At 38.3% G+C, this 107,575-nt stretch overlaps 3 protein-coding genes across 7 annotated transcripts; all 3 read left to right on the top strand.

Annotated features, from left to right (window-relative positions):
- Positions 1 to 4,071: 4,071 nt before the first annotated feature.
- On the top strand, positions 4,072 to 14,665 carry LOC306843315 (C-signal-like). The gene is made up of 6 exons (XM_079374719.1): positions 4,072 to 4,308; positions 4,656 to 4,710; positions 11,318 to 11,505; positions 11,904 to 12,068; positions 12,193 to 12,303; positions 12,404 to 14,665. The coding sequence occupies exons 1-6, from the start codon at positions 4,165 to 4,167 to the stop codon at positions 12,515 to 12,517; spliced, it is 777 nt and encodes a 258-aa protein (XP_079230845.1). The 5' UTR covers positions 4,072 to 4,164; the 3' UTR covers positions 12,518 to 14,665.
- Positions 14,666 to 15,763: 1,098 nt separating this feature from the next.
- On the top strand, positions 15,764 to 90,572 carry LOC306842654 (rho family-interacting cell polarization regulator 1-like). 3 transcript variants are annotated; one of them, XM_079373621.1, is made up of 22 exons: positions 15,764 to 15,885; positions 65,389 to 65,512; positions 68,464 to 68,616; positions 68,802 to 68,880; positions 68,967 to 68,990; positions 69,146 to 69,199; positions 72,615 to 72,764; positions 74,510 to 74,573; positions 74,721 to 74,764; positions 75,945 to 76,070; positions 76,929 to 77,077; positions 77,194 to 77,323; positions 80,345 to 81,307; positions 82,917 to 83,050; positions 83,324 to 83,480; positions 85,043 to 85,178; positions 85,383 to 85,544; positions 85,839 to 85,997; positions 87,153 to 87,349; positions 88,161 to 88,244; positions 88,481 to 88,571; positions 88,886 to 90,572. In XM_079373621.1, exons 2-22 carry the CDS (start codon positions 65,415 to 65,417, stop codon positions 88,981 to 88,983), a joined length of 3,252 nt encoding a protein of 1,083 aa, XP_079229747.1. In that variant the 5' UTR covers positions 15,764 to 15,885; positions 65,389 to 65,414; the 3' UTR covers positions 88,984 to 90,572. The 3 variants fall into 3 exon arrangements, with proteins under 3 accessions (XP_079229747.1, XP_079229746.1, XP_079229745.1); XM_079373620.1 differs by lacking the exon at positions 15,764 to 15,885 and adding an exon at positions 28,255 to 28,668; XM_079373619.1 differs by lacking the exon at positions 15,764 to 15,885 and adding an exon at positions 54,006 to 54,176.
- Positions 90,573 to 91,827: 1,255 nt separating this feature from the next.
- On the top strand, positions 91,828 to 97,254 carry LOC306842652 (transcriptional repressor CTCF-like). 3 transcript variants are annotated; one of them, XM_079373614.1, is made up of 13 exons: positions 91,828 to 92,009; positions 93,389 to 93,497; positions 93,703 to 94,239; positions 94,335 to 94,677; positions 94,790 to 94,960; positions 95,046 to 95,179; positions 95,269 to 95,389; positions 95,502 to 95,651; positions 95,787 to 95,947; positions 96,052 to 96,234; positions 96,318 to 96,459; positions 96,706 to 96,912; positions 97,005 to 97,254. In XM_079373614.1, the coding sequence occupies exons 2-13, from the start codon at positions 93,474 to 93,476 to the stop codon at positions 97,226 to 97,228; spliced, it is 2,397 nt and encodes a 798-aa protein (XP_079229740.1). In that variant the 5' UTR covers positions 91,828 to 92,009; positions 93,389 to 93,473; the 3' UTR covers positions 97,229 to 97,254. The 3 variants fall into 3 exon arrangements, with proteins under 3 accessions (XP_079229740.1, XP_079229741.1, XP_079229742.1); XM_079373615.1 differs by lacking the exon at positions 93,389 to 93,497 and having other exon boundaries at positions 91,830 to 92,009; XM_079373616.1 differs by lacking the exons at positions 91,828 to 92,009; positions 93,389 to 93,497 and adding an exon at positions 92,021 to 93,051.
- Positions 97,255 to 107,575: the final 10,321 nt, after the last annotated feature.

Below are 107,575 nucleotides of genomic sequence, written 5' to 3'. Positions count from 1 at the left end.
TTCCCAACACAACATGGTGGGGACATAAAATCTTTCGTAGTGCTCCAGACATGGAAATGACGTAGTAAGTATAGACCAGCTTTCATTAATGTTTGATGAGGAGCGAGGCTGGTGATATTTTTAATACAGGGACACTCAGTACTGCTAACACTGTTCAAAGAGACACTCGGACGTACAGGTTGTGTAGAAAGAGACATGGAATGTTTGTGTGGGTTTCTGAGGTGTGTGCGCATTAATATGTAAAGAATGCTGCCAGACCTGCCGGTACACTCTGCTTTGAGGACTTTACATTCCCCTGGCTCTCCCACATCCCTCAGCAGGTTACCAGACCCAAGCCGGCAGTCGTCAGTCTCTCAGCTGCCTACCCAGCATTCCACAGGCTTTAGCTTAAAGAAAAAATAGAATTCCTGGCATGGTATGATTGGCCTCTAGCTTGAGGCTAATGCGCTCTGTGCTGTCACACAACTTATAAGAACAGTCTAAGCGACAGGGCAACTCTTGATCGCTGACTGGTCATGACATGGCAAAGTTGTGGATTTGTTACAGGAAATTTAAGGATGCCCACCTGTGCATGGCCTAAACATCATGCTCTTTGACTAGATGTCTCTCCTCTCTGTTTTTTTAAGTAGCTGCCTGACTTTTGGGGCATTAACCCATTGCCATCTTCCCAGGCTGGCATTGTTTTAGTCAGTATGATGGAGGTACATGAATACTGGCCACTGGCCTCCCATCTGAAATCTGAGCGCTCAAGCTGGAATGTGAGATGTCACCTGGTCACCATGGTTACATGTCTGTATCAGCTGCTCTTTGTCCTAGTTTGAGAGGACGGGCTGTTTTGTGTTTTTCTCTGTGAGTGAGTGCTTGTGAACAGGTATGAGAGTGAGTCTGGGACACTTATAGTCTGGTTTGTGTCTCTTTTGTGTTTGTGTGTGATAAGATCAATGTGTGAATGTATGGATGACATTGAACTTGGAAAAAAAAAGCGTTTCATGTTTTAATGACCACTTTTTGTTTACAAAAATGATGATGTGTGTATTATTTCAAAGAACAATTGTCCATTCAGACAGTAGATTTTTTAACCCTGGTGACAAAAGTAATTAGGTTCTGCCACCTAGTGGCCATAATGTCTACTTCTTGAAATTATAATAATTATAATAATAATAACAACAGGCCCCTTAATTCTGCTTTAATTTAGGAAAAGTTTGAAACGATTTATTTTTATCAAATGGCACAAAAAATGTTTTGTCATAAAATGCTTAATTTAAAAAACTTAATTCAAGATATATTCACTGAAAACATTTTGTATTGTCTTTCAAATACATTGATCTTCTTTTAAGGATGTTTAATATCTTTACTATTAAAACAAGATTACAATGCTAAGAAAATGGCAGCATAAAACACTCTTGAAAATAAAGGTTCTTGGCACAGATGGTTCAATGAAGAACTCTTAACTTCCATGGAATCTTTCTATTGCACAAACACTCTTTATAGTAGGAGAAGGTTCTTCAGATTATTGAAATACTGTTAAAAAACAATGTTCTTTTAAGAACTGCTGACAAAAAAGTTTCTCTGGGGAATCAAAAATGCATCGCTTCTATTGCATTACTACAAAAATCTACTTTTGGAACCTTACTTTTAAAAGTGCAGTGGCATTGCGCTGCATGTTCTTGAAATATATGTTAATTGTTAGTCAAAATATCTGAGGAGAAAAGGCTTACTCAGGGAGGGATGGAGTAAGCAGCGACACTTGTTAAACATTTACTGAGTGTAGATAAAAGGTGACACATTTTTACATGTCTGTAAGATAAACACATGTAAGTAATGTAAAATTCGTGCAGACAATCTGCTATCACAGAATCACCAGTATATGATTACAGTTTCCCAGCTTGGTGAGAGATTTGCAAACAAATACAATACACCACTTTATTACTTTTTAATTTACAAGAAAATATCTGAGTTACTTTTTCAAAAAAGTAATGCCAGTTAATTTTTTTCCATTTATTGACTGACAGTGCGCTGTGTGAACATGCTGTTACTGTAGTTCTAGACTAAATGTGAATGTGCATTAATTCATCCCAATTTAGTATTCATCAAAATGAATTAAAACAGCGAAATGCAAACTCAGAATATGAGGCAAACCTGCAATAATTAAATATGTTAAACAACACAAATGTATCTAATCCCATTTTATTAACGAATGAGTGTTGAACCTTCTTCTCCTGCGTTCTACTTTACAGATGTGAATTTACTTTTCGTTCAGCCTGAGATTTATTCATTACACTTTTTGGTGTGAAAGGGCTTTTACATTTGCTATAATTAGAACTTCTTGTATTAAAAACAATCAAGCCCTGCTCATATTTAAAAAGTCACTCAAAAATAACGTAACGCATTACTTTCCATAAAAAGTAGCTAAGTAACGTAATTAGTTGCGTTTTTAGGGAGTAACGCAATATTGTAATGCATTACTTTTGTAACTTTCCCCAACACTGATTATCAGTAACGCTGATTTGAGTATCCAGGATGCAAAAGCAGGAAGAAAAATGAAAAAGTGTACAAAACTAACATTGCAGGATCCCCAGTCATCACCAAGGTAAGCATACCTTAATTTATGTTTTAATTCAGTTCATGTTTATTTTTATAGCACATATCACAATACGCATTGTTGCAAAAAGCGTCACTGAAAATGAAAGTTTCTACATTGTAAAGTTATAGGATAGAAAAAATCCTGTTGTTAGTTAGTGACGTATTCAAACAGTAATGTGTGCATGTTTAAGAGCAATGATTATATGTTGTGATCAAACCTAAGGTAAGGAATATTTAGTAGTTTTGTGTGTTTGTTCAGGGTTGGCATCTTGCCTATGTTTAGTCAATATGTAAGCAAAATTCATATTGTTTACGTATTCCATCAGTATATAAACATCCTTAAAACTACACTTCGAAGCAAAACTTCACTTACAAAAAAAAAAAAAAACTTACAAAAAAGAGGGGTGTGGTAAGTCTAATATGCTCACCAGTCACCACCAAGGCTCCAATTATTTTACATAAAATACATTTTTTGAAATGGAATTTATTGATGGCAAAGCTAAATTTTCAGCATCATTACTCCAGTGTTCAGTGTCACATGATCCTTCAGAAATCATTATGATATATGCTGATTTGGTGGCTAAGAAACATTTTTAAAAATCATACTAAGTGAACTAAATTCGAACATAGTTTATATTAAGAATATAATGATATTTTATAAATTATTTAAATTATATAAAATATTATATTTTTATTTTATAATATAATTAGATTTTTCTTACTCAATAGTAATCTTCTTTAATTGTTTTAAGCATACATTATTATTTTTTTACATTTTATTCATCTTGTGTTGGTGTTTAGATATTTTAAGGGTGACGATCACAAGCTTCTAAGAAAGTCATTTCTTGTGTGGTTCAGCAGCATTCTTACATTTAACATGTATTTCCACATCAGTCTGTGGATATGTTTGTAGTTAATTCCAAAGAACAACTTGATGCTCTAAATAAAACAGCACAAGGTGGAATCGGCAGTGTATATTTTTAATCTGTCACAATGTTTTTTGAAAGATGTTCTGGAATTGATTTAGACAGACATCCCCAATCTTTTTTTTTTTTTTTTTTAACTACAATTATGCTCTACTATATTGTTGTGATTATGGCATCAGGCAATAATATAATAACAATATCCATACATTTAAGTATCTAAAACTATATAAGTATCTGAGTTAAAGTACTTTTGTTGGGCATAAATTGCAGTCAAACTTAAGCATGAGAGAAAATCAGATAGTCAAGATAGTCAAATCAATGTATGGTATTAGAATGGCATTAAGAAGATCTGAACTATTACTCATTTATCTCAGCTTTATACTGCATGTCATAAGCTTATTTGGATTAAAACACCTTCTAAATGAGTAAATCTAAATGTAACATAGATGTAATTTTCTCTCTGTCAGGGAAGAAAGCAGCTTCGTCACCTGGGAGGGACTTACAGAAGCATAAGCAGTTGCAATAAAAATTCACAAACCTTCAAAGAGTTAATAGACTTATTACTCCAGAACACTGATTACTCCCACACATCCAATACATACACACTAACATACATGCACATGCCTTCCATTGTAGACCGAGCCTCTGACTGATAATGGCATCTAGAATAGACAGTGTTCTGGTGACTGGATCAAACCGTGGAATTGGACTCGAGTTGGTTCGACAGTTAGTTGATTCACCCTCACCTCCAGTTGAGATCTTTGCTGGTTGTAGAGACCCATATGGACTAAGATCACAGGTAAGAAACCATGCTAACACTATACAGAAAAGTTTAACTTGGTAAGTTATCTTAAAAATATACTATTGTTCCTTGTTAATATTTTTTATATAATATATTAACTCATTTGAATTCATTTATACAACTTAATTATTATACTTAATGTTTGAACTTTGTACCATCTGTACTATTCCAGTTTTACAAAGACAGCATAGATGAGTCACTGTGGCACTGAAACTTGTTGGGCAACTCTGCTGTTTCTGTGCTGCATTTAAAGGGTGAATTGTGACATGCAATGTGTCATTTTAAAAATATGTATATTTCTAGAAAATCCAGAAATGCACCAGAAATTCCAACTTGTCTTCTAGGATCTCCAGGAACTAGCTCAGAAGCACCAGGATGTGATCACAGTCGTCCAACTTGGTAGGAAATTCTAAATAAAATAATGAGCATTGCTGTAATTTCATGGTCGAGTCATGATTCTGTTCATTAGGACTGTCGTTACCTCAGATTAAATGATTAGTTCACCCAAAAATGAATATTTGCTTCACTTAATCCATCCACGATGTACAGTCATGACCAAAAATATCGGTACCCTTGGTAAATATTGCATTTCGTTGCCTTGTACCTACATGTGCAATGACAATAAATTGAATCCAATCCAATTGAATCCAATATAATCAAAGAAGGCTGTGAAAATTAGTCTGCATTGTTAATCCTTTTGATCTTTTATTTAAAAAATTCACAAAAAATCTAACCTTTCCTTGGATAACAAGAATTTAAAATGGGGGGAAATATCATTATGAAATAAATGTTTTTCTCAAATACACTGTGGACACAATTATTGGCACCTCTAGAAATTCTTATGAGTAAAATATCTCTAAAGTATATTCCCATTCATATTCACAATTTTGAGCTCTCCAGGGTGATTATGAACATGAAATTATCCAGCCACGGCTGTCTGTTTCACAGAAATATAAATAGGAGGGAAAACAAAGCCCAAATTCCCTTAATCATCCATCACAATGAGAAAAACCAAAGAATATATTTCTTATGTGCAGCAAAGGATTTGAGCTTCACAAATTAGTGAAGTGGCTTTAAGAAAAGAGCTAGAGCAGTGAAACTTCCCATTTCCACCATCAGGGCAATAATTAATTTCCAATCAACATAAAATGTTACGAAACTGCTTGGAAGAGGACGTGTGTCTATATCGTCCTAATGCACGGTGAGGAGGAGAGTTTGAGTGGCTAAAGACTCTCCAAGGACCACAGTTGGAGAATTGCAGAAAAAAGTTGAGTCTCGGTGTCAGAAAAACTTTTTTTTTTAAATTGTCAAACAGCACCTACATCACCACATGTTGTTTGGGAGGGTTTCAAGAAAAATTCTCCTAGCTCATCCAAAAACAAACTCCAGCATATTCAGTTATCAGACATGACTGTAACTTCAAATGGTGCGGTCTTCTATGGTCAGATGAAACAAAAAATAATTAGCTGTTTAGAAGCAAACACTCAAGATAGGTTTGGTGAACACAGGGATAAAAAGTACCCCATGTGTACAATGAAATATACTGCTGTATTTTTGATGTTGTGGGCCTATATTTCTGCTGGAGGTCCTGGACATCTTGTTTAGACACATTGCATCATGGATTCTATTAAAGACCAACAGATAAAAAAACAAACAAAAAAAACAACAAGTGACTCACTCTGTTAGAAATCTTATAATGGGCCATGTTTGGATCTTCCAACCGTACAATAATCCAAACACAAACCTCAAAAACAACACAAAAATGGGTCAATGAGCACAAAACCAAGCTTCTACTATGGCCATTCCAGTCCTCTGACCTGAACCCTGTAGAAAATTGTAACGAGGAGTCAGTGACGTTAGGATCCATGTGCAGCTTTATTAAAACAGAATGCAAGTCAAACAGGCAAAGTTCAATCACGGGCTTCAAACACAACATAGATAAGGCAGAATCAAAGTCCGAGTTCAGGCTGAAGATCAGGGCTGGAGGCAAACACACAGGGGAATCGAATAACAAGGCAGGTTGAATCAGAATAGGCAGGCGGCAGAGGATCAGAGTCCAGTAAACAGTCCAGGTCATACACGGTGAATCATACACGGAAGAAACGCTCGGAAATGTTTGCATGGCAAGATAAGACTTCTCAATGAGGAAACAGAGAGCACAGTTTAAATCGGTAAGAGTCAATGGGAAACACCTGTGAGTGTAATCAGCCACAGGTACGTCAGGGTATGTCAAGGGTATGTCATCAGCATTGATCCAGGACCACTCCTCCGGACCGTATCCCTCCAGTCCACGAGATACTGGAGGAACCTGCCCCGACGACGAGGGCCCAGGATTTCATGGACGATGATGAGGGGAGGAGCCCTCTGGTCACCAGCCTCATCTAGGACCTCCTCTCCTCTTGAGCAAAGAGACATGAAAAGTGGGTGAGATACAATAATGGGCAGGTAAGGCTAATCTAAATGAAACTGGGGTGATTTGTCTGATTATTTTGAAAGGACCCACGTACCTGGGATTGAGCTTCTTGCAGGGTAACCAGAGCCGTATGTGACGGGTGGATAGCCAAACCCATTGCCCTGGTTGGTAGTTGGGATTGGCTCGTCGATGACGATTGGCCTGTTCTTTTTTTGAGCATACTCAGCCCATAACAGATAGCGACTCCAGTCGGACTGATTTTTATGGCAGTATGAGCGAAGGAAGCGGGTGAGTTCTTGGTTTAATCTTTCCACTTGTCTGTTGGCTTGAGGATGGTATCCGGAGGTGAGGCTGACATTAATGTTCAGTTGTTGACAGAAGGCGGACCAGACGCAGGAGGTGAACTGCGGACCCCGATCAGAAACCACATCCTCCGGTAGTCTGTAGAACCGAAATACATAATTGCAGAGAACTTCAGCAGTTTCTAGGGCAGTAGGGAGTTTGGGAAGTGGTATCAGCCTGCAGGCTTTGGAGAAACGGTCAATTACCGTAAGGATGGTAGTGTGGCCCTGAGAGGATGGTAAGTCAGTCACAAAGTCTATGGCGATGTGTGACCACGGCCGTTGTGGGATGGGTAATGGATGAAGGAGGCCGGCAGGTAATTGACACGGAGATTTGGATGTATTGCAGATGGTGCAGTTCTGGATGAACGTGATGGTGTCAGATCGTAGAGAGGGCCACCAGAACTTGTTGTTGAGGAGCTGTAGTGTAGCCGCAATACCTGGATGGCCAGAACTAGAATTGGAGTGGACTAGTTGAATTACTCTCTGTCTTAAGGCCTGTGAGGTTGGGTGGAGTTTCAGCCGGTGGTGGATCAGTGACCTGGGCTTCGGTGAGTTTGGTCATTATGTCCCACTGTACGGGTGCGAGAATAATGGTGGATGGAATAATGGGTTCCTGATCTGGGGATTGAACGGAGAGCATCCGCCTTGGTATTTTGAGAGCCAGGATGATAAGTAACTTTGAAGTTGAAAAAGAGTGACCATCTAGCTTGTCGGTGGTTGACTCTTTTGGCTGATTTCAGATATTCTAGGTTACGGTGGTCAGTGAGAACAGTGAATGGATGTTTTGCCCCCTCCAGCCAGTGATGCCATTCCTCAAATGCTGCCTTCATCGCGAGGAGTTCGCATTTGCCAACATCATAGTTCTGTTCTGTAGAGTTCAGTTTGCGGGAGAAGAACGCACAGGGGAAAAGTTTAGGAGGATCACCTTGGCGTTGTGAGAGCACTGCCCCAATGCCTGTACTGGAAGCATCTACTTCTACAATGAATTCAAGTTCGGGGTCGGGATGAGGCAGGATAGGGACGGTTGTGAATCTCTCCCTCAGTGAATGGAACGCTGCTATAGCTGCCGAAGACCAGGTGAGACGTTGGGTTCCCTTCTTTATCATGGACTTCATGGGGGCAGCGATTGTACTGAAGTTACGGATGAACCATCGATAGAAGTTAGCGAATCCTATGAAGCATTGTAGTTCCTTGAGAGTGGTAGGCTGGGGCCAGTGGACTACTGCTCGTACCTTCTGCTCATCCATGGCAACCCCTCCAGAACTGATCACATACCCGAGGAAGGAGATGGTCTCTTGATGGAACTCGCATTTCTCTGCCTTGGCGTACAGTTGGTGTTGTATGAGGCATTTTAGGACTGCTCTGACGTGTTTGACATGTTCCTCATAAGTTTCGGGGTAAATCAGGATGTCATCGATGTATACAATTACACATTGGTTCAGCATGTCTCTAAAAACGTTGTTAATGAATGCCTGAAACACTGAAGGACTATTGGACAGGCCGAACGGCATAACAAGATATTCATAGTGCCCCGTTGTGGTGGAGAATGCTGTTTTCCATTCATCCCCCTCGCGAATGCGAATGAGATTGTAGGCACAGCAAAGGTCCAGTTTGGTGAAATATCTTGCTCGCCTGAGTTGTTCGAGAGCTGCGGGGACGAGTGGTAGAGGATAATGGAACTTGGTTGTGAGGTTGTTGAGAGATCGGTAGTCGATACAAGGACGAAGACCTCCATCTTTCTTCTTGACAAAGAAGAATCCTGCCGATGCGGGTGACGTGGAGGGACGGATGAAACCTTTGGCGAGCTCCTCCTGAATGTAGGATTTCATAGCCTCTGCCTCGGGTTGTGACAGCGGAAAGACTCTGCCCATGAGAGGTTATGATCCTGGGAGAAGATCTATGGCACACTTACCTGGCTCGGTGAGGAGGTAAGTGTGATGCTTTCACCTTGCTGAAGGCCTCAGCTAGGTCTTGATAGACACTGGGAAGTGGGTCTTTTAAGGAAGTCTTTTTAGGTGAGTGGAGAGAGCCACAGAGGCTGAGTTCGTGACAAAAATGAGTGGGATGAACTGAAGAGAAGAAGCACCAACATGGAGCTGGGATCTTAAGGGTCAGGAGTGATTCTGGATGAAGGAATGGTCTCTGATCTCTTCAGTGTTGGGCAGTAGCGTCGCTACATTCCTCTTGTTTCCTGTGACTTCCATGCTCCCAGTTTCTGATTAAAAGACTCGTTTGTGAATTCCTCGTCTCCTGGCTTCCTTGTTCCGTGTTCCCTGGCAGAGTGTGACAGAAGATCTGACCAAAAACAGTTACCCTTGCGTCTACCCTCCATTTTATTTTCTGTTTTTATCCCCTCAGTGTTTTTCTTTCCGTTGTGTTTCCTTGATGGATCCCTTCCTACGCCCCGAATTCCTCCTCTTCCTGCTGGAGCAGGGGGAGCGTTCGCTCGAGGACCATACCAGACTGTTTCTGGCCCTCGCGGAACTCACCAGCTACCCGGACGACGCGCTCTGCTCGTTCTATAACGCAAGCCTCAACACTGCGTGCAGAGCGCTGTCGTCCGAGGAAGGTCCTTGAGCGGAATTCGCCGCCTTCGTGGAGTGGACTCTGTCCCCTCTAGACCCAGAGCCCAGCCCACCATCTCCCAGCGGTGCGGAGCACCAGCCCGAGCCCACCGACGACGGAGAGCCATTTCCTGCCGCGATCTGCGAGCCAGTGCGAAGCCGAGCGACTGAGCAGATGATCGCCCCGGAAGTTGAGCCCAACCCGTCAGACCAGGTGCGAAAGCCGGCGTCAGTGCCCATCACGAGGGAGCAAGCCGTGGACGGTGTGAGCGCGGAGTGGAGCTCCGCCCCCTGCACCACAGCTGAGGGTGAGCTGAGGATAGATCTGGGACTGCTGGACAGAGAGGGGGCGTCCGATCCTCCAGTGCCTGCTCCTCGAATGTGCCCCCCAGTGCCTGCTCCTCGAAAATGCCCTCCTGTGCCCGCTCCTCGAAAATGCCCACCCTCTCCTGCCTCCTCCTCCACCGCTGTCGTCTGGCAGCCCCCCGCTCTCCCTCAGCCCGCTATCTGTACGGTGCGAGCCCCGTGGGTCTGCCATCCTCCAGCGTCGCCGGGGCTGGAGTATCCCTCACCTCCGCCTCCAGCCTCCGAGGCCCGGACTCCGCCTCGGCCCGTAGACCCAGTGGCTCCACCTCGGCTCCTAGCTCCCTCGCCTCCACCATCACCCCTCGGTCCACCAGCTCCACCGGGCTCCCTCGTCCCTCCGGCTCCGCCTTGGTCGGGCGGCGACCCGCCATCGCCTCAGGACTCCTCTCCTCTGGCTGCGCCTCGTTGCTCCATCCCACCGGCTCCGTTGGGCTCCTTCCTCCCTTCAGCTCCACCTGGAATATGACAGAAAATCTGGCCCTGTACACGATACAGATTTTTGTTGCCAAATTGGTTTGGAACAGTTGTTGAATAAACAATTAAACTGAACTATTATGCCTATCAATCTGCTTGACTGACAGTTTTATTGATCAGTTATTGATCAGTTTTACTGAGAGAGCATTGACTTGGTATGATGTTGGTTCAATATAAAAATGATTTTTTTTCTTAAATAGCTTGGATGTAGTAAACTACTTTTGCCATGTTGCTGTAGCTTAGCTTGCTACATTTCACAGGGCTGTAGCTTTAGTGTAGTTAACCTTCATTTAAAGAAGAGTAACTGTTAGCTTAGCTCACTACATTTTCCAAGTAGCTTGCCCAACACTGGATCTCTTGTCAGGTGTTCTCTAACCTCATCAGGCATTATAGGAGAAAATTTAGAGCTGATGATATTTCCCCCCATTTTAAATTCTTATTGTCCAATGAAAGGTTAGATTTTTTTTTTTTTTTTTTTTAATAAAAGATCAAAAGGATTTAATTTTTTTTTTTTTTTTTTAACAATGCAGACTAATTTTCACAGCCTTCCTTGATCATATTTACCAAGGGTGCTGATATCTTTGGCCATGACTGTAGATGAGGTTGTTTCTTCATCAGCCCAGATTTGGATAAATTTAGCATTGCATCATTTGCTAATTTTTCTTAGAGTATTGTATATGTATATGTTTTTACCACTCACTGCAGAGGATCCATTGGTGAGAAAGTGATGTAATGCAAAATTTCCCCAAATTTGTTTTGATGAATACACAAACTCATCAAATTTTAAAAATTTTGGATGAACTACTCTTGCTAATGTAATGTTGGTTTACCTAATTTCGCAATAGACACGACTAGTCCTACTAGTATCACAGAGGCCTCAAAACTGGTGGAAGCCAAGCTGAATGGTAAAGGCCTGAATTTGATCATCAACAATGCTGGTGTGTACATCCCAGGATCCCTAGCTGAGACAGGAAAACAGGAGATGGTGGACGCATACACAACTAATGTTGTAGGACCCATGCTCATAGCAAAGGTGAGTGAACCTTTAATACTGCAACAGATGATTGTCTGTCTTAGTATTTTTGTCTTGTAATATCTAAAAATTATATGTGACTTAAGACATTAAGTCTTGTTCTTTTGAAATATGTCTAAAAATTATGTTTATTTTTAAAACAAGAAAAAAAAATCTGTCAGTTGGGTAGGAATTTTTTTCTTACCCTACTAACAGATTTTTTTCTGCAGAAAACAAGATTTACTATTTTAAAGACTTAAAATCATTTTGCTCCTTCTTGATTTTGGAATGTTTAGATATCTGTACTGGAAAACAAGACAAAAATACTGAGTAAGAAAATTATTTCTTGCTGTGAGAACTTTGAAACATTATTGTGTAACATTTTCCCTGTACAGTAAATGATGTTAATTAATTTTCAGGATTTCCATCCCCTCCTGTGCAAGGCAGCAGCTCAGTTTCCTCATCAGACAAGCATGTCTTGCAGTAGGTCGGCTATCATCAATGTCTCCACACTGCTGTCATCCATCACTAGATGCCCTGCGAATTTCTCTCTGTCTCCAATGTACCCCTATCGGGTCAGCAAGGTACCAGTAGTTTTCAAGGCCTTTTCCTGTAATCTAGTAAACAAAACATGAAAAATTCTGTGAATCCACAAGCTTTATTTTACTCTTAAATCACTATTACATCTTGACTGTTTCTTTACTTCAGGCAGCACTGAACATGCTAACTTGCTGCTTGGCAGAAGATTTAAAAAAAGATGGCATTCTTGTTATGTCTCTCCATCCAGGATGGGTCCAGACAGAAATGGGAGGCCCAAAGGTAATAGAAAGTGCTTGTTACAAATGTGTTTTTACATTCATGTCAGTGGTTTACTTTCTTTGGCATCCTCACATTTGTCATTTTCTCGTGGCACCCTCAGGCTCCCCTGACGACTGCTGAGAGCATCAGCAGTATGATGAAAGTCATCACAAGCCTCACCGAGAAAGAAAGTGGAACTCTTTTAGATTGGGAAGGCAAAAAAATCCCCTGGTGATTACCACTTCTTTGTCTGCGGTTTGTCTGAGAAAAACTGTTTCTGACAGCTATTCTAGTAGCCTATAAGACATGGCATTTAGTTACAGGTTCACAAAGTTTGTAATACAGCCATGAAAAATGTGCCATCATATTGGCGTAATGCATGTGTGGAAGATCTCATGAAAACATGAAAACAGGTTTTGTATGCCTTGAAGTTTTCCCCAGTTGATATTTGTATTGCAGACTTTCCAAATTAAATATTAGCAATTGTAATAAAATTAGCTGTGTGAGACAATAAGAGAATGGATAAATAAATAAATAAAGATGAGAAACATGTCAAAGAGAGAGCCAAAAAAGAAACAAAGCCTCTTCAACTGAGATTTCAACAGAAATAAAATATTATAAAATATGTACAATAACAAAGAAAAACCAATGGCTGTAAGAACTTTCCTGCCATTCCATGCCTGATCAAATATTTGGTGAATAACGTGATCGTCAATCATCCAAAACTACATGGGTACAGTACGCCCTCCAGTGTTATATAAATATACCTATTTTAGTGCAGTTGTTTTCAGCCTTTTTAACTCTGAGGCAACTCTTTTTCCATGACAATACTCATAATCTCTTCTATTGAAGCTGTTATGAACCTCTACTTCTGTTCTGTAATAAAAATAAATTAAAAATAAAATAAAAACTAAAAACATCATGCCAGTATTTTTATTTGTAGCAGTTTTACATTTAGATTATGCTACTATAATTCAGTTGAAATTATTTTAAGACTTATTTGGCCACCAGTTGAGAACCACTGTAACTTGTAGCCTACATAATTTCCACTTATATGTCATTATTACAGTATCTGCAGGAGTTAAAGTTATGATAAGGTTTATCCAACCCATATCATCATGGATCTAGTTGTGTTTAGGCTACTCATCTTTTGACTTAATTCTTAACCCTGTTAAGAAAGTTATATACTCCAAAAGAAACAAAGGTATAGATCAATTATAGCCATTCAAATGCTAGAACACTTCCAGAAAGAAACAGTGGCCAATCCTATTGAATTGTTCTGTTAGATTGATTTAAGGATGAAACTCTTGATAACATGTCCGGGTCATTTCACCTTAAAATCAAAAGTAAGAAATTATAAATAAATTATATAATTATATATTATTTATCTATATGAAGAATATTTAATCATAGGCTATTTAGGCCTATTGGATATCTATAAAAAGAATATGTCACAAGATAAGTAATGTTGTCAGGATCCTACCCTGACAGTCTTGTCTGTCTTGTCCCTGTTCAATGTTTCTTTGTTTGTTTTGTGTCTGAACACATGGCTCTGTCTCTGTTTGTGTTTGCCAGGTGCTCCTCTTGTCTAACCTCCCTGTTTCCCATGGTCACGCCCCCTTGTTTAGTCCTTGTCTAGTCCTCCTTTGCTTGATTGTGTTCACCTGATCCTCGTGTGCTCTGTGTCACGAATCCCGGCCATGAACCTCCATTTGTTCACCACCAGAGGTCACCCGCTCACTACATGGACTTTCACACTACACAGCACATTGGACTCCATTTCCCATCATCCATTGCACTGACGACACACACACAGCTGATTACACTAATCACACACACAGCTGAGACTATCACCCAATCACACACGCTTTATAAGCCTTGGACTTCCTCTCTGTCACTGCCGAGTATTGTTTAGCATTTGTCACAGTCTCTGTCGATAGCTACTCTACCAAGCCATTCCAAGTCTTGCCTAGCCTGTTTTCCTGTGTTTTGATTCCTGCCCACGTCTCCTGGATTAACCCCTTTGCCTTGCCGTTTGGACTCTGTTTGCCCCTCGTTTGGATCTTTGCTTGTGTACCTGGATTATCTTTCTGCCTCGCCCTATTGGATATTGTTCACCGATCGTCGACCCACGCTTGCCCTAGGATTACTCTGTGTCTTGCCCATGCCATACCTGTCTGCCGTCGTTTGACCCTGTCTGTGAATTGACTGTTTATAAATAAAAGTTTGCATATGGATCCGCACGTCTCACGTCTTGTTCGCCCCGTAACACTCTGCTGCTTTATATTGTGTTCCTTTCCCATGTGTCTTCGTTTTGGTGTTTACCTGTTTCTTGGTCCTAAAGTTATTCTTTGATCTTGCTCAAGTGATTTTTTTTTTTTTTTTTTTTTGATTGTGCATTCTTATCTAGTTTTGTTTTCTCTTTTGATTTAGATTTTCTTTTGTCTGTCTTGTGTCGTTGTGTTGTCTTGAGTCTTGTCTTGTTTGTTATCGTGTTTTGCCCTGTCCTGCCCTTCACCCAGATTCCCTGGCCTCTGACCCCTACTACCTGGAAGAAGCTCTCTACTCTCACGAGTCAGGTCTTTGGTTCTGTGAGTCACTACCTGGTGGCTAGACTGGTGCGACTTCTGAGATTCTCTTCAAGCTACGAGGTCCTTGTCTTCCTGCCTTCCTCTGGAGCTGCTGCCTCCGTGCTTGAGTCCGCTGCCACCTTGGACTGGCTCAGTGGTCATCCCTCCTGCCTGTATTGTGTTGTCTGCCCTGCCCCTCTGTTTGGACTGATTCACTTCTCTCTCCCTGCTGTTTCTAGTCAACGTCTTGTCCATAAACTACCATTGTCCGCTCATTTGCATCTGGGTCCCATTTCTTGCAGATCCCTGACAAATGTTTGTGTTTTCTATGTTTCAAAGTATCTTTTTCATTTTTTTTTTTTAAATAATGTTATTTAATTTTTTTTCTGGAAAAAAGCCTCTAACAGGCTATCTAATGGCAGCAGTGTCAACGTAACCCATTCGTTTTGCAACAGTGAAGGGCTGAAGTGTAATTTTTGTGAGATCCTCCTTAACATCACAAAGTTTGACAATATTATGCTGGGATAATATATTTTGACATTTTATATTTGCAGAATTGTAAACTAAATTCTTCAAGTAAAACAAAAGTAGTAAGTCAATAAATGATAAGATGAATATTATGTTTAAACTTACACTACTAACATAACTGACAGTTTGTTTAACATTTGTTTAAAGGTGACCTAATCAATCAGTCTGACAAAAGAGTCAATCTCGAGGTGCCAGATTTCGACTGAAGTGATTCATTGACAGTGGTCTGGCTGTGTGCTGTTATGTTGAGGAGAGAACCGACTGTTGATTTTTCATTAACTATCAGCTGCCTCATGGCGATACTCCTCTAGTCCTGTGAAAACAAGGACAGGAAGGTTTATTTTTCTCTCTCAGCATTGGAAGTAAAAGAGGTGGGTATAAGCAGACGCCTCTGGACCGCTTCACGCGCTGCTCGAGAGATTAAACACTCTTTAACTATAAAGTCACGTTTATGCTTAGTTCTTCACACGGGATTTAGTCGCTTGGACATACCAGTACTCCTCAGGTAGGAACCTAATAGTGGATAAATAGCTTTATTAGAGAGCATGTTTGTATTTGAGAGAGTTTAATAACTATGGCATGTTTTGGGCATGTCAGAGTAACAACAACTCAATTTTTGATTATTTCTTTGAAATATCTGCTCGTTTTGACGTGAGGCAGCTGTGAGACATCATTTCCCATCGTTAATCATTAGTAGCTTGTAGAGGAGTTTTGCGCCAGTCTGGGATATTCCCGATATTCCCGATTTTTACGCCCTGATTCAAACAGAGGCTGTCAAGGAAACCGAGAGTTTGTTTCCTTCTATTAGGAGGGTCTGACTTCTTGGTTTTGAGGAAAAATCGGAAAGGAAACTTTGTGGCAAGTGCATAGCTTGGGTTCTGGACTATGACAGAGGGATTGTTTTAAGTTGCTCATATAATAAGAAATTCTATAATTTGTGAATTCTAATTTGTGAATTGTGGTAGGTGAAGCACCAGTAAACTGGCCCTCTGATGTGTTTTGTACTTATCAATATTGCAGTATTCTGTAAACAAGTCGACCTGAATGGTTTATAAATGGGTGTTCTTCAACTATGGGCACTTTGGCCCTCTGAATGCATTTTTCACACTATTTTCATTTCTGTGCAAACAATTTCCATCACTATATAAATGAGTCACAGGAGAATTCAGTAATTTTAAAATTTTTCCATCACATCTCAAATAAGTTTGATTTAAATCAAATGTTTCAAACTCTTTTGTTTAGCTTAGGCATTGCATTGCCTCCATGATCATTTAGTACCTTGACAGAAAGTGAAATAGCTGCAGCTGATGTGCCATGTTTTACTCTTATCACTTATCAAAGAATTTTTCACAGAAATGTACATTCCAGAACAAGTCAGCACCGCCTCAGTTCTTCTTTGAGGGATTGAGATTGTATTTATTTGACTCCATTTATAGAACAGATTGATAACAATTAAATACAACAACTATTTACTGAAATCTGAAATGTAGTCATTAACAACGCAACATAAACTTCAGTTCTACCCCTCTCTAAGTTCAAGTTCAAGTTCAAGTTCAAGTTTAGCTTTTCGCTACATGTGGGGGCATACAGTGGAACGAAATATCGTGCAGACATACAACAATGAAGTAAAAAAACACTTTAAACCTATAAAAAAACACTATAAACCTATACACCCATACACTAACCCCTTCTCAGTTGTCTGCTTATACAAAATCACAGCAACTATATATATAAAAAAATAAATAGATTTACCTGCAGTGAATCAAACAAAATATTGCTTAATGGAAATATTCAAATAAAATGTTTTGAAATTGCAGGTTAAAAAGTATTAACAGAATGAATTACCACAAATACATTCATTTGGTTTATTGTTTAACTGAGGATACAGCTGACTCACTCAACATGAGAAAAATGAGAGGAAAATAGTTTTTTTCTCTCTGTCGATCAAGCAAACCAGAAGGAAATGCTTTTGCCCTGGGGAATAGCTTTCTATGTCACGGTCATCTACACATTCACTATATATACACAGAGGAACAAGAGCTATTTTCTGTGCCTTGATGTTATGGAAAGCACTTTGTCAATACTGCAGTATTTTACATACTACATTAAAACTGTGTGTCCTTCATTTACTGTAGAGCCCTGTGCTAGAGTTGCGTGTCAGTGTTTTTGGCAGCTGTTCGCACAGGTCTTCTCTTTGACCTCAGTCTTGTAGTGGTCAGCAGAAAACAAACAGCCGTGAGGGGGAAAAAACCAGGGACATGACATATTACATGTAGACACATGGCTTGAACTGTGTTTTACTCTCTGAAGCTAAAGTACAGATTTATTTCTTTCAGTTTGTTTTTCTCACAGTTTCTAGTTTCCTCCTCAGTCTCTGTCAACTGTCACACGTCTGCTCTCTGCTTGCTTTTTATCTCTATTACTGTCCCACAGATTCCATTGACTCACACTTTAAAGCAATAGTTTGCTCACTATATAATTTTGTGTTGTAAACTTTAAAAGACTCTTTACACAGTAAAACCCATCTTAAAAGCACCGTAAAAGTAGTCACAGTATATATCAATTCTGCAAAAGCAATAATAATAATAAGCAATAAGCAATAAGCAAAAATCTGAGAAAATTAGAAAACATCCTTTTTTCATTATTTTTATCTTCATTAAAGATTGTATGGTTAAATTAAAGAACACACATGGATCTTAAAGTATTGATCACATTTGCAAACAGTAATGTGCAGTTAAACAACATTGAAATATTGATCAGATTTCCAAAGTTTGATTGAGTTAATAGGAATTATAGGAATGCACAAATAGTCTGTACAAATAGATGCACAACAGAATACGCATACACACACAAAACTTATCCTGCATTACAGTTTTTTTTTTGTATTCATTAAGCTTATACAAAATGCTGATAATAAAGCTTAGTTCTGCAGTTTTTATGCTTCAGCGACATGATCTTTTAGCCAACAAGTACTGTTTCTAGGACATAAAAAACAGGGCAGTTCTTTAATTGCAATATAAATCATGCAGTAAAACGAATGCTGAAAGTGCAGTCCTGCTGACATAGAGGAATATTTCACCAAAAATTTCAATTTGCTGAAAATTTATTTATCCTCAGGCCATCCAAAATGAGTTTGTTTCTTTTTTTTGTTTTGTTTTGTTTTTTTATTATTATGCAATTGAGTTTGTTTCTTTATCTGGACAAATTAGGAGAAATTACATCACTTGCTCACCAATTGAATCCTCTGTAGTGAATGGGTGGCGTGTGAATGAGAGATCAAAATGCTGATGAAGTAATCACAATAATCCACAAGTAATTGACATGACCCCAGTTCACGAATTAATGTCTTGTGAACCAAAAAGCTGTTTTTTGTAATAAAATCCTCCATAAGGCCTTTTAACTTTAAAACATTGCTTCTGGCCAAAATCCATAATAACACTTCCTCCAGTGAAAAAGTCCTTTTGTCCTCTCACATCAAAATCCACCAACATATTTGTTTAGAACTATTTTAAAATGTTTTGCTGGTAAACGGTGCTTGATCTGTGCATATTTCTCTCTTAATTCAGACTAGACAACTTTTTCACTGGAGCAATATTATGGATAGAGGACTCTTGATGTCTCAGTGATGAATTTTTTAATTACAAACACGCAAATTTCACTTGACAAGACATTAATTGATGGACTGGAGTCCATTACTTGTAGATTACTGGCGGATTATTGTGATGTTTTATTTGAACGCTCACTCTGATGGCACCCATTCACTGCAGTAATCATGTAATGCTAAATATCTCAAAATATCTTCCACTGAAGTTTCAGATTTTTTTTTTTTTTTTTTTGGTTGAACTGTTCTTTAAATGAAATGCAGTGATGAATGAATGTCAATTTAATGAGTGACGACGTGAATAATACATACAATGGCTGAGCTAATGGTGAGGCAACAGGGGCAATGGCCACAGCCAAAATCTGATCATCCTTTTCAATGCCCTGTTATGGTTATGGCCACTAAGCCACATAATTAATATGGCTTGAGCCCTACATTTAGGGATTCACTTTGTTCTTGCCCACAGGAAAACATTTATTTGATCACATTTATTTAATTTAATCACACAATACATAATTCTGTACTATAAAGCATTCAAATGCTGAAATGGTATAATTTTTGTATTCAGTGTAACATTAACAGTCCAAAACCAACAGCTTTGTTTATGATACTGCTCCTTAATGTCCTCAAAAAGAAAGAAACAAAGCAAGAACGAGGTATTGTATCCAAATGTGAAAAATCATATTGACATTTTGCTTCTCACTTGCACATTTTGGCCCCTCTGATTCTAGAATAGATAGATAATATCCAAAAAAAATGGAAAGCAGAGAAGTGATGCATTCCTGATTCCCATCAAAACAAGCAAATAAAGCAATACAATAAATCATATTTATTTAAAATTCATTCTCTTACACACATAATAAGGAAATTTGCAGGAAAGTCCCCATTGTTTGGTTGAGATGGAGAGATGGCTATCGGTGGTTACAGGAGGAAGCGTTTATTGGTACAGAAGTACAGGGTGACAGATCGAGGCGGTGAGGTCACACCAGCCTGTGATCCACTTCTTCCTTCCACATAAACTTGCTGAAGCTGCCAGCATGTTATGAACACATTGCAAGCTTCAATATTGCTCATTTATGTATCAGTAGTCATGAACTGTACATTAGCAGTTAACATATAAATCAAGCAGGAATGATCCTCGACATCATTTCAAGAACATTTTTGGTCAAAAGATTCCATACTTCTCAGAACAAACTCTTTAAGTATCAAAACACATTTTGCTAGTCCAAACAGACTGAAGAGTCAGGACTGGTTAGTCATTGCTTGTTCATGTAGAACTAGTCAGTAATGCCTTACCCTCCGACTGGATTATGACCTTAGCACTAAGGGAGCAGAGACCAGTTCCTTGGGGATAAAAATATCCCATGCCATCATTTGTTTTCACCCACTGAACACTAGTTATTTTGTTCCATATATGCCCTAATGCACTCGCATGTCTGACTTTGATAGGAGACATATGAAACAGAATAGAGCTCTGAGTGATATGTGTAGTACAAAGACAGGAAACGTTTGGTCATTTTTCCCTCTGCCCTGCTCTGTTTTTAAATGTCGATGTTAGCCTGACGCTTCCTGATAAAAGGGCAGATTGGACAATGAATAAATGCAGAAGCTTGACTCCATTTCAATATGCTGCTGAATAATATAACTATTTCTTGAAGGGCTTATTCAGTGTTGCATTAGTGCTACAAATAAAAATAATGAACTGTTGTATGCTGTTTTTAGGTATTTGTAAGTATGTTCTCATTCCAGTGAGAGGCCTTGTGTAACCCAGCCTCTCTCTATGTATTGTCCAGTGGAGGGCAGTGTTGGATCATGATTCTGAATTATTTCAACTGCGGTTACTGCTGTTGAAGGGATGAGTCATAAACATCATATTTGTCATATGCAACTGTTTGTTCCTCATTTCTGTTGTTCGTCTACACTAAAAGCAAACAAAAAATGTAAAACATTTATGAACAGATTTATATAGTCCACCTCATTGCACAGGAAAATCTGTCCTGCTTTTACTTTTATTTTTATAGAGAGTCAAGTATGTCACTATGAATTGTAAAGCGCTTTTAACAATGCAAATTGTGTCAAAGCAGCTTTACATCAGCTTGATATAAAGCTGGGTGGCTTTATATCAGCTTTACAGTATTTAGAGGGGGAAATAGTGTGTCGAAATAGTGTCATTCTCCTCTGGCCAGACAAAATCAGCAGTTTAAATCTAGGCTGCAGCAGAGTCAGATTGTGCAAAGGACTCATCTGGTTCCTGTGGTCTTGTCCCGATGGCTGTCTAGGAGACAGGGTCTTCATTGGGGATCAGTCTCTGGGGCTCATCTAGTTGTCCTGGTCTCTGCTGACGTTCAGTGCTGTAGAGATCATCTCTAGATGCTGATCCACCATCTGATCTACAGTCTGGATCTGGGTGGCTACGGTGACCTCAGAATAAGAAAGAAACAAACTAATATTAGCGTAGATGCCATTCTTCTAACAATGTAACAAGTACATCGGGTGTTTTGGGAAGTGTTCCTGGTTCCGGTTGAAGAGAGCCTGATTTAGTAATATTATAAGGCCTGTATGCAATTTTCCATGCTTCTGTCAGAGTCAGATGAAAGCAATTACTATGTCACATTACACATCATGTGGGCTCCTAGACAAGCTCAACTGTTTACATGTGTGATGTAAGTGGAAAGAGAAACAATCAGGATAAAAAGCATCTTTAGTAAATGAAAACAACTACAACAACACAACACCTGCCAACACAATGGAGGCTTTGTGGAAAGGAGTGAGACATTCTATTGTGGGTAGAGAAAGATAACACTCATCGCCTGCTGCCTGCAGGGAAACCTCGCTCTCTTTACTATGATCCGAAAATGATCTGCTGCTTGCTTGACGTGTAAATGTATTTATTTTATTAATGTGTATTATATTATATTATACAGTAATTATAGGATATTATGATATTTTTGTAGCCATTCAATTAAAAAAATAATCTCCGAACACATCTAAATAGGGTTCAGTAAAAACTGGAGGAAAAATTTCCACAAATTTTGTTTTATTTCTATGTAGATGACAGCGGCATTGATTTCATACCCAAGGACAGAAGTTTATCAATGAAAGATGAATGAAATGTATTTAACAATGCATACATATTTGTTTGCTTTTTATTTATTTATTTTAATTTGTTTTAAGTAAAAATACATTTCCAATGATGTACTGTATCATAGTCTGATCAAATACCAGTTTTACAGTTCAACAGATATAAAGCTAAGTAAAGCTAGCTGTTAAAATGTACACTCTGCAACGAAGATGAGACATGCTGCATCTACAATTTGTTTTGGCAGCTTCTTTCCGTACATGGCCATGAGTGCAGCCAGAGAAATGACAAATATAGGCTTTATAGGACATTACAGTTCACAGTGAATAGGAAACACCTCAGCACTAGTCACAGAATAAGGGAAAAAAATGCAAATGCATTCTTTGTGTAGCCTTCCTTGTTTACTGTTGTTGACTAGGCAGAACTGCATTATTTGTAGTTATTTTAGGACCTGGTTGATGGGACATTTGTCATGTGACTTGTCAGCAGACAGAAGGTACTTTACATGCAAAGGGTGAAAAAGTGAAAATGTCACTTCACATGGTGGCTGCAGGAATGAAATAAATTTCCTTTAGCGTCACACAGACCATGTTCTTGCATTAGAAAATAATGCAAGAACAGTTGTTCCAAGTTTTGTGACATTTAAATTTTTTTTGAAAGTCTTATTTAAATCTTTAGAGAAGCTGAAAAAATAAAATAAAATGCCTTAAAACTCTTTCAATATATCATATTAAAATATATTAAATAACCACCCTTTAATTAAAAAAAGGTTTGTGTTATATTATTTAAAGACATTCATTCATTTTTAATTGTCACTTAAGTGTCCAGATAGCTTCTGTGCTCACTCCTGTCTTTGCATGTTAAATTTGGAATAGTAGAAAGTATTTTAACATCACAAAATTTGACACACTTCAGCTTTAATTTGCACCAGGGAAGAGTTAAAGCCATCAGATTTCAATTTTTAAACTGAATATAGAGAAGATTTCTCTTGTGCCTCATTCTTTGCCTTTCTCATTTGCTTTTTCTCTTTCCTGCTCTTCAGAATAAATTCAACCGAGTGGGTCAACACATGCAAAAAGACACAATGTGCATGAGCTCATTCCCAGCCATGTTCTTACATCCCCAATGCGGACTTTGCTTTCACTCGTCACTTACTCTTTCACTTCTGCCTTCACTGCTACCTATCCTCCCCCCTCTCCCTCTCTTTTTCATTACCATCACTTTTCTTGGGATAACGGACACTCAGCAGTTTTTCACTGCTGTCAATGGGAGCATTAAAATGAGTCTGAGTGAGAAACCTTTTGTTGGAGCTTATTTACAGGGCCTGGATCTGGACATTGGCTGTAATCCACACGCCCACCACTGGACACTATCTGTCTGTGTCCAACTGTGCTTCCTCAAACTATGGCTAAGAGGGCACAATGCAAACTTAGTTGTATCTACCGAGATATAGACTTCTTTCTAGTCTCTAAGTGTTTACGTGCTCACTACACACTCACAGGCCAGGTCACACGAGATGCCATCACTCACACTTCCTCTCCGCCTGCTGAGCAGCATGCCCAGGGGAAAGGACCAATCAGCATATTATTATGACCCGGTCGGCAGGGTCCCACCCTGCTTTAATCTAAAAGGAATTTAGGCTGGAAAGACAGATTAACTGGACTGAAGGGTCAAAGATTCACCCCCTGGGTCTTGTGTCCTGCCTGAATGTCTCAGAAGTGGTGGGGGTTGGTCATTTAGAGAGACATTTATAGAGTACAGCCTGAAATAAACTGCTCAGTGTAAAGTGATTGACTGTTACAAAAGATTTTTACTTTTATTATTATTAAAGGAGTCACATTAAATATTTTTATTAAATGAGGGTCCACTACTACTCAAAAGTTTGGAATAATTACACATTTTTGAGTGAAGTTTCATGCTCAACAAAGCTGCATTTATTTGATTAAAAATACAGTAAAAACAGTAAATATTACTTTAAAATTAAAATAATATCTGAAGACTCATGTGACACTAAATACTGGAGTAATGGCTACTGAAATTCAGCTGTGCCATCACAGGAATACATTTATTTTTAAAATGTATTGAAATAGAAAACAGTTGTTTTAAACCGTAATAATATTTCACAATATTCCTGTTTTTATTGTATCAAATAAGTGCAGCCATGGTGAACATAAGAGACACTCTTTATAATTCTGAATGTTTGTGCTCAAACCTGTCAGAATTTAGGTTTTGTTTATATTTTCATTTCCATTTATTAAAAATAATTAATTAATATAAAGAGGAAAACTCATAAACATATTTCAATAAATATTTTTTTATTTAGTTTTGAAAACTGATATGGTACATGAAGTCCACTTTTCATGTCTTAAGTGCTCTTAATTAGAATTATGTAGTCTTAATGACTAGCTGCACTAGTGGCTGATTTAATGGTTTGCCTATTCTTAAGGACCACTATCTTCAAAAGTTAATAGACAAAGTGCTAGCTAGGCCCTTGAGAATAGAGTAACAAAAACACCCATCCCATTATTTCACCGTAGTGCCAGTTTTACATTTACTTCATATACATTTCAGTAATAATCAATACTAACATTTCCACTGATGCAATATCTCTGTGCTTTGTTCAATCTTTTTATATGAATCCATGTATGCATACTGAGTTTACACACAGACTCATCTAGCCCTGAAATGAGGGCTTTGGAGATGCCTGACCCAATTAGACCTTCTCATGCCTCCAGGTATGACTTTATCACACAGTTGGCATCTGAGTTTTCTTCCAGGAATCAAACCTATATGTATTTTCTTGACTAGTGAGTTAGTGTGAAGCTCAATATGTTGCTGTGCTTGTTATGTGCGATATAATTGCGTGTGCATGTTATGAAAAGCCAGCGTAGCAGATGGAGTGAACAGGTGGCATGTAATGTGTGTGGGTTAGTACGCATTTCTCTTTCTTTTGCGTGGGTCAGCATATTATAGTGGGTGAGTGGGTGGGCTTTCTATAAGGGTTGCTGGCAAATGCTAAAAGGCGTCCTGAGACAGTTAAACGGAAAGTTCTCTGCCATTTATAAGACTCCGTAAAGCTCTTTAAAAATGACTTGCATTTTATTTCTGAACAGTCAAAGTGAGGAACTGAGAAAGCAGCAGAGAACTGGAGCTCGGTTTGGAAAGAAAGGAGTGGCTCACAAGCTCTGACGTCAATGTCCGAGATTTCTTTAATAAGCAGTAAACAGATAAATAAACACTTTATCAGACATTTCAAAGCCTTTTTGCTGTACTCCATGTACTACTTTTTAAATACATTTTATGCATGTCTTTCATGTGTTTACCTACTTTTATGGCTTTTTAGAAGCATTTGGACACTGTGGCACTTAAAAACGAAACCCATGCGCATTGCTTTCAGTACCCCGAAAAAAAATACACCCACAAACATACCCAGTTGTACGTTCCAGCCTTAGGCAAAAATACATGAGAAACGAAGGACAGGGGATGCAGAGAAATGGAAAGAGCGACTTGACGAGTTTATAAATACATTCATGCCCACTTTTGGCATGTCCTTGTTTCAAAAAACACATGCTTTTCATTATACTTCAGGGTCAGGTTTTTTTTTATGTAGTGACACATTCCAAAAAATCAACTCGCAAGCTGGTAAAAAAAAAGAAAGAAAGAGAGGAACGAAGGATAGGAAGTGATCAAGCTTTGCCCCCTCCATAAATTGTGGACATTCCCACAGGGAGTCTGAGATGCAGGTCGCACGCACTGAGGTTCAGGGGTCAATGAGCATGGAGATGGTACAAGGAGGGGGCCTCATGTGATTGACAGCCAGACAGCAGCAACTCTGGGCTCCTCAGACCCTAGAAAACAAGTAGAAAGGGAGAAATCTGTAAAATCATAAAGAGGTGAAAAATAACAATCAGATATTTATGAATTTAGACCTGTATAGTACCAGTATCCATTAAGCATGTAAACCCTGACATATGAAATAAAGATTTATAGACAAAATTGAAAAAAAAAGTTTGCGTATGTGTTTTTTTTTGTTGAATATCATATTTGATACATCAGGCTTTTATGGCTCCTATAGTATGACATAGGAGAATATGCAGCTCATATTTTCAGAGGGCAGAAGCACATCAATGTTAATCAGAGGCCCAACTGAACAAAAATATGCAAAATGGTGCAGGTGCTGATATTTATATGGCCAAAAATACAATTCTGATCATTTGTCATTTAAATTATTGATCTTTATAACAGTATAGCAGACTACTTACATAAAATGCATATGAATATCAGTTGTCACTCTATATTTATCAATAATATATCTTAGTAAGATATTATTTTATGATCAAAGCTCTGTAGTTTTATTGTTGGGCAAAACCTATAATGCAATGCAATACAATGATGACTGAGCGATGATCAAATAACCGTTCCTCAAAAACCAGATGTATCATGTTTGACACACATTTTAACTTGATTTTTCTTTGAAGTTCTTTGAAGTTGCTTCAGTCCAGTAAGTGTTCACCTTGAAATATTACTAACCATATAACAGTTATTCGTATGTTTACTTTATAAAAATTAAAGATTTCTTGGCAAAAAGACACGTGTACCACAACCTGAAGGATTAAAAGGCCTTTTACTTGCTAAAAAAGTATAAACTATGACATGGAGTAGATTGTGTACAAGTGTTTCTGCAAAGTTTTGATCATGCTGAAAGTTTAGCGTCAAATACAACAGGCTTTATAGGGTTAAAGTCTGTTTGATGAGGGTCCTTCATGTCTTGCATGACCTGGATTTCGCTCTGCATTCTGCAGCCTAATTGCATAATTTAGGTGCCATGCTTTAGCCCTAGGCAGTGGATACTTTGCAGTGCTCTTGTCCGGGCTAAACTGCAGAGTGGTGATTTGGAGGGAGGGGGGGGGATTTGGGTGCTACAGTGATTTAGGGAAGTGAATTCAGAATTTAGATAGATAATGGTTGGCTGGGTTTGAATAGGGGCAAGCAGGAAGGGGTAAAAGGGTAGCCACCATTGATTCCTCTCTTCAGTCTCAGGCCTATCTTTTGCTGGCAGGTGGCCATGTCAAGCCTCTCTTCAAACACATGACATCACCTTTGGTTATCGCCAGCAGTGTTGCTGCAGCAACAGCTGACCAAGGCCTATGAGACCAGTCGTATCTCCTCTTTACCTACAACACGTCACACATGTTAATACAGTACAAATCTTCCATTTTAAACTATTACTTTTATGCTTGTTGCGTTTAAAGGCACCGGAGTATCTTCAAGTCACTGAGGTAGGCTGTTTTGACTTTCACCACAAAGAACAATCATCCATCCAAGCATTGGGGTAGCGACTGTTGCACAGAGAAGCAATAGCACTTCTTTTATTGAGGTAAACAATTCTAGTGACACAGGAAAAGAGCTTTGCATTATATTAACATGGTAGTGGTTTAAACTTTGCCCTAAAACGTTCAGAAAAATGTCCATGTTAAGCATTTCTTCCTAGAATCGTCTCAGTTTCTCATACTCTGCTCTTACAACGTTTCTATATATAGTCTGGTGTTATAATTGCCATGCAGCCACTTTAGCCTATAATTTAACCTGCAGCTGCATTCCTCATCAAGAGCCTATCCACTATACGATCTATTTATATAAACATGCTATAAAATCTATTTTTATTTGCTGATAGTAAATTACTCCATTCACTAATTTTAAATTCTCTTCATTGCAATGATTCTTGTACCCCCACAGCCCCATCAATAAATCACCACCAAAACAAAATCCCGTTCCTTTTGAATCATATTATACTGGATATCATTTAGCACGATCAATCATATAATTAAAATACCAATTATTACTAAATTCCTTTTTAAACTAAAAACAATCAATATTGTGGTTGAAAGAGACTTTCCAAATGTTTTTCATCTATGCAAATATGCTATATATAACTATTTAGTATCTGTCTATCTATGGAACAGATACTTTTAATAGGCTATATGTATCTTTATGGCATATGGTTCAACACACTTAAACATGATGAGTGTTTTTAGCATTTAGCATATTTTGAGAGGAAGCAACAGAAAGCAGGACCCTGATGCCAGAACTAATTCACATCTTTGGGTTTCACTGAAAGAGGCCAGGAAAAGCTCAAATCTTTGTCCCTCCCCTTCTCCCTTCCCCCTCTCTCCGATTTGGAACGAGGATCATGCATGAAGTGTATTAATAGTACAAGTGCGTGTACAGTTGACCAGACTGTAAAGGAGATTTCACATTCTTATTCCCCTCATGAAATAAGGTGCCTCGATACTCCCTCCACGCTGGCCGGGTGTGAAGTGGACACGCCGGGAATGCACGTCTTTTCATTTGCATGTGTTTTGTCCACACCCCTTACGAGATAACGACAGGACCAAGCCTACAGCCTTGCCTTCATAGGGAGAAAGTGACACGGCTCGCCGTGCGTGTGCAGTGAATTGAGGATACACAGTGCATTTATCGAGGATATATCTTGTACGTCTTGCGCGAGAAACTTCCTCGTGCCATCCATTACGTTGAAAGTATCAGCGCGCGGATTGAAAGTCTCGGATTTGGATTTAAACATCGATGACACCAACCCTGACAAACATGTATGTAGTTTCATTGTTCATTCATTTATTTTAACGACGTTTTTGTGATATGTATGGGCATCTACTGAGTATATTCGGTGCATATTTAAGCGCCACATTTACTTAAAACATCTCTAACGGAAATATGCTATAGGTGGTAAAGTGTAATAATGCCAATACAAAACAGTCTATGGCTATGTGTTTTGAGCTAGCTGGTAAAAGCGAGTGCATTTGCCTTGTAAACTGTGAATATTTGTAGCTTTCAGTTATTTTGCAAATGAATGTGCAGACAGTGTGATAGACTTTCTCAAAACATGGCATGGAGGAGACTGGGAGTGAGCTCAGATGACAAAGAAAGCTTTGTTTGGCATATGTGTGTAAAAGATGCAACCTCGGATATTAACAGTTAGGAATTACATAGCGGAAAGACACTGTGTTATTGCTTTGAAGCCTCTCTTTTCTCTCTACACGTCCTTGCTCATAGCCTCTCAGTTGTTTGAGAAGAGAATATCCCATGAAGCTAATCCTGCACGATCTAATCCCTCTGATTTCCCCCCTTATGCATGCTGGGGAATGCTGGCTCTAATAACCTATTTTTGTTTCTTTGGAGTATATGTTTCTTTTGTCTGGATTACTAGTTGATTGATGCATGTAAACAACTTTTAGCAATTTGAACTGCCACATTTAGTTGATTGTTGTGGAATGGGTGAGGAGCACCATGATGTGTGCTGTCAGTTCTTCACATGAGAGGAGGACATACAAGCCCACTAGAATCATTTTAGAAAACAGTGGTACCTTTAAGTGGTCTTCAAGACCGCTTAATGTGCATGGACATAATAAAATGTTTATGTGGGTTACAGTATTCCTTCTCACACTTATGCTTCATTAAATTTAATCAGGTTTTTAGCATTTTTTTAAAACTAGGGATGCACAGTATATTGGGGGTGCAATGTCAAATATTTAATGAATTAAGATTTAGATTAAGATTTAGATTACTTTTGCTAAATGCTCATATTAAGTTACTCTTTAGATCACAATTATGTTTAATCTATAGAAATCTTCAGAGTAAATAACAATTTCTCATACTGTACATTATAATGTTGATGTTTATCACTTTTTGCATTCAAAAATTAGTGCTGTAAAAAGATTAATCGTGATTAATCACATCCCAAATACAAGTTTTTGTTTACATAACATATACTGTGTATATTTATGTATAAATACATTACACACACATGCATGTAGACATTTCAGAAAAATTTTATGTTCATATATATTAAATATATAAATATAAATATAGACATGTAAATACATGTAAATATTTTCAAAATACATACTGTGTGTATTTATATACAAATAATGAATATACACAGTACACACACATATTATGTAAACAAAAACTTTTGTTTCGGATGCGATTATTTGTCAGCACTAAAAAGGATCAATTGTTAGCATGAAAATAATTATCAACGTATGGGTATTGGGGAAAATCCTAATATCTGTGAATCCATAATCAGTGGCCCACTTTAAAGTTTAGGTCCCTAAATGGACACTGGTCTAGAGAGCTATTGCCTGTCCTACAACTTTATCGACTATCCCCTCCACATGACACGGAAACCAGGAGAGCCAAAATGTCCTCATTCCTTTGACGTGGCTATATCTTGACTTCCAGTTCTTTGTGTGCTGTGCTATTTATGTTCTTACACGTGAGATTTGCTGCAAATCTTGTGACTCTACTAACCGTAGACCGTTGCTATACCCGCAGCCGTACTTTCTGTGAAGAGTGTGGGAACACTTCTTTTGGAAAACTCAGAGCCTTGTGGGCAGCACCACGGGCCACACAATCTGTCCTTTGTGCAGACCTGGACTGACATGAAGGGATCTAATTTAGCTAATGATTTGATCAAGCAATGCAATGAAAGTGATAAAGTAAAAGTGTGTGCTGCTGGGCATACTGTCGTAGTTGACGACGTCATGTTTTTTTGCAATATGTAAATCGTTGTGAATGACATTTAGCTAGAGAGGTTAGGTGATTATTTTCTATTTAAAATGGTCTTTATTTGCTTAGATGGGGCATTTTTTCTTTGCTTTTATTATCTTCTTTTTTTAATTTACATCATATTTCCTTATCCAAACAGTGTGCCAGATGTGTACTGTACTCCCAAGTCTTGTTTAAGTAACATATTTACATTCAATCAAACAGTTCTCTCTTTAGTAAGTCAGAAAGGCAATGCACATGCAGTTTTTCCCTTCCACTTTCTCTCTATAAACTCTTTCCCAATTATTTTCTGTTTCATTCTGTTTCCTCACAAAAATATGCACGTCCTCCCCCCAGAGGAAAGACTGTCTGTCCTGTCTGACCGTTCTGAAAATAGGCACGCCTTGAGGAAGGACCGGTTGACTGTTTACTGGCTAAAAAAACAATCTGTCTACAGTAACTTTCATTTTTTTGGCTTGAAATTAAATCTGTGTTACCTGACTTACTCTTAGAATGCAGAATGCCTAGCAATTTGGCAGCACACAATTGGGTATTTATTCCCAATTTTGTATTGTGGGATTCTGTTTCTTAGAAATGGATGTAGGTTAGCTGCCAGCATCTATTTAGCCTTTTATCTTCTACAGTGCTTTCTTTCCCTTCCTTCTCGGGAAAGCAGATAGTGCATTAATTTTTCTTCCTCTCGGTCAGACAACCACTAGTTTCAGAGGAAGCCAGCGCGTCATGAAATAAGTGTCTGGATCTGTGTGGGACTTTACAAATGATTCCTCCAGTCTTTTGCACCTGGAAGTGTGTTCTTCACTGGTATTGTTGCGGCTGCCTGAAGGTTGGATGCTTCTTTTGCAAAGCACAAACTTTTTCCGTTGTTTCAGCTCCACTGGCAGCGGTTAGTTTGTGACTTTAAGCACATAAATGTATCATTCTGTGTTATACCTTCACAGAGATTCCACGGTAAAAAAGATTTTACTTCAGAAAAGTTGTAAATTAAACAAAATAGTTGGAGTATGGTTAGGGCTGCACGATTAATCGAAAAAAAATCAAGATCTCGATTCATACATAAATGCGATCTCATTTCTAAATGACGGCGATTCACTTCCGTGTATTTCCCTGCTTTCAGATCATGCTGCATTCACGCGTTATTGGTCACACTCACACAATAACAAAACACTATTAATTCATCAATCAATCATAAATCTCGATCACTTTTCTCCTCTCCCTCATTTGGCCACGTTCCGCTGTCACTCACGTGACGTGTAACAAGGCGGCAGACTATGGAAGGCCATATTATTAAATTTGTCTTTACACGTAACGTGTACACATGAAACAACGCCTGTACACGTAATTACGTCTACACGCATTATTTCGTGTACAAACGTTAATGTTTTGGCCAATGACAAGGCCGAAACCATCCAAATTTGCATAAAATTTATTCAACATATAATAGTCACGTAAATCTCAACACAATGACTTGTCATTAATAAATAATAAATTTAAAAGTGACGTACCAACTACGTATCAAATGCACTTGGTCGTACGTCATTCTCTTTACGGATATGTCAGCACTATCTATAGTCACATGATAATGACGTGGTATTACAACCTAGAAGGAGGCGGCATTTCAAAATACTTGCAGTAGAGTCATGGCATTGAGGAATTTTGTAAACAACGTTTTTCAAGAATGCGCTCATTTATGTCTTTCAGATCACGTGGAAGAGGATACAATTCAGTCTGTGATGTCTAGGTTTAGTCATAAGGTTTTTACAACGATTTACTACGGTGACAAGGGAGGTGCGGTCAGGGTAGGCAGGGTAGGCAGTGCCTCACCAATGTTGACATTACATTTATTAATTCCAAGAGCTTTATTAATTCACCTCAAACCACATTATTAATTGCATTTATTTTATTCCAAATATTATTTTTTGTAACAAAGTTTTTCAGGAATACACATAATATACTCATTTTGCCATTGTTTGCTCCTAAAAACCATTGTTTCATGCAGGAAATTCAAGGCCATGGCCATTGAGGCAGAGGTTAGCAGTGCCTCTTTGGTCCATAGAACGTAGTTTACGTAGATTTGCGCATGCGCAATCAGTTCTCATGCTGTCTTGAATTATCAACATTGAGGCAGAGACCGAGCTTGCTTCATGTCACGTGATCCACTCGCTCTCACTCAATCCGCGTTTCCCGATACTAGCATCTAGCGGCGCCTAGCGTTGGCTGTCAACTCATGAAATTGAGTAATACACCCAACAAAGAGGACTTTTACAACAAAGTAATTGACCGCTTTGTCCAGAGGGATAGACGTATGGACTTCGTCTACAAATAAAAGTAAGCACCCCCTTTAAAACGTAAACTATTAATTTATTAATTATTTTTTTTAAAACCCGTATATTGGCTTTGTGTGTGTTGTCTGATGGTGGGCTATAGGCCTGCTGTGCGCTGACACCAAAATGTTCTCTCTTCCATCACCTCTGCCACATTTGTACTGTATGTCTATCTGTGCGATTATGGTGCATTTCGTAAGGGTTAAAATGCTGTTTTCTAGTTCTCTTTTTTTAATCCTGGTGCGCCGTCGCCAGATGCTCATTGCGTGTCGGTGTGTGCGCCTAGCGCAGTTTGTAGGAGCGAATAAGCTGTTTTTGTACTTTAAAGCTGTACTGCTGACACAATGTTTTCTGACTGTAGCCTATTCAAATCCTGGTGCGCCGTCACCAGACCAATAGCGTGTGTGTGGCTGTCTGTGCGCGTTTGCGCATTTTGAAGGAGTGACTAGGCTGCTTGTCGGTTCGCTGACACCGCGCCGCTTCCCTCTCTTACTGTGTCCCGCACAAAACATTTGTTTGTTGTATAAGTCATCATAAGATAGATGTGTCCATTAATTTGATTATTAGATTTGATTGTGCATTAGCCTCACATATGACTGACTTTGCTGTATGCAGGCAGCGATGTGATGATGCCTGATATGAACTTGGGTTGCTACATTAACTGAATGAATATATGAACATATATGCCACATTGATAGGTCACAGCCTACCCATGACAAGATTTCACCGCACGTTACTGACGGTGACAATGCACTTTTATGGGTTAACGTTATCCGTTTTTCTTTTATTTAAGTTATAGTTCATTTGAAGCAGACAAACAATCCTCAGATAAACAAGTGTGCTCTATTTGTTTTTTATAATAGATTACAGACAATGGTAAGACGCTGCGGATGAAATGATTGCCTTTGTAGAACATTACTGCAAGAAATGCAGAACATCGGAGACATTCAGCGATCAGAACTTTTCACAGTTCCTTTGTTCATAACAATATGTATGAATAAACGCCTTACTTCTTATGACCCATGATTTGTTTGGTTTGCCTAAATGGGCACACCATATTTGTCATCAGTAATTAACAAATGTCATTAAATATTTGCTGACAGTGTATGTGTTTTTGGCATAACTAGACAAAGGGTTGTCAGTGAACTACGGCTCCGTGTATTAAATGCCGCTCCATTTGAAAACAGGTGATGGAGATTTAGCGCTAATCAAGGAACCGGCTTTACTGACGAGATGCGCATGCAACCAGATGCGATATATCGCCCATTCCTAACTATAACGCGTTTCATAAAATACAACTACTGGTCAGGTTTCCGAGAGATAAACTAATGCGTTAAAATGGCAAAAAATGCTGTAATTTCCTCAAATTTCTGGCGACTGTGCTTGAGAAGCACTGAAATGAATGGGCTTCGATGCTGAAACTATCGGTTGTTTGGAACTATTGGCTGCTCCACGACACGCTTTACTTCCGCATTCCTAAGTTCCTATGGAAGCCTATGCGAGTGTCGCAACTCTGTTTCTCAACGGCTCTGGTGCTGACCATGGTGTTGACGCGCCGTCATAGTGATAACAGCCAATCACATACTTTTCTGGTGCTGCATGAACGGGATTGGCTAGCGTCTGCGCTAGGGTATTTGCATAAGGCGATCTGATTGGCTGATTTATTATTGTTAATGTTCTCTTATGTTCAACAACTTAAAGCTTTAAAATTATTCACTTTAAGGGGTCTAAAATAAAGAAAAGAGACAAGTTTTTGTTACTCCAGCACTTTATTATACTGAATGTCCTGTGGGTTTTTTTGGGGGGGGTTTTTTGTACTTGAGTGCAATACATTTTGGTTGAAAATCAATGTATCAATGTATCTAAATCGTGTAAGAGAATCGTGATCTCAATTCCCATGGAGAAAAATCGTGATTCACATTTTAGCAAGAATCGTGCAGCCCTAAGTATGGTTTAAAATAAAAAACTATTTCAGTCGTTCTACTTCGAAAATTCATGTTTAGACTAATTCAGTGTGTTACTTGGCATCCCTTTGTAATTATTTGTGAAATTTCCTTGCAGTTTCTGAGTGAAAATCGTTTCACTACCATTTTTTTTCAATGTAATAATGCACACCATCCTTCTTGTTTAGACGCACATCACATGCACACAAGGCCTCCTACTGTAGTTTGTGTAGCGTGTTATTAGCGATGGTTAATTTGTTTGATTGCAGTGTGTGCCTCCACAGTGGGTGGTGTTCATTTTTAAACTCCACTTTTTCTCAGACTCACCCCTGCTCAGAGCAGTGACTTGGACCAGTGGATGTTTCACAAAATATGTTGTCGAAAACCCCCTCCCCCCAACATTTAGGGACCAAATGATTTTTTTTTTTATATAATTGACAATTTACAGAATCACTCAGTAAAGGTTGTTCAGAAATGCTTCAATTAATTTAGATAATAGTTTCATACTTTATCTTCTAACAACTGCTGTGTGCTTTAAAGAGATAGATTATGGCATTTTAAGCAAACCACTAGTGTTAACAAAAGCAACCGTAAGCAAAAAAACACATTTACTGAAGAAACCATTCCATTTTAGCTTGCTTTTACAAGACTTTCAGCTTTTTTTTATCATCACTTGCATTGCAAGTGCATTTCTGTACCAGGTGAGGTACCGAGCAAGTTTACCATGTCAGAAAATCCATACACATGGTGCTGGTATTTGATGTAAATGTTAAAATGCATTATATAATAGTATTATGCAAGGAACCACATAAAAATAAGTCGTTATTAATCCATAATCTGCCCTGTAACCATAATTTGTGTAAAAAGGTAAAAATTGTTGGTTTTTTACTACTAGTGTTGATTTTAGCAGGAAACTGAACTGTATGTATAATGTAAGTAGAGGATTGTTTTTCCAATGAGCCTATGTTGTAAATATCAGTCTGTCAAATACTGTAAATGGCTTGTGGTTCAGTGAGAGAGTCAGTAGTGAACTCAAAGACTCTGAATGATTCAGTCTGTGAGTGCTATTTCACAGGTGAGTTCAGGAGTCTTTTGTGAATCTTTTTGACTGATTCATCTGATTTGTCAAAGAACCAGTGCTTAAGAGTTATGTTCTTGCTAATCGGACATCACAGGTCACACTGCTTGCTGTTACGTCTAGGAGATATTGTCAGGCACTGTATCAAACCTCAAACCGGTCACGTTTTCCTGACTGTCCTCAATAAAGAATAGAGTAACATTTGTGATCATTAGTATCACAGTCTTGAGAACTGACTCGTCAAAAGTTTTTGGTAGTCTGTTTGAATTTTTGTAGGTTTGTGCTTTTTTTTTTTTTTTTTGTCGACAGCCCAGAGCTCGGCCTCTGGCTGTGTGACAGCGGGGAAACTACCGCATAGTTGTGTCAGTGCTATCTCTTGGATAAACAGGAAGCTGCTAAAACTACAGAGCTGTGCAGTGGGGACAGTGATGTCTATGAAGTATGACAGCACTGTGAAAGCCTAGCGCTGCAGTTAACCAAGCCCACATTAACCCTCATGTGTTTGGAAACAAAGTGCTGTCAACCCTCTGCTGAACATACCAGAAGAAGATATTTCTACATTTTTCAGAGTGAGATATTATTTTGATTTGTGAAGCAATAATGCACTGGGGAGGTCATATGTAACTTATGCATGTTACTTTGCAGTGTCGTGCAGTCACCACGCAGCACTGCATATCTTCCAGCCAAGAGAGATTTTTCAAGATGGTTTAGTCATTAAATCCTCATTTGACTTTTCTTTTTCTCATTACTTCGTCCAGAGCTCCCACCCATCCGCCTGTGCAGCAACCTTCCTTAGCCTGACTCGTCTCCCCGCGTGTGGATTGGCTGACTACCCACACCCGCAATAAGAGTCTGTTTTCTGACTGAGTAGGGAAATGAATTCCCAGCGTCCCTGATGATGGTGGGGGCGTTTATAATGATATCATTGTGAAGAAGAGACAAACATAAGTTTGGATTGTTTCATTCTGCACTGCAAACTTCAACAGCTCACAATGTTATAAGTAGGGATTTCACAACTTCTTTTGTGACTCTTGAATATAATAGTTTTCCGTGAGTCAGTTCACTGATTTAATGATTTAAAATGTTCATGAAATCTTCACTTTAAAAAAAAAAAAAAAAAACATTTTAGCAAATATCCACCGTTCAAAGTTTTTGGGGTTGGTAATTATTCAAAAATATATTTAAAAAAACAAAGTCTTTTATGCTCACCAAGGATGCATTTGTTTGCTATAAATTTCAGGAAAAACAGTAATACACAGTTTTATGACGCTTGAATATGAATGTTTATTTCCGTGAGTCAGTTCACTGATTCAACAGTTCAGAATGTTCATGAAAGTCTCCACACTTTAAAAAAATATATATTTTAAGAAATACACCACCGTTCAAAGTTTTGTGGTTGATAAATTATTTTTTATATTTTTGAATAAAGTCTTTTATGCTCTCCAAGGCTGCATTTGTTTGCTTTAAATTCAGAAATCAGTAATATTTTAATATTTTATCTACAAATTGTGCAAAAATAAGTTTTCTTTTTTAATATGTTTTAAAATGTAATTTATTCCTGTGATGGCAAAGCAGTCATTACTCCAGTCTTCAGTGTCACATTATCCTTCAGAAATCAACTTTTTAAGCCGTTTTAGAGCAAATACATAAATATTGAGATATGCTGAATATTGTCACAAAGACCTAAGAATATTAAGAGAGGATTTTTGTAGCTACAATAAATATCTCAGTAAAAATGTCAAATATGCTGAAGACAATCAGTTTGATTTGCTGGAGTACTTCCTGATTCCAAGAAAAATCATTTTCAGATCAAGTTCTTGTTCCCTACAGATAAAGGACTTGAATAAGCCACCTGTTATTTTTGGCTTCCCTTAACACTCTTCAAATTGAAGTAAACATACCTGAGAGTGTGTGGTGAGTTGTTACACAATGCTAGAATGTTGAGCAACGTCTGGATGTTTCACAATATTGTGCCATTCATGTGGTATTCACCGCTAGCATAATCTTGGCGCTGTGAATACGACCCAGCATGACCATGTGTTTAAACTGACTGTCATTATAGGGTTGCCATGGTAATGTTTCAGTGAACAACATCCACAACAGGGCATCGTGGCTCTATGCATTTCAGAAATGCATAGTGGAGTTGTATTTGGCCTAGCATACTGTGTAATTCCTAGGTAGGCTGTGTATTATAGTAAGCTGTGTATTTCTGGAGTGTGTCATTACACAGAGAGAGAGAGGACTGTTATTACTGAGTCAGTGCAGGGGAGACAGAGCATCTGGATGGGTGACTCACTCTCTCCCCTAGGTGCGTTCACAGGCACGGGACTCGTGAACTGTGACGCAAGACACCTAAAAGTTTTCAAGAATAACTTTTATGTGCTCACTCAAGACATAAACATTACACAGTAGTGCAGCTGAATGTGGTGTGAGAAACCATTTGCTATTTATAATTGGTCATCTGGGGTGGAGGAATAGAGACAGAACTAGTGGTCAGCACATATGGATTTTTCAGTGGTTCATACTGATATCTACAAAGTTGGGTGAATGATATAAAACTGATATGTCTGTAGTATAAATTAAAATGAATTATACCAATTGAGATGTACAGAAAGGCTGAACATTTTTTTTTACACAATTAATTCACTCTGGTGTTTTAAAACAATTTTGAGACATTTTTCATTATTGGCCAATGTTAAAGGAGTATTTTTTTGTACTATTTGGATACTATTTTTTTTTTTTTTTTTTTTTTATTATTTTAATAAATTAAAATAAAATATTTATTAATAAATATATATATTATATTATACATACATGTGTATGTGTATATATGTGTGTGTGTGTGGAGGGGGGGGGGGGTAAAATAAATTTACAATAAATAATTTTAAATATATTATGGTAGATTTAGATTTAAATATTTTAGAATGAAAATATAAAATTATTAAAATATTTTTTAAATTTTAAATTCTGAAACATTTGGGATATTTTGTAGTATCAGCCAAAATATTAAAACGCACTTGAATATATTTCATTTGTAAATTATATGAAATTAAATTAAATTTTATATTTAAAAAAAATATTTTAAAATAAAATAAATTATTTTATATATATTATTTTAGATTTAATGTTTAAATATTTTAGGTTTAAAAATATAAAATATAATAAATTATATATTTTTTAAATATATATTTTTATTTTATAATAATAATTATTAATTTTTTTGGGGTTGGATTTTGTAGGTATTTTAGTGGTCAGTGCCACACTGCTACATATCAGCATCAGCCATTGAAAAACCCATATCAGTTGACCATTAGTCTCCATGACAGTGAGGTCATCGTAGGAGATTCAGTGCTACTAAGAACATTATTCTGAAAAAAAAAAAAAAAGGATATTATTCTGTTTACACCACCCGGTGTGGGTGTTGACGAGGGCCGTGCATGACCATTAGACCATGGTGCTTTAAAAATATCCACTGTTTTTATCAGCATATAAATTTAAATTTCCAAGATTAGCACCACCCCTGTGAGATTAATTATGTTTTCAAATTTGTCACAGGTGTGTATGGTTTGATCTTCTTGACTGTGACTAGTTCAGGATGATGCCATCCTCAAAGAGCTGTGTGTTGTGACAGATCACTTACACCATGCCAGTCTGCTCTCTAAGTTAATCAGCTTACACCATCCAGTCTCTGAGACAGCTGTGTGGTCTGCCACAAACACACAGTACAAACCTAGTACCCTCCACACACACGTCTCTCAGAGCCTGACTGTCTTTACCCTAAACTAAGCCACAGTGACTCGTGACTCCTTGCGTGTCTGTGATTAGCTTGCCACCAATGATGTATTTGTACCAAAGGCCACAAACACTGTCAACTTCCTCAAGCTCACACAAGTGCTGACAAACGGGCTCATGATACCTGTGAATATACTGAAACTGCAATTCCATGCAATTCTCATGTGCAGGTGTCAATATATTTGTCAGCATATGTATATTAGTCATCATTTACTCATTCTAATGTTGTTCTAAACCTGTCTGACTTCCTTCTGTAGAGCACAGAAGATATTTGTGAAGAACTGTTTTTGTCTATATGGTTAAAGTCAACGAGGTCCAGTCTTGTTTTGGACCCATTAACATTCATTGTGTGTACAAAAAAGACTTTTAAGAATATTCTGAATCAGCGCCTTGTGTCCTGGGTCAAGTGTTCTTCCTGTAAACAAAAGGTCAATCTGAGACTGATGAGTGATTTATTACAGCCTCAGTTCGCTTCAGGCTTGGCGCGTCAGATTTTCAGAGCTATAGATCAGGGTTTCTCTAATGGGGTTTACAATAAATGCAGCGAATGCCATGTCTATGTGTGTTTGTGAATGCAACAGTACACATTTGCATAATTTCCATCATTTTTGTGGGCAGACGTTTATAGCACTTCAGTACTAATCTTCCAAAATAAAAGCTTAAGTATTTGAAATGTTTAAAGCTTGAGGATTTAAATATTTGAAAGTGAAGAATTTAAGGCATAAATATTAGTATTGCAAATTGTAGTGTGAAATAATTGGCAAAAAATAGTTTTACAGCTAAATTGTAATTTGCAACAGTAATATATTTTGTCTTCATTTTTGTTATAATATTGCTACTACTACTATTAATGATGATAATTAGTACTATAATAACAGTGATTATATTTATTTTAATTACTTTTGGGTTTTTTATATACCAACGTGAATGTGATATGGACTGAGACACTATTACTAAAAAGATGTTTGCGTTTACTTTAAAGTCAACATAACACACTTACTAAAAACATTAAATATTTGATCTGCTTACTGGCATGTCATGTGACCATTAACAAATATCAGAGAGCAGTGAACCTGAATGTGTTAGTAAATTGTTGAAATATTAACTTAATATACTGGGGCATACTTCAAGTAAATATTTGACATCTAAGAGGTTTAACTGACAAAAACATTTGGGAACCAATAGATATTTAGTTTCATTGTTTTTTGGTGACAAAAAACATGGACCAGTTTTGTTGCTACACAGACCCTAATATGGTAAAAGAAGGCGTACAGAGTTGCTGTTAAATTCACAGCGAGCTGGAGTGTTTTCATGCATAATAATCCTGCTTGATGTTCTCCCAGTGGTGCCGCCAGAACCTCAAGAAAGGTCACACCGGCTAAAGATCTCAGAGTCCTGCTGGACTCCTGATGATGGGAAATACGTGTGTGTATTCAGGAAACTTCACATTCCTGGTGCTAGTCTGTAAGATACTGAATCCAGTGACAGCCATACTGCAGTGCATGATAGTGTTGTATTGGAGATGTTCTGATAGGAATTGCTTTCAAAACAATGTTTGAGTTTCATTTATTAATAGAAGACCAATGTGATTTCATGTTCTGGTTAAGATGTGCTAGAGATTTTGTTTTTAATAAGATGGTAGCGTTTGTCTGGATGTTAGTGTTATTCATGCTCTGGATGTGTGCACAATAAAACCAGCCCAATCTCATGGCAATTCGTACATATTTTACGTGGTGGCTTATTTGTACAAATTCGTATGACCTCACTCATACAAATTCATACGATTTTTGCTAAATCGTACGTATTTTACGAGTTGCCAGTTCGTATGAATTTGTACGAATGACCTACACCTAACCCCGCCCCTAAACCTACTCGTCACTGGGGTTTAGATAAATCGTACGAGTGAGGTCGTACGAATTCGTAGGAATTAGCCACCTCATAAAATACGTATGAATTGGTCGTGAGAAAGCATTGAATAAAACACATTAATAAGTACATCTATGCAACACATGAACAAGGCTTTAAAGTGAAATGATATAGAAGAGCTCACACAGAAGAATAATCCTCCTCCTTTCAGTAATGGGACTTTAGACCCGACCAGACCTCGAATGCAGAACACTGCTGTCTCTGAAGGGTTTAAACAAACAGGAAGTGGAGGTTTTCATGTGTGATCCTCTTTCCTTCTCCAGAGCCCTTGGCTTTAGGATGATTCCTTGATTTGTTTATGAAACGAAGAACCCCCTCCACCTTTTTTTCCCTTTAAGATGTTTTTTTTTGTCTACGCCCACACTTGCACATATAGGTCATAATCTATTTTAATCCATGAAGTCTTTGGAGAAGATCAGAGACTTGAAGACCTCTCATATCCCATTAGGTTCATAATACAGCTCATAATGGGAGTGATAGGACAGGGCAGGATACAAATGTTAAGTTAGTCTACATAAATATCGGTGGTCTTTAAATAGTTATTAAAGTGTTTTCTTTGCTGAGTTCATGACAGCACATGATCTGCAGAGCCACAAACTGTTGTATTCTAAATATCCAAACGATTTCGGATGGAATGCTGCAGGTGCATTATTGGACTGCCAACATGCATGAAATTTGTTTTTGGAATTATGTTCCCAAGCAGACATCCGCTGAGGTTTGGGGAACTAAAACGCTAAAATGAGTCTGGGTTGTTGACAAGACATGTCAAGTGTGACTATGCTATACTTCATGTAGAATGATGTCAAATATTCATAATAATTCTTGTATAATTATTAGGTTTGTGTGATGTGAATTGAGTGACATGGAATATTTGTACTTAAAAACATACATGACATTTTATATATATATATATATATATAGTGCTGGGCAACGATTAATCGCATCCAAAATAAAAGTTTTTGTGTATACATGTGGGTGTTCTGTGTATATTTATTATGGGATTAAACCGAAAGTCTTGGATTCATGAGGGTCCAGGAACTTGCCTGTACCCCAACAGCTAGGACGAGGTGCAGGATGTTTCATAAATTTTATCCTATCAGACACAGCCCAATACTTTCATAAACCATAAGGAGATCATATGAAAGTGGATATGGTCTATTTAAGATGTGTGTTAGCATGCCATGACTTGCTGAAGCATTCGTGTATCTTGCGTCTGAGGAATTGATTTGATTTGTGTCAGTACCAGCATGATGTGGCTATGTGGGAAAATCAGGTTCAGTCATGTGTGGAGACGGTATGCAGGCTTCTTTTAAAATGGCCAGTTTAAACAGTGACTAGGTCAAAACTGATTAGGTTCAGTGAAAATACAGATGCATGAGAGATACATGAGATTATAAAATAAGTGAAGTGACATACGGCCAAATATGGTGACCCATACTCGGCATTTGTGCTCTGCATTTAACCCATCCAACGTGCACACACACAGCAGTGAACACACACACACACCGTTTTGGAATAAAGATTATGAAGGCAAACTATTTTTTATTTTTTTGGATTGACTTAGATAAATTGGCGTAGATAAATTGTTCACCACAAAAATAGCAATGTGCGCAAACAAACTAAATATAGTCAATTTTGATTTCGTGCAGACTTCTCAAAAGAAACAGTAAAATCCTCATGAAATGACTCTCAGACCAATTTGTTTATGTGTTCATGTACTCATATATATATATTCAGAGGCTGAATACACCGCAACATCACACATGCTTCAGTATGAAAATGAAATCGCACGTCTGTGTCATTCATTCACACAGAGACATGAAGTGAAGTGACATACTGCCAAGTATGGTAACCCATACTCGGAATTCGTGCTCTGCATTTAACCCATCCAATATGCACACACACAGCAGTGAACACACACACACCGTGAACACACACCCGGAGCAGTGGGCAGCCATTTATGCTGCGGCGCCCGAGGAGCATTTGGGGGTTCGGTGCCTTGCTCAGTCGTGGTATTGAGGGTGGAGAGAGCGCTGGACATTCACTCCCCCCACCTACAATCCCTGCCGGCCTGAGACTCGAACCCGCAACCTTTGGATTACGAGTCCGACTCTCTAACCATTAGGCCACGACTAACGGTTAGAAACATGTAGAACATGCAGGATTTGTATTTAAATAGTATTTTGTGGCTTAATAAATGTGACTTACTTTCTTACGTAGAACAGACTTTTAGCTGAAACTGGTCCTTGGTGATTAGTAAAATGCAAGTCAGCGACTACTTGCACTTGAGTGTCAAAAAGCATACAGGCAATACAAAATTCTAATACCTGTGGCTCCTGATGATATATTGAGGTCTTATGAAGCAAATCAATCTGTCTGTGCAAGAAACTGAACATTATTTACAACATTATTTCACGTTTAAATCATTGTCTTACTTAATGATTAGCTATTATTTGTAAAATTGACTAGCAATTTCCGAGTGAACTTTTAAAAAAATCTTTTTCATAAATTAAAAGGAGATTTTCTCCTTGAGTGGGAATGTTTTTGCTTTTGTGCAGACTTTATAAAAGCCTTGTATCCCAAGTTTTATCGTTTCGAAAGTACAAGTCAGGCATTGGCAGTATGGATTTTTTTTTGCATGCGGATGTAAAGCCATCAGCAGAGAAGTCAGCAGATAACTCTCTTGCTCAGAATGCAGAGTCAGTGGAACAACAGCACGCCTCCACTGTAAGCCACAACAACTCCTCAAATGGCCAATAAATAAAGCATTATATTTATCCTCTGCCCCCCTCACATCCTCTTTCGCTTGTTGTTATCAGTCTGAAAGCAGGCACTGGAGGAAATGAAGGTCTTATTGGCTGACCCTTAATCAGTTGCTGTAGAAAGAGAGATTGTTAGGAGATGGTTGTCAGACCAAGAGGGAGATGAAGTCAAATTAATATCTAAATTTTGACTAGGGCTGAGCGATTAATTGCATTTGCGATAATTTTGCCATATGAAAAAACATTTCAACTGCAGAGTCTGCAATTACACTGTCACTTAACACGCGAGAGTAAAGAGGTGTGTTCGACTTGAAGATCGATCGGTGTATGACATCAAAGTACGGCGAGAGAAAGCATAAGGAGACGTCCGCTCTCTTATAGCTCTCGCAGTATTTGATGACACACAGCGATCGGTCTAGCTGCGCTGCTTCAAGTCGAACACATCTAAGCAGTCTAAAGAGGAAGCATCAAGTTGGCACACTATGTTGCCAAGTCCGCAGTTTGCGGTCTTACATATCATGCAGAATTGACGCACTACATGTAAATGATATTCTTTGTTGTATTTTCCTGTCAAAATAAGAGTTCCTTTAGAATTCTTCAGCTTTTAAGAACTGCCGGGTTTTCCGGTAGTGGGCGGGACTAATGCACAAACAGAAATCTTATTGGCTGGCGGCACTCACCTATTATGCTCCCTGTTTTGATTTCAGCGAATCAGTTTGAGCGAACGCAGACAACCTGATTAATATTCATGAACCCAGCAGCTCAATAATCCTTTTTTATATTGTTCTTATTAGTAGTAGAATTCATTGTAGTTTTATCTTATCACTATTATTTGTAGTTTTTTTTTCCTTTTTTTATAGAAACACTAAATGACAAACAATATCTTAAAGGACCACTCCACTTTTTTTGAAAATAGTCTCATTTTACAACTCTCCTAGAGTTTTACTGTTTTTTAATCCATTCAGCCGATCTCCGGGTCTGGCGGTAGCACTTTTAACTTAGCATAGATCATTGGTTCAGATTAGACCATTAGCATTGCGCTCAAAAATGACCAAAGAGTTTCGATATTTTTCCTATTTAAAGCTTGACTCTTCTGTAGTTACATCGTGTACTAAGATCGACGGAAAATGAAAAGCTGCGATTTTTATAGATCGATATGTCTAGGAACTATACTTTCATTACAGCGTAATAATCAAGCAAATTTGCTGCCGTACCATAGGTGCAGCACTGCGCAATGACATTATGCAGCGCCTGAAAGTAGTCCCCAGCTAGATAGCACACTAGATAGCTGGGGACTACTTTCAGGCGCTTTTAAGTTATGAAACTTTGCGTTTCCTCGCAAAACTTTTGCCACATTAAGCGTAGAAAGCACTGACGTATTTCTTTATTTGAGTCCAAGTTCAAAATAAAACTCTATGAACCGCTCCATTGTGAACATAAAGAGCTGTATGAACCACTGCAAGCTGTAAAGTAAACAGGAAGATTTTATCCGAACTCAACTGGTTTTGCGAGAGAATGCAAAAGTTTTGAGAGAGAATGTAAAATATAAAAAATTATAATAAAATAGAAAAATATTTTTTCCTCCCACCCCAAATTTTTCCCACCACCATGTCACATAAAGGGCTCCGTAGTAGAAGTATTGTTCATTCTTAGTTCATGTTAACTAATGAACCTTATTGTAAAGTGTTACCAATTAATTGTATAATAATTGTAATTACATAATATGCTTTTCTAAAGCTGAAGTGACCTTTATGTTAGAATATGTATAACTTAATATTTTAACTAATTGCAAAAGCTGAATAATCAAAGTCTACTGATTAATCAGTGAAATAATTGACGATTAGTCGATTAATAGTTCTAATAATCGTTAGATTAATCAATTATCTAAATAATCTGTTGTTGCAGCCCTAATTCATACATGGTTATTCTAATTACTAAAATTCTATCATCATTTAATGCAAAATTATCATATCATATAATGTTTGACTGACTGATGCTAAGTGAGATTTAAAAAAAAAACTGTGCCATTTTCCAAACATAAGCTTTATATATATATATATATATATATATATATATATATATATATATAAGTATATCAGATAATTAATATTAGTCTGGTGAGTAAACTAAACAAAATTACAAGCCAATGGAGATTCTATTGCCAAGGTGTCTATAGAGGGTTGATAATATTTACAATAATCAATTGAATTTGATAGGTGTCTCTCACATTGTCCCACAGAAATATTAAAATAGTGTAGATTAGTGTACAATGTTTTATAATAATAATTTATTCTATTTAGTGACCATTTCATTCATTTAACATATTTAATATTGGGGGCATCCAAGTTATTGGACATATTTGAACATTAAAAAAAAAAAGTCACAATAGTTACTTTCCCTGGTAATTATTTTCATTTATAATGATGTAACTCAGTTACTGTTTGTGAGAAGTAACTAGTAATATAACTAATTACTTATTTAAAGTAATGTGCCCAACACTGCATTCTGTACAATGATTTATTACTTATCTTTGTTGAATAATACAGAATATAAAAAGCTTTAAAAAATAATTGCATATTAAATCGCAATATTGGTAAAAAAAAATCGCAATTCGATTTATTTTCCAAAATCGTTCAGCCCTAATTTTGACAGTCAAAATCCTGTTTGGTTGTTGTCTAGATCAGAGAAAACAGACCAGTTTTTATTCTCTTTGAGTATTCCTGACACTCAGTACAACAGAGTGTGTTTGTGTGTGTGTTGAGATATTCCACCTGGTGTTCATGTGTGTCGGTCCAGATGTCTCTTATTGTGACTCATCGTAGGATCATCATAAGCACCTTTTGGACACGACTTTGTAGCCTCTACATCTGGCATTACCTTATGGTGAGGTACTTATCATTGTGTGGCATCGTTCTGTTCCCTCGCGTGATTTTCCTTCTGTCTGTTGCCCTGATGTCACCATAACATTATCACTATAGTGATGTCATGCTGTAGTACACAGATAAACCCCAGTCAAGCTTTCTTTATCCACAACGTGATATGAGTAATACACAAATTGTGTCATAAATTTCAGTCTGCTGACCTACTGCCTGAGAAAGTGTTATAATATTAACTCTAAAAATGAGAGTATTACTTGTGTATATTTAGATGTTCAGATGCTTCTGCGCTAATAGGTGCTTACTAGGCCTGGGCAATAGTATCTTTAATATAATACTATTGATTGAAAGTTTGAAGTCAGTAAGATTTTCTTTTTGAAAGCATTAATACTTTTATTCAGCACAGATGCATTAAATTGATCAAAAGTGACAGAAAATGCATTTATGATGTTAAAAAACATATTTTAGAAATTGTATTCATAAAGAAATCCTGGTTCACAGGAATACATTTTAAAATGTTACAATTTTAAAGATTTTAAAATTTTACTGTTTATACTGTATTTTTGATCAAATGCATACAGCCTTGGTGAGCATAAGAGACTTGTTTCAAAAACATAAAATCTTATCAACCAAGCTTTTGAACGATAGTTTGTATGTATTCTGAAATGGCATAAGTTTTTTTTTTTTTTTTTTTTTTTTTATCAGAACAATAAACAGATTCAAAATATAAATAGATTCAAAATATGTAATGTAAAATAAACCAAGGAAAAAAAGTTAATCGTTTTCATTTATATTCATCAATATAACAATAAAAAGCAGTGTTTACTTATGTTTTTGCTAAATCTTTTTAAATATTTAACAAATGAATAGCTGAGTTATAATTTTACTACTATAATCTTAATGCTCTCACAATGGTGAGCAGCGCTTTGAAATCATCACAATATTCTTTAATTATATAAAGTGTTATTTAAATAAAAAAATAAGTCTGTATCATGAATTATCATCCTTAATGCAGTGCAGTATTTTGTGTGTGAATTGTTTTGTAGGTTTGTACTGAACGTTGATGTGTGTGTCTCTTTATGTCTGACCTCGCGTGATCTAATTGTTAGACGAATATTCAAACAGACAAGTGTTGTGACGACTTCATAGCAGCTTTTCGGTTACTGCTGAGTGAGTGATATGACCTCTAGACAGGCATCTGTGGTGTGCTGCTGACAGAAATCTCTGCAGCGTGTGACAGGCTGCTAATCGCAACAGCAACTTCTATAGAACCACAGCCAATTAGCATCAACTGCTCCTTCATCTTTAATGACGTATATGTATGACAATTAAAGAAATATGAGCACCGACTTCCATGGCAACAATCAGAGGAATGAGGTAAACGGCTTATTAGGAGTGTATATGAGGAAGGTATGATGTCTAGGTTTACTTCACAAAAACCAGTCATGCAAGCTGCCTGTCTCGAGCATTTCCCCATACTCATATTCTCATTTGAACATCACAAACATGTTTGTTTTGATCTGCCATTTCAGCCACGTAATAATAATGTTATATGACGTTGCCCTGTACGCTGACTGTAATCTTTTGTCTTTGATGATCTAAACTGCTGTCATTGCTTATCAAGATGAAATTCTTGTTCAAGGGAAACGGAGACTGAAATAAAATTTCACAGCTTATATCATACAGGCCAAGTCTAAAATATTGTGCCATGTTTTAAAGAAGACCCGTTACTGTGAGTCACAATGCTCCGACGGAAAATGAAAAGTTGCGATTTTCTAGGCTGATATGGCTAGGAATTATATTCTCATTCCGGCGTAATAATCAAGGAACTTTGCTGCCGTACCACGGGTGCAGCAGGCGCAATGATATTACGCAGCGCCTGAAAATAGTCCCCAGCTAGGTAACTAGTTATGATATAGCCGGGGACTGCTTTCAGGCAGTTAAATACATTTTACACAATAATAAGAATAAATTTGTAAATAAAATAAATTTAATTCACAGAACTCACTCCTCCACTGTGAATAAATCGCCATCCGAATCCATGAGTTTTATCACTAAGGTGATATGTAAATTTATTTTTGAAACAATTATATAATATGAGAAACAATTACCGTCCGAATCGGGCTTTAGACGACATGACATAAAATGTATATTGACACTTAGTATTCGACAAAACACGTGCATTAATCCATTAATTTTGACTTTAATATCATATAATCAAGTTCCTTAACATTAAACTCAAACTTTTATGTATAAATACTTTTTATATGTATAAATATGTGTAAATATGTATACAAACTTATATGTACAGGTCCTTCTCAAAAAATTAGCATATTGTGATAAAGTTCATTATTTTCTGTAATGTACTGATAAACATTAGACTTTCATATATTTTAGATTCATTACAACACAACTGAAGTAGTTCAAGCCTTTTATTGTTTTAATATTGATGATTTTGGCATACAGCTCATGAAAACCCAAAATTCCTATCTAAAAAAATTTGCATATCATGAAAAGGTTCTCTAAACGAGCTATTAACCTAATCATCTGAATCAACTAATTAACTCTAAACACCTGCAAAAGATTCCTGAGGCTTTTAAAAACTCCCAGCCTGGTTCATTACTCAAAACCGCAATCATGGGTAAGACTGCCGACCTGACTGCTGTCCAGAAGGCCATCATTGACACCCTCAAGCAAGAGGGTAAGACACAGAAAGAAATTTCTGAACGAATAGGCTGTTCCCAGAGTGCTGTATCAAGGTATCTCAGTGGGAAGTCTGTGGGAAGGAAAAAGTGTGGCAGAAAACGCAGCACAACGAGAAGAGGTGACCGGACCCTGAGGAAGATTGTGGAGAAGGACCGATTCCAGACCTTGGGGGACCTGCGGAAGCAGTGGACTGAGTCTGGAGTAGAAACATCCAGAGCCACCGTGTACAGGCGTGTGCAGGAAATGGGCTACAGGCAGTGGTGTAGTGGAGGGTATACGCAGGTATACGGCGTATACCCACTTCTTTATCAGTCGGCATTCCGTATACCCACTTCTAAATCCCCTCTGATGCGCACCATTCAGCAGTGTCCTGCATTAGCCAAATCACGACAGTCCAGCATATGAGTAACTAATCCAATCGCATGTGAATATGCGCAAATATTCTCTAAAAACATCCAGTAAAGACAGTGATGCGGTCAGGAATGAGACGTAAACACACTCATGCAGTGTATGTTTCATTTATACTCGAAGCCGGATATCCCTGAAACGGCCTCATAGAAGTAACTTACGAGTCACGACTTGTAAGAATCCAGCTATCGCTGTGGCCAAAGCCATCTCTACTGTAGCTAAGCTGAATAAAAAGAAACGTGAAGACAGTAAACGCATGATTGCGACATTATGGTTTGTGTGTGTTTTTCCAAGTCATTTACAGGTAATCAAAAACGGAGTGTCTATTTAAACTAAGTACAAATATCCCATCTTGTGATTGAGTTAGTCAAGAATAAAAAAATAAGTTAATTCAACATCAGTTTCAGTGGTGTAGATGATAAGGCGCATGCTTTTTGACGCGATCGACGCGAGTTCGCGCCCACCTTTTGCCAATTTTTTTTCCCCCTTTTCAAATCTCATATCGCATCAGAAAAGCATTTATTTTCAATAAAAATTAAGGAAATAATCAAAAAGTTGAAAATAAAGTATCGGGTAGGGTTAGGGTTGGTGTAGGGAGGGCTTTATTGTCCCAATAAGGTGGCATCCATTTAATAAATTTGAATTAAAATTATCATTTACACTCAGTACGTTATTATTGCGTACTGTTTTATAATGTACTACAATACTGAGGTGCAGATAATTGCCACTATTTGCAATAAGTAGTATAAATAGCAGAAAATCTTGCTATTTTAACAGTGTAAATAGAATCTATCGCTATTTACACTTAGTGCAAATAGCCGCTGCCAATAAAAAAAGCATCTGATTCTGAATAATGCAGTGCTAATCGATAGCATTTATTACACTTGGCAATAGATACAGTACTAGGCAATAAAATATAACTTCTGCCTTATTTTGTGATTAAAAAAAACAAAAATAAAAACAAAAAGTTATATATTATATATTAGGCTAAACAAATCATAAAACTCATTAGGAAAACTCTGGAAAAATATTAAATTATTGGTTATTGTCCAGCAGTGTATTTGATTTCTCAGCCAATTAAAAGCAAGTTGTAATAATAAATAAGCAATAATAATCAATAATAAAACCTGTCAATTAGACAAAAAAAGTTATTATATTTCTAACTTCTTAAATGATTGAGAATCATGATTTTTTGTTTGTTTCAAATAGGGATCACAATTCTCCCACAATTCTGAACAGACAACTAAACAAAATAGCATGTAATTTACTAGAGATTCTGACAAAATGTCAGTTGCTGCAGTCTATTTATACATTTATTTTAATTGCAAAATCTGCACCTCTTCTGTGGATAATATTATTTTCATAATGATCCTTACTCAAGCAGAAGTAGTTAAGTAACAGAGTGCAAATATTACTGGCCCATTTTGGAGTGAACTAAATATGCAAGACTATTTTACATGTCACTGTTTTTGACACAGGTAGTTCATCCTTTGCAGAGCTGCTTAAAAAAAAAAGAAAGAAAAAAAAAACTAGGGGCATAAATTAAGAGTATACCCACTTCTCCAGGCACCACTACACCACTGGCTACAGGTGCCGCATTCCCCAGGTCAAGCCACTTTTGAACAGAGAAGCAGCACTGGACTGTTGCTCAGTGGTCCAAACTACTTTTTTCGGATGAAAGCAAATTTTGCATGTCATTCGGAAATCAAGGTGCCAGAGTCTGGAGGAAGACTGGGGAGAGGGAAATGCCAAAATGCCTGAAGTCCAGTGTCAAGTACCCACAGTCAGTGATGGTCTGGGGTGCCATGTCAGCTGCTGGTGTTGGTCCACTGTGTTTTATCAAGGGCAGGGTCAATGCAGCTAGCTATCAGGAGATTTTGGAGCACTTCATGCTTCCATCTGCTGAAAAGCTTTATGGAGATGATTTCATTTTTCAGCACGACCTGGCACCTGCTCACAGTGCCAAAACCACTGGTAAATGGTTTACTGACCATGGTATTACTGTGCTCAATTGGCCTGCCAACTCTCCTGACCTGAACCCCATAGAGAATCTGTGGGATATTGTGAAGAGAAAGTTGAGAGACGCAAGACCCAACACTCTGGATGAGCTTAAGGCCGCTATCGAAGCATCCTGGGCCTCCATAACACCTCAGCAGTGCCACAGGCTGATTGCCTCCATGCCACGCCGCATTGAAGCAGTCATTTCTGCAAAAGGATTCCCGACCAAGTGTTGAGTGCATAACTGAACATAATTATTTGAAGGTTGACTTTTTTTTGTATTAAAAACACTTTTCTTTTATTGGTCGGATGAAATATGCTAATTTTTTGAGATAGGAATTTTGGGTTTTCATGAGCTGTATGCCAAAATCATCAATATTAAAACAATACAAGGCTTGAACTACTTCAGTTGTGTTGTAATGAATCTAAAATATATGAAAGTCTAATGTTTATCAGTACATTACAGAAAATAATGAACTTTATCACAATATGCTAATTTTTTGAGAAGGGCCTGTATAAATTGTTTATCAGCCACAAAACAAGATGGCCATTGATCAGAAAATTCTCACTCCAAACCCTGATGACGTCAGTGGTCACATGATTTGCACAGCACTCAAACAAATCATGTAACCTTAACTAGGGACATTTAAGTAACTAGGACTTTTAGCACAAATAGTAAGATTTAATAGATCTACATCAGTAAGGTAAACAAACAATAGCACTTTATGTAAAGTCAACAAAAAAGAATTGAGTTTGCACGTTTGTTAGATTTGACAGTGTATAATATAGGACTGATATAACAGTCTATGCTACTGCGTTTATCTTTGATTGAACAGTGATAAATATAACTTTGAACGGAAGTGTAGAATAGTAACTTTACTAGGTTAAAAAAAGTGTGAATGGATACTGTGGGAATTGAACCTGTTCTAGTGACCGAACTGATTTGACTGACGTGAAGTTTCCACACAATGTCGTCTTTGATGCTTCGTAGCCAAAGGCAACTCTACTGCTGTGTTTCATTTAGACAGGGATTTACCGTATGGAGTGTGATTCAGGAAAGTGGGAATTACCCAGAATCTGACTGATAAGAGTCTTGAAATTAAGACCAGTAAGCTTGAATTAATTTGAAAATAATCCTATTAAAATCAAAATTATGAATCTTATGAAAAGTGTAATTTGTTAAGTACATTCTTAGGGTTTCAATTAAGCATAACCTGAGGCTACATCAAGCTTGACATCTTTTGAAAGACGTTCCACCACTGTTCAAGTCAGCGTTTCGTGCTATTCATGTACAGAGTGACCACAGTATGTATATTAAACTGGATTAGATTTATTATTAACTGTTTGGAAGCTGGAAACTTCTGGAGTGAGTATGCACTGGGTGTTTATCAATAAGAAACAAAGTGCAGGCCCTTTGCTGGAAAAGGGAGAGGCAGGAAGAGTGTGATGTCAGACAGGGAAGTGAACGGGAAACAAGGGGGTGGAGTGGGCTGTGTGGAGGGCGATGGCCTTCCCATTTCCTGGCAGCTTCTCTCTTTCTCTTTCTGCCAGTGCTGTGAGAGTATGAGTAGAGAATGAAGACCACCACAGCTGGAACTGTGATTGTTCTTTCTACTACTCATTTGCTTTGAAGAGTCTTAAGAAAAAACAGAGGAATACATCTTATTTTTTTCAGTATTCATCAGAAGACGACATTGCAACATGTACAGTGGATATGGAGGTACACTGAGATTTATGAATAACAGTTTTGTGAGATACTATTTAGGTATTTTATATATTTTGTCATCTAATATTGATGAGTTACAGCTTGAATGATGGTGTTCCTGTTGTAAAGGGTGTTGACTAGGGCTGGGTATCATTCAAAAATGTTCGATATCGATACCGATACCTTGAGTTCGATACCGGTTCCTGAACGATACTTTTTTCTTTACCAATTTTATGAAAACAGCTTTAACAAGATTACATTATCTCAAAAAACTTTGGTTTAATTTTTTTCAGCTTGTTGACATGTATACAGACTCAAAGACTCATCTCCTGAGCCACTGCACAAAGGAACAAAATATAGCCAACACAATAAATCAGTACAAATCATTTTAATAAAGCTCAAATAGTTTTCAGTTTACACTAGCGCGTGCTCGTTTTAAAACGCATAGCTCAGACAGAATCATCATTTCTATTCATTTATTCTAGGTTGTTAAAGACTTCAAGAAATTTAAAATCTTTATCCACTTTCATAAGTGGATGTTTTATTTTCTTTCACAATGTGTTTTATTGTTATTAAATTCTATGTTGTAGTATGTCTAATTATTTGAATGCATAAAAACTACTTAGTTTATTCAAATTTATTCTTAAAACAGCCTTATGAAATGTTTTCTTTTTCCTCAGAAATTCTGTGTTCTGTATCTGGTTTTCAAATGAAGGCATAAAACATTAATTTCATTTTTCTTTTAAATTATTGAAAATAAAACTGTTTATTTTGGCAAACACAATTTTACTATTAAAATTAAAACATTGAAGAAATGTTGTGATATCATTAATTAAAAAATAAGAGGTTTAATAATTTTAATAGTAGGCTAGTAGTAGCAGTATACGTACTGTCTGCTGAACAATATCAATTTATTTCTGCCGCAGTGTCTTCCAAGTTAATCCGAACTTTTATTTTGACGGGTTTCCGGGAATACCTTTACAGTTCTGTGTGTATATGATATGACGCAAGTTTTACTCCAATCAAACGGTAAAATGCTCATGAAGTGACTCTCAGAGCAGTTCTGGAGATGTTGTTCATGTGTTTATGTCCTCATTTAGTGAGACGGCAGACGCTGAAATGTCACGCGAGCTTCAGTCTGTGTCAAGTAAGCGAAACTGCGCGATATAGAGAGCAGACTGCTCCGTGCGCTTTCGAATCGCTCTCGCGGAGGTCAAACACTGATCAATCAGCGCCGCGCTGCTTCTAGTCAAACACACCTAGTGCTGCAGGCTTATTGGCTCACTGACGTTAATGAGATTAACCCCTTAGGTATCGAAATTTGGTACCAAACGACAAGACGTTTTTCGATACTCGGTGGTATCGGGGCAATTCGGTCGGTGCCTAAAAAGTATCGAACTCGATACCCAGCCCTAGTGTTGAGGTATGGGTATGTTTACAGTCAGGTGTTTTGTGAATGGAATACTTTGGATGTTTATTGAATGAAATTTCTCTGTTAATATTGTAGAATGATGTAGAAAGGTTTCCTTTTCTCAAAGTTGAAAATTGCCAACAATGGCTTGGATGCTGGCAGCCATAGCTAAAGTACACAAGAAGTGATAACGTGTCACAATAGCGGTTTCCTATTAGATCCTTTTCATTAAAACACAAAATTCAGCTGAAAAGTGGTACGAAATTTGATACATTTTCTTCCCAGTTCTGTGGTCAGCTGTAGTGAAGTGAAAGTAATCTGAAAAGATACATGATATAGTTCCTCACATCAGGAGCTATGTATGTTTTCACAGGCCTGAGTTAGTTGGGAGGGGAATGATGGTGGATTTGTGGTTTTCGTCATTGTCCAGCACTGTTCGTGTCCAGATGTTTCTGGGTTTTGTGGTGGGACCATTGTCATTCTGAGACAGACGTCCCACTGGGTTCCCATGTAATGCTTCTATTGGAGTGAGAGAGAGTGGACACTCAAAGTGTGTTTACTTTGGGCTACAGTTCAGCCTGGCACCTCGGGGTCATCTAGAACAAACACACAGGGAGGTCCTTAAGTTTAGCTGATCCTCTGGGACTATACCTCTGGTTTACTTAAGGCCTGTTAAAGCAGAAGCTGTAAAAACTCATTCAGATGATCCTGACAGTTCCAGAGCTCAGGCCTGGCCAAATGTTGCAGAGAACTGTTGAAGGAAACAGCTTATTATTAATGATATCTCTTAACTTTTGAGCTAATCCAAAGATTTGCAGTTGGAGAGGGAGGTAGAGGGAAACAGAGCCAGTTTCTTGTTTCAGGACTTCGCTCAGAGAATGGAAGGAAGGATACACCATGTAGGGCAAATGTTAAGAGCTAAGGGATTTCAAAAAGCCACATGACTATTATTAACTCTCAAGGTGCTTGTTGTCACATCCTGGCATTGAAGAAAGATTTCCACAGCAGCATTTCATTACAAATAATTAATTGATGATAGGGATAGACTGATATATCGACCCGGCCAAAAATGTTCAGATGGTAATATTTTAACATAGAAATAATATGTTTTATATACAGGGCCCTCCAAAAGTATTGGAACAGTAAAGACAAAATTGCACTGTTAGCTGTGGAGTCAAGACATTTACAAATATGATTAAAAGATGAATATGAGACAAAACTACAGAATGTCACATTTTATTATTGGGTGATTCAACTCATAGATGTTTTACCAGCTAAGAAGTTCAGCACTTTTAGAGTTTCATCCCTCTATCTGATGTGAGCATAAGTATTGGAACAGTTGCCTCACAGGTCTTTCGAAGTGATCAGCTGTGTCGTGTTGCATCAATTCTTCAGATATTAAATGCAGGGAATGTGTTTTCATCAGTTATATTCATTACTTCTTTATTCTTCTGTATTGAGTTTGCAAGAAAGCACAAAGGTGAGCCAGAAGAGATTTGGAACTGTGTTTATGGACCGATGAGACAAAGATGAACCTTTATCTAAGTGATGGGAAAGCAAAAATGTGGAGAAAAAAAGGGAACTGCAAATGATCCCAAGCATATAGCCTCATCTGCAAAGCATGGTGGAGGTGTTGTCATGGCATGGGCATGCATGGCTGTCTCTGGAACAGGCCCTCTCAACTTTACTGATGACTTAATGACTTAATCATTTGGAAGGGAATTCAATGGGAAGTGCTTCATATTGCATCAGGACAATGACCCAAAACACCCACTTCAGTCAAGGAATTTATAAGGGCAAAGAAATTAGGGAAAGTTAGATTGCCCAAGTCAATCTCCAGATTTAAATCCAAATGAACATGAATTTCACCAGCTGAAGAGGAGAGTAAAGGCAGTTTTTGTGCGCAAGGGATCTGCAACTAAATAATAGCTTTTAATCTTTTATATCTGCCTTATGTTCAGCTGTCCCAATACTTATGCTCACATCGATGAGTGGGATGAACTCTAAAAGTGCTGTTCTTTTTATTTAGTAAAACATGTATGTGTTGAAACGGCTAATAATAAAATGTGACGTTTTGTCTCATATTAATCTTTTAATAATATCTGTAAATGTCTTGACTCCACAGCCAACAGAGCAATTTTGTCTTTACTGTTCCAATACTTTTGGAGGGCATACCGTGGGGTTTCAGTCAGGGCCTTCAGTAAGCAACTATAAATTACATGTACACATCTCTGTTACAGCTAACGCAGCCGTGTGCATAATGCGCACATTGTCGCACACAGGTTCTCAACAACAATGCCGGCTGATGGGTTAAATGCAGAGTTAATTTCCCTACATGGTCAGTAAAAGTAATCAGGCAATACACGGGTCACTACATTCACGTCACTCTAAAATGACGACGCGCCCAAAGCAGCAAAACTGTACAAACGCCGGACATCCACATACTTAGGGCTGCACGATTCTTGCTAAAATGTGAATCACGATTTTTCTCCATGGGAATTGAGATCACGATTCTCTTACACGATTCTCATTTTTTCAACCAAAATGTATTGCACTCAAGTACAAAAAACAAAAAAACCCACAGGACATTCAGTATAATAAAGTGCTGGAGTAACAAAAAATTGTCTCTTTTCTTTATTTTAGACCCCTTAAAGTGAATAATTTTAAAGCTTTAAGTTGTTGAACATAAGAGAACATTAACAATAATAAATAAAAATATTCACACAGGGCGTCGGCGTCAACGCATCTCGTTTACTTTGAATGGAGTGACGTCAAGCGTTGCCGAACTAAATTGTGGGTCCCTCGCGTCGCTTCACTGGCATTGCACGCGGCAGAAGTTGAAAACTTTTCAACTTTTCAAGCGCCAACGCAGGCGTCAGCCAATCAGATCGCCTTACGCAAATACCCTAGCGCAGACGCTAGCCAATCCCGTTCATGCAGCACCAGAAAAGTATGTGATTGGCTGTTATCACTATGACGGCGCGTCAACACCATGGTCAGCACCAGAGCCACTGAGAAACCGAGTTGCGACACTCCCATAGGCTTCCATAGGAACTTAGGAATGCGGAAGTACAGCGTGTCGTGGAGCAGCCAATAGTTCCAAACAACCGATAGTTTCAGCATCGAAACCCATTCATTTCAGTGCTTCAGTCGCCAGAAAGTTAAGGAAATTACAGCATTTTTGCCATTTTAACGCATTAGTTTATCTCTCGGAAACCTGACCAGTAGTTGTATTTTATGAAACGCGTTATAGTTAATCTTTATTTTTAAATAATAGGCAGTATATGTTATATTTGCAGTTAGATAACGTGGATGTATTATATAATAAAATATTTTGCTGAATACAGTTGGTTGCCTTTTTTATTTTGAAGTATTTGCAAAACTTAAATTAAAATTTTTTTTCATTTACATTTAGTCATTTACCAGATGCTTTTATCCAAAGCGACTTACAATGTAGAAGCAAACTAAATGGCTACAACCATTTCTAGCATTTTTCTAGCATTCATTGATATTCACTTGTGTATGCATATTGTATCTTATATTTTAACATAATATTGTATTAAAATGTGAATAATAGATGACCATAGATGAAGAAATATATATTAATACAATAACACATTTTACATACTAATTAGATTTCTTATACTCTTTAAAGAAGCATAATTTATTTCATCATTGGTCTGCACAAGTCATGCTTTATTAAGCAGTTTACACTATTTATACTTTGCATACAAAGAAATGTAACCGCCTTATCCTGTGTGTTGCATTGTACTAAGTTTTTACTCCTCCATAGTAACAATAAAAAAAAAATAAAAATATATATATATATTTACACCGTTTATTTGTTTGTTTTTCTCAAAGTGGAGGTCATTTTACAGGGGCAGACTGTCAATTGGAATTGGAAAGGTGCAGGATTGACCCCAGATATCACATTAGCTGGGTTGCAAATTTAACTTATGTGCAAAATTGGAATATCGCATAAAACATTTGTGAACAAGCACCGTTTCCATCCAACGGGTCACAGAGAACAAAATCATCACTTCCTGATAAACTGGCACTATAAATCACTAAGAAAAGTAGGAGAAGCTACTGAATATAATAATTTTCATGTATAATAAATTACTTGCGCCTCAGAGCGAACAGACGAAACACAATGAATTCGGTCATTGCTTTCGGAGGTGGATGCTGCTGTTTGTGAATGCAGTCGTGTAACAGTTCTGGGAGCCAATTATATAGAAATACTTTGACAGACTTTGCTCGGGCATTACCAAATGACCATAACAACATTTCAGATGTTGTGGAATGAGATCGGTCCGCTGGTTAGTCAGGTTTTGCTGTTCCATAGAGCAAAGTCATATGACTTTTTTGATGCGCTAGGAGGAATTTATTCGCAAAATGCATTTCCATCTCCTCTATTATTCGCATTAACCTTTTTTCGCACAAGTCAAAAACCACCTCAAGCGAGCATAAAAACTTTTTTGCGAATTAAGGCATTTTAATTCGAAATTCAGCGTTTCCATCATTCGTTTCTGATATGATACTTCAAAATGCACATAAAAGCAGAGTGATGGAAACATAGTTATTGTGATGTTTTGGGAACCATTTGACGCTCTTTACTTGTTCCCAGAGAGTATTTTTTTTGGACACAACTTTAGGTTTCTTCCCCTCTGATTGTGAACCCTACTAGTGTTTGTTTGACAGACACCAGGCCCTGGTAATCTCTGATATGAATGGAATGTGTCCGAGAGACAGAGGCTACTGGCTCCAACATAATGAATGTGCTATCATCACGGCTCTCTCAGGGAGAAAGCACTGGCTAGCTTGCTTTTACTTCACGGGTGCTCACCCCAACCACTCACAATGTGTGGATGGAGCTCGAAAACCATAGAGCTTGAAGAACAGTATACATTGATAAAATGTAGCCTGGTAAATCATCACACAAATTTGGGTTGGTTGACAGAGTGTCTAATGGTTGGATTCCAGTTGGTTTGTGTCAGATCAGGAGCGGGGAGGCCCCCTGGTGCTTTGTTGTTCTAGAATAGTCTTGGAGCAAAGCCAGACCACCAGAACAATGCTGATCCACTCTGATCCACACGCTTCAGAAGAGCCTGACCAGCTTTGATTATTGTGAAAACGGTTGACGTGCAGTTGGAGTGTCCAAATATTTCATAAGTGGTGGCTTTGGGTCCTGTTGGACAGGTGGGAACCCGGCACAGAGCAACAATTGGAAGGATGAGGCTTTGATGGTGTTTATTTGTTCTTCATGAAAGGTTCCGGTGTGTGGAGGGAATGTAGTAGACATTTCATTCCCACACAAGTCATGGTGAAGAGGAAGAATGTGTCACTTGCCTTGTTTACCTGGTGACACAAAGGAGGAAAGAGGCTCGCCAGAAGGTGTGTTTGTTATGAGGTTTGTCTAGGGAAATAATTTCTCCTTAATTACTGATGTTCATTCAGATGCTGTTGATTGAAGTGGATCTTCTGTAGATTTTTTTTTTTTTTTTTACATGGCAGTTTTTTAGGAGTCACTGTAATTAACAAGAATTGAGTGAGTGTTATTTCATCAAAGGATGATGAAGATTAATTTAGGGATGTGCTGATATTAAAATTCTGTCCAATACCAATTAGCTATTTTTTATTTTTTTGGTTGATAGTTGATGTTATGATTTTGTACTATTTTGTATATATAAATTTAAAAATAAAACACCAAAAAGTAAAAAAAAAAAAAATTCAAATGAAATGATACAAGTGAATTTAGGCATCGCAAAATTATATAATGTACCGTATGAAAATTGGATATTCATTTTGAGATTTGCTAAAGATTGTGTTTAACAATATTATTAAATTATGTGTATTTTTAAAGACTTTAAGTGAGATGATGGCTAAGGTAGTCTAAAGATAAAAACTGATTGACTGATGAAGAAAAAAATATATAAAACAAAAATGTCTAATATTGTCTATATGTCTATATAACCAATATAGAACCATTTAGAAATATTTTCTTCAACCAAGGTCCATTTTATATTATTTATGTGATTTAATGTGATTTCCACATTGTAAATGGACTGTGTTATGTCCCCAAGAGAAGTATAGAAATGTAGAAGAAATCGAGAAATTTAGGGTTTATCGTACCAATAGTTAATTAAAAAATTCCACTTCCCTCAGTGCTGAACTGTTTCCCATCCTCACTTTATCAGAAAACCTGTTTGTTATAGTTGGTTTAATTGCGTTAATCATTTACTTCATCAAGCATTTAACATAATTCAGAGAAGACAAATATCTAATAAAACTATGCTGTTGCATTCAGTTTTATCAAAGAGCAAAACCAGAGTTCTTGTAAAAACCGGAATCCAGTCCTTAATGCATTCTCCAAGTAAGACAATCTGAAGTTTTTCCTCTCAGTGGAGGTTTTAGGCTGGAGGACAGAACATGTCCTGCTCCGTACCCCAGCCGTGATGCTCTCTTGCTGGGCACAGTGCAAAGAATTCTCCCTTCAGCAACTCTGGTGGCCTCTGAATGAATTTCTCATAGCTGAAATGCTTTAGTCAGTCCAGAGAGTCACAGCTGGCCTTTAGGGTCCTCTCAGTAGTGCAGAATTACATATGTAATAAGCCGAATATCTTTATAAAGTGCTTGGGTTTGTTCCTTATACTCCACTTGAGTTTAAAATAAACTCTGTGACTTCCTTCCTTAATGCAGCGATGCGTTGCTGTATCCAAGGCATTGCCCATCTTTGTTGACTAAGTCTTGAGCGCTGACCATCCAAGTTAAGGTTATTATGGTGACTAAAACACACTTGTGCTGGTGCTTAAATGATCTCATGTGCTCAGACATGCTGGGTCACACCTCTGAATTTCACCCTACTGTGACTTCAAGGCCTGTTTTCCCTCCCCTTGCTCTTCTCTGGAAAGATGAAATCTTAATTCAATTTAAAACAAAACTTGCTGCGTTCAACCTGCCCTCACAGAGCCATGGGGAAACTGCTGCATTTACGTAATACTCTGTTGTTTTGTCTTGGATATGTAGTCACATTAAAGTTTTGTTCCATGTTCATGTAACTTGCTACTGACTTTCCGTTAAGCTGATAACTTCAGACTTTTGACTTTGATTAACATGACTCGTTTGTTTGCACTAGCAGCCTGTCTTTGTTAATCTATGTAGGTGTATCTCTGGTCTAAGTGTTTTTTGTTAGTGTGCTTTCCCATCATGTTTCTTGTTCAGCTGTGGGCTGAGTGGGTCCGTTTGGTTCCTGTCCTAAAATCCACAGTGATTGGTGTGGTGTTAAGTGTAATCTTGACTGCTCTGTCCTCCCACGTTGTGTCCACGGGTGTTTTTATGGTGGTGATGTCTGATAGCTCATGGCAGGGTCATTGATAAGAGACCTCACTGATTATATACAAGGAACTCCATGAATGGCTAATCTAGAAACTGTTTATCTGTGCTGAAGAGCATATTTTCTCTTTCTCTTTGTTTTCCAGTGTGATATAGCATGTATGGCTATGACCAAATTTGAGTGATGATGCAAATGAGTCAGTGAATCAAAGCTTTGAATCAGTTAAGCAAAATGGATTGAACTGATTCAAAAAAATTAATGAAGTAGCATGCAGTATTTGTAGGCTATATAGAAATGTTATTATAGAGAGTATAACGTCACCGTCAGCTGGAGTGACTGTGGTTTTGCCCCCTGAGTGGCAAAAAGACTGAATGGCAACATTGGTTTTCAGCATGAATGCTGCAACAGAACACACAAAACACATCTAAAATGAGAAAGAGTTTTGCGATTGACTGTACAAATAGATTTGACAAGAAATATGAGGTATATTTTTACAGACTGCTGAAAGCTACAGAAAAGAGAAGCAAATGAATCCATGCAATTCAAAGAAACAAATGGACTCCAGACAGCGAAACGCAGATTTGAAGTTATCATTTTATGTTAATATGTTGAATTTTGTGGTAAAATCACGCCCTATATATTGTATTGTTATCATATTGACAACTCATTAATATTTACCATCTTATATTCTGCAAAACTGGATTTTTTAAAATAAATATTGACAAAAACTAGGCCTACGTTTTTGGGCTGGACGATATGATGCTATATATAACATTGATGTAAGTGATCACCTGGATTTAGACCAACCTATTTCATATTTACAAAATGCACTCACAGTTAAATAAATTTGCTTTATGCATTTCCCCGGCGTTGAAATCAGGCACATATAAATGTCAGCAAACATGATTCCTGGCTGCATATCAATATCCATGGACCACTGGATCTTTGGTAAGTTGTAAGGAACACTATATCGAGTCCAACAACCTTTAGTTTAAACTGATTATCGTTTGTTTTACTCACGTTTTTCGCAGCTTCCCTATTAAATCCAGTCATGCAGCAGGCTCTTTTGCCTCTCAGTCCGGCTGAGGGGGCCGTGTTCCTGCGGGAAAGGGACGTCAATGCATACCATCTATTTAGCTTGACATTTCTTGCCCATTTCTGTCTGGATTAATGTTAAGATTTGATAACTGATCATCATTAGTCAGGATGGTCGATTTTAAACTTTTAAAGGGATAGTTCACCCAAAAATGGGAATTCTGCCATCATTTACCTCATCCTCATGTTGATCCAACCCTTATGACTTTCTTCTGTGGAACTTATTGCTGGGACAAAAGTCATTAAAGCTAATATAAACCAAAATTTACCCCATATAGTCTCTTGACACACATTTCTAGACTTATCGAACAATTCTTTGGTTATTATAATTCCCAATAAGGAAATCGTCTCTGAAAAAAACACCTAGAACTCCTGTTTGTCATACTGTCCCATCCCAAACACCACCTAACTATGCTGCTTTTCATGATCCAGTCAATTCCTTATGGATAAAATCATGTTTTTCCCCTCTTTCAGTTTTTTTTTTTTCACTCAGAAATACTTGTTTTATCTCATCATGCCATTTCTTGTTGACTTTAAAAGTGACAGATATGCGAAATGAAACATCATTTACTTACCCTCATGTCATTCAAAACCTTAATTGCTTTCTTTTTTCTGTGGAGCATAAAATAAGGTATTTTGAAGAATGTTGGTAATCAAAATATAATGAATGTCAATAGGAACTGTAAATTGGTTTGTTACCAGCATTTCCAAAACATCATCTGGTATTTTACACAGAGGAAAGAAAGTCGTACAGATTTGGAATGGCAGAAAAGTGAACAAATTATGACACATGAACGACTTTGTGGGTTTAGTTTTTGGAGGACAAAAACAGATTACCTCCTTTTGGATTTGCTATAGAAGGGGTGCTTGTTTATAATCACTTGCTTTTCTTCCTTTTAGTTGCAAGACCAATTGTCTTTTCACTGTGTTTTACACATAGTTTGAGATGAACTATGAAAGGTACACAAGAAAACAGTTACGAAACTCAGATTAGTCAGGTATTTTCCTTTCAAAGACTCAATGTAAACACAGCTATTAGGTCTGAAATGGTTTCCTGGAAATACAGTTCAAATTAATCTAAAATGCTTTTATCTTGAGTGGTCAGAGAGTTTATCCTTAGAGAACCACAATATCCTCTGTTAAATAAATTAAACAATTCACTGATTCATTCATGGCCTGAGGAGCACTGCACCAAAGTCTTATAATGAGATTTTATTGCCTACATTTTAAACAATTAGATTTAAGATGCAAATGCAAAGGCACCACCTCTAGAATAGAATTTCATTTAGAAATGAATTTTCCTGTTTTATTCGGTGACTGATTTACCAGTAGATGTTATGTCTTTGCACCCAACTTTGACCTCATGTAATATTCCTGTTTCTCTGCAGGGAGTCCCTCCAAAGCTGTGTCCACCATGTCCCTTTCTGTGCGCCCCACGCGGAGGGTCGTCGCCAGATCCATCACTAGGAGCCAGTCCTTCGCCGGAGTCAACTCCTACGATAAGTCTTACAGGTCAGTGTTAACATATACATCCATAAACAATCGACAACAGAAGCGGTGCTCTCAAGCATGCATTAGGGATGGGTGTTATATCAAACACTTTATAAAAATACATTTTAATGTCTATTATCCCAAGGCCAAAACACAAAAGTTTAACTTGGAGCAAGTGCTCACAAATATATAGCATTATCCTTTTCAATTATGACCGTTTTAAAGGGAAGTCACATCTGACAGGACGTCCTGTAGAACCGGCATACATTTCCTAATAGCTGCAGGCAGCAGGAAAGCATGGACGTTTATCATTGGCTACAAAAAGGCTTCGCTCCAACAAAACAGGTGACAGATTTGATCTTGTCGCCAGTAGATTTTGTACACTCCACACATACTTGGTTGAATAATTTTCTCTTTTTTTTATCTGTTGAATAAATAAGTGTTGTTTTTGTTCAAGTGTATGTGTGCTGTGTTTTAAAGGTAAGTATTTGGCATCGTGTAAATTTTTTAGAGGGGCAGAGTGGCTCTTGAGCACTGACTCTTGTGGTTGATGTAGTTTGATTCAAAAGCATGTAGAGCTGTCTTCAAACCCCTGCTGATGAAATGGAGCAGAGACAGAGAAAGCATGAAACATTAAAGAAGGCCACTATCAGGACAACAGGGAGGAACACCGAACAAGAGATTCTGAAAGAATGAACGAGAGGATGAAAGATAGACACAAATATGAGTTAAAAATATCAAATAAAGAGCAACATTGGTTAAATAACTGATTTCCCAATCATTCCCCCTCTTTCTGTGTTCCTTTTGTTACTGTAACTTGCTTTACTGTTTTATTTACCTGAACTGTCCTTCGCTATTGTTGTTGTATCCTCATACAGCTTAACAGGAGAAAATTGTGTCAAGATGCATTAGTGTTTCTCTTCATTTTATTGAGCTGTCTGTCATCTTTGAAGAGTAATTGCAGCTTTAATCGATCAGCACGAGTGTTGTTCTAAAGCACTATTGATTTAGATAAGAGATTGTTTCTCTTGCTGACTTTTTGCATTCAAGTCCCTCATCTTCCATTGGTCTGAAAAACAGATCCTATTGTAAACAAAATTATTTCTTATAGTTCAGGGCTCAATCAAAAGGATGATGAGAGTGTTTTGGTCTGGTTAATGGGAATGTCACCTGCCTCACAGGTCTTTTTCTGCGTTGTCACTAAATCTTTTGCCAAACTTTATGCCATACAGTTTCAAATGTTTGGTTTCCTGTGATGTTTTCAACATTGTAGTTGTGAATTCTGCTGATTTAAATATGAGAAAGTAAGGTAACATAAGGTGAAATAAGAATAGCTTTTACTATAATTTACAGTTGATTATTTGAATTGATGTATTCTTAATTTGTTTTATATTAATAATTATTTTTTTAGATGTTTTTTCATATATATATATATATATATATCTCTATCTCAGGACTTTGACTAGGCCACTCCAAAGTCTTCATTTTGTTTTTCTTCAACCATTCAGAGGTGGATTTGCTGGTGTGTTTTGGATCATTGTCCTGCTGCAGAACCCAAGTTCGCTTCAGCTTGAGGTCACGAACAGATGGCCGGACATTGTCCTTCAGGATTTTTTGGTAGACAGCTGAATTCATGCTTCCATTTATCACAGCAAGTCTTCCAGGTCCTGAAGCAGCAAAACAGCCCCAGACCATCACACTACCACCACCATATTTTACTGTTGGTATGATGTTCTTTTTCTGAAATGCTGTGCTACTTTTACGGCAGATGTAATGGGACACACACCTTCCAAAAAGTTAAACTTTTGTCTCGTCAGTCCACAGAGTATTTTCCCAAAAGTATTTTCCCAAAAGTCATCAAGATGTTTTCTGGCAAAACTGAGACGAGCCTTTGTTCTTTTTGCTCAGCAGCGGTTTTCGTCTTGGACTCTGTCATGCAGGCCATTTTTGCCCAGTCTCTTTCTTATGGTGGAGTCATGAACACCGACCTTAACTGAGGCAAGTGAGGCCTGCAGTTCTTTAGATGTTGTTGTGGGGTCTTTTGTGACCTCTTGGATGAGTCGTCGCTGCGCTCTTGGGGTAATTTTGGCCGGCCGGCCACCCCTGGGAAGGTTCACCACTGTTCCATGTTTTCGCCATTTGTGGATAATGGCTCTCACTGTGGTTCGCTGGAGTCCCAAAGCTTTAGAAATGGCTTTATAACCTTTTCCAGACTGATAGATCTGAATTATTTTCTTTCTCATTTGTTCCTGAATTTCTTTGGATCCCAACATGATGTGTAGATTTTGAGGATCTTTTGGTCTACTTCACTTTGTCAGGCAGGTCCTATTTAAGTGATTTCTTGATTGCGAACAGGTGTGGCAGTAATCAGGCCTGGGTGTGGCTAGAGAAACTCAACTCAGGTGTGATAAACCACAGTTATGTTTTAACAAGAGGGAGGGGGGGGGGCACTTTTTCACACAGGGCCATGTGGGTTTGGATTTTGTTTTCCCTTTATAAAAAAACCTTCTTTTATAAACTGCATGCTGTGCTTACTTGTGTTATCTTTGATTAATATTTAAATTTGTTTGATCTGAAACGTTAGTGTGACACACATGCAAAAAATTAAAAAAATCAGAAATCAACAATTTTTCACACCACTGTGTGTGTGTATGTGTGTATATGTGTGTGTGTGTGTGTGTGTGTGTGTATATATATATATATATATATATATATATATATATATATATATATATATATATATATATATATATATATATATATTATAACTTGTGTATATATATTATAACTTGTGTATATATAATTATTATTTTTTTTGGGTTGGGATAAAAAGTTGGCCTAACTAGGTTTGCGTAACAAAAAACATACCGTTATAGTTGACTCACATTAAACTAGGGTCTGAGAAAGTGTTTAAATTACCTCAAAAATGATAAATGTATATTTAAGTTTTATGTACCTCTTATGTGTCCTAGGAACCTGTCTGTGTTCAGCACCCCGGCGTGTGTAAGGAAGACTCCCTCCAGAGCAAGCAGGATGTTCACGCTCTCCACTAAATCTCCTCCCCCAAAGGTGCCCCAGCCTGAGAGACTGGACGAGGTGTACGAGGCCCTGAAGAGAGGACTGCAGTATGTACACAAATACGTGTGCTGTGCATTTGAGTATTAGCCATTACAGTTCATTTAGATGCGTAATACAGTGTGTTATCGGTTGCTCACACAGAGAGCTATTATGAAACATGATTATGCTTGCACAATACATTAGTCATTGACAGTGGCACAGACACTGTTAGCTGATGTACATACTTCTACAGATCCTACCTGCAAGTCCATCAGATGGAGCTGGACAGTCTGAGCAGACAAATGAAGGAGTCTAAGAGAAACTCTCGCTTGGTAAGTATATATATAAGTATATATATGTTTTCTATCTTTTTTTATTTCAATGTTTGATTTGTAATATCTCTGTTGCTCTTTTGTAGGGTTTTTTGTATGAACTTGACAAGGTGAGCACTGCTTTATTTTCATCTGGCTTTAGTTTTGGTTTAGAGACTACACTCAAAAAAGCCTGGCACCATCAACTCTTATTTCATATTATTGAATTGTGACTGCCTCTTGACAATATTTGAAACATTATAAAAGTTGTTCTCTGTTCTCTCAGCAAGTGAAAGTAATTGAGAGATTTATGAGACGGCTGGAGTTTCATCTCAGTAAGGTAAGCTTGCCGTTTAACTGAAATGCAAATCATTTGTAAAGCATAGCTATGCAAATATTTTTAATGCACAAGTGGTATAAAACCATTCCAAAATGTACTATTCATGAAATTTGTAGAATTAGGATATATTTGGAAAAATCTTTGTCTTGAAAACAATTATTACAATGTACTTATGGTTTCAAGGTGAAAGGTATGTTTTTTTCTTTTTACTTGATTAATATACCATCTGACATTTTCTTTTTTAATTAATTAAATCAAAACTCTTGTTAAAAATGGTATAAATATTTTGTTATAAATATGAAATATTTTTAACTAGATTTAAAAAAGTCTTGAAATGAAATATTTCTTGAGTGGTCACCAGGATGTGCCACTCATGTCAAACAGAGTTGCATGTGTTTTGTAGCTCAGCAGGTCTGTTCTTGTTCAGATGTCTCTGTGTTAGTGACTGCTCTTGCATGGCCCACTGGCCCTGATAACAGCCTCTGTACGGTTGTGCGCGTGCGCATGCATTCATGCACGTACTTGTCTGCATCTAAACAGTGACTTTTTTCCTGATAGATAGTCTCCTGCAGGATATATAGCAAAGCATAATCTTCTCCTCACTGAGGACACATTCTCAGACAGATTTATTTCTCCCCTGTACACACACATAGATGTTCACACACTGCAGGGGACACGGGTCACAGGCAGAGGACAGCTTGAGGGGCTGCTCGCATTCTTAGCTTGTTTGGGGAGCGGTTAAACCCTCCACTAGACCGGTTGGAGTCTGAACTAACAGACTAAACTAACCCAAGCCAGCTGCACTACAGGAAGAGGCCTTCCTCTCTATCCTCCTCTTCCTCTCTTTCCTTCACAGCCTCATTTCATGTGTGATTAGTTTGCAGTTTATGAGCGGAGGGCGCTGCAGGGAGTCTCCATGCTTTTGCTGGGTCAGATATGTTGGGCCTCTATTTTAGTGGAGGAGGGGCAAAGTGAAAAAATTGCAAAAAAACGCTTAATATTAAATGACTTTGGTAAGCAGTGCTAACGACAGTCTCAACAAACTTTCAGATGCTTTGTAGGGATCGTGGTGTTTGTTGTATTGGCTATGGCCTATGACAAATGTGAATGAAGAGGCGTGTTGTTATCAGTTTTGTGTAGCAGTGTGTATTAGCAGAAGAGGTGCTTGTCATAACTCTGTGAAACTTACGACTGTCCCGCTGACTCCCTGCCAGTATGCTGGAATATGCTCACTGGACGGATCCTAACCACCTCCAGATGGACACACTGAGAGGAATATTTTCCTTCTCTCACTTTATGTCTTTCCTTCGTCTCTCTTTCGGTTATTGCAGGAAACCTTTTAAGGGTTGCAGACTCTTTCGCCTCTGTTCTCGCCTTCAGTCTCAAGGATTGTGTGTTTGTGTCACTCGACTTGCACATTTATGTTTATGTTTGAACAACCAGTATGAGGCTCCCCCCACTGAGTTGGGTAATTCTGCAGGATACCGTGGCTGATGTATTTCATACACTATGGGGCCAGTTTAATACTTGTGTTCAGCAAGGATAAATGAAATTGGTCAAAAGTGACAGAAAAGACCGCTTCCTATTCATCTTGTATCACAAATGTATCAGTTTCAACAATATTATTAAGCAGCACAACTGTTTGATAATAATACGAAATGTTTCCTAAGCACCAAATCAGCATATTAGTCATATTTCTGAAGGATCATGTGACACTAAAGACTGGAGTAATGGCTGCTGAAAATTCTGCTTGCCATCACAGAAATTTTCGTTATAAAATATATTGAAATATAAAACAGTTCTTTTAAATTGTGATATAATTGAAATATTAACATATTATTTAATATTATTACATAATATTAACATATAACAGCCTAATTTCAATTCACATCCCAATCACTGTACCTACAAGAAAACCTGTGTTCATGAAATTACTATTTTTCCCTTTTGAGTATGTTCCTATGGCTCAAGCAGTAAAGCATGGTGGCACACAAATAAAAATATATATGTGACCCTAGACCACAAAACCAGTCTGAAGTGTCCATTTTTCGAAATTGAGATTTATACATCACCTGAAAGCTGAATAAATAAGTTTTCCATTGATGTATGGTTTGTTAGGATAGGACAATATTTGGCCGAGATACAACTATTTAAAAATCTGGAATCTGAGTTCTTAGCAATGCATATTACTAATCAAAAATGAAGTTTTGATATATTTACGGTAAGAAATTTTCTAAATATCTTCATGGAACATGATCTCTACTTAATGATTTTTGGCATAAAAGAGAAATTGATGATTTTGACCCATACAATCTATTTTTGGCTATTGCTACAAATATACTCCAGCGACTTAAGGCTGGTTTTGTGGTCCAGGGTCACATATAATGTCTTAATTTTTAGCCTTTTAATTATGGTGTACATAGAAGAAGGGTCTATACATGTTCAGTAATTTTTGCCTGTCTAAATACTGCCATTCTTTGCAAAGCTTAAACAGTGGTGTTTCTGTGACTATCCTCCGTTGGGTATTGCTTTTTAATGTCATAATCCTCCTCATACACCACCCTTGCCCTGCTGAACATTCTTTCAGTGAAGTGAATGGAGCTTTCATACTGTTTGTATGTTTCTCATTCATTCATACTCATTTACAATGGACAGCTCATTCTTTTCTAATATCCGAATTGCAGGACTCGTGCTGTGAAGATGCTTGTAAAGATAACGTCTCTTAATCTGAACGTCTGCCGAAATTTTAGTTGACATTTAACAGTATAGTGTCTCCATTACTGACTTCAATAAAATCTGATCAATAAAATCTAAATTACTTATATTGAAGACAATGAGGCCCAGCAGGAAGTACTTGGGCAAGAAAAGATTTAACAACAAGATGTTGTGGTTTGTGCATGTGTGTGCATATGCAGTTAATCAGTCAGTGTCACCATCTGGATGTAGACTAAACTATGGCTACCTCATTAAGTCAAAAATACTGAACTTTATTGGAATTCAGCTTAAGTAGCTGCTGTGCTTTGGAACATGGTAGTTAGTTTGTAGCTGCTCTAAGATGGTCATTATTTCACTGACCAATCACCATGTTACAAAATCCAGATTGACAATTTTAAACTGGTATGACCTGCTAGTTTATTGCTGGTTAAAGGGGCAAAAAATTCTTATTCCAAAAATCTAAACATCCTTAAAACAAAATACATTTTGATAAGCAAAAATGTAAGATAAAAGAATGGATTTCCATGTAATGACCAGCTAGAAACCAGCTACCATGTTTCAAAACACAGCTCAAGATGGGTTGTTCAGCAGGAAATGTTATTGAAGACATTTGTTATGAACACACATCAATATATTGTACACAATTAATATATTTTTATTGAATGCAATAAACACTGGGGTGTTGCGGGTGTGTCTGCAGATTGACGAGCTCTATGAAGCCTACTGTATGCAGCGCAGACTGCGAGACGGAGCTGATAAGATGGTGAAGGCATACACAGCCTCTCCAGGCAGCAGGGAGGCCAGAGAGAGTCTGTCTGAAGCTAACAAGAGCTTCAAAGAGTACACAGAGGTAAGAGTGTTTGGTTAGATGAAAGTATGGGTGGAAGAGGAAGAAGAGTTATGGACTTTGTCAATAAAGACAAGAACAAAGACAAGATTAGAGTAAACAGTGTACATGGGATTTAAAACGGTTCAAAACCCTTTGTAAATCCTCTTTTTTATTTTTAGTAACCTGAATCCTCTTCAGAACTAAAATTCACATCAGCTTAGTGTTACTGAGATAACACTTTATAACTAGGATTTTCTTCAGTTTAGAGTTTGTGAACTGAATCCACTTCAAAATTGAAATTGTTCAACTAAGTATTAATAAACTGAATCCACTTCAGAACTGAAATTCACTTCAGCTTAGTGTTAGTGAAGTGAATCCAATTTAGAGCTGAAAATCACTTCAGCTTAGTGTTAGTAAAGCGAATCCAATTCAAAATGGAAATTCACTTCAGCTTAGTGTTTGTAAGCTGAATACCATTCAGAACTGAAATTCACTTCAGTTTAGTGTTAATAAAGTTAATCTAGTTCAGAACTGAAATTTATTTCACCTTAGTGTTTGTGAACTGAATCCAGTTCAGAGCTGAAATTTGCTTCAGTTTAGTGTTAGCAAACTAAATTCACTTCAGAACTGAAATTTACTTTACATTTACATTGTTAGTAACCAATTCAGAATTGAAATCCACTTCAGTTTGATGATAGTAAATTGCATCCACTTAAAGGTGCTGTATGGATTTTGACTCTACTAAAGCATGAAAATATATGTTTGCAGATATTTAAGAAACATGCTAAGTTAACATACTTGTTTATCTGAAAAACAATGCTACAGTCAGTTATTCTCCTTTGAAAATGTGCATTCCAGCCCGGAATGTCTGTGTTCGTTATGGTTTGTGAAACCCGCCCACTACCAGTTTACCCAATTGTATTTCAGCACCCTGGGTTGCCAGTTGGCAGAAAACACAAGAGTATTTAATGTCATTCATCGCCATGTGCGCTCGTTTCTGTTGGCGTCGTTAACCTGGCAACCTGCGTGTGCGTCAAGTCTGAGGAGGAGGGGCCGGGTGAAAAAACCCGTCTTCAATATTTTGAATTTGGACTGCAATACCTAGTTTAACCTCTAGTCAGGTTGTCATGTCAATCCTACATACAGCACCTTTAACTTTTAATTCACTTTGTTTTTTGCGAGCCATGAGGGAATGGAGTTGTGGGTAAACGATAAAATAATTTATTTACAGTGGTAAGATAAACATCAAGAGATTAATATAGAAATAATTTTGCAATACATGGTTCCAGTAAAATTACCACCCTGAAAAATGTGATTTAGTTTTATTGCATTATCGGGAAGTTGAGACTTACACTTTACTGATTATGGCGTAGGCCACTGTTGTTTTGCATCCAGACAGATGGATACAGGGCTGAACTAAACTCATTCGATATGCTCATGGAAATAATGCAGGGAGGCAATCTGATTAAGAGAGACAGCCTTTCCCAGTCAAGTGCTTTTCATTACCCTAATGGTTGCTGCAAGATGCGTTCCACTGTAGGATTCCTCATTATTCTCCTCCCTCTCCCTTGTGCTGAATACTTTACAGTTTATACTATGTACTACTATTTTTTTTAATTAAGTGAAGAGTAGGCATTATTCCATGATAAACGGTTCAAACTGTAGTGTGCTGCATCATTGTTTCTACACATTGCATGTTTATTTCTCTCATGCCTGGCACCTTACTCTCTTTTCCTCTGTATATTTCTCTATCTCTGTCCCTGCAGAATATGTGCATGCTAGAGAGTGAGCTGGAGAACCAGCTGGGGGAGTTCCATGTCAAAATGAAGGGTAAGACAGTCTGTATACCAGAGTCCATTCTACAGTGATTTTAATTTGTAATTTCCTGCAGTTTCATATCGCATTTCTGGTTTAATTTCTGTTTCATGATCTTAACAGTGTGCTGTACTTAAACAATGATGCATGCCTTTGTTTCAGGCTTGGCGGGTTTTGCACGACTTTGTGCTGGAGATCAATATGAGGTGAGCTGCTGTTATAGTTTACCTACTCTCTCATTTATACTCAGCATGAAATCATATTGTGAACAATTCATGAGTGTGCATAGTTTCATAATCTTTCATCAAAATGCCATTTATTGTAATAAAGATACAACTAGCCTGATTCCTGTGTCAAAATATCAATTAACTGCAAACTTGCATTCAGGTCTGACTCTATTCTAGTATGGAATTCCTTTTCGTACGCTTTGCACTGTCGTCAGTTTCAGATATGAAAGATAGCGGGGATTGAAGATTTGGACGGTTTGAACCCACACAGGGCAGTCTATGAAGTAGCTAGCATTGGATGAAAGCGTCCACTATATGACTGCTTACGAGAGAGACAGACACAGACAGATCTCAGCATCTGCTTTGCGCAGGGAAGAACAGATTTGGGGAGGCGTAGGATAATTAAAGAGGGACGAATGTTAATGTGTCGGCCCCACCTCCACCTGTTTAACATGCAAGAGCTTTAGAGTGACTGACAGGCCAATCAATGCAGTGAGTCAGCACAGTCTGCTCAGATAGAGCCCTCTGAGATGTGACAGGAGGGAGGTGGTGTGAAAAAGAACAAGAAATTGACCGAAGATCTAGAAATGGATAAAAGAGTGGGTGGCAGAGACTTGTTTTTTTATTCAGCCCATCTGTTATTCTCACTCTGTTCATCTGCTCATTCTGTTCACCTTTACTGTGAAAAAACAGACAAAAGCCAAGATTTTCTTTCTCCTCTCCACTTGAATGAATAAATAATCAGTTTAAAGTTATTAAAAACTTTGTAATTCTGTTAGATGTTTTTTTTTTAATACAAGAAAAAAAAAACACGTGAAAGGGATACAAAATTTAATTGTAAATCTAAATTTTCTATGAAGCAAGCCTTAATATTTTGCCTTTGGCAATGAATTTGAATATTTTTAATTAAGAATATTAACAATAATAATAATAATAGTTTAATTTTGACTAAATGAAGGTGTGATTTTAAAGATACCTCCACAGATCAAACTTCTTAATCAGTATTTTTGTCTTGTTTCTCAGTAGAAATAACCTGTAAATTTAAATATAATAATACTTTTAAAATATTATTGTTATTAATATAATTATTATACTGATTAAGATATAATTTTAATCATTTGTTAATGGATTTTTCTGTGTTTTTTCAATACCTCCACAGATCTTTATGAAGTACGGTCGACAGCGGTGGAAACTGCGGGGTCGGATTGAAATCAATGGCAAGCAAGTGTGGGATAGTGAGGAGATGGTCTTCCTCCCCCTTATCACAGAGTTCTTGTCTATAAAGGTTATTTTTTATTTGAAAATACAGTTACATTTGTTTTTATATTGTCATATGTTTTTTCTCCATTTCTATTTCTCTCACACATATTATTAGTCTCTGTCTGTCCTTCCTGTCACACTCACATGTGCACCACAGTCACATCAATCTGAGACATTAATGCACATAACAGCACAGCAGCTGGACTTTGACTTGTTTTTCTCTCCCAATGGTTCCATGACATGTAACTGTATGTGAGAGGAAGGGAACATCACTCCAGGACAGAGAGAGAAAGGCAGGGAGATAGAGACAGGAAGAGTGCATGGGATAGAGTGAAGGGAAATTTACAGAAGACAGCGATATTAAAACAGAGAGACTCTAGGGAATGAAGAGAATGCAGCTGATGTTTGTCAAAATGTTTTCGATTGGCCTGAGAGATGTAAAATATACTGTTGGGTCTGATTCAAAGTGCAGTGTGACTCCATAATAACTACAAAATTTACTGTGCATTGTGCATTTTTATTCTATATTATTCTATTATAAAATTAAATAATAAACTTAATTATGTAATAATTAGATTAATTAATGTTACATTTTTCAAATAGAAACAATATCATAGCCTAAAATGTTCTTCAAGCATTCTTCAAAGTTTGGTCAAATCTCAAAGGAAAAAATTATATCCTACACATTTCCCAATAAATATCATGTCATTTTAAAATAATGATAATATGGAAGTTAAATATGTTTAAGTGCATCTTCTCACAAAACACGAAACCTATGTAACAAGTGGTTACTAATATAGAACAAAACTCGTGACATTGTGTTGGTCATGAAACTGATGATGACATTTCCTCCTAAATAAACATCTCGTATGTGGTTGTCAAGGTGACGGAGCTAAAGAGTCTGGCCAATCACGTGGTGGTGGGAAGTGTCTCGTGTGAGACGAAGGATCTGTTTGCTGCCCTGCCTCAAACAGTAGCTGTGGATATCAATGACTTGGGCACCATTAAGCTCAGTCTAGAGGTCACCTGGAAGTAAGTACAGCTTTGAGGGATCCCATCAAATGTCACCCATTGCCAGATCACATAGCTGCATTTTTTATTTATTTTAAATGCCCTGTTAAAATAAAACTCTCTCTTTTCTTCTGTAGTCCATTCGACAAAGATGACCAGTCGTCCTCAGCTAGCACCGTGAACAAAGCTCCTACTGTCAACAAACGCTTCTCTACCTACAACCAGAGTCCTCCAGATACACCCTCTCTACGAGAGCAGGCCTTCTATGTGAGTCTGTCCATTCAGAGCATATACTAGTTTGATCTAATGTCCTTTGAATATATACGGTGGGATCCAAAAGTCTATAACTTGAAGGGGTAGTTCACCCAAAAATGAAAATTCTGTCATTAATTACTCACCCTCATGTCGTTCCAAACCCGTAAGACATTCGTTCATCTTCAGAACATAAATTACGATATTTTTGATGAAATCCAAGAGCTTTCTGACCCTGCAACCGAACAAGGCCATAAAACATAGTAAGGACATTTAAAAAAATTTAATAAAAAAAAACAGAAGAAATTGTTGATTAAAGTTGTTATTTTTGTTTTCTTTGCGCACATAGTATTTTCGTAGCTTCTTAAAATAAAGTTTGAACCTCTGATGTTTTAACAATGTCCTTGCTACCTCTCTGGGCCTTGAATGTGGTAGTCGCGTTGCTGTCTATGCAGGGTCAGAAAGCTCCCATATTTCAATAAAAATAACATAATTTGTCTTCCGAAGATGAACTATTATATACAATTTTATTGTGTTTTTCGATACACTTGTTTTTACAAACAACTTGAATTTAAATAGTTTTTAAAACTTGTATATTTTAATTTTATAACAAATGATATAATCCAAAATAACTCAAAACAATTAATGTTATAATACTATAATATTTATAATAATTTGCACATTTTATTTAATTTTATTTACTATAATTTATAATAGTAAATGTGAAAATGTGAGAAATCAAGCTGCATGAGCTTCACCAGTTTGTGTCAGACCTGATGATGATTTGCTCTAGCAAGATCTGACAATGATCCAAAAGGTATAATGTGCTTCAGTGGAATATCCCTCCATCCATTCATACAGAGGAATCACATGATCAGTGCCACAAATTTGTTTATTTGATTAGTGACCTAGAAATGGTACAGAATCTTAAATGTCTTTTTGTTTTTATATTTTTTCAAACCAATTATATTTAACCCTTTCGAGGTTTAAGCTAAATTTTCAATCCCATACATATACGTAATATGTCCTTAGATTATATCTGCTGTTATAGCTCATGTGCTTTGCTTTTGAAATATTCAAGGGTGATACATTTAATATGAATTGATTCAAACCAGACATTTCTGCTAAGTGCATACCACCGTAATGTCGATATACCACAGATCTCTCTCCTCTGTCCTAATGGAGATCTTACAGTTCTCCAGTCCCTCTTAAAATTTAAATTAGCACAATATACTCCACATAGATTTAATAGTCATTTCTCAGAAGCATCTTGATCTCACAAGGTCACGATAACTTATGGCTCCATCTCGGGTAAGCTCAGATGAGTTAAGTCTGGAAAGCTCATAACTTGCTAGGTCAGATTACCATAGACTCAAAATTCTCATGCTCTCCCGCTGACTGCATGCAGACAGCTCCACAGAGCATGATGTCCAAACAGCGCTGGTCCTTATTGGATGTGTTCAGAGACACACTGACAGAGAAGCTGACTCAGAGCTGCTCATGCAGCGATGTCACCTCGGTCCACCTGGGTTCATCTCTGCTTTCCAGCCATGTAAGTGAGGTCGGCCCGTAGAGCTAGTTGTGTAGCTTTAGTTAGTAGTCAGTAGTTGGCTGTAAAGGTGTGACAGAAACAGGTTTGTATGGTCCTTCTCGTAATGAGTAGTGTCTGCTGTCTATCTAGGAAATTATTGTTGTTGTAGTGATGATTTCCACTGTGTCCTGTCGTTACTGTCAGTTGTCTATAATTAAATAGAGCAAATAGGATTCTTGTGCATATTATTTGTTGTCTGTCCGACTGTGAGTGACAATAGTAGCATCTACAGCCGTCAATAATGCATTAATTGATGCTGTTATTGTTTTGAAGGGTGGTCACATTAGCCGAGCGAGGGAAGTTAATTAGAGGGAGCAGGGAGTGTGTTAGTTCTCTGGGCCTGACGCCAGTCTGCTCTCCAGTATAATGAAGCTCCGTGTCCAAAGATACACACTAATGCTGAGTGACAGTGAACACACTCCTATCATCCTACTGTACTGTCCTCTGCCTCCTAAAACTAGCCTGCTGTCTGCTCACAGTCCTCATATATTGTTTTAGCATATATCTCTCACGGTGGACTTTATGGTAGATTATGAAATGATTGACTTTCACATGACTCCATCTGAGCTTCAATGCAAGCACCACGAAGGATATTTTTACAGACTCTATAAGACAAGTTAGTCCACTCTGCAGTCTTTGTAACTTCAAGTCAAGTATTTGAATAAGGAAAGACAGAAATCTTTATTTATAGTATATATTCACACACACACACACACACACACACACGTAAGTTGTGATAGTAAAGACATTTATGGTAATGTAACAAGATTCATATTTCAAATAAATCCTGGTCCTTCAAACTTTCTGTTTATCAAAAAAAAAGAAAAGTAAAATATGTAGTGCAACTGTTTTTTTAACATTGATTTAACATTGTAATAAGAAATTGTTTCTTGAGTATCAAATCAGCATATTAGAATGATTTGTGAAGGATCATCACAAAATATCGGAGTAATGGCTGGTAAAAAATGATTTGCCATTGCAGGAATAAATTACATTTCAAAATATATTAAAATGGAAAAGAGTATGATCGTAATATTGCAGAATATTACTGTTTTTACTTTATTTTTGATCAAATAAATGTAGCCATGGTGAGCATAAGATACTGAATGATCTGAAAAAATCTGAAAAAAGTTATTTAACATTTTAATAATATTACTGTTTTTTAATTAATAAAATAAATGCAGCCTTAGTAGGCATAAGAGACTTCTGTCAAGAACTTTTTAAAAATATTACCCACCACAAACTGTTGAATAGTAGTCAGTGTCATCAACTTTGTCCATAGAACTCAGTGTATTTAAATTTGAGTGCTGTGTTCCAGCTTTGCTCCAAAGAGTTTGATGCTTTGAGGTACATTATTGTGAGTCATGTGAAAGAGTCTTTACATAAATTATTTATAATGTATAATCATTTGTTTATGTCCTCATAATCTCTTTCTTCCCCACTAGAATATGTTGAGGAGACCAGAGGAGATGGAGAACGGAACGGCGTGGTCAAACTCTTCCGAATCCTCTGATGATTCCTCCAGTCCTCAGCTTTCCTTGGGAATGCGCCATGCACACAAGAACTTAGTACAACCTGAGGTACAAACTGCTCCTCCTGCCATTGAAATCTCATTTGCACCCCGAGAATCGGCGACCTCTACTCCCACCCGCCTGGCCAATCAGAAAGAAGAGGACGAGGAGGAGGAAGAAGAGGAGGATCTGAAGAAACCAATAGCCACCATAACAGTCACCACTGAGGCTCCTGTGAAACAGGAAGTGCCCAATGGCCATCCCCGTTATTCTCGCTCCCTTAGCCACATCAACGAGAACAGCGCAGATGGTGTTTTGACAGATAGACTGGCTAGGGAATCCTCGGAGGCCAATGAAGTGACTTCTGTGGTCTCATCGGTATTTGTAAGTGACATTGCTATGGATATGCCCCTCCGAGCAGAACCATGTTGTGTAGTACCAGACACTCAGGAGACCTGCCCCATTCCTGATCGATCCACGAGTGAGCCATCCTGTCCCGCTGAGCCACTGAACTGTTCAGAAAGTAGCTCTCCTGCAGAAACCACAGCTTTCGACTCTGAAAAAGCTACAGAGCCCACGTCTAGGCCCACCTGTGGAGACAAAGACTCCTTCCCCAATGCTAATGCTTTGTCCCTGCAGATGGACTCCGAGGATCCAAGGACTGATTCCTCTCATGAGCCACACCTCACAAAGACACAAACGGACGACCTGCTGGCAGAGAAGTCTGGTTCTTCAGTAGACACCAGACCTACGGGTGATTTGGAGGGACAATCAGCAGACAGCAGTTTGGAGGAGGCCCTTGGTGCCGTTTTGTCCTCCCTTGATGACTACAGAGGCCAGTTTCCAGAACTACAGGTCCTAGAGCAAGAGCTGAAGCTGTTGGAGGAGGCACTAACAGTGAGTGCTGAACCTTATTGTTGTGGGTCAGGGTTGGTAAAATTAAATAATTTTTTTGGTTCGGATCGGTTCTTTTATTCACAAGTACATAAATAATGCAATTCAAGCAATTTCAAAACTGTTCTTCTTTGACGAGTATGTTTTGTATTAAAATTTCTTTATTTTAAGGTAAATCTAAGGTCGAAAATGTCAGGGTGATAAAATACCCTGGAAGAAAAACCTTCTGAAATTCTTAAAAAGAAAACTTTATTAAATAGTTGGACATAGTCATTTATTATTACTACTTAAAAGATGTTCTTACCAAAACTACTCAATATTTGAAACTGCTACTTAATATTTGAAAGAAAAAATTGTCTACCAAGTCATATGGTGACACCGCAACCAACATGCAGAAAAAACATCCTCAAAAAATAATTGAAAACATATTAGAAATGATTAGAAATATATATTATAAATATGTATTTATGTAAGAAATGTTGGTGAAGTGTTTCTAAAATAATAATATGATTATTCTTAAAGAATTACAGATGTGAATCATAAATCTTCAATTTGAAAAAAGTTATCCTGATGTGTAGACTCAAGATATATTTAAGTTGTGGAAAATATTATTACTTTTTACAGCACATGATTTTTTTATTATTTAAATTTGACCCATTTATTGCGTCAGTATATGCACCATTACTTTCAAATCAAGTTAGATATCTAGATCTCCATCTTTGATCAACATTTGGAAACGGTTATGAGTTTGAGAAGGTCAAAGAGGTTGAAAGTGAAGAAAACGCTGCTTTAAACTCTGTCCTTTCCAGCATGCAGTGAGGGTTCACAGATTTAGGGTGTAACACTTCCTGGTTGACTTAGATTCTCGATGCTTTGGTCGCTAAAGCCTTTGGCTATTGCTCGAATCCAAGCCCCACGATAACCATCAAAGTCTCAGATCCGGGTTTGGGTCCAGAGACTTTGGTCTTCATCAGTGGAACAATAGAGTTCATCAAAGACATGACCTTTGCTTTCACTATTAACCGCTTCATCCTGTGTCTGCAGAGAGGTTTTCCCAGCACAACTTAGCTTAGTCATAGAATAAACACAATGTGTCTTTTTCCAGAATTGGCTTTATAAGTTAACTGTCTACTGGCAGTGTCTGTGTCATGTTGTGGATTAACAGAGATAATTTTTCCTTTATTTGTAAAAACAAACACTGCTTTTCCAGTATTGCATTTTCCTTAGAAGTGTTTTGTTTAATGTATTCACGAGAGTTTAAAATCAGAAGCGTGCATATTTGATGAAAGATTAGATGTAACTTGCACAGACAAGGTTAGTTTACTATTCTATCAAACAAGCCTCATGTTTATAATCGTTTGGCTATACTTTTGTGCATTTTGACACGTATTCTGATGTGAAGTCTTTTCCCAATACACTGGAAATGCTTCAAGTCAAAAATGTTTTGGTAATTGACATTATCTTACAACTAATACATGAACGTTAAATTTAAACCTTAAATTCTGGGGTTTCTTTCAGCTAATAATTTAGATGGAATTTTTTATAACTGTTTGATACATTATTTGTATAACTGTACATTTATTTGTAATTTTGCAAATGTGTGTATCTGCAGGTACGGAGTCGTAGTCGCTCATCCAGTGTCAGTTTGACTGTTGAGACGGCTCTAGGGAGCTTTGACTTCCTAAATACATCAGACCTGGAGGAAGAGGAGGAGGAGGATGGTGAAAGGCAGAGTGTGACAGACAGGTCAGAACTTGAGAAATGGTTCATCTTTCTGCTGTCAAATGATATTTTATAGGCCAAAAAGAAATTAGGTTCAACCAAGGTTTTCATCAAAATGCATTGCTTCTATAATGTTATGTTACACTACTGCCACCTAGTGACTTGAAGGAGAAGCGTTAGATTGAGTGATTGATTTCAAAACTTTATCTGTTCAATCCCAACTCTTTACTTTTTCTGAATATATTGTGTTGCCATTTTCTGACGTGTGTTTGTTCTCATGTGTTGTGATGGATACAGCGCCGTGGAGCGGCCAGCGGCTGTAGAAAGCGCAGGAGAGGATGAGGGCTGTGAAGCGCGATGTTGGGATGCTCCCTCCGGTCCTCTCAGCACAGGCTATCAGACTCTAGATCACACCCTGCAGGTTCATCTGAAGAACTGTAGCTCACAGCTGCTGGTCAGTTACTGTAGTCTTATAGTACTAGATATGGACGTTAAGTCCCATATACAGGGGGAACAACTTGAAATACGGAGAATGTGTGCAGAATTCAGTTCATTTTTCTATGGCATTGAATATACATGTAAAAACATAATCTGCTTTAATTTCTTAATTAAACTAAGGCCTAGTCTTGGCTGCCCCGTCTGTGATACCAGGCCTATAACTAAGAAGTTTTAAACAAAAAAAATGTTAAAACTTGAATAAGTAATAATAATGATGTCTGAAATTATAAGGTATGTCCAAAAAAATATAATTGTCTAAAAGTAAAACTTGAGTGTTTATATATCTATATGTGTTTAATTAGGATTAGTGCTGTCAATCGCGATGAATCGCATCCGATTTTGTTTACATAATATATGTGTGTGTACTTTGTATATTTATTATGTATATATTAATCCACATACATGCAAGTATATATTTCAGAAAAATATGTTAGGTTGACACACAAATATATTTATATAATATAAATTATATGAATATAAACATATGTAAATGCATGTAAATATTTTCAAAATATATACTGTCTGTGTATTTATATATACATAATAAATTTACAAAGTACACACACATATTATGTAAACAAAAACGTTTATTTTGGAATGCGATTAATCGCGATAAATCTTTTGACAGCACTAATTAGCATTAATTTGATTAATTAATATGTTGAAATAGAAAATGGTTATTTTAAATTGTTACAAACAGTTTTTGCTGTATTTTTGATCAAATTAATGCAGCATAAACTTTAAGTACTTTAATACTATAACTGTTTTTTTACACCGTGGACAGTTTTATTATTGTTTTAGGCAGAAATATGTATGTATATATTTTAAGTTGGTACCTAAAGCAGCAAAACACTGTTTTCCAAAGGAGATCACAAACAGGATACAAACTATTTTCCTTGCAGGGTGTTCATTTTTAATGGCAAGAAAACAAATTCTGCTCTTTTTTTCTGTTTCCTTGAACTTAAGTGTTTTTTTAAATATATAACCATTTCTTACATGTGTAAGTTGTTTTAAAACGTGTGCTTGCTCAGTGTTGATGTCTGTATAGGTTGTTTATTCAGTTTTAGTTTTATTTAATTTGAGTTATTTTAGTACTTCATACTATATGGAAATGAAATAATATATATATTGAATTTATTTTTATATGTATGTATATTTGTGTGGCTGTACATACACGTAGTTGTTTTTTGGTGTTTAGCTTAGTGTTATGTTAGAAGCATTATTATACTCATACCTTTTGTTGTTTTAATATTTTGAATTGTTTTTATGTTTCATTTAAATGTTTAGTATTGAAATGTTTTTGTATGCATTTGTCAATTTTACTTAATTTCTTTATTTTCTTAAATGTGTGTGTATATAGTATTTACAGAGTTTTGACTTTTAGTTTCAGTTACTTCTGATTTGTAAGTCGCTTTGGATAAAAGCGTCTGCTAAATGACTAAAAGTAAAGTAAATATATTTCAACCAACAGAAGTCTAGAATCTGTATTCATACTCTGTGCTTTGTTATTGTAATCAGAGGTTAGGCACATTCGGGCCTCTGCGCTGTGGGGAGATGTACGCTCTGGACCGACTTCTCAGGGAGGCGAGAGTCCTCGAGCTCATACGATGGGTTGTGAAGGACTCGAGGGGCGAAGTCATCCAACCAGAGGAAGGTGAGTCTCAAACTGTTATAATGCTCTAGTTTTGTTATCTTTGCAGTTGTATCTTACCTGTTGTACTCATTTCTTTGCAAATGCTCATACGTGCTTTTATGCACCACAGGCCTTACATTCTACAACAGAATGTTACTTCAGAGATTTTTAGTTTTTCCTCACAACCTTCTTTATTTCCCACATTCTCTTTACATGTCGGAGCAGTTGTTCCTCAGTTAGATCAGTGCCAGGGGGCTGTGTTGCTGTGGAGGCAGTGCACAGATGGCTGCAGCGTCTACAGCACTTCCACAGAGGCCTTCTTACAGGCACTCAGCGACACTTACGCCAGCAAACTCCCTGAGAGGGGAGCAGGATTCACAGACACAGGTATGTGTGTGTGTGTGTGTGTGTGTGTGTGAGTGTTGGGTATTAATGCATGAACAAGCACTGTAAATGAGTTATTTGGAGATTGGTTTCTAGATTGAAATTGCTGTACAATCCATTAATCAATATAAATTACAAACTTAACTTCCTGTATTTCATCTCTGGGAAGGATTTAATATCCTGCTAATCATTGTTTCTGATGATACCGGGTGTAATTAAAAGTGTGTATATTTCAATAGACTAAATCAGATTTTCTTTGACACTCTGTGACACTGAACTTGTGTGTGTGTGTGTTAGTGTTTCTGCGTCTGCTGGAGCGCATCTTGGAGAGGAAGCTGCCCAGGCGTGCAGGAGGTGCGTACAAAGAGACTCTCACTCTCTTTCAGTTTTGGAGCTACCTGGAAGCAGAGGGGGTGAATGACTTGGACACCCACATTCCTGAGCTGGCTGAAGAAGGTATGTTTGAGTGTCATAAAAAGGGAGTAGTGCGTTCACTTCATAAAATCATGTTTTTTGTCTTGTTTTCCAATAAAGGACAAATTAAATTGATCAAAAAGTGATAGTAAAGACATTTATGATGTCGCAAATAGATGCTATTTTTAACTTTCTATTTATCAAAGAGTCCTGGAATAATAATAATTATAAGACAAAGTGTTTCTTGTGCACCAAAACAGCATGTTAGAATGAATTCTGAAATATCATGTGATCATGGATGCTGTAAATATATTAAAATGGAAAACAATTATTTTCAATTGTAATAATATTCCACAGTATTATTGTTTTAACTGTATTTTAGATCAAATAAATGCATCCTTGGTGAGCAGAAGAGACCTATTTTAAAAATACAAAAAAGTCTTACCAGCCCCAAAATGTTTAGCAGTAGATTTATTTATTTTTAGACCATAGAGAGTTTTATTATTGCTGTAAGCATAAATCTAAAAATATATTTTAAGTTGATCCTTAAAACAAAAAAAAACACTGTTTATCAAACGCATTCTTACTACCAGTGTTCATTTTTAGTGGCAAGAAAACGTTTTTTGTTTTCAAAATAGTGTGACATCTTATTTTTTACCCACATTATATCCCATGTATTCAGGATCGTATTTTAAGAATGAGTTTAGCTCACCATTACTGTTACTACATTCAGAAGCAAAAATTCCTACTTTGACCAACAATGCAGCTTCCTCTAGCGTTAAAATTGCTTTCATATTAACTAGATTTGATTTTGTACTTGATGCTTGACAAGAGAATATGATCCGAAATGTGGTTTGAATGCAAAATCCAGTTTCCATTGAAAGTTTTTCACGTCATTAGAAATTGAGAACTCACTCTGAAAATGAACAATGTCTGGTCGTTGCAGATTGTTTTAAGTTTGAACGCCCCTTAAGTGTTAATGGACTATACTCGTCTATCCTCAAACATTCATTAGCAAGAGTGATTGCGTTACAGATCTGTAGTATCAACCCCTTCCGTCCCAAGCGCCCCAATTATCACCCCATTCCACTTCTCGTCATAGTTTCTTGGTGCATCTTTCCATTCCTCCCCCACTTAATGTTCTCGCAGCAGTGTATCGGTTTCACCCATGTCTCTTTTGTTCTCCTCCTCCTACAGTGTGGCTAGTTCAGTGCCTGCAGTCTGGAGATCAGGATGTTCTGGTAAAATCTTTGAAGAAGCCTCCAGAGTGCAGTCTGAAGAGGGAGGGCTTGCGTGTCGTCAGTCTGCTACTGAGGGATCCGAGGGGGAAAGTGTGCAGTGCAGCCAGCTCCCTGCTGCGGAGTCTAGCTGACCAAACCCGCCATAGGGAGAGGGTAAGATATGTGCAAACGCCACAAACTCCTGTTTGTTCTTTTAGAGGTAACAGTTTCAGTAGATTTGCATATATTAGTAGTATAGATATTGTAGATGATTATAGATATAAGTATGGACACAAATATTGGAAAAATAGTTTTTTACAACAGTAACAACTTTAAGTATGAGATCACATGGTGTTTAAGATCACGAGAAACATAAAAAATCTGTAAAATGACCTGGACAGGATTTTCTTTTTCTTGGAAATACTACGTAATGTTATTGCGTTGGACTAAATATTACTAATTTTCCTCACACAGGATATAACAACTTTCCCCTCAAAAATGATAATTGATCATTTAAAAATGTATAATTTTTACCTTTTCCCATCTTTTTTCACTTGTCAAAAAATGACCTGCCTACAAAAATTGTTATAAACATCTTATACTGCATTATTACCAAATATTGGATTCATATTCAATAAAGCTTTTTTCACTGAGGTGCATCAGCTGTTCAATAAGGCCTACAACCAGTCAGTTCCAAAACAAAATACAAAACGTGCTAACAGAAAGAAAACAAAAAAAGATTGAATCCAAAATTTGTTTATGGTTTAGTGTAATTAGAGATGTACAAGCAATTATTCAAAGGCTGGCCATTTTTTACCGAAAACACCAAATTAGGTAAAGGAATTATTATTATGCACATCACAAGGGTTAATATTGGTGCATCCCTAATCGTGACTATTAAGTGCAAAGAAGTTGTGATGCTTTGTTATTCAGAAAGAATATTGATTTGATCCACTCAGTGTCTCTCATTACTGTTCTGCCTCAGGCGTTGGTGAGCTGTCTAGAGTTGCTGGAGGATGAAAGTGTTGACACGCGGGTGTGTGGATGTAAAGCACTCGCATGTCTGAAGGTCAGTTCATGCATGTATAAACATCTCTCTTCAATAACCCAGCACCACTCAATCAAGATGTATTTTTTCCCCACACTGTGTATATATACGTATATATGCTTGCATAACATCAAGAGCCTGGTGGTTAATGTTCTCTAGTAATCTGAGTGGGAATCAGATTATATGCAGCATCATACCTCAGTGTTGGTGGAGGACTTTAAGTAAAGTGCCTTGCTGTCTGTGTTTGTGCATCACAGGCCAAAGAGAGCATCGAGCAGCTGGTGTATCTGTGCCGGACAGATAAGGAGGATGTGAGGGATGCTGCCAAACAAGCTCTGCTTGTGCTAGGTAAGCAGTGGACTAAACAACAGGAAATGGATCCATGAAGGAAAGATCGGTAATGAAAGTGAAAGAATGGATCTGCCGCAAACGTGTTCCAAACGTGTTTATGGAAAACTTGCAAAGATCAGAGAATTTAAAAATGAATTTCCAGGCTGTAAGAGACAGGGAAATTAATTAAAAAATTAAAATTTGCAAGATTTTTATAGTGAATGTACAATTTTATACTTATTTTCAGCTGAAAAAAATATTTAATCTGCAAAAAAAGTATTCCAGTCTGTAAAAAAAGTCTCTTATTTGCGTTTCATTTGTTTTAATTGCAGGTGAGGAGGGGAAGATGGCCCATCGACACCTAGAGTCCTCACAAGACGGAATGTCCCGGCTCTTTGCGCCCGGCAGCATGGCCAGTACGGCTTTCTAACACAATCAACTGACCGATACTTGTACTTGCGTCTCAGTATCCTCACAGTCATGATCATGCGAATTACAAACTTTAAATGCACACTATTAAGAAAAAACGATCAAACTGTTTTAATGACACAAATCAGCGTGATTACGCTCTTACAGATGGAGTGTCAGCATCGTCCTCAAAGACGTGGACGGATGTTATACAATCATTGGACAGAGGACTTGTATGTCAGTCTGTATGTTATTAATATTTTGGATATGGCCTAAGTTCAACTACTGTAAAGTGATGAGGTAAAATAGTGGGAATGGGTTTATAAACAATGTTTTGCTGCCTTAAGATTCGGCCCAATGGAGTTGCCTTCATGATTCATGGAATGAAGCTGGACGCTGATCAGCAATACAAGTGATGGGAGATAAAGTGTGGTTTTCACTTTATTGGTGCAAGTAAGGCAGTGACTACCTGCAGAGTACATGGAGAATCTGATTGTCCACTTTGTGAGGAGTGCTTATGTGTGTGTACATAATGATTGGAGAATGTATGTTGGTACTTGAGGGGGTCTCCAGCTCGAAATGTAGGATGGGGATCTTGGAAAGTATTTCCTTATCCCAAACTTTCATAGGGACCTTGTTGCCATAGTAACAGTGCCATTCCATACTGTCATATGCTTTATTGATACAGAATATATATCTATATTCCATTGGAAGTGTAAAGGTTTTGTGTTGTAATTTAGTTTAAATGTTTAAATGCTCAATAGCCAATACAGATCTGATTTGATTCACCATGCACTTCACATTTAAGCCACGCGCCCCTCCTGCTGTAAAAGTGAAGCTGTTAATTTTTTATTCATTTTTGAAGATGTCATCATTATTATGAGTGAAAGCTGTAAACTGTGGTGAATATTGCCTTTTGCAAGAGGTTCCGACAACCTTTCCACGCTTGTGATCTGTAGAATGGCCATGGATCATGTTTGACTCAGAGCATTTCTCCAGTGCTGCTAGACAGAAAGGTTCTGAGTTGGAACCAGAGTAGGTTCTTACATTTTTACATAACATTATTTTCTAGTTCAATCTGTTCCAGACTTAAATATGACAAAGAACGCCTCTTCAGTGTATAAGTGCCTCAAAGTAGTATGGGGAGAAAGAGAATGAGATGGACTTTATTTAAAACTCAACACTGCGGTTTAGGATTGCAAACTGCAGAACAGATTTAAATATATTTTTCATTATTATCTACAGATTGTGCAGCATTAAAGAAGTGATTTACTTTTGATTTTTTTTATTTTATTTACTCTAAATATGTATATTGACAAGGATATTGCTGACATCAACTGTAAAGGAAACATTAAAATTATGGACACTAAAACTTGGGTGACTTATTTATTAACATATTTGATACCTGTTATTTGTACTTTGTCACTAAGAAACTTGGAAAATAAAGGAATTACATAATTGGAGCATTTCCACTTTAATACATGCATGCTCAAATGGTCATTATCAAGGGAAAAAAACAGCATTACATAAGAGACTCGGTTTCAATAGTGTATTGATTAAAACAGGGTACCTACATGATATTTTCATAAGGTTTGTTTTTGATGATAGGCTACAGATAAAAAAAAAAAGGTGAGAGAAAAAAGATTAAAAAAAATTCACATGCACCTACATGGTGTATGTGTGTGTGTATATATATATATATATATATATATATATATATATACACTATATTGCCAAAAGTATTGGGTCACCCCCTTCTAATGAACATGTTTGACTACTTTAGTCATTTCTATGAGTACAAATCTTAATGTTAAAGCATATAATGATATTCTAGGGAATTGTGTGCTTCTAATTTTATAGCAACAGTTTGGACAGAACCCTTTTCTACTCTAACATGACAGTGCTTCTGTGTATACGGCACGGTTCAAAAAGAAAAGGATTGATTCAGTCAGTGTGGAAGAACTTGACTGGTCTGCAGAAAGCCAAGTCCTGATCCCAGCTGAACACCTCTGATGTGACTTTATATGCAGACCTTGAGCCAAAAACTCATCACCAAACACCAATGACTTAATGACACTATAAGGACAAAAGTTTTGGGACACCCCCTTCTTTAGAACAGAAAAAGGCACTAACAAAACTGTGGCAACAAAGATGGAAACAATAAACGTATTTAAAATTTGTATTTCCACGTGTCTAAAATGACAGTACCCTTATGTACACGTCATTGGTGTTTGGTGATGAGTTTTTGGCTCAAGGTCTGCATATAAAGTCACATCAGAGGTGTTCAGCTGGGATCAGGACTTGACTTTCTGCAGACCAGTCAAGTTCTTCCACACTGACTGAATCAATCATGTCTTTTTGAACCGTGCCGTATACACAGAAGCACTGTCATGTTAGAGTAGAAAAGGGTCCTGTCCAAACTGTTGCTATAAAATTAGAAGCACACAATTCCCTAGAATATCATTATATGCTTCAACATTAAGATTTGTACTCATAGAAATGACTAAAGTAGTCAATCATGTTCATTAGAAGGGGGTGACCCAATACTTTTGGCAATATAGTGTGTATATATATATATATATATACATACACAAACACAATAAAAAAGCAGGCTCTCTCACTATCAATCCCTCTTATATTTCCAATTTGGGCGGTTAAACTATCATATTATCTTCTAATATTGTGATAAGAGGATCAGCTGCAATGTATGACATAATATTTAGACAGACATTTTACTCAACGCTTTTCTTAAAATAAAAAAAAAAAAAAAAACAGCCCACATCCGTAATTCAAAAGTAGCGCCCCACACGGCCAATCCGCACACTGCTTGTGTTTACAGCCCTCCCCCACGCCACCGCCCCCCTGCGTGACGCGCATGCGCAACAGCCGCTAAAGGCCGCCATTTTGTGCGGAGCCTACTCTGCAAAAGCGGGAGAGGATTAAAACCGCCGGAGGTGAAGGACGCAGTTTACTCCGTCTCGTACTGAAGGAAGAACAAACCCTGGGCTTTCTGTCGAATTCAACGCGAGAGTAAATCACCAAACGCAGGTAAAACGGCACTACTTTTCCGAAAGGGGGGAGTTTTGCAGGAGCTTTAATCGGCCTCTAGGTGTCACGATGGGGCTCCCAGTCCAGGCGGCTGGCGGGGGGTGTTTGTCTCCCTCTATCGTTATCGAAAATTTAGCAAAAAACATTTATAACCCAGAAGTTCGGGCTTCAGCCCGATTATTAAGCACTATTGAAACTATATCAGACAGCATTTCACCAAGATGCCATTATTTAACGTCAGGATGTTTGATTCAACCTTTAGGCCAGGCGTCCATTTTCTGTTTCTTCTCTTTGTTTCCTGTCTTTAGAAACCCGCCGTTTCTGCACGCGCACTTAGCCAACCAGCTAATATGCTTCTCAAAGTTAACCAATTTCCAGTCCTGCCACACCCAAACAGCTTAAAACAAGCATGTAAATTCACAAACGTCAAATCCGCGAGATTTTAAGCGGAATGTGTGCCATTTTAAGGCGTAAAATAAATTTAAGCTCACGCCTGTCGCGGTGTTCGCGCCCCTCCTCGAGCAGTTAAATTCAAACCCGAGTCGATGAAACATTGACCCGGTTCGGCGATAATAAAGTCCCATCACTGCGGCCTGTGTTCACTCGTTGGTCTTTATCACTCCTGGAATAAAAAATGATAGGTTTAAATGTATAAACATCAGATGCCTCTCTGGCGTGTTAGCACTAGTTCTGTCGCCGTTGCTAGCGTATTGCGCAGATTAAAATCAAACGAGGAAGATGTCGTTGCTAAATGACACTGATGGCCATTTTCGATAAATAAGACCGAGCCTCGCTGACGAGCACTTCCCGAATCCCGTTGTTTATCGCCTGAAAACACCGCTGAATCGCCGCGGTCTTCGGTCTCGGTGCGATCGCTCACTCTTATTGAAAGACCAACCTCAAGCAACAAACGACAGAGGGGGTAGAAACTGTAGAGAGCTCCCTCTACAACCCGACCGGTAGTGGTACAAAAACACGATTCACCATCTCAGAATGCCCTCTTGCTGTGGAAAATCATAAGGGTGTTTTAAAACGTGTAAAGGTAAGGATGGTGGACACACTTGCACTGTTTTGTCGGTTTAATGGTTGGGGGCCAAATGCGCGATCATGAGGAAGTAGAAATGAATCGGTTCAGATGAGGCTTTCTGGCGCCGAATCAAGAGTTCAATACGTGATTTTTGGTATAATGAAAGTAACGTTCAAGTTTTGCAAGTTTGCCGAGGTTGTTTATTGTTAGTGGTAAGCAACTAACGTTACCTGATATAAATGCATGCACACTAAATAACTAAAAAGGGGTGTCAATCAATCTTTGACTAATATGACCTGTATACCAAAAGTGTTTTGTTTTGGACATTGATGATTTGTTTGCATCCCTACAGGTTGAGCTAGGTAGTAAGAAGCAAAGTTGAGACAGGTAGTTCGTTCATCGGAGGCAGAAAGTGGTGGAGGCACAGGTGTAGAGAGATGAAGTATTCATTTTTGATACAGGTAAACTTACAGGATGCTATACAATCACAGAAGTCTTGGGTGTCTATGGTAACGCCAACTCAATTCTGTTGTTCACCATTTGCAAGGTTGATAGCAGACTGTCTTAGTATGTGCAAGTAATCAAACACAGTCCAAATGCAGTCAGGTAGGAAAACATTCTACAATTAATGCTGCATTCTAACTTTTTTGCTTTTAAACGGTGTAGGTATTACCCATGGAAGGGGGACCGACTGAGGCAGTGGTGGAAGATGCAGGGGATGCTTTCAAGGCCAAGGAATGTAAGACATACCAAAGGCGACGAGAAGATGATGACGTGGGCGCTGAATTGCTGCAGGCTGCTGGGTTAGAGCAAGCCCAGGTTGAAGGAGAACCTGTTGTGGAAGCTGTCAACAGCAGTGTGGAGATGATGGTGATTGACTCCCTAGACCCTGCCCTGCTCCAGATGAAGACAGAAGTCATGGAAGCTGCTGTCGGGGCACCTGTTGGTGTTGCTGGTGCTGCCCATGAAGCCACGGTTACCACTGTTGATGATACTCAGATCATCACCCTCCAGGTGGTGAACATGGAGGAGCAGCAGTTGGGCTTGGGAGAGCTGCAGCTGGTGCAGGTGCCTGTTTCAGCTGTGCCTGTCACTGCCGCCACTGTAGAAGAGCTGCAGGGGACGCTGGTGGACGCTACTGCCATGCCTAAAGATGGGGAGCCGGTCATCTGTCACACCCTGCCATTGCCTGAGGGCTTCCAGGTTGGTCATATTTTTTGTTTTGATCTGGCTACACATTTCAAATGCGATGCTCTGTGACTTTTTGGTGAATCTAAATGTTATATAATCTCCTACAGGTGGTCAAGGTGGGTGCAAATGGAGAAGTGGAAACTGTGGAGCAAGATGAGCTCCAGGCCCAAGATGATCAGCCTCAACAGCAGGAGGAGGAGGAGGATATGGTTGAAGCCCAAAATGAAGACCCTGCCTGGTCCAAAGATCCAGACTACACACCCCCTGTTAAAAAGGCCAAGAAGACTAAGAAAAGCAAGCTGCGTTACAACACAGAGGGCGATAAAGACATGGATGTGTCTGTGTATGACTTTGAGGAGGAACAGCAGGAGGGACTGCTCTCTGAAGTCAATGCTGAGAAAGTTGTGGGTAACATGAAACCGCCCAAACCAACCAAAATCAAGAAGAAAGGTGAGAATGTGTGATTAAACAGACTGAACACTTACATGTCTGCTTTTCACTTGCACATTATAGTGTTAGTATCAGATCGGTGTTGGGTCTAAATCGCTGTGTGTGCGTGCAGGTGTTAAGAAGACATTCCAGTGTGAGCTGTGCAGTTACACTTGTCCGCGCCGTTCCAATCTGGACCGCCACATGAAGAGCCACACGGATGAGAGGCCTCATAAGTGCCATCTTTGTGGACGAGCCTTCAGGACTGTGACGTTGCTGAGGAACCACCTCAACACCCACACAGGTATGTGATCTAAAGTGCATTAGAAATTATAGGCTATCTTGTGTGAATTAGAAATTGAAACAGCCTTTTTCTTCCTTTCTGACAGGCACCAGACCACACAAGTGCACTGACTGTGACATGGCCTTCGTCACCAGTGGAGAGCTGGTGCGACACCGACGCTACAAGCACACTCATGAGAAACCATTCAAGTGCTCCATGTGTGACTATGCCAGTGTAGAGGTTGGTCTGAGTGCATCATGTTGAGTTTCTTTTTTTTTTCTTCATGGAAAGATGCTTTCCAAATTGACCTAAGCCTTGAAACTTTGCAGGTTAGCAAGCTGAAGCGCCACATTCGCTCCCACACTGGAGAGCGTCCGTTCCAGTGCAGTCTGTGCAGTTATGCTAGCAGAGATACCTATAAGCTGAAGAGACACATGAGGACCCACTCAGGTCAGCAGCACTTACCATTTTTTCTCAGATTGTGTTATTGTCAACTAAATGGGTTAGATAAATAGAGTTGACATTTAAAACATTGAAAACATTTTTTTTATCTGTTCTACAGGAGAGAAGCCCTATGAGTGCTATATCTGTCATGCACGTTTTACCCAGAGTGGTACCATGAAGATGCACATACTGCAGAAGCACACAGAAAATGTGGCGAAATTTCACTGCCCCCACTGCGACACAGTTATTGCCCGCAAGAGTGATCTTGGTAAAACTGCGATGTTCAGCATTTACTGTTTTGTAGTTGTTGCTGCTGGTTACTTATGTGCTTTTTAGTAGCAATGTCAACTTTGAACATACTTGGGCTGTATTGATGTTTACACAATTGCTGTGTCCCTTGCAGGTGTGCATCTCCGTAAGCAGCATTCCTACATTGAGCAAGGCAGGAAGTGCCGTTACTGTGATGCAGTGTTCCATGAGCGCTATGCTCTCATCCAGCATCAGAAGTCCCACAAAAATGAGAAACGCTTCAAGTGTGATCAGTGTGACTATGCATGCCGTCAGGTCAGACAGCTCATGCAAAATTCTCTCCAAATTAAAATTTTATATGCAGCATTAATCATGGTGTAGGAAACTCTGCTTCACATTTACTGTGTTCTTGCTAACAGGAGCGTCACATGGTCATGCACAAGCGCACCCACACTGGAGAGAAGCCATACGCCTGCAGCCAATGCGAGAAAACTTTCAGACAGAAACAGCTGCTGGACATGCACTTTCGGCGCTATCACGACCCCAATTTTGTACCCACATCCTTTGTATGTACTAAGTGTGGCAAGACCTTTACTCGAAGGGTATGGTATTTTGAAATAAGTTGGATGTATTTCAGGGAGACTATACGGTAAAGTGTTTAACAAATTGTGTGTATTTTGAACAGAATACCATGGCCAGACATGCAGAGAACTGCACTGGTATGGATTCTGCTGAAGGAGAGAATGGAGCTCCAACCAAAAGGGGCCGTGGAGGCCGAAAGAGGAAGATGCGCTCTAGAAAGGATGATGATGATGATGAAGATAGTGGTAAGTAGTTTGGCTGTAGTTCTGCTACTATGCTGGTGGTTGTATTTGTGGTTTCATCAAATCCTTGCATGAAATCCGTCAATATGAACTGGATTATCTGGACTTTTTTTTTATTTATTTATTTTTTTTTATTTAATTTTTTTATAAATGTGGGTTTTTAAGAATGGAATGGATATGATTCAAAGAGCTAAATAAAAATCAAGACTGTTTTATGAAAATTGTAACGCTGTGACCTGACTATCTCAGATGAGCATGGAGAACCTGACCTTGATGACATTGATGAAGATGAAGATGAGGAGTTTCTTGATGATGACCAGATGGATGTGGAACAGGCTCCACCCAGCATTCCCATCCCTGCACCAGCCGAACCTCCCGTCAAGAGGAAACGCGGCAGACCCCCGAAGAACGCACCCAAACCTTCTCCTACCAAGTCTGTCGCCAAAACCACCACAGGTAACTTATGCACTGCAGCATATTAAAATAAACCATTCAGAATCTCCTTTACCTAGGTTTAACAAAAAGATTCTCTCTGCTTCTCCGAGCAGCTGCTGCCATTATCCAGGTGGAAGATGAAAGCACAGGGGCCATTGAGAACATCATCGTGAAGAAGGAGCCTGAGGGTGCTGATGCAGCTGCAGCTGCCCAGCCAGTGGTGGAGGAAGTGGAGGCTGTTGAGGCTGGTGTAGAAACAGTGCAGCTAACGGTCCCTGAAGCTGCGCCTAATGGTGATCTTACTCCTGAAATGATCCTTAGCATGATGGACCGGTGATCTGGGGATACATGCACAGGCGGATCACACATATATATATATATATATATATATACACACACATGCTCACATTTCTCTTTCTTCACCTCCTTTAATACAGCGCTGTCCTCTTGTCTTGCATCAAATTTCTTAAAGACTATAAACCCCAAATTCTGAACGTCCTGAAGTTTCTTACATTTTGTCTTTTCATGATGATCACAAAGCTGCGCTTTTCTACTGTTTCTATCATACCAGTAGTTCAACTGCGGATTTCTTTTTGCGGTGTTCTTTGTACGTGGAGAGGCGAGATGGTTTTCGAGAGCAGTAATGTCTCAGACATTATGTGGTATAATAGACGCATCTAGAGGTTTCTTTACTCTGCTAACCTGCCATCTTTACTTGTCATTTCAATTACCATGGCAATATTGAGAAATGATAATTTTGTGCCTGGTCAAGCGTTGATGTCTAGAATCGCCGTCACTGCTGTAAAAATGGGTGTCTTTACCCCTTCTGTCCAAGACAACCCCTTCAATGTTTGAGATTAATGATTACTTTTATTCGCAGTCTGTTCCTCATGTGCTCTTTCACTGGTCACAGTTGATTGTTAGAGAGTGTAGAAATGTAGCCATCTGATTATCAAGCCAGGGACGATGACAGACATTCATTCATCCATATAAAAAAACCTGCGGTTGATAAAGTTGTACAAAAAAAGGTAATCTTCGCTAGTCTTGCTTGTAAATAATTTTTATTTTGTTTTATTATGACCATTTTAATCTTTTTCTAGTGAATTGATGACCTTGAATGCTAGGGTAATGGCTTTTAACAGTAGTTGTTTGGAAACATGCCACTGAAGGCTTGGTAAAAAACAATAAAAGCCTGAAGAATCATGTAGGCTGTATAACCCGTTCTTTCTGTCCTTCTGTAGCTTGAATCGTTGCATTTGGTCTGCTCAACTCGCTTGATGGGGAGGGGTTGCTTCATCTTTTTACCGCTGCTTAAAGGCGTTGAGACAGTGGCTCTAATATTGTACCACCTGACGAATAGGCTTCCATGTCGGATTTTGTTCTAGCTTTTGTAAAAGGAGGAAAAGGGACGGAACTGGGCAGGTACAGCGACGTGCATGTCTCCAATCATTTGGATTGGTTTCGATGTGGTTGTGTTCCCAACAACCACCCCTGATATTAAACTATGACCTGAGTTAATAATTTCATGGATTCTGAAAGGAGATTTAAAGTTTACAATAGGTTTTTTCAGACCACATTTAATTTAAAAAGTTTAATATGAGTGTTCGAGGAAGCTATTTTGATACAAATTGTTTCTAGAAGGGGAAGCTTGGATAGGATATTTGTAAAAAAGTTTGTCACTTGTTCAAAAGAGCAATGCCCTTTATTTCTTTTCTTTTTTTTCTGATTCAGAATGAAGTTTTCCTTCAACATGTAATTGCATTTAAATTGCTTTCTTTTTTTAAGCTCTTAAAATTCTAGGTTAATGCTTTTTTTTTTTTTTTTTTTTTTAACCTAGCTGTACTGTGTGAATTTTACAATGGTCAGAAAATCAACCTTAGAAAGACATTTATTATGGCTGGGTGGGGTATAGAGGTCATATGAGGTAAGATGGTGTGGAATATGTATTGCTGTACAGCTAATAAAAAATATTGTCCTAATTTAATGTCTCTTTCTTCATTTTATTTCTGGAATTTGATACAATTGTATGCTTCTTGAATCACAGACTGTTTCAATCTTTACCTAGTTACAAATGTGGAATAAAATTAATAATGTATGTGCATTTAATTACAATTTGACTCATGGTTCTTTTGGTTTAATAAGAACCTCTGGCTGTTTAAAAATGTTAAAAACATAAGATATTTAGATCTGCCAAGCGTCTGAAATTTTAACCCTTTACTGTGCAAAAAGGATCTAATTTGATGTTGCTGGTCAAAAATGAGCAGCCTTTAAAAATTTCTCATTGTGCTGATATCATCAAATCTTGGATTCAATCTTTTTGTCAACTTGTTTTATTTCAGTTGGCGCAGGTTTTGTATTTCATTTTGAAACTGACTGGTTGTTGGCCTCAGTTTTTGAGAGACACCCAGATTAACAGAATTAAGAAATTGTGCTAATTGACAGAAAAAAAACTTAAAAGACTGGCTTCAATATCTGACATATATATATACAGAATACACAATATTTTTAAAGAAAAAAAGTCTTACAGTTGGGTAGTGCCTTTTCCAAAAAACCCCCGCTAAAACCAGCATAAGCTTTTTGGCTGGTCAAGCTGGTCTCCCAGACTTACCAGCTAAAGAAGTGTCCAAAACCAGCCTGCTGACCAGCCAACAAGCTTTAAAGGCCTTTCCACACAGTCCGCGAACATTCGCGCACCGAAAATGCGAATGTTTTTTTTTTCTTCTTCCAGTCCGACGAATCTTTTGAGTTTCGCAAAGCGATTTGAATACGATTTGAGCATTACATCACATGACCAGAGCAACTGCTGTTACCGAAAAGGTCGACGCGGTGGCGCTAAAAGCTCAGAAGACTATTGAGCACGAGCGTAAAAACACCGACGTAGAGGACTTTCTCCGCAAGAGAGAAGTGAATGACGAGTTCTTGTTATTGTTGGTGTTTAAGAACAGACTATTCTCACATGTTTTTTTATACAGAATAACATATTAATTCAACACTGAATTATGTGATTTGACGAGCACCGTCCATTTTCTTCCACTAGCACTAGAGTGTTTGAGTCAAAGCTCCTTCATCTAGACCTGTCAATTATGTGATCATATCTCTTGCCCTTCCGTATATAAAAACAGATAAATATTTTTCTACACATGAAATATGAAAGCAAATAGACCTATAATTGTGAAGATAGGTTTTCTGTATATGTTTGTATGCAGTTCATGGTATTTATTTTAACAACAAAGGATGTTCCCCTTCAATTCGGTCACTATGGGAAATACCTTTTTCTCTAATACTTCTGAAGCCTTATTGAATCACGCCAGTGAAACTGGCCAATGGCGTTCAAGCGCGCAAAATATGACAGGGAATCCCACTCTATAAGGCAGTGCTTGTACGTCATCCATTCAGAATCTTTTTCTTCAGCCAACCTTCTACTAGAAGCAGAAAACTTATCAACAAGACTACTCACCGTGATCTACACGCTGCAGCGGACACGCCTTTTCTTCCCCTGCTGTATTCCGGTGAGCTTCGGAAGCAAGATGACTTGCGATTGCCTCTCCTGTGCGGAGCCAATCAAACTCTCTGATGGCCACGAATCGTGGGTCGTGCCCACGCAGAGGCGGCACTTGGGGGGTCGGACTGCCCCCACTGCGGAGATATGAGTCTCCGGCTCCGTGTGGCCATCGTCCAAGGCGATGAACTCTCCAACTAGCTTTGCAGTGCTCTTCCTCTGCAGCCTCTTTTGAGCCAAGGAGGAAAGTGCCGCGAGTTTCTGATGCAGATCTGTCAGGATCAGGTGGCGAGCCCGCGCCGGCTCAGTGCCCACGCGCTCCTCACCCCCCTGCTGCAGGTCCCTTTCGACTGTGCTTCATGATCTCTGATCTCCGCCCCTCCCCCGACGCTCAAGATGTGGTGTCTTTCGGTGCCATGGAGGGCACTGAAGAGGAGGATGATGCCATTTCGGTGGCAGCGTCTGCGAGAGAGGAGTGGTCCAACAGCCCGCTGGATTACACTGCACCCCACGGCAGCGACGCGGGGGACCTCCATCACAGTGATGTCGAGCTCCTAAGCGTCCTGTCCAAGGCAGTGGATGAGCCCGGGTTGGAGTGGGCGCCTCCTGCCGAGCCGGCCAGAAGCCGTCTGGACGAGTGGTACCTCCAGTGGGATCGCGGCCGCAAAGACACCCCACGGAGACCCGGCCCCTTGTTCCCCGAGGTGCACGACGAGATAAAAAAGTCGTGGAATGTGCCGTTCACCAGTCGGATGCATAATCCGGGAACCTCTCTCCTGTCTTCTGTGGATGCCACTGCAAACCTTGCCGGCAAATTTTTTCTCTGCGGCAGGCCAGGCAGCTTCAGCACTGCACGTGATGGCGATACTCCAGGTATATCAGGCCAAGCTGCTCAAGTCTCTGGATGAGCATGGGCCGGGCCCCAAAGTGTTTAAAGAGCTTCGACGCACCATGGATCTGGCCCTCAGAGCGACGAAGGTGACAGCTCAAGCGATCTGCCGCAATATAGGGAATCTTGTGGTGTTAGATCGTCACCTGTGGCTTACTCTGACCGAGTTGAAGGACTCAGAGAAAACGGCCCTTCTGGATGCTCCCGTGAACCCCTCAGGTCTCTTCGGAGCGGCGGTGGAGACGTTCACGGAGCGCTTCGTTGAAGCACAGAAGCAGTCGAAGGCCATTAGCCACTTCCTTGAACTCAATCAATATGTGAGAGCGTTTGTCGGAGGAGCGCTCACAAAAACTGATCAGCTCTCTCACAGTCTTCAAACTAGGGCGTTCTTCCCCGCTAAAATGCTTTCAGAGGACGCTCGGCCAGATGGCTGCTGCTTCCACAGTCTGCAATCTAGGGCTCCTACATATGCGACCGCTTCAGCTCTGGCTAAAGAGCCGGGTGCCACAGAACGTTTGCACACGCTGACCCCTTGGCGCAATATGACTCTGTATCGCCGGGGTGTTTGTATTGGCCAAGTGATCAGGAGAAAGAATGTTACGACAGATGCATCGAGCACGGGCTGGGGAGCCGTATGTTATGGCAGACCAGCCTTCGGGACATGGTCAGAAACGGAGAAGTCATAGCACATAAACTGTCTGGAGCTCCGTGCTGTACACCTAGCGCTCGAGTGCTTTCTCTCAGACATTCTTCACCGTCACGTTCTCATCAGGACGGACAGCATGACAGTGGTAACGTTTATAAATCACCAAGGCGGCGTGAGCTTGCGACCACTGCTGCGGCTGGTGAGAGACCTCCTTCTGTGGGCAGATCGACACCTCCTCACCTCCTCTCCATCCGTGCAGTACATGTCCCCAGACGCCTGAATTACGGCGCGGATTTACTGTCGAGGGGCGGGGTAATCCACAGGGAGTGGAGATTACACCCTCTGACAGTCAAAATGATTTGGAGTGTATTCGGCAGAGCGGAGGTGGATCTCTTCGCATCAGCGGAGAACAGTCACTGCCTGCTGTTTTATTCACTGACACACTCTCCCCTGGGAGTGGATGCACTAGCTCACAGCTGGCCGAAAGTACGCAAGTATGGCTCTCCTCCAGTGAAACTCCTGCCTTGCGTGCTTTGCAAAATCAGAGAGGAAAAGGAATCTGTTCTGTTAGTGGCACCGAAATGGCTCAATCAGCCGTGGTTCCCAGAACTGGTGGAGATGCTGGTAGCCCCCCCGTGGACTATCCCACTGAAGAGAGACCTCCTCTCTCAAGCACAAGGAAAGATATGGCACCCAAATCCGGAGTCATGGAGCCTTCATGTCTGGCCGCTCGACGGAGCTTGCCAGTAACAGATGCATTTCCTCAGCGCGTACTGAACACTATCTCTGAGGCTAGGGCTCCTTCCACGAGGCCTCTTTACGCACATAAATGGAGAGTTTTTCAAGTTGGTGCGTATCGCTGGGCAAAAACCCAATCAACTGCCCGATACCAATATTCTTGCCTTCCTCCAAGAGCGATTTGATAGTGGTCGTATGCCATCCACATTGAAAGTGTATGTGGCCGCTATAACAGCCTTTCACGCGCATGTTGAAAATCGCCTGATCGGCAGAAATTAACTGATCATACGGTTTTTAAAAGGAGCATGAAGGCTGAACCCTCCTCGCCCTTCTACTCTACCCACTTGGGACTTGGCGCTTGTGCTTGACGCTCTCACGGGACCCCCTTTCCAGCCCATACAATCAGCGAACTTGCGAGCGCTCTCTCTCAAGACAGAGCTCCTGCTCGCGCTGGCCTCTGTTAAGCGAGTTGGAGACCTGCAGGCGCTTTCAATTGACGACTCGTGTATTGAATTCGGGCCAGGTGATTGCAGACTCACCTTGAAGCCTAGAAAAGTATATGTGCCTAAAGTGCTTTCGACTCCATTTAAAGCGCAGGTCATAACACTATCTGCTTTCCGCCCCGAAACACCGTCCGGGACGGAGCCGCTTAAGACACTGCTGTGCCCTGTACGTGCGGTGCGCACTTATAACGAGCGCTCTAGACAGTTCAGACTCTCAGAGCAGTTATTTGTATGTTTTGGTGGATGCACAAAAGGACTGCCTGTGTCCAAGCAAAGGCTGTCACACTGGATCTTCGACGCAATTGCTTTGGTTTACAGCTCTAAGGGGCGTGGAATGTCCGATAGGGGTTCGGGCCCACTCAATCCGCGGACTCGCATCATCCTGGGCCTGGGCAAATGGCTTGTCTATTCAGCACATTTGTATGGCGGCAGGCTGGTCGTCACCCAGCACTTTTGCGAGATTTTATAACCTAGATGTGTCATCGCTTGCCTCGCATGTGCTGTCAGTGCAAGCAGCGCACGCACCTACTCAGCCTCAGCTATGATCTGTGTATCAGTGGTTTCGACTAGGTTGTATACACCCTGTATCGACGCACCACCAATTCAATGCGGTCCCTAACAGTTTATCACAATGTTTTGATATAGTTCACCACGTCTTTTAGGACTTGATCACCATCATACTCTGCTTATTGAGCACCGCTACGGCCGTGCATCATAACATATGATTTCATTGAAATTAAACAAATTCAACTAATCTATCTGTGAAAGCGCCGAAGCCGCCGCCATTTCACATTCTCTGTTTCACCGGAGTTAACTCCGCCCTTGGTGTGACGCGGCATTGTGTAGTTGCCACGCCCCTCCCTGACTTTTACATGGTTTCGACCAGGTCCTGTAGACCTGAGCTGTATTTACTAAGAGCATTTACAATATCATTGCCGCTCTCATTACGGATCCGAATGGGAAACTTGACGTACTTAGTCGAGCCAGGCTCCATCGCTGTGACACAGCGGGATTTTATACGTTCCTATAGCAATGTAGAGTGACCGAATTGAAAACTCAAGTAACCTTGGTACTCACGTAACCTTGGTTCCCCGAAATGAGGGAACGAGACATTGCTCTTATTGCCGTGTCACCGAGCTCAGGATTTTAGAATGCAAGTTGCTTCAGTCAAAGATTCTGAATGGATGACGTACAAGCACTGCCTTATATAGACTGGGATTCCTACTCATATTTTGCGCGCTTGAATGCCATTGGCCAGTTTAACTGGCGTGATTCAATAAGGCTTCAGTAGTATTCGATAAAAAGGTATTTCCCATAGCAATGTCTCGTTCCCTCATTTCGGGGAACCGAGGTTACGTGAGTAACCGAGAGCGTTTATGACACATTAGTGATGGGAAGTTCAGATCATTTTACCGACTCGGACCTTTGAGTCTTGTTCAGCAAAATTAACGGATCTTTTTTCGAGTCATTTCGTTAATTTCGTTCATTTTAGCAAAATATAATTAAAATGTTACGTGTTACTTTCCAAACACATCTACTACTTATGCAAACGTTTCTATGGGTCCGCTTACGCTTAACCAATGTAGTCTGAGCCGGAAAGAGAATTGATTAGTTCACCTCCCGTGTCTTCGGGTTTGAGTCGTTCGTTCTTTTGTCAGGTGACCACTTGCTGGATCAGTACATATCAAATAGGCTACTATAAAGTAAAACTGTATTTTTTGTATGTTGGATCATATTTAAGAATTATCATAAAAATTATCAAAATATATGTAATAAGCATTTTCCTAGAAATAAAAATGATCTGTTAATTTTTTTTTGAATGCAAACATGCCTTAAAGCATGTTCTAAAATATAGCCACAGTGTGTTATTTATTTTAAAGCTTATTTATTTTTTATTTATTTAAAAAAGCCTAGCTTGTTGTGCAATATATATATATATATATATATATATATATATTTAATTTTTTAATTTTTAATTTTATTGTTTAAATTCATTCAGGATTAGTTATTCTCTTAGCTAGAAAGCTTTTTTTTTGGTACAAAAGTGTTATTTAGTTTAAAGCTTATTTATTTTATTTATTATTAAAAAAAGCCTAGCTTGTTGTGCAGTATTTTGTTTGAGTTTTTAAGGCTCTGTGGCTTTAGTATATTTTAATTTTCTTGTATTTTTTATTTAAATAGTTTAAATTCATTTTGGAATAGTTATCCTCTTTGCTATAGCTTTTTCTGGCACAAAAATAAACAATAAAAAACAATTCAGGAGTATGTACAGAGTGTTAATGTCTAAAGTGTCATATGTTACAAAAGTATAGTAAGTAACACTATAGTCCAATCTAAAGGGTTAACTCAAAAGACATAAATACAACAAGGTATTGTATTTTATGAAGATTAGACTCCAAAAAAATAAAAAATAAAGCATAACCAACTCGTTATTATCTTTATTACCACATGGTGTAATGGAAAAGAACCATGTGACAGAAATTAAAAGCAATAATTTGAGACTAGAAAAGCATCACATAACTGTAAGAGTAAATAATACTACTACTAATAATAATGACTATGCACCCGTTTGTAAGGAAGGTTGTAAATTAACTAATTTCTCTGTCCAAAACTGTCACGTCACGTGACAAAAGAACGAACGACTCAAACCTGACTCAAACCCGAAGACTCGGGAGGTGAACTAATTCCAGTACAGGACCCATAGAATGTTGTGCAATGCGCATGCGCGACTGAACGAATCACTCCCCGAGACGACTCGTTCTTCCCGAGTCACATTAAAGATTATGATTAAATGAACGAATCGTTCAAGAACGACCCATCACTATAGTGGTGGAAATTTTGATTCTTTCCAGAGACTCGTTCATTTTTCGTTCGTTCACCAAAATGATTCGTTCAGATTCGTTCACTAATTCGTTCAGTGACCATTTTTCCATATTACACAAATACGTCAGCATGTGCGGCAAAATGTGTTGTTCAACTAACGTATTTACTTGTTACAAAATAAAAACTGATTTGGCTTCATTAAAAAGTGTGCCCTTCTCATTAAATGAATAAAATAAGTCTAAATAAGTAATCAAAGTCATTACTCTTTTTATCTTTTAAATTACACTCTTTTCGGATGACCAAAGCACAAGTGTTTTTTTATTTGTTTGCATACTAGGCTAGTTAACATTTAATTGTTTAGGCAGAGATTTACACGTTCAAATCTGAGATTATGTTAAACGAGGAGTTATTCTGTATGTAAAATATGAATATAAACAAGCGTGCACAGTACGGATACCTGTGCTTTGCATCCGCTTTCTGCTGATTGATGAACTAGATTGACAGAATGGCCGACCTACCCGGTCAACGAACTGGGTATAGCTACCAGTTCGTTCAATTCGTTCACGAACGGGAGATCTCTCTCTCGTTCAGACTCAAAACAGAGCCATCTCGGTCAATGATGCTATTATATTCGTTCGTTCGATCCAACCAATTACATGCCCCTTCTAAACCCGAGCTGAAATGCTATTTGCTGACGTGAGTCACGTGACGCAAATGAGATGGGATGACGTGACGCAAATAATCAATACCATAGACATAATAGAGATCTCTATTATGTCTATGATCAATACTGCCATATTTTTTTATGTTTCACAGTTTTTAAACAAACAAAAGTGCATGACATGACTAACATAATGAAATATTTTTTTATTTAAAAGTATGTAACTGTTCAAACGTAAAACAACAATAATATAAATAAATAAAACGAAATGATAAATAAAACGAAATAAAACAATAATATAAAAAAATAAAACAAAGAACCAGTTGTTCGAACGACGAACGTAATAATGAGACGAGATGTATGTATGTAACAGTTCATTTGACTCTTTCAAACTCAAAGCAACTCAATGAAGGGCGTATTCGTTCACTAGATTCAACAAATCACATGCTCCGTCCTCGTATCATACTCGAAGGCTATTGGCTCGAGGTTTAGTCATTCTTTGACAGATGAAACGGTCCAGAGCTACGCATGCGCGCAATAGCGGCGCGCTGCGGTGGAGGGAGGAATTTCAGTGAACGAGAAATATGAGTCAATGGATTACGTGAACGAGAATGATTCGTTCACCTAAAAGATTCGTTCAAAAAGAACGATTCGTTCACGAACGTAACATCACTACATCACTATGACACAGGACAAGCGATCATTAGAAAACGTGCAAAGAGTGCATGTCTGCCTATTATAGAATCAAAATCCATTACAATCGTAAGTTATTACAAGCACTCGATGATGATTTAAAGTGGATTTTGAGCAAAAACGTTAATAATTACATACATTTTCAATGTAGCGAGATGCTAATTGAACCTCTAATTATTTCAGATGTATTTTTGTAAGCATTATGGATATTTAGTGTTTCTGCTGAAGAAAC

This window comes from Barbus barbus (assembly GCF_936440315.1).
Source record: "Barbus barbus genome assembly, chromosome: 23".
NCBI classification, from domain to species: domain Eukaryota; kingdom Metazoa; phylum Chordata; class Actinopteri; order Cypriniformes; family Cyprinidae; genus Barbus; species Barbus barbus.
This window is presented reverse-complemented; position numbering and strand designations above follow the sequence as displayed.

Coding starts and splice junctions, on each gene's coding strand:
- LOC306843315 (XM_079374719.1), top strand. CDS start 4,165: ATGGCATCTAGAATAGACAGTGTTCTGGTGACTGGATCAAACCGTGGA. Junction 4,711..11,317: donor GATCACAGTCGTCCAACTTG/GTAGGAAATTCT, acceptor ATTTCGCAATAG/ACACGACTAGTCCTACTAGT. Junction 12,304..12,403: donor CAGAAATGGGAGGCCCAAAG/GTAATAGAAAGT, acceptor TGGCACCCTCAG/GCTCCCCTGACGACTGCTGA.
- LOC306842654 (XM_079373619.1), top strand. Junction 85,998..87,152: donor TCCTGAGCTGGCTGAAGAAG/GTATGTTTGAGT, acceptor CTCCTCCTACAG/TGTGGCTAGTTCAGTGCCTG. Junction 88,245..88,480: donor AAGCACTCGCATGTCTGAAG/GTCAGTTCATGC, acceptor TGTGCATCACAG/GCCAAAGAGAGCATCGAGCA.
- LOC306842652 (XM_079373614.1), top strand. CDS start 93,474: ATGAAGTATTCATTTTTGATACAG. Junction 93,498..93,702: donor AGTATTCATTTTTGATACAG/GTAAACTTACAG, acceptor TAAACGGTGTAG/GTATTACCCATGGAAGGGGG. Junction 96,913..97,004: donor TGTCGCCAAAACCACCACAG/GTAACTTATGCA, acceptor TTCTCCGAGCAG/CTGCTGCCATTATCCAGGTG.